The sequence below is a fragment of the Leopardus geoffroyi genome, chromosome D1 (genome assembly GCF_018350155.1).
Source record: "Leopardus geoffroyi isolate Oge1 chromosome D1, O.geoffroyi_Oge1_pat1.0, whole genome shotgun sequence".
Classification (NCBI taxonomy): domain Eukaryota; kingdom Metazoa; phylum Chordata; class Mammalia; order Carnivora; family Felidae; genus Leopardus; species Leopardus geoffroyi.
In genome coordinates, this window is record NC_059329.1 from 99,631,696 (window position 1) to 99,748,125 (window position 116,430).

General features: G+C 44.4%; 4 protein-coding genes and 1 long non-coding RNA gene across 32 annotated transcripts in view; 2 read left to right on the top strand and 3 right to left on the bottom strand.

Annotated features, from left to right (window-relative positions):
• SLC39A13 (solute carrier family 39 member 13) overlaps window positions 1–1,624 on the top strand; it is a 7,988-nt gene extending 6,364 nt beyond the window's left edge. For 4 of the 5 annotated variants that reach the window (XM_045485177.1, XM_045485175.1, XM_045485176.1 and 1 more), the window contains 3 exons: window positions 1–2; window positions 181–280; window positions 405–1,624. The exon at window positions 1–2 is cut by the window's left edge and continues 131 nt beyond it. In XM_045485177.1, coding sequence (XP_045341133.1) covers window positions 1–2; window positions 181–280; window positions 405–480 — 178 coding nt within the window. In that variant the 3' untranslated portion in view covers window positions 481–1,624. Of the gene's footprint in view, window positions 3–180; window positions 281–404 lie in introns of those variants that run through there. The other variant, XM_045485179.1, reaches the window with a different exon arrangement.
• Window positions 1,625–3,823: 2,199 nt separating this feature from the next.
• Window positions 3,824–9,973, bottom strand: PSMC3 (proteasome 26S subunit, ATPase 3). Its single transcript, XM_045485181.1, has 12 exons — window positions 9,650–9,973; window positions 9,310–9,393; window positions 8,608–8,733; window positions 7,973–8,077; window positions 7,797–7,859; window positions 7,396–7,533; window positions 6,687–6,830; window positions 6,417–6,565; window positions 5,505–5,601; window positions 5,137–5,282; window positions 4,190–4,271; window positions 3,824–4,010 (listed from the first exon to the last, which is right to left on the bottom strand). Exons 1-12 carry the CDS (start codon window positions 9,722–9,724, stop codon window positions 3,900–3,902), a joined length of 1,320 nt encoding a protein of 439 aa, XP_045341137.1. The 5' UTR covers window positions 9,725–9,973; the 3' UTR covers window positions 3,824–3,899.
• Window positions 9,974–11,072: 1,099 nt separating this feature from the next.
• RAPSN (receptor associated protein of the synapse) lies at window positions 11,073–21,591 on the bottom strand. Of its 3 annotated transcripts, none has more exons than XM_045485183.1 (8): window positions 21,195–21,591; window positions 20,331–20,654; window positions 14,637–14,795; window positions 14,025–14,123; window positions 13,826–13,948; window positions 13,266–13,319; window positions 11,838–12,037; window positions 11,073–11,382 (listed from the first exon to the last, which is right to left on the bottom strand). In XM_045485183.1, the coding sequence occupies exons 1-8, from the start codon at window positions 21,384–21,386 to the stop codon at window positions 11,310–11,312; spliced, it is 1,224 nt and encodes a 407-aa protein (XP_045341139.1). In that variant the 5' UTR covers window positions 21,387–21,591; the 3' UTR covers window positions 11,073–11,309. The 3 variants fall into 3 exon arrangements, with proteins under 3 accessions (XP_045341139.1, XP_045341138.1, XP_045341140.1); XM_045485182.1 differs by having other exon boundaries at window positions 20,331–20,669; window positions 21,195–21,589; XM_045485184.1 differs by lacking the exon at window positions 13,266–13,319 and having other exon boundaries at window positions 20,331–20,669.
• A 12,332-nt stretch (window positions 21,592–33,923) lies between these two features.
• CELF1 (CUGBP Elav-like family member 1) lies at window positions 33,924–108,826 on the bottom strand. 22 transcript variants are annotated; one of them, XM_045485189.1, is made up of 16 exons: window positions 108,658–108,826; window positions 71,037–71,072; window positions 65,983–66,134; window positions 56,319–56,506; window positions 54,291–54,373; window positions 53,866–53,914; window positions 50,240–50,371; window positions 49,616–49,695; window positions 49,132–49,293; window positions 46,576–46,651; window positions 44,940–45,068; window positions 44,494–44,604; window positions 43,633–43,818; window positions 40,864–41,007; window positions 40,306–40,472; window positions 33,924–36,939 (listed from the first exon to the last, which is right to left on the bottom strand). In XM_045485189.1, the coding sequence occupies exons 3-15, from the start codon at window positions 66,051–66,053 to the stop codon at window positions 40,345–40,347; spliced, it is 1,539 nt and encodes a 512-aa protein (XP_045341145.1). In that variant the 5' UTR covers window positions 66,054–66,134; window positions 71,037–71,072; window positions 108,658–108,826; the 3' UTR covers window positions 33,924–36,939; window positions 40,306–40,344. The 22 variants fall into 22 exon arrangements, with proteins under 22 accessions (XP_045341145.1, XP_045341147.1, XP_045341148.1 ...); XM_045485191.1 differs by having other exon boundaries at window positions 46,576–46,639; window positions 50,240–50,374; XM_045485192.1 differs by having other exon boundaries at window positions 33,924–40,217; window positions 46,576–46,639; window positions 50,240–50,374.
• LOC123601666 lies at window positions 58,570–58,976 on the top strand. The gene is made up of 2 exons (XR_006714230.1): window positions 58,570–58,692; window positions 58,937–58,976. It is a non-coding gene; the product is annotated as an uncharacterized LOC123601666 (long non-coding RNA).
• Window positions 108,827–116,430: the final 7,604 nt, after the last annotated feature.

Here is a 116,430-nt window from a genome sequence, read left to right on the forward strand (position 1 = left end):
AGGTACGGGCATGGTGGGTGGGGGTGGCAGGTGGCGGTCAGTGGAGGGGCCCCAGCCAGAGGGCACAGCTGCCCCGCCCCAGTGTGCAGGCCAGGATCTGCCCGGTCTACCCTGTGGGAGTGGGTGCGGTGCACGTGGCTCCCCTGGGCTCCTAGCCAGTCGGGACTTCACCCACTGCAGAGGAGACCGTGGCCTGGATCCTGCCCTTCACCTCTGGTGGCTTTCTCTATATCGCCCTGGTGAACGTGCTGCCGGACCTCTTGGAGGAAGATGACCCGTGGTGAGTGACCCTGCCCACCGCCACTCACAGGGTTCATGGGAGCTCGAGGGGGAAGGGCTTCTGGGCTCCGCCCCTTCATCAGCCAGTGGCCACCCCCCCCTGACCCCCCCCCCTCTCCCCACAGGCGCTCCCTGCAGCAAGTGCTGCTGCTCTGCACAGGCATCGTGGTGATGGTGCTGTTCTCGCTTTTCGTGGATTGACGGTCCCTGATGCCCCCCACACTGCAATAAGAGACTCAGATTCACTCTGTGACCGTGTGTGAGGCAGAGGGCGAGTGCCTGAGCACACCTCTGACCAGATGAGAGGATGGTGTGTGTGTGTGCGTGCGCGCGTGTGTGTACACGTGCACACGTGTGACCAGTTATGTGTGAGACCGACACTGTGATCATGCGCTGGGCCCAGGGCCCGATGCCCGCGCCGGCCCCCAGCCACGCCGTGGTCTTCTCTCCTGACCACCCTGTCACCCTGCACTTCTCACAGTGAGCAGTGAGGATGAGCAGCACTGGTCCCAGGTGGAGGCCTCTCTCCACAAGACTGCAGGGGGAGCTAAGGGGGGCCCAAAGCTGTCTCCTTCTGGGGCCTTGGGGTCCCTGACCTCTGCTCGGGCACCAAGCCCTGGGCAGCCGAGGGGCTGAGGCTGGGGCACCTTCTCTCTGCCGTGTCCATTGTCCCGGCCCTTCCTTTGCCAGCTCTAAGGCCAAAGAAAGGAGAGGCAGGTGCTTGTGTAGCCCCTCACCCCACTCAGCACTGACAGCCCTACCCAGCCCAGGATGGAGCCTGGCAGATGCTTTCCAAGACCTTTTCCTCGTGGCTGCCAGCCCTAGGCCGGCTCCCGTTCCCCCCAGTGAACGCTCCCTGGCAGCGCCGGCGGCTTTTGCCACCTCCAGCTGCCAAACAGCAGCCTGCGGGGCAGGGAGCAGCCCTGGGCCAGAGAGGCCTCTGAGGCCAGCTCAGGGATGCTCACGCCAGCACAGGATCCAGGCAGAGATCCTGGGGGCAGGAAGAGTGTGCCACGGCTGCCCCCTGGCTCCAGGCCCCTTTTTCCTGTCCCACGTAGGCTGAGGGGGAGTTGGGGGTGGTGAGGGCTCCGCGTTGTCAGCACTCAGGAATGTGCTCTGGGAGAATGCTGAAGCCATAATCCCCAGCTATTTCCCTTGGCTGACACCCAGGTACTCAGCTGGCCCACTCCACAGCCGGGCTCAGCCCTGCTGCTCAACCGTGGACGTTCTGAGAAGCAGACGTCAAGAGGGTCTGAATGGTTTTACAGCAGTTTTGCTGTGGTTCCATTTCTATCTGTAAATACTTATTCTATAGATAAGATGCAAATAAATAATTATATACAAACTGGTTGTCTCTCCTCTGCACACCAGAGTCCATGGTCAAGCAGGGCTTTCCCAGGAGTCCTTTGCTCCAGCCAGGTTGGTGGCTGTGTGGGTCCCAGCTCAGCATCTTATCCCTTCTCCCCTCACCTTCAGCTCTTCTGCTTCATGTTCATCTCTGAACTATTACTCTGCAATGCTTCTTAGAACAGGGTATAGCCTCTCATGCTATCCCTGGCTCGTTAGCTTTTCATCCTGACACTATAAGCCTGGCAGTAAGCCATTGTAGCCAATGTCATCCCCAAGGGTGGTTGTCCTCGTTTTACAGAGCTAGGGGCTTTTCCCTGGCCTGTTCCTTGAGCATATTAACTAAAGGGAGGTCCATCCACACGGTCACCCCCAGCTTTGCTTCCATGAAATTAGAAAAGAAAAACTAGGGGATCCTTACTCTAAACCACACATCCTCACTTCCTCTGAATGTCTGAATGTAAGGACAGCATCAGGCACCGGGGGGTGCTCCTTCCTCAGTGCTAGCCCAAGAAAGCAGAAGAGGGGAAACGGAGTCCCCTCTCCTCTCCACACCAAGCAGGACAACCTCCAGTAGCCCGTTGGCTGAGAGCAGTGGTGCCTGTGCCATCGTGGAGTCCAGTACGGGGGCTGGGAAGCCCAAATTCGTGGCAACCTCAGCCGGGAGTGCCTGGCTCTGACCCAGTAGCTCTGTCAGCAAAAAGAGAGCTGCCCCACCTGGCTGTGACACATCCAGGGCCTGGGGAGCCCAGGCCTGGAAGCGAATCCAGAGCTGTATGACCAGCCCCCATCCTCTCCTTGGCAGCACTGGGGCTCCAACCTGCAGGTGGCAGGTGCACACTCAATCACGGCACTCAGCCTGCCCAGAGAGGCAGCTGGGCCTCATTTATAGATGAAGAAGCAGGTGGGGTGGGAGGGGGTGCCTGTGGGTTCACTACAGTGTCACAGGGTAAATGCCGTGACTGGCTAGAAGGGACAGAGAGTGCAGAAGCCAAGTGGCCAAAACCAGGATGGGACAGAAACCAGAAGCTCTCAGAGGCTGTACTGGGAGCACCTCAGGCCGGAGGTAGAAGTCAAGGGGATTGCCACTGGGAGCATCAGCACTCTAGAAGGCAGTGTAGAAGCCTTGGGATGCCAGGGTGAGGAAGCTAGCAGGAAGCCAAGCCCTTCAGATAGGCCAGCTCAGTCAGTAGCCCACTGTGGTAGGCCTCCCCGAACCCCTGCCAGGGGAGAGTACAGGGAAAAGGTGCAGGTAGGGGCTTTTGCAAGAGGGCAAGAGCTGACAAGAGTTCCGAGGGGCTCTTATTCATAAAGGCATTCTGGGGCCCAGCAAAACTGCTAAGAGCAGAGCGGAAAGAAGGGCTTTGCTGTCCTGGGTTCCAATCCCAGCTATGCTACCACCTAAGAGCAACCCTGGCCCAGGTGCTTAAACACATCTATGACAGGGGACTATCCCATTGGTGGATGCTAAGATAACTGCAGCAAACCATGCACAAGACCTGTTCGGCACGGGACCCAGAACAAGCCCTCAGCGAACCACACCAGGCCAGCTACGATGTGGGGGAGCTGGAAGGTGAGTGAACAGGAGAGGACCAACGAGATCCTAAAGGAAACAGGACAGGGGCCTGATGGGGAGTGGGGCTGACGGCAGAACTGAGGACTGGGGGAGAACACACCAGAACCAGAGGTTAGGCCTAGAAGGACTCTCAATGCTCTTGCTCAAGGTTCATTTTTCAGCAAGAGAAAAATGGACCAAAAGAGCTAATGGGAACATGTGGAGGAAAAGGAGCTCAGGGGCCAGGAAGCAGGGCAGGACTTTCAAGGAGAAACACCTAGAGTCTGGCTTTACCTGGGAGTAGGGATGAGAGCACCAAAATGTAAAAAATGTTAAAGGGGAAAGGCTGGCTTCTGTTCAGGACTTTTGTCCTGGAGCTGCAAGGCACCAACCTCTAGAGCTGCCAGGTGGGGCAGGGAATGGGAACAGGATCTAGAGGGACACGGTGGGGGGTGGGGGGGGGCCACAAGACCCCACACAGCAGGTGTAGCACGAGGCCATCCTTCCCGGAGGGCCTTGCCTCACAACTGGTGTGAGACCCACGGTGGTCTCGGGTTTCCAGGCAGCAGCATGTGGGGAAGGAGCCTCGAGCACACATTCCACCGTTCCACCCAGAGCGCGGGAAGGGAAAACAGACAGGTGCCTGGGACCTGAAGCCTTCCTTTATTATGAACTGTAACGAGCGTGAGACCAGGGAGCAGGTGCGGCAGGCAGCCCCCTAGGCGTAGTACTGCAGGTTGGCTTTCTTCTTGGCCTGCACCTCCAGGATGCCCTCCATGTAGTCCTCGTGGGTGAGCTCTGTGGCACCCCTGCGCAGCGCGATCATGCCCTGCACCCAGGACACACAGGCTCTAAGGGTGCCTTCCTACACCCCTGGCCCGGCTCTGAGAGGCCTCAGCCCTCTGAGCCTCTTCCCCCCAGCGGTCTCCACCAGTCAAACGCCCCATCCTGTTCAGGGAAGGGGGCAAGAAGGCTCAAAGTAACCCACTCCCGCACCCCAGCACTCACCGCCTCCACACACACGGCCTTGCACTGGGCCCCATTGAAGTCATCCGTACAGCGGGCCAGCTCCTCATAGTTCACGTCAGGACTGGGTGTGGGGGTGGAGGAGAGATTCCACAGGACTGAGTTACTTATGGCGAGGGGTGGGAGATGTCCTCCCACACTCCCCATCAGGCAGCAAGGCCCACTCGCCTGGTGACGTCGACAAGTCCCTTCCCCAATATGCCTTGTTCTCCTCTCAGTACAAGATACAGGAGGAAAGAGGGTAGGTCAAAGCAGAGACCAGGTTATTTCTGGGGGTCTAGCTTTCTAGAAATCTGAGATTTCTCAGTCCCTGAGATTCCAGGGACTGATTCAGCCTGCGGCAGGGGAGCAAGAGGTTGTAGAGACAAAGGATGGTCATCTCCCTCTCTTTCCAGTAGCGTCAGGCCTGCATCAGCACAGCATTTTTCAGTCTCAGGTGCCAGGAAGTGAATGGCAGGAAGTGAATGGCAGTGCCATTACCCCCAAGTACGAGAGAGGAAAACTCAGGCTTAGACAGATTGTAGCACCTACTAGAGGTCACACAGATCTAAATCCAAGTCCATCTGGCCCCTGGCTGAATTCCCTTGAGCTACTCTGTGCTGTGCTCAAGCTATTCTGAGCTGTGCTCGTCTGCTGGGGCGGGGGAGTCAAGGAAACAGGAGGGCCTCAAGCCTGTGCACCTTCAGATCATGGGGGAGGAGGAGGCAGGGTGACTATAAGGAGCAGAGCACCCAGAATCAGGGCCTGAACCCCAGCAAAATTCTATCTCAGGCTTCCGGGGAGAAATGGAAGCCAGCACGTGGAATAGTTGTGTGTGAACAGGGAGGGGAGAAGGGGCGGGTAGAGACCTGGGCACACTGTACGAAGGCCACAGAGACCGCTCTGTTGCTCCCCTCAGGTCTCGGCGCCTTGCTCATGCCCTTGCTCACCTGACGTTCATCTTGCGGGAGTGGATCTGCATGATTCTGGCCCGGGCCTCCTCGTTGGGCATCGGAAATTCAATCTTTCGGTCCAGACGGCCTGAGCGGAGAAGTGCGGGGTCCAAGATGTCCACCCTGTTGGTGGCTGCAATTACCTAAGCAAGAGGAGAAGCATCAACTTGAACTGAGGAAGATGGGGCTCCCAGACAGACAGACAACACTCAAGGCCATGACAGGCAGAGAGATAGCCCAGGGTCCAGATCACACATCAAGTGTGTTAAATCTCAATTCTAACTCTAGCTGCACTAGCTATGTGACTGCGAAGGTCCCCTGCCCTCTAAACCCTGTTTTCTTCCATCCATGATGACAATACCCACCTTTACTTGAGTGTTGGGCTGGAACCCGTCCAGTTGGTTCAGAAGCTCCAACATTGTCCTCTGTACCTCCCGGTCTCCAGCCTTCTCACTGTCAAAGCTGGGGCACACAAGAGGCCCGAGACACTGGTGAGGCCACAACTCGAGGAGAGCCTTCCCTTCCTCCACCCACTGGAAGCCTAACCCAACCATCCAGGACAGAGAAAGGTCTCACTCAACTAGGGGCCCCCAGCCCAGGACTGGTACAAGGAAGGTGTCAGACACTGGAGAGGCTCCTAGGATCAGTCAGGCTGAGAATAAAACAGTGAGCAAAACTAGCCACTGCCTGGGCTATCCACCAATGAATGTGCCACTGCAAACTGGGCTTATAGCTCAGAAATATGGGATCCAGACTTGGAGCATAAGGGAAAACCCAGGCAGGCATCCTTGAGGAAGTATCCCTCAGGCTGAAAACACACCAGGGGAAAAGTACATTCCACAGAGGGAACAGTAAGTGCAAAATCTCTCTCAGCACAGAGCTGGAGCAGGCCTATAAACCCGAAGGATGCTGTGAAGAGGTGGGGGCGCAGGCAGGTCCAGGATGAGGTGGAGAGGAGCAGCGACAGCCACACAGGGGACTGGTTAAGTCCAGCATTTATCCCAAGGAGCAATGCAGGGCCCATGGAGGATTTTAAGTAGGATGTTTGTGTGAGGGATGGGGTGCATGGGAGTGAAGCAAGCAGGTATGAAAGGACCATGCTGGCAGCCGTGAGGAGAATAGATGGTCAGGAGAAAAGTAGCAGGGAAGCCAGTTAGAACAGAATTCAGGAAGCAAAACCACGAGAGGAGAGCTGCCACTGCTCCAGGGGAAGAATGGGACAGCAGGGGAAACAGGATTTAGAACAATCTCCTTGGAGGCACTCAGCATCCCCCTACCGCTTAGTGCCGATGGCATCCAGCTCATCAATGAAGATAATGGATGGAGCTTTCTCCTTAGCCAGGGCAAAGGCATCGCGGACCAGCTTGGCACCATCCCCAATGAACATCTGCACCAGCTGTGGGCCAGCCAGCTTCAGGAAGGTAGCCTGATGAGGCGGCACAGTGATCCATATCAGGCCAAAGGCACCAAGAGAGGTCCCTCTTGAGTCCCTTTGGTAACGCTTTAGCTTCTGCCCCTTTCTTCCTCATCCCTCCCAAAGCACTCACCTTAGTCTGTGCAGCACAGGCCCGGGCCAGCAGGGTCTTCCCCGTACCTGGAGGTCCATACATCAACACCCCTTTTGGAGGCTGGATCCCCAAGTTCTCAAACTTCTCTTTGTGGTTCATTGGCAGGACAATGGCCTCCACCAGCTGCCAGGAAGAAGTCCTGGGTGAGGAGAGTGAAGCCCTGAGGGCTCCGAGCCTAACACTTAATGACTTCAACCCCAACCTGCAACCCTCCTACTCCTCCTATTCAGAGACATTGCTCTCTTCTTCCCTGCATCAAAAGGATGCAGAATCAGGGTGCCTGGGTGGCTCAGCTCAGTGGCCAACTCTTGAGATCAGGTCATGATCTCATGGTTTGTGAGTTCAAGTTTTTATATATATATATATTAACTTAAAAAAATAGATGCAGAATGCTCACTCCCACCAGGGCTGGCTATGGTCGCTCCAGAAATAGCAGGATATGGTAGAAAGGCACTGGGACAAGAACCAGGAGCCTGAGTTCCAGTCCTGGCTCTGGCCCTAACCTTCCTGTGGCCCTTGACAAGTCATTTAATCTCTCTGGACCTCAGCCTCCTAAACTGTCACAGGGCACCCTCTTACCACCGTAGGATGGAAGATAGGAGGCACACTGGCACTAAGTGCTCTGATCAATGAATCAGAAAAACAAAAGGCTGGCAAGGCTACTAGTGGCAGCCGGTGCCTCCCTCACCTCCTGAATCTGTTTGTCCAGGCCCCCAATGTCACTGTATTGTTCTGTGGGCCTCTCATCCACCTCCATGGCCTTCACCCGTGAGTCATACTCTGTAGGCAGGGTCTCCAGGATCAGATAGGAGTCTTTGTTCACACCCTAGGGACAGAGCACAAAGCCTTCAGATTTGTCCCAGCTCAAGGCCTAACTAACTGGCTGGGTGATAGGTGTCTGTAGAGTGAAAAAAAAAACAGGACTAGGAAAGACAAGAACCAAAGAGCAAGCAGATAAGCTCGGACTCTCTGGGCTGTTCTGCTGAGATTTAGGGCCAACACTGAACTGGGCCTGGGGCAGAGGCTCAGCTAGCCAGTGGGAGAAACCTCACTGGAAAAGCCCTACCTGGGCTCAGGGACACCACTCACCACCAAGTCTCCGGGCTTTAGCTTTTCAGCATCCACCAACCCAATCACAGGCAGGAAGTACGTCTGTATGAAAAATTCCAGGTGCAGTCTGTTACTGCCCTCAAGAACACTCCCTAGTCCTGTCCCACATCCACTCCTCACCCTCCTCAGTTCTCCTAGCATTGAGCTGGCCTCACCTGTCGGGTAGAGGTTTTGATCACTGCACATTTACCCTTCCTCTGGGAATCCAGGTCAATATTGGCACCATCCTCCTCTTGGTCATTGGGATCAACATCTAGAAGCTAGGAAGGGAAAAAACTCAGGTCAAGAGGCCCTGCTCAGCCCTTGGAACTCCCCAAAGCCCAGTGCTTCTGGGGCCAAGACAATCCACCCCACTCCTGAGACTAGCCGCAAGCCCAGCAAAGGTGTGGCTGATAAGCCAGGGGACTGGTAAGATCTGTTTAGGTTCTGCTTCTCTGCACAGAGCTCTCTACCCCCTAGTAAAGAGGATACATGTGAGGCTTCTGAGGCCTTTTCAGGTTATATATATATCATATATTATATATATAATATATATATCATATATCATACATATATCATATATATCATATACATATCATACACACACACACACACGTGTGTGTGTGTGTGTGTGTGTGTGTGTGTAGAGCCCCGGAAGTGCACACTAGGGAGGGGGCCTCACGAGGTACAGCTCTAACATGCAAGTTAGGCCTCAAAACTTTCACCCACTTTTTCTCCAACGGCACCATCGCAGGCTGCCTGCCTCCAAGCCCCGCTAACCCTTTCTCTTCCCCTCCACATACACACACACCTCGATGACGTTGGAGACAAGGTACGGCAGGGTCTTGTTCACTTTGATTTTCTCACTGTTCTCTTTGATCTTGTCCTTCATGGCCTGGAGTTCGTGGGTAACTCGCAATACTTCACTCTTCATGATCTGGGATGAGGGCAAGTGGAAGCAAAATGTTCAGCTGTGGCTCAGCTTATCCCTGGAACCCTGTAACTGGTGAAACCCAGGCTGCCCAAGGGGACCTCCCGCACCCATTCAGTCAGCTCTAAGGCTCTCTGAAAGGTGAACCTGACTGTGTCCACATCCAGCAGAGGTCAAAACAGGCCAGTGTGGAAACTTCCTGAGGCAGTTGTAGCAGAGGAAAAAGAGCAGGGCCCTGAATCAAGCAAATACAGGTTTTAGCTTTTGCTGCTAATTAAGGGCTGGGTACTTCACCACAATAGAAACCTGTTTCCTCATCTGTAAAATGGGGACTTCCTAAGAGAAAGATTCTCAAGAGGAATAAAGACCTCGTTGGAAAGAGCATTCTGATGATTCCTCCTGTCAGACCTGCCCTCCCACCACCCTGACCCTCTTCGAGTCCCTTCTAAGGCTTAGTTCTTCTTTCTTGATCCGCGGGCCCGAAGTCTTCCTGGCAAGGCCGAGAACAAAGTGAAAGAAGCTGCTGGGATCTCCAGGGTCTGCCCTGCGGGGGCCTCGCTGCCCCTGGGGCTGTGAGCCCACCTTGATCTCACTGTCCAGCAGCCGTGTGCGCTGGATAATCTCTTCTGTGGACATCTTGAGCACCTCCTCCCCGATTCCATCTTGCTGTTAAAAAAAAAAAAAAAATTTTTTTTTTTTTTTTTTTTTTTTTTTTTAAACTCAGGGCAAGGATTCCGCGTCCTCCGAGCCCACTCACAGCTTCAGCTTCCCAGCCCAGAAAACCAGAATGAAGGAGTCGAGACCCTGGCCCACATCCCAAGCGGCCCTGACCCCAGGACCAGGCTAGATCTTGACTCCCCCAGCCACTTCCTACCCTCCCGCCGGCCCCAGCTCCGGGAGCCCCGACCCTCCCAGCGCTCACCTCAGCTTCATCCCACACGGTAGCCATCTTCTCCTGCCGAGTCACTGGACTCTCCAGTTCCGGCAGCAGATTCATGTTCTGAAAGGAGAAGACCGAAGATCAGACTGGACAGGAACTGTGGCGAGAGATTAATACTTTTTCTTTCTGAAGGCCTGCTTCTGACTAGTGGCGGGCCTCTCTCCCCAAGTCCTGACTCTTAACCGAATTAGGTCCGTCCTCCACGGCCACAGCGAATCTGCTACTCCGATTCAAAAGACAAAACCCGGGCCGCAGGACGCGCCCCTCACTCCCCCTACTGCTCCAGAAACGTTACCGCCCTCGTCCTGTTTAAACCAGGAGCGAGAGGTGGGTGCGCTATTGGTCGGCGCGCGCAATGGGCGGGGCCTGGATATAAAACCGGAAGGGGAGGGAGCAATGAAAGGAGCCTGCAGGGTGTCTGGGAAATGTAGTGTTAACCTGGCCGGTAATTGAAAGGGCGCGTTCGAAGGGGTGACTTGACCTCAGAATCTGGCGCAGCTAGGAATTAGGGGATTCGCGCGATGGCTCTGCCTCCCAAACCATAGACAACATAGGCTAGCCGTGTGCAACGAGCCAAGAAAAGGGCATGCCCAGGGTCACCTGAGAGAATCATTAATCAGTTTTAAAGAGAAATCGCTGCTGCTTTTCTGAGCAGGTGCCACAGAACTGCCCACGTGGAAAGAGCTCAATTGACAAGTCTCCACAATTAAAAACATTGTGACTCAACGTCTGTAATCGTTTCTTGTCATTTCAAGGAGTAGGGCAGACCTCTGGATCTTATGAGACCCATTTGTTGTAGCTGGGTCCCTTGCTGTGGAGGATCTCTGCTTATTACCATGAGGTGAGACCCAGGGCACCGCTAAAATGTACTTCATGTAAGCGTATATTTTAAGTCAAACCATCACAAGTAACCCCTATACAGTGAGAATCTGTGTAATGGTTTTCTTGGAAGCAGTTGAAGGCAGAAATGTCTTTAAATAACAGCATTTGCAGCTGCTTGCTCAGGCTGGCAAGCCACCTCTGCAAATAACAGCATTTCTTCCATCCTCTCAACAGCTCTGCCCCGTGGACAGATTGTCTTATCATTCTCAACTTTATTTTGTTAAGTAAGCTCTACGTGGGGCCTGAACTCACAACCCGGAGATCAAGAGTTGCTGGCTCCATCGACTGAGCCAGCCAGGCACCCCTATCATTCTCCACTTTAGATAAATGTGTGGACGATCATAGAGGCTACGTGACTTGCTCAAGGTTGTTCAGTGAGTCAGTGTCAGCACAGGGTTTGCTGACCCCAAATTCACACTTGTCAGAGTTGCCTGACGGGAGTCAAGAAGACCAGTTGGAGAAGAAGAAGCTGTCCTGTCTGTGCTGGCCACAGCACACCCACAAAGAGTCAGAATCGCTGGGGTCAAGTACAAACAGTTTATTTTTCTATAAAGAGCAAAGTACAAAGAGTCAGGGAGGGCAGCTGAGCCTGGACGAGCAACAGTGGGCAGGCCCTGGGCCCTGACTGAGGTTGGAGGAGGCCCCGGCGGCTGCCCCAGGAGTAAAGAGGGTCCAAGCATGGCCAGTCAGGGGACCCCCGCACGGTGGTGGAGAAGGAGCATGGGGAAGTGAGGCAGAAGCCCGAGACTGCTGGTGGGACTCACACAAAGCCAGGCTTCATGGATGAGCGGCGGCAGTTGGGGCAGCTGCGTGTCCCATTGTTCTGCAGGCACCTGGGGACGCGAAGGGCTCTGTCCACTCACTGAACCCATGCTTCCGTCCTGGGCCTGGGCTCTCTCTCCTCCCCTCCCCTCTGTAGGAGCTGGGAAGGTGTCTAGGCAGAGGGTAGGGCCCCCTGGATCCTGCTTGCCCCTGGCACTCTGTCCTGAGCCTTCCAGAAGGCCAGGAATCAGGAGATCGTCATGGAGGCCGGTACCTGTGTAGCCCTGGGTGTCTGAGTCTCATGGCCTTTGAGAGGCCTCTCTGAATTCTTTTTGGGGAGGATAATGGCCACCTCGAAGGGCTGCTGGGAGGATTCACTGAGTTAATACAGGAGAAGCACTTAGAACAGTCTTGGAATGCAGAAAGCACTATGTTCAGTGTCACTATTGTGGTTAGGCCAGCTGGGGCCCTAGCGTACCCCAAAGGGACCCTGGGTGCCCCCTGCCCACTGGCCAGGAGCCCTCACCTGAGATGGAAGATGTGGGAGCAGGGCAGGGCCTGCAGCCGGCTGTTCCTCTCGCCTATGGACTCGCCGCACAGGCCGCAGTAGAGCTCCGTCTCCTCCACGCACTCATGGAAGCGCACTACGTGCGCACGCAGCTCCCTCTGCAGCCCCTTGCTGCGATAGATGCTCTCGCTCAGGCAGTGCAGCTTGAGTTGGCTCAGCTGGGGCCGGCAGGGACGGGAGGGTGGGTGTAGGGGACAAGACCAAGTCACTACTGGAGAGCCTCCCTCCTTGTCCAGCCCCAGAGGCTGTCCCCGAGGGACCACCAGGCAGTCAGGACCCACAGGGTCCAGTCCTGGCTGCGTTCTGGCCTTCCTGATGGGCCTGGGAAAAAATGTCTTGCCCTCCCTGGGCCTTTGTTTCCCCTCAAGCAGAATGAGCAGGTGGATGAAGTAGGTGGTCCTCACCCCTAGAACTAGCTGGGAATCCAATGTTTTTGAAGCATTTTATTGACAAAATCTGCTGCAAGGACTCTGTAATAATTGATTTGCTGTCCTGTTTTTGTTAACTAAATATATACACCACCTCATCAGCATTTCTGGCCAACCTGAGATATGTGGGTAAAACTGGGTATAATCTAGCCAAAACCAAAGATATTTGGCATTTTAGTTGGGATGTACACCGGATCCCAGAGGATTTCACATCTTCTAGAAGACTTGAAGAAACACTGAGTCTATTTTCAACATTTAAAGGTTTGGATACAATTATTAAATTTGAGAGGCCACATGCACTATGGAAGGAACATGGGCTTTGGAGTTAAGACAGACCAGGTCCCGGGGCACCTGGGGGCTCCGTCGGTTGAGCGTCCGACTTCTGCTCAGGTCATGATCTCACGATTCGTGACTTCAAGCCTCACACTGTGCTGATAGCACAGAGCCCACTTCGGATCATCTGTCCCCTTCTCTCTCTGCCCCTCCCCCGCTCGTGCCCTCTCAAAATACAGAAAACATTAAAAAAAAAAAAAAAAAACTGACCAGGTCCCAAGTGTGGGACCTGGAGCACCTCTCTGAGCCTCACTTTCCTCAGCTGTAAAATGGGGCTTGCAGTACCCAACTTGCAGGGAGATAGTGATGACTGGGATCAATACCCAGAAGAACCTGTGTGTGCCCAGTTCTCAGTGGGTGGGGGGCTCACTGTTAGGGGTTTTAATGCCCATCAAGGTCTGAGGACTTCTGATCTCCTCTGAGCTATGGAATTCTTGCCCTGCCCTCTAAAGTGCTCTCTGTGTGGAAGAGAAACAGCCAGGGTCTGGGAACGGGTGGGGGCAACTCCTGGAGATCCTGGAAGGGCTCAGGGCATGTGTGGGCTCTCAGGACAGCCCTCCCCACACACCCAAGATCCCACCTTGGGCTCTTGACTCCAGACCCAGAAGACAGAATCAGGTCTGACCTTGTTCCCCACTTCCTCGGCCAGGTCCTGGGCTTTCTCGATGGCATCCAGAGCCTGGAAGACATGGGCCAGGGCCGCAGGCAGAGCTGTCTGACAGAGGTCCTGGCTCACAGGAAAGGGAGGGCTAGGGAGGGGTGGGCCTGGGGAGGGAGCTGGGCAGCTGCCCTGTGTGTGCAGGTAGCAGAAGGAGGCTGGAGCACAGTCACAGAGCTCTATGGGCAAGTCACCTGCCGCCTCAGTTTACTCAGATACAGAATAGGAAGAACATTTCTGTCTCTTTGGGTGTCGTGAAATCATGAAAGCAGTTAAGGCATCCTGAATTCAAACCCAGTTCTGGCCCTTTAACTAGCTGTGGGTCTGGGCACCTCATGGGCCTTCTCTGAGCTGGGAAAATGACTTGGAATGTACCCGCCTCATGGGATTCGGGTGAGGCTGACGTCAGACAAAGTGTCCGAAAGAGTCCTGCCCAGAACCAGCCCCACAGATTTCTGGGTGACCCACCGGCTCCAAATAGGGGCAGTGGGGAAAGCCGGGAACGGTAGGAAGGAGATGGACCTCACCTTGTCCAGTGCCTTCCTGGCTATCCAGCATTTGGCCACACCCAGCAGCACCTGCACCTGCCCCAGGCGGTTTCCAATCTCAGTCATGATGCTCATGGCGGAGTCGTACCTGGGGAAGGCTGTCTGCACAGCCAGGTGGAGGGTGGAGTCGGACTGGGCCAGGCCTACAACCCCTCCCTCCGCTCTCCAGTGACCTCACCTCCAGGTCCCCACGGCTCCGGTGGATGTCAGCAAAGCAGAGCAGGCAGAGTGCCTGTAGTGGCCGGTCCCCATGCTGCAGTGCAATCTTCATAGACTCCTGTGAGGGAGGCTGGTCACTCAGGCCTGCTCATCTGCCCACCACTGGGGTGTCATCGCTCAGTGGGACCCGCTGACAAGGGTGGCCAGGGATCGCCAACATCCTCAGAGCCCAGTACACCTAGCACCGTGCTGAGGCCCCGCGCGCTGAACCACGGAGGCCTCGCGACACCCAGGGGAGTGGACTCTGAGGCTTAGAGAGCAGAAGTGATTTGATCAAGGCCACCCGGCTAGCAAGTGGCAATGCTAGGATTTGAACCCAGGTCAGTGGACCTCCAGAGACTGGCTCTCTTCCTACTTAAAGTGTCCCACAGAGGGTGTGTATGGGGTGGGCAGAGGGAAGGGCCTGGAAGGGAGTGAGGTTTGGGGATGGTGGAATAAACGCATCCTTCAGGGGCTCTTACAGAAGCCAGGCCAAGGGCAGATCTTGGGGCCCTCAGTGAGCTGATGTGGAAGGAGGACACCCTGGCCCACACCACCACCCTCCACCTGCCGCCCTTCCCTCCTGCCCCACCTCACAACACTCCATGGCGCTGCCCAGGTGGCCCAGCAGGCGATATGCCACGGCCATGTGGTACTGGCTCATGGCCCGGTACTTGAGGCTCCAGCCTTTGCCGTAGTCGTTAACGAGCTCTGCGGCCTTGCAGGGGAAGAACAGGGCTTTCTCGTAGTCCTGCGGGGGACACAGAGAGGAGGTGGGACAAGATGGGACACACTGAATGGCAGGAGCTGCCTCTAAGTCAAGGGCTCCAGGGTCGGGCTTCTCCAGGAACCAGGGGTACCCACAGGCCCCACCGGCGTTCAGTCATTCCTTTGAGAATCCAGGGATAGAGTGATCCCGGCAGGGGGAACAGCCGGTGCAAATGTGTGGGCTCCGTGAACTTTCATCTGGTTTGCTGATGGATCCCAAGAGCCTAGCACAGTTCTTGGCACTTAGTAGACACATCATGACTATTGTTGAGTGAAGGAATGAATCAGAAGGTATTCATTCTCCTCACTGGGTCCCAGTGGGGCCCCTTAGCTTCAGAGACACGTGGCAGGGAGAGTACCAGACACCCCACCCCTAGCATCTGCCCCCTGGTACCCAGAGCGGGTGCTCACTGAAGGCTCAGTGACCGATTGCCAGCGCAGTCTGCTCCAAAGAACAGACCACTGAGGCAAAGAAATCACTCCCTTGTCCTTTCTTGCTCCTCCAACCTCCAAATCAGGAGGTGATGCCAATGTCCTCAGGGAAAACAGAAGAAAGTCAAAAAGGACTCTCCCCTCTCCACCTTCTCCACCTAATCCGCGAGATCTACCACTCTCTGCCTCCCTCCTGCCACCGTGGAGGAGGGTTCCCGGCTCCCACAGATGTCAGTCCCTCCATGGAGCTCTGGAACAAATCCCCCGTCTCTTTCAACCCGATCATGCCCATCGGTGTACAAACACATTCTGGTGTTTCTTACCTCATTAGAGAAAATAAATCAAAATCAAACAACCTTCTTTTGACCTCATGTCCCCCTTCAGCTACAGCCCCATTGCTCTGTTCTTTCTCATAGAAAATCTGTGTGATCTCTCGCTCAATATCTAACAAGCATCTCCCAGTTAATATGACTGAAAGAGAATTCTCGATAACTCCAATAAAAACCAGTTCCTCACAAATTTTGTTACACACTTTTTAGTTTTATTTAGTTAAGTAATCTTTACGCAACATGGGTCTGGAACTCAGGACCCCAAGGTCAAGAGTCACATGCTCCACCAACTGAGCCAGCCAAGTGCCCCTTGTTAGATACTTTTTAATTTGAAGCCATGTAAATGCTTTATAGCTTCAATTTTTTTTTAATTTTTTTTTTAAATCCTAAATAAAAGGGGGCAACTGGGTGGTTCAGTCAGTTGGGCGTTGGACTCCTGATTTCGACTCAGGTCATGATCCTAGGATCGTGGGTTTGAGCCCCACATCGGGTTCTGTGCTTAACGTGGAGCCTGCTTAAGATTTCCTCTCTCTCTCCCTCTACCCCTCTCCCTCACTCACATTCTCTCTCTTAAAAAAAAAAAAAAGAAAGAAAAGGAAAAAGAAAATTTAAATAAATGACCCTAATTGCGTATCATCATACTAATATTCTAATTAATTATGTTTAATTATACTATTATTATAATGATACTGCAATATAATATTATACATAATTCTATAATATATTATTACATTATAATGTATTATATTAACATAACCACACAGAAAAAATTATTTCAGATGACCTTGGTATATATGTAGTTGGACAGTTCATCCGTAGTAGAATGTATGATAAAGACAAAAGAATAGCAAAGGAATCTTTTATTTATTTTTTAATTTTTTAAATGTTTTTATTTATTTTTGAGACAGAGAGAGACAGAGCATGAACGGGGGAGGGTCAGAGAGACAGAAGACACAGAATCTGAAACAGGCCTCAGGCTCCCAGCTGTCAGCAGAGCCCGACGCGGGGCTCAAACTCATGGACCGCGAGAACATGACCTGAACTGAAGTCGGACGCTTAACCGACTCAGCCACCCAGGTGCCCCAAACAGCAAAGAAATCTTAAACATCTTTCAGTTGTCTTTTTCTTTTAAGTAATATTGGTATTGTCTTTTGAAAGTACTTTGTGTATTTTGTGTGTTAAAATACGTAATTATGTTGCTACAAGTCAACACTTTCAGCCTAAGAGAAAAGAAAATCAAGATTAAAATAAATTACGGAAAATCCTGAAACATTAGATTTGAATTGCAAATATTAGCATAAACTTCAGTTGTCTTGGCAACTAAAAAGATTTAGAAGCCATGACAACCCAGTTGCAATGAGCACCTTGAGAACCCACGTTTGGTCTTTAATACAATTTCCCACTAAAAACAGCCCAGAGAAATGGCTAATTCCAGGTCTGGGGCAGCAAATATACAAAATGAACCTGAGACAGCTTATTCTTCCAGAAAACAAGAACACTTTCAGTGTTTAAATGAAGTCTTGCCAAAAGGACACAGGAGCCATAGTGAAGGAATTCTGGTAACTAAAGTTAAGATAATTTGACCCTTATAGGGGCGCCTGGGTGGCTCAGTCGGTTAAGCGTCCGACTTCAGCTCAGGTCATGATCTCACAGTCCGTGAGTTTGAGCCCCGCGTCGGGCTCTGTGCTGACAGCTCGGAGCCTGGAGCCTGCTTCGGATTCTGTGTCCCCCTCCCCTCAGCTCCTCCCCTGCTCACACTCTGTCTCTCTCTGTCTCAAAAAAATAAAATAAAATAAAAAAGATAATTTGACCATTGCAAAGAACAATATTGAAATTAACTGAAGACTATTGAATATTTTTTTAAAATCCAGGATTTTATAATGATACTCCAAAAGAAGAAAGCAAAACAAATAAGTGATCTGATCCTTGAAGGCAGCTATGACAACAATTCCTTATTACGAAAGTGGTAATGAAAGGAAAGAGGAAGGTACTTATTCCACCTTTCCTGTAGGAACTGCGTTTCGGAGGAGCCAATTAGCCCCACGTGAAGGGGGAGAGTTCGTCCTTCCCGAGAAATCCGGGCAGCAATTATAGAAGGAATGGTAAGAGCTTGGAAATCGCCATTTCACTACAGTTGAAATAAGAGAAGTGATTCAGGCAACAAACATCACTGGATGCTAAAACCGTTATGGAAAATGTTACTGCAGAACTGAATATCCACAGGGAGCCACAGTGTCAACACCCCAAGCTCACCTGCTGGTCACGAAAAGAGAATGCGACCCCTCAAACAGAGGGATCAGGCTGTCGCCCCCTCTATCGGATTTGATACAACACGAGGTGAGCAGCAGGGCTTACACAGTCTTCTTACCAAAAAGCTGTGACCTGACTCTTCCCAAGTCATTAAGTTCCAGTTCCCAGGGGGCAAAGGAGAGAAAAAAACCAAGTCAAAGGACTCCTTGCGGAAGCAATGGGACAGTGAGATGAAACGTGTTACAGGGCAATGAGTGCCTTCTTCGATAAAAATTATAAAGGGGCACCTGGGTGGCTCAGTCGGTTAAACATCTGACTTCAGCGCAGGTCATGATCTCCCGGATCGTGGGTTCGAGCCCTGCATCGGGCTCTGTGCTGACAGCTTGGAACCTGCTTCAGATTCTGTCTCTCTCTCTCTCTCTCTCTCTCTGCCCCTCCCCCCCGTCTCAAAAATAAATAAAACTTTGTTAAACATTTTAAATCATAGACAATAAAGGGGAGAAATTTTCTGTTGGAAAAGACTTAAGGGACGTAATTCCTGCTGCACATGTGCCTCTTACTTGTGTTCCAATTTATAGAAGCTGAGGGTAAAGGCGTGTTTTCAGCATAAGCAGAGAAATTTATAATTGTGATTATGTAAGAAAGTGTCCTTATATAAGAAGATGTCTTTTTTTTTTTCTTTCAGGGATACATACTGAACTACTTTGGGGTAAAATACCACGATATCTCTAATTTCATATCATAACACTTCAGTTAAAATATGTAAGTCAACTATGGCAAAATATTAATAATTGTTAAATCTAAGTGGGTATATGCAGATTCATTATAGTATTCTATTTTCCTATATGGTTAATTTTCTTTGTAATAAAAAAGGTTTTAAGACACCTCGTCCCTCTCCCATCCTATCAAATCTCACTGAATGGATTCTTCAAAAAAATGTTTTTAAGTTTATTTATTTTGAGAGAGAGAGAGCATGAGCACAAGCCAGGGAGGGGCAGAGAGAAGGAGAGACAGAATCCCAAGTAGGCCCCTGGACATCAGTGCAGAGCCCCATGTGGGGCTCTAACCACTAACCCACAAGATCATGACCTGATCTGAGATCAAGAGTCTGATGCTTAACCCACTGCGCCACCCAGGTGGCCCTGAATGGATTCTTCATACACCTAGTTGCTGAAAACAAAATCCTTGGTGTTGTCCTGGCTGACTCTCATCTCCTCACACCCCACCTCCAGTTCATCAGCATCTACACACCCAGTTACCTCCAGATTTATTAAGCATCTACTGTATGCCAGGCATCAACGCCCCCCTCCCCCCGCTCTCGTGGGCCAAGAGCAGCCTGGATGCCTTGGGGTCCCAGGAGAACCGACACTGGACCAGAAAGAAGCCTGTGGTCACTGCCCCCATCAGTTCATTCGCAATCTGCCTTCTCCCCTCCCCCCTCCTTACCTCTTGGACCTCACCACCTCCTACCTCCTTCTCACACACCTGCTGCCGTCATGCTGGCCTCCATCAGCCCTGGAACATGCCAGCTATTTCCCTTTCCTGCCCCGCCCAGAGCAGGGTTTTGCTTTAGCTGTTGTCTCCTTTTTCATGCTTTTGCCAGATTTCTGCATGGCTCACCCTCTCGTCTGCTTCCAATCACCAGGCTGACGCCACCTCTATGAAGCCTTCCAATCACCCTATTTGAAGCTGCAACACTCCATCCTTGGCGCTTCCCACCCCCTTTTCCTTCTTTCCTTTCTCCTGAGCACTTTCTCCTTCTTCCTCTTCTTCTTCTTCTTCTTCTTCTTCTTCTTCTTCTTCTTCTTCTTCTTCTTCTTCTTCTTAATGTTTACATATTCATTTTGAGAGAGAGAAACAGAGAGAGACAGAGAATCCCTAGCAGCCTCTGCACTGTCGGCACGGAGTCTACATGGGGCTCCAGCCCACAAACTGAGAGATCAAGACCTCAGCCGAAATCAAGATTCGGATGTTTAACTGACTGAGCCATCCAGGCGCCCCTCTCCTAAGCACTTTCTAGCATGCTGTATGATTGACTTACTGATGGTGTTTATTTGTCGTTTTCTAGAATGCAACCTTTACAAGGCCAGAGGCTTTGTTGTTGTTTTCCCTGCTTGCATCCCAAGCCAACAGAGCCCGGCAATACATATTTGATGAATGAATTCTTACAACCATGCTGGAGGGTGGGCCCTATTCTCCCTCATTTTATAGCTGCACCTACCAAGGTTCAGAGAGGAAAGGTGCTGTGTCCAAGATCACACAGCAAAACACACGGCAGTGCGGGTTCCTGGCCTGTCCTCACACAGGAGCCTCCCATTTCCCAGGAAGGCAGACAGACCAAGGTTTGAATTCTGTCTCTGCCCTTCCTGGTGAGTCTTTACCGTCCCTCTCAGACTTTCCTACGTGGGAGGACTCAGCGAGGTCCTGAATGGGGAGCAGGGCTTGTGCGAGGGTGTCAGGGGACCGGAGCCCTCCGCCGCCCTCCCTCCCCCTGGGCCCAGGCCCACCTTGACCTGGGCATAGAAGCTGCCCAGGCTGCAGCAGACACGGCACTCGAGCATGGCATCATCGTTGTTGTGGGCATAGCGCAGGGCCTTCTCGAAGCTCTCCAGGGCCTTCTGGAAGAGGCTGAGGCCCAGAAAGGCATTGCCCATGCTCAGGCTGACCTGGCCTCCGAGCTGGGCGCCTGCCCTGGTGCCAGGCAGGCCGAGGCAGGTCTTGCAGTAGGAGACGGTCTTGTGAAACTCACACAGCTTCTCGTTGCTGCGCGCCAGGTTCAGGTAGCTCTCCAGAAGGAAGTCAGCATCCTCCAGCTCCCGAGCGGTGTCGATCTGCACCACAGCGAACTGCCAGGAGGGTGGGGGCAGGTGTCTTCCACTTGGACTCTGAGCCTCCGACCCAAACCTCCTCCCTGCCTCACAACCGAGGCCTAGGACCCAGCCACCCGGCTCGGACCCAGCCCGGCCTCAGACGAGTTTTCTGCTCCCCAGCCATAGGAGAGAAGTGTCAGCCCTGAAGCCAAACTCAGATCCATAGCTTTCACCTTTCGGCCCGAGGCTACATGGGCCTCCCACCCCCGGCCCCAAACCTGGATCTCCATGTCCCCTGGGGTTCCGACTCGGAATCCCAAATGGGAAGTCTGGAGCCTTCTCAGACCTGGCCTGGAGATCCCCGAACTCTGAAGCTAAGAAGTTCGGTCTCCGTTTCAGACACCCAAATTCAAGGCCACAGGGCTCTAGATGGGACTCAGAGCCCCCCACGGGACCGTGCTGCTAGCCCACGGGACGCAGGGGAGTCTGAGGAGGCGGGAGGGTCGGGAGCTGGGGCGGGGGGGGGGGGGGAGGGGGGGGCGGGGAGCCAGCCAGGCCCACCTTCAGCATCTCTTTGTAGCGGCCCATCTCCGAGTGCGCTGTGACCAGGCAGCCCAGCACGCGGAAGCGCCCCACGAGGTCCGCGCTCTTCTCCAGCACCTTCATCCACACGTGCAGCGCCTTCTCTGTCTGGTTGGACTGGTACAACTGGAGCCCCTTCTCGATCTGCTGCTTCGTCTGATCCTGCCCCATCCTTCCAGAGCCCTGCCCAGCACACGGAGAGATCCTGGTGGCTGCGGGCTTCTAGGCACTCATGGCGGGGACCACGGTGCCGGCTGCCCACGGAGCCACGGGCAGGAAAGCAGCACCAGGCAGGAGGCGAGCAGGGCCTGGATGGAGAGCGGGCGCCACCCTGGGAACAAAGCTGGTGCGGCCCCTGATCGCAGCTGTCCCTGCCAGTTGGGGCCACGTGGCCGCTGAGGAATGTCAGCCACAATGTCACGCGGGCCTCTGCTGCACCCACCCCAAGCTGGGAGCTGGCTGCCCAGGGATGCAGGCACCCTGCTCCCTGGGCAGCCCCGTGGGTGTCTCTTCGGCACCTCTGAAACTGGCCCCAACTCCCCTGGCAGGACAGGCCCTCCCCGGAGCCTGGCCAAGGAGCGGCCTCCAGAGGTGGGCTGAGGAAGCAGGGATGAAGTGACGTGGGTGGCCAGCCCCGAGCCCTGCCCCTCCCCATCGCAACCTTCCCCCTAGACCCACCCTCCCCCAGGATTTGTTTCTGTGATTCTCCGGGCACTGCACCGAGGCCTCTTACACACGCACATGCCCACACCGTCCCCAACACCGAGTGCTTACTCACAGTATGACCCGAGCCTTGTGATTCACCCCTGCGCCTCAGCTTCCTTGTGTCAGATGAGGATAATAATAGGCTAATAAACCCTAACTCACAGGGTTGTTAGGAGGCAGCATAGGGTAGTAGGGAACAGCGTGGACTCTGGAGCCAGGCTGATTCTGCCATTTATTAGCTGTGTGGGCCGTGTGACTTCGGGCAAGAGTACCGTTACCTACCTCAGTGGATTGTTAGGACTCAGTGTTGAAGAAGATGTAGAAAAGCAAGAAGTCATCCCAAGCTGTGTCCACCTGCTCCATGGCGCACTACCCACCAGGGACAGGAGTTGACCCTTGAACATTTAAAAAGTGTCCCAATTCCAATCCCCTTCCCAGTTTGGAAAGGTTCCTAATAATGTGCTTTAGTGCCAGACACTGTGGAGAAGGGCAACATCTTTTCTAAAATTTATTTTATTTTTTATTTCGAGAGAAAGAGAGTATGCAAGGGGGGAGAGGGGCAGAGGGAGAAAGAGAGAGAGAGTGAGAGAGAGAGAGAGAGAGAGAGAGAGAATCTTAAGCAGACTCCATGCTCAGCACAGAGCCTGACGTGGGGTTCGATCCCACGACCCTGGGATCATGACCTGAGAGGAAACCAAGAGTCAGACACTCAACCAACTGAGCCACCCAAGCCACCTGCCCTTTTTTTTTTTTAGATTAAAAAATTTTTGAATATAAGTTTAATGTTTTTTCTTAATTTTTTTAAATTTATTTTTGAGAGACAGAGATAGAACGCGAGTTGGGGAGGGGCAGAGAGAGAGGGAGACACAGAATCCAAAACAGGCTCCAGGCTCTGAGCTGTCAGCACAGAGCCCGATGCGGGGCTCAAACCCATGAACCACGAGATCATGACCTGAGCTGAAGTTGGATGCTTAACCGACTGAGCCACCTAGGCGCCCCTAAAAAATTTTGAATATAAGTTTACTTAAAGCAGTAGGTTCTCAGAGAGAGAGAGAGAGAGAGAGAGAGAGAGAGAGAACAAGCAGTAGAGGGAGAGAGAGAATCCCAAGCAGGCTCTGTGCCCAGTGTGGGGCCTGACACAGGGCTTGACCTGAGGACCCTGAGATCACGACCCAAGCTGAAACCAAGAGTCAGACGCTCAACCAACTGAGCCACCCAGGCACCTTATGTAGAGCTGTCTTATATAGACATCTATTTGGAGAGCAGCATGTCTTAAATAGAGAGCAGACGCTTGAAATATTGGGGGTCCTAGTATTGAGACACTCTAGGTGACAGGGCCCTGCCAATCCCACCAGCTCGTCTCCCCTGATTTTTCTCATTCTTCTCTGCACACCAGGCTCTTTCTTGCCCCAGGGCAAAGATCCTTCTTTCAGGATGAACAGAGTTTTTAGTATATTCACAAATTTGTGCATTGATCACCATTAATTCCAGAATATTTTTACCACGTCAAAAAGAAGCCCCATACTGATGAGAAGTCACTCTATCCCCCCCATTATGGCTGAATTGGTGCCCTCCCTGATCCATATGTTGAAGACTTACCCCTAGATGGGATGCACTTAGAGACACCATCTTTTTTTTTCAAAAATTTTTTAATGTTTATTAAGTTTTGAGTGAGAGACAGAGTGTGAGTGGGGGAGGAGCAGAGAGAGAGGGAGACACAGAATCTGAAGCAGGCTACATGCTCTGAGCTGTCAGCACAGAGCTCAATGCGGGGCTCGAACTCACAAACCATGAGATCATGACCTGAGCTGAAGTCGGACGCTTACCAACTGAGCCACCCAGGCGCCCCATAGACACCATCTTTAAAGAGGTAAAATGAAGTCATTAGGGAGGGCCCTAACCTAATATGACTAGTGTCATAAGAGAGAGATCAGGACACAGACACACATTGTAAGACCAAGTGAGGACATAGAAAAAAGACAGCCATCTTACAAATCATGGAGAGAGGCCTCAGGAGGAACCCACCCTTTCAACACTTGATCTCTGACTTCTGGCTTCTAGAACTTTAGAAAATAAATTCCTACTGTTTAAGCCACTCAGTCTATGGTACTTTGTTATGGCAGCCCGAGCAAATTAATACACCCCACAACCACTATCTACTGTCTTTTTAAAAAATTATTTTTATTATTTTTTATTTTTAAAGTCTATTTAGTTTTGAGAGAGAGAGAGAGAGAGAGAGAGAGAGAGAGAGAGAGAGAGAGAACAAGCAGGGGAGGGGCAGGGAGAGGGAGAGAGAAAATCCCAAGCAGGATCCACACTGTCAGCACAGAGCCCAATGCAGGGCTCGAACTCATGAACCATGAGACCATGACCTGACCTGAAATCAAAAGTCAGACAGTTGGGCACCTGGGTGGCTCAGTCAGTGAAGTGTCTGACTTCAGCCTAGGTCGTGGTCTCACCGTTCCCGAGTTTGAGCCCCATGTCGGGCTCTGTGCTGACAGCTCAGAGCCTGTTTCGGATTCTGTGTCTCCCTCTCTCTGCCTCTCCCCAACTCGCTCTCTGTCTCTATCTCTCAAAAATAAATAAACATTAAAAAAAAAAAAAAAGGTTGGATGCTCAACTGCCTGAGCCACCAACATACTCCCATGTTTTCATTTTTTGTGGTGTTCAACTTCTGAGGAATTGCCAACCTGTTTGCCCCAGGGCCTTTGTACCTCTTGATTCCTTTCTTCCTCCTTACCCCAATATTCTGCCTAGTTACGTTCTAGTTAGGGTGAGTCAGCTTATTATGCTCTTGTGGAGAATCACATTCCATTCTGATACAAGACTTACCTCTATAATTTTATATTCATCAATAAGGTTATTTGCTTAACATCTGTTTCCCTACTCACATGTGTGGGCATGTCTCTGTCTCATCCACCACTGACTATCTCCAGGGCCAGGCCAGGCATGGCCACTCAATGAACATGCTGAATGAATGAATGGGAAAAGGGGGAGGAACAAAAGTCTAATTTTGAAATTCAAAGCAACCGCTAAAGGCTTCACAGCCAATCTGCCATGTCCTGCCTCATCCTGGGGAAACCGAGGTGTGGGCAGAGCTGGCTTCCTCTTTACTGTGAGGCACGTGGGTCCAGAGAGGGGCAATCTGGAGCAGGAGGGCTCACAGCCAGTTCAGGAGTCCATGCCCCAGGGTCACAGCGCAGCAGAGGGTGGAGAGGATGTAGGGAAAAGACCCATGGGGCCAGGCAAGGTCAGGGGCACTCCCCAGGGGGAAGTGCTCTTGAATCCCCACCACGGAACCTGGGAAAGGGGGAGAGAGGGAGTTTCGGTGGCCAGCCAAGGAGCCACTCGCACAGGAGTGTTGACTGGGATCTTCCTCCCATCTGGGAAGGTGGGTCCTTGGTGAAAGTTAACCTCCAGAGGGGAAGGAAACTGGGCCCACAGGGAAAGTGAAAGACCTAGCAGATTCACTCCCACTCAAAAGTCTAGACCTGAATTCATCTTGGTCTTTGGAAGGAAGGAAAGGACATGGGCAGCCTACATCTGCCCCAAAGGAGTCTGGGTACCTTTTGGGTCCCTGGGAACTCACATGATCTCAGAACTTGAAAACTGGGCAGGAGAAAGTTTCCCTCTGTCCCCCAGTCAGCCCTTTACGGACTACTGCACAGTTATGTCAAGGTCATGCTCCTTTAGGGCAAAGGCTGTGGTTTGTCTTTGTACCCCTAGCACCTGCACAGCCCCTGGCGAAGTGAGACCAATGGAAGAACGACAACTAAAATTTCCTGAGCTAAACATTTCCTTCAGTTTACAGATGAGGAAACTGAGGCACCGAGAGGTAATTTGACCTGCCCAAGACCACACGGCTAGAGACAGAGCAGGGACCGGATCTGAGCAGTGTGACCCCAGCGGTCCCTCTCTTAACCATGATACTGTCTCAGGAAGGAGGAGGGAGAGGGAGAAAAGTAAAGGGGAATTGGACACCCGTTTTCAGAAATCACAACAGAACCGAGGCTCTGGTCAGGGTGGCCAGAAGAAACGTATACAAAGGCGGCTCAGGAGAGGGTCAAGAGTCAAGCCTTGCTCACCAATGCATGGCAGTGAAGGCAGACAAATGGCCCCTGGAAGTCAAAAGGACAGATTGAAATGGTCCTTTCGGGGCCACTTAACCTCCCAGGGTGGTGTGGCACGGGGGCACGGACGTTTCTACCAAGTGCCTTCTGTGTCAGGTACAAGCTACGTGCCTCACATGCTAGACCCCTGCTTTATAATCAAAAGTAGAATCAGGGGTGCCTGGGTGGCTCAGTCAGTTAAGCTTCTGACTTCGGCTCAGGTCAGGATCTCACAGCTCTTGAGTTCAAGCCCCAGTCGGGCTCTGTACTGACAGCTCAGAGCCTGGAGACTGCTTCAGATTGTGTCTCCCTCTCTCTCTCTCTGTCCCTCCCACTCTCACACTCTCTCAAAAATAAATAAACATTAAAAAAAAAAGTAGAATATTAAGTTTGGGGCTGAAGCAGGGGTCTCAATGTGGCATGCAAAGGCTGGAGACCTCTGAGTTGGTTGGCTACATTTGTTACCTTGGAGATTTTATATAAAACTCAGCATTTTCTGCTTCTCCTGGAGACAGGAGCTCAAACACCCTCGGTCCTGGTATTCTGCAGGTCAATCAGTCAGGCAGGCAGACCAAGAATGTCTCTTTCACCCACAGCCCCCACCTCGCTCCCACTGTTTTTGCCTTGACACTGAGGCCGGGTGTCATCTGTCATCTTAGGTCGGCCTCCGTTCACTCACTTGCATTGCCTGCCTGGCCCCTGCTGCAGAAGCATGACAAATGTAACCAGAGGGGACAGTCTCAGGCCCCCTCTGCCGGGATTTGTGGGATCCTTGGGCAGTTTGTTCCTCTCGACACATTCATTTTCCTGGTTGTAAATTGGGGTATCATCTCTCTGGTAAAGTTTCTATGAAAACGAGTCATTGAACTAACACCCCTATCATGGGCCTACTGAACGTTCCTGGAATTGGCTTTTACTGTTTGTAATAGTGGAAAAACTAGAAATAATCTATGTCCAGTAGGAAAGTGGTGAAGAAACCATGAAATGCTCTGTAGCCTCTAAAACTGAAAGCTATAGATGGTGGAGTACATACTGAGATGGAAGGGTGCCTGTGACATAGTAAACGAAAAATGCACGCTGCAGAACATTCTGTACATTACGACACGATCTCATTTTTATTAACAAAAATTATATATGTACATATTTTTTGTATACAGAGAGAAAAATTCTGGAAGCACACTTACCCCATCTGTTTAACAGTTATCAATGGGCTGTGGGATGGGGAAACGCTCACTTCTAACTTTTATATACTTAGGGTTTTTAGCAAGTTGAACAAGTGTTTGCCAGGGGCGGCCCTGTGCCAATCTCTCATCTTCCCAGCTCTGCTGGGTGGGTGTCTTCACTTCCATTTGGCACATGAGGAATGTGAGGCTGAGAGAATCAAGTCACTTACTTGCCCAAGGTCCCAGGACTAGTGGTCCGACCAGATTAAGAGATTCCTGAACAAATCTTTTCCCACCATACTCTAAAGCTTCTTCTATATAACTATTTAATTTAAAAAAAAAAAAAAAAAAACTAGAACCCTAAAATGATTTAAAAAAAATTTTTAACATTTATTTCCGAGAGACAGAGAGAGACAAAGCATGAGGCGAGGAGGGGCAGAGCGAGAGGGAGACACAGAATCCAAAGCAGGCTCCAGGCTCCGAGCTGTCAGCACAGAGCCCGATGAGGGGCTCGAACTCAACCTTGAGATTTGACCTGAGCTGAAGTCGGTCATTTAACCGACTGAGCCACCCAGGCGCCCCTGAAATGATTTTTTAAAAAGGTCATTGTGGGGGCACCTGGGTGGCTCGGTCAGTTGAGTGTCCAACTTTGGCTCAAGTCATGATCTTGTGGTTTGTGAGTTGGAGCCCCCCAGTGGGCTCACTGCTGTCAACGCAGAGCCTGCTTTGGATCCTCTGTCACCTTTCTCTGCCCACCCCCGCTCGTGCTCTCCCCAAAATAAATAAACATTTTTTAAAAATTAAAAAAAAACTGAAAAGGTCATTGTGCCAGGCTCTGGGCACATTCAAGGATGACTGGGTCGGGGACAGTCTCAAGGCTGGAGGACCGCAGGTAGGTTCCCCTCTCTCGGAGTTCCCAGACTGCCACGGGGGCTCTCCAGCAGCACAGGGCCAAGCAGGTGCTGGCACCAACTTCCTTGTGGGACAGGGCCTCTGGGGGCTGCCTTGGGAGTTGTATTAGCAGGGTCCCTGTAAAATGGCTCTAAGGGACTTGGCTGTCATTTGTTTCAAGGCCACTGAGGCCCTACGTTGAACTCAGGTACTGGCTGGGAGCGATGTATAAACAAGGTATGAAAGGAAAGGATCCCTTCTTCTGGAGTGGGTGGAAATTTCGAAATCAAACTCTAATGTAATTGGGGGCAGGGGGAGCACATCAGGAAGCTCTTGACCAAAATCAACTATCATCTTTTGGTATCTGTTCATCTTTGGGGCTCCAAGGAGCCACTGAGCCACCCAGGTGCCCCTTGAGGTGGAATTTAAACGAGGGTCCACCATAGACCCTCCCAAAGGAATATGCTCTACAGGGAGTTCAAAGTCAGGTTGACCTGGGTTAAAAACCTAACTTTCCTACTTAGAGCTATGTGACAATTGTAGCTTCTCTGTGCCTCAGTCTCCACCTTCCTATGCTGCCAGGTGCTGGGTGGAGGAGAACAGATACAATCCATAAATGGGAGTTATTTTGTCATCTTTTTAAGATTTTTTTAAACGCTTATTTATTTTTGAAAGAGACAGAGAGAGTGTGTGTGCGTGGTGGAGGGGCAGAGAGAGAGGGAGACACAGACTCCGAAGCGGGCTCCAGGCTCTGAGCTGTCAGTGCAGAGCCTGACGCGGGGCTCGAACCTGTTAACCGTGAGATCACGACCTGAGCAAAAGTTGGATGCTTAACCGACTGAGCCACTCACGCACCTTGGGAGTTGTTTTGTCTTCTTAAAGGTAAAGTAATGCTGGGGCACCGGGTGGCTCAGTTGGTGAAGCGTCTGACTCCTGATTTCGACTCAGGTCACGATCTCAGTTTGTGAGTTTGAGCCCAGTGTGCTGATAATGCAGAGCCTGCTTGGCATTCTTCTCCCCTCCGTTCCCTACCCATTCCTGGCTCAAGCTCGCTCGCGCGCTCTCTCTCTCTCTCTCTCTCTCTCTCTCTATATATATATATATATATAAAGAAATGCAAAGTAACATCTAGAACAGTCCTGACCACTGTAACTAACTGCCGTGATGGAAATGTTCTAGGTCCCTCCACTGTCCAATGCAGGGGCCACTGGTCTCATGTAGCTTCAGGGTGAAAGTGAGGAATGAAATTTATTTTAAACAGCTACCGTGGCTAGTGAGTAATCGAACTGGACAGTGTAGACAGGCCCAGAAGACAGCCAGATTCAGGGGGAGGCAGATGGTATAGCAGGTAACAAGAGGAGCCAGGAGAGATGGAAGCGACAGGGGCTACAGACACGTGGCTGGACTGTGTGGAGAGCTCAGAAGGACCAGGAATGGCAGGAGCAGGTGGCTCCTAATGCTGAGTTGCTTTCAAGCAGGGGGAGGAAAGAACAGGCCTCGGGAGGTAGCCCAAGCGAAAGCCAGACACAAAAGGCACATATTCTATGACTGCGTTTATAGGACACATCTAGAATAGGCAAATCTATAGCGCAGAAAGATTAGTGGTTGTCAGGGACTGGGGACAAGGAGGAGGTGAGAAGGGGAGTGACTGCTAATGAGTATGGGGTTTCTTTTTGGGGTGGATGAACATGTTCTAAAATTAGGCTGTGGTGATGGCTGCACAACACTAAAATCGAAAGACCTGTCCGCTCTAAGTGGGTGGATTGTAGACTATGAGATTTCTATCTCCATCAAGCTGTTTAAAAATACCAAAACCTCAGGAGGCCTCAGGTCAGTGGGACCCCCCACCCCAACTTGGGGGTGGAAGGGGTGTTGGCACGGCTCAAGTCCTGGAGCCTCAACTGCAGGAGCATCAGGATGGCTCTTCTCAGTTGAACTGTGTTCCATTTCCCCTCCCAAGACTCTGACTTTGATTTAAAAAGCAAGAGCCATCCCTAGAGCTGAAGCCTTTACCGGGGAAGAGAAAGTCAATGTATGCAGAAGAAATTAAACACCAGATGGTGGGGGTTGGAAAGGACTCCTGAGAGAGAAGGAAAATGCCTGAGAGAGGCAGAAGGTGCAAGAAAAAACCCTCTCTGATCCCTCCTGGAAGGGCAATGCCATCAGACATTAGTATGACATTCCCAGAGGTAAAGTCACAAACCTGGTCTCATTTCCTTCCTAATGCCTTTCTTCATCAGGGACTGAAACGCTCAGGTGAGCACACTAGGTGAAGGACCTGGGAGCCTTAGGGCAGTGTGCTGGCTGAGAAAGCTGGTGCAGAGGCTGCCTCTGTGGGGAGCTGGGAACCAGGAGTGTGGCAACACCTAGGTCCGAGGATCCTATTAAAAAATAAAAGGCGTCTGCGTGTGGGTTTTAAAAAGGAATACAAACAGTTTTAATTAAGATACAGCTATATGATTATAGAGGTGCACAAGCCTCAATGTTATCTATTTATTTAAAGTTTATTGAGAAAGGGGAGGGGGGGGTGGAGGCGCAGAGAGAGAGGGACAGAGAATCTCAAGCAGGCTCTGTACTGTCAGCATGGAGCCCAACACAGAGTTCGATCCCATGACCCGCGCATCATGACCTGAGCTGTAACCAAGAATTGGACACTGAACTGACTGAGCCACCCAGGCATCTCAAGCCTGAATATTCTTTTAAAGGTTAAAAATAGTACTTTTGGAGGCACCTGGGTAGCTCAGTCGGTTAAGCGTCCAACTTCAGCTCAGATCGTGATCTCAGCGTTTGTGAGTTTGGGCCCCGCATCAAGCTCTCTGCTGTCAGGGCAGAGCTCACTTTGGATCCTCCGTCTCCCTCTCTCTGCCCCTCCCCCGCTCACACTCTCACTCTAAAATAAACATTAAAAAAAAGTTGAGGGGCACCTGGGTGGCTGTTATGCATCCAACTTGGGCTCAGGTCAGTGGGTTCCAGCCCCACGGTGGGCTTTCTGCCTTCAGCGCAGAGCCGGCTTCAGATCCTCTGTCCCGGTTTGTCTCCCTCTGCCCCTCCCCCACTCACGTGTGTGCTCACACGCACACTTTCAAAAAGGAATAAACATTTAAAAAAGGTAAAACTACCTTTGGCATATTCTGTTTTGTACATTTTCAAGAGAAACAATAGTCTAAGGACAATGTTAAATTGAAAGATGTTAAGTTGTACTTCACGTTCTATTTTTATATCAGGTTCTATCTCAGGAGAACAAGAGTCCTAAGGCAAAGATTTGAAAAGACAAGATCTGCCACCTTGATCTTGAGTGACAGAAAAATTTGAACTAGATGGGAGAGAACTTCAGGTTCAATCACCCTCTCATTACAGAGGAAACCAGTTGGGAAGGGAGTCCTCAAAGGAAGCCCCTCTCTATCTTGGCCCCATTTTCCAATGTGTGAAACGCACTCTGTGAGAAGACACCTTACGGGCATACTGGTTATGTAGTTTAATGTGCATTTAAACACATAATGTAGGGGGCGCCTGGGTGGCTCAGTCGGTTAAGCGGCCGACTTCGGCTCAGGTCGTGATCTCGCGGTCCGTGAGTTCGAGCCCCGCGTCGACTTCTGTGCTGACCGCTCAGAGCCTGGAGCCTGTTTCAGATTCTGTGTCCCCCTCTCTCTGACCCTCCCCCGTTCATGCTCTGTCTCAAAAATAAATAAACGTTAAAAAAAAAATTAAAAAAAAAAATAAACACATAATGTACATTAAAAACAGAATTAAAATATCAAACTTGTGATTTCATAAATACTAATGGTCAGAATGAGGTGCAGTTGAAAAAGGTGCATTTCAAATGGATTTAGAACACCAGGTGGTGACGGTTGTACAGGACTGTAAATGTACTGAATGTCACTGGATTATCTACTTATGAGTGGTTTAAGAACATCTGGTGTTATATATGTATATTTCATCACAATGAAACAAAACATTAGGTAGAGAACAGTTGTGGCAGGACTGGTGCAGAAAGTGCCCCAGTCCTCCAAGGAAGTGGTGCCTTGTCAAGCGTGCGGACCATCTATCTGGGAGCAGTGAGTTATCAGCAAATCCCTTCTACACCAAGATAGCTGCTCTAAGGGTGGGGGTGGGTGGGGGCCAGGTTGCAAAGGTTCACCACCTGAGGGAACCACAAGAGTTGTAGGCCCCCCAGGTGCCCTCCACTGGAGCCTAGGGGGCAGCGTGCAAGCATGTGTGAGGAGAAGGCACAGCTTAACTAAGGCACATTTATTTGCTCTTCTGGAGTTATTTCTCCTCAGCAGTGGTTAAGAGAAAGGGCTCGGGAGGTGGGCAGACCTGGCTTGATTCTCAGTGCACACCACCTTCTGGGAGACAACACAGTATCTTTTCACTGAAGCTTTTTTAATGTTTATTTTTGAGAGAAAGAGCAGACATGTGCACACAAGTGGGGAAGGGGCAGAGAGAGAGAGAGAGGGAGACAAAGGATCCTAAGCAGGCTCTACACTGACAGCAGAGAGCCTGATGTGGGGCTCGAACTCGCAAACTGTGAGATCGTGACCTGAGCTGAAGTCAAGACACTCAGGAGGCCAGAACCAATGTCTTTTAACCCCAGTTGACTCACCTACAAAACGAGAATGGGAACAGTAGCTCCCTCCCAGGGATGTTATAAAGATTGGAACATATAACATGTATCAAGAGTTTCCCATGGCACCTGGATTGTGGTAAACAGTCAATGAAGTTAGCTAGGATAATTACGGCAGAGTAATACAAAGTTTTCGCTTTTAAACTTATTTTTAATGAACACAAACGAGGAGAAAGCACTATTTCCAAATTTATTTGCATTCAGAACTCTTACTTCATCAAACATTTCATGGGCTAGTACTCAGTGTTAACTCCCAATGAGAAATGCTCCTCCAGATACACCTCACAAACAGAGACTCTGATGAGGTTGGGGCCTGGCCCACCCACAGCCCCTGTGCTGGCTGCAGGCCTCTAGCCTCCCAGTCCAATGCTGAGCCTGCAGCCCTTGGATGTCACAGGAGGCCCAGCTGTAGAGTCTCAGAGAGTGATCTAGAATTAGTAGTAAACTCAAGGAATCCTAGAGATGCCCTTCTGTGACCTTGTTCCGAGGTCAGAATGAAGGGGACAGGAGCTGAATCACTTTGTGGTGGAGCATTAAAGGACCAGACAGTACGGGTCTCCTGTTCTGGGACTCGGTGCTGGTTGGCTGCCTCCCTGGTGCGCAGGAAAACTCCACAGCCCAGAGAGGGGATCTGCACTCATTGGTCTAGCCAATTCTGCAGGGTTGCAGCCGCTACTAGAAATGGAAGCAGCACAAAAATTAACATTTACACAAAAGTTTGAAGATGTTCCTGAGAGCTTATTTGGAGGCTCTAGCAGGGGAGCACAGCTACCCGCATACCCTTGACGGAAGAACGGTCCTCCTCTATTGGGGAAGGCCGTCCTCTTCAATAGAGTGCGCAGCTTTGGGAGGGACGCACATGGAACGGTGAGGGAGGAAGGGGACACCCGCCTAGCCAGCCAGATCAGCCGCATCAACCCTGGCGATCAACGGGGTGACAGATGTCGCAGCCAGATCGCCCTCACATCCATGAAGATGCTCCCGTATCAGCAGGAATGTTGCGGAAGAATACGGAATAATGGAGAAGGTAGTTTTCTGGGGAGAAGTTATGTTCTTTCAGGAGCCTTTGGTGAGTTCAGTTCCATGAAACAGGCACATCAAAACAAAACCTTATCGGGGTACCCACCCATTCTTCAGGAACGTCACCATCCCCACCAACCCCAAGGACCCCACTGACCACCCCAACAATCAATAATAACTCTGAAGACAACGTCAATTCTTCTCAAACAGTTTAATAGCAAATAAACAAAGGAAGGTACCACACTTGGCAGATACAAAATGACTTTTTGTCCGTGTGTCTGTGCAATTAAAACAGATTTAGGTTCCCCGTTGGGACAAAAGGAAAAACACACAAAAAAAGGAAGGAGATTCCTTTTAAACACATACTCCCTTGCTCCAAACTTGTAACAATTTTTTTTTTCTTTTTAAATCCACTACACAAACTCTGTGACCAGGTCAGAAAAGCGACAAAGGCTCTTCTTGCCCCTTTTTTTTTTTTTTAAACCATTAAAGTAAAATCCATAATTTTCTACATAGTACAACACAAGTTCACACAGAAAAGACATTTTCTTTTGCAAATCAAAACAGGAAAGAAAGGAAAGCTCAAACAAGGTAAAGGAAAAGCATTTCTACGGCTGAATCACGACTTTGAGTTGATTGAATCCCGTTGTTGCTGCAGAACAGACTGTGCGTTTGGTCATAGTGGCAATTTTTTTTCTCTTCACATTGTGAAATCACTTTACATTGTTTTCTAGTAGAAAAGGCAAAAAACTGTACAAAACCCCTAGTGTTAAATACAACGTTTGTACCAATAAAAAACTCACACAGGTTTGTCTCCAAAATGTAAAGTTTCTTTTTTTTTTTTCTTTTTAAATTATTCACAAAAAGCAGCTGGAAATCAGAAAGGCAGCTGCCGCTCCAGGGTCTCAAATCCATTAAAACCACCACAGAACAATTAAAACAATCAGAGAGAGAAAAGGAAAAGGAAACAACGTCCAACGTTTGGCATTTGGTTTTATCCACAGGTTTTCCCAGAGCTCCTCTTGGAATTGAAAGCAAAATGTATTGGCAAACACGGATTCTGAATACACAGGAAGGGGAGCCTCGGCGCCTTCTGCCAACAGAGGCGGCTCTGTGCAGTCAGACTGTGGGGTGCACGGCAGTCTCGCTCAGGCTGGGGTTCCTGGCCTCTTTCCATCCAATCACCCCTTCCAGGAAATTAAGCAGCCCACCATACACTGGGCCTCCATTTGGCCGCCCTTTCCTCCTAGCAAGAGTGGCCTCAAGCATAATACTAGGCAACCCGCCGGGTCCCACAGAAGAAACTCTGCCAGGACCCCTTCCTTCATCAACCCCTGCATGGATGACGCTAACAGTGCTTCTACCTTCCCCACCCCCCTCCCCCCCGTCCCTCGGCTACCCCTCTTCACCATTCCCTGGACAATCCTACTTCCCAGCTCTCCCACCCGCCAGCAGCTTAGGTCTGGGTGGAATCTATCACAAACTCCTCCCTCTGCAACCTCTTACCTCCACAGATCCATCCCGTGACCTCTAGTCTCCTCTGGCCTCTCCCTCCGCCATTCACATTCTTACTCAAGTCCCTAAGACCCTGAGGCTGGATGGTGCCACAAGAGAGGAGAGCAAGTTCCCCTCAGGGAACCAAGGAACTGGCTTGCCTGGCACCCAGGGACAGTAGCTATTTGGCTCTTCACCCAATTAAAACAAAAACAAAAACAAAAACAAAAACAACAAATCCCTGCCCTCACCCCCACCCCACTAAGCTAAGCAAGAGCAGAGCTGTGGTGAAGAGCCAGTGTGGGGTAGTTGGTGCCCAGGGCTGTAAACAGTGTGAAGACTGTAGTATTGTGCTTGTCACCTAGGAAAAGCGCTGGCAGGTATATTGCCGCTTAGTGCATGGATGGCCTCCTCCGAGTGGTTAAGAGCACCCTCCTTCTTCGGGGCTGAGGGACACTCACTACCCCTAATGCGCTGAACCTCTTGCCCACCCGCGGCCACCTTCTGGGTTCTATCTCTGCTCCTCGTGCCTGTCCAGGCCCCCTTCCCACCCATCTCTGAGCAGAGCAGCCAGCTTCCCCCCTCCCCCCCCCCCAATGCTGAGGCCTGGAGGCCACATGAGGTGACAGTCTAAGTGCACAGGCAAACGCTCTAAGGGCAATAGAGGAGAAAGTTGCCACTTCAAAATAAAACAATACAATCTTGAAAAAAATAATCAACCCCACAACAATTTAAAACAGCTTCTTTGAAACCCTTTTAAATCGGTCAGTTTTTGCACAAACTATAGAAAACAGAGAGGTGAAGGTGATATATACGAAGGTGTGAAGAAACAGCAGGAAACATGCAAAACTTGTTTTTTCTGGGCATAATCTTAGTAGGAAAGGAAAAAATTCAAAACAAAAAAACACAAAAACAATACAAAAACAAAAAAAAATCAAAGCATCACATTTTGCTGTGGAGACTGTAGGAACAAGCATGGAGGCGGGCACAGCGGGGCTGAGGGGAAGGGGCCAGAGGGATTTGAAGGCTCCCTGCAGGGTCACTACAGGGAAGAACCACAAAAGAAAAAGAAAAAGGGCTGGCTGGGGCCCAAATTGCAGCCTGGGGTCAAAAAGGAAAGGGGTTCAGGTGTTTTCTGCAGTTGAGAACTCAGAAAAACAAAAAGAACACATGCGGTCTCCTCAAGCCCCACAAACTATATCAGCAAAATGTGCTCAGGAGCCTCAAAGGTTTTAGTGACATCTTTTATTTCATTGTTTACTTCAAAGTTGTCTTTAAAACTAAGCACACAGAGAAACAAAGCCTAGAAACGGACTGGCTGTGTGTTCACAGAAATACAAACACCACGCGGTATGTGCTAGTAGGGCTGCTCTGAAGACAGTTACAAAGAATTGGAATCACAAAATCAAGTGGTTATCTTATGAAGTTCTAGAAAAATAGATTTTTTTATATTCAAATGCAAGTTTAAATATTTCCCCTTCAGCAGTCGTTCTAGCAAAACCAATTTGGCAGCACAAAAGAAAAAAAAAGGAAAAGAAAAAAAGAAATAACAAAGAAAGAAACAAACATAATAAAAATACACGTCAGCATCAAAGGTCAACACAAGGTCAAAGGTGAGAGTTCAAGCATCAGAGAAGCTGAAGAGACAGGGATTTGGACGATGTACTTGACGCCACATCGACATGCTTTAGGCACAACGATGAACAAACGGCAGGAATCTAGAAAAAAAAACAAACCAGAAAGAGGGAGACCCACTGAGTTACACAGAGCAATACATCCAAACAGAGAGAGAGAGAAAAGGAACACTCACTGTGTACAGCCCTGAAATGAGGAGGCGGGCGGGGCGGGGGCTGGGTAATGACAGGGAACTTTTGCACATGCTAACAATGGACACAGGGAAAAGTCAAAAAGGACATGGAGGACACCAAGAAAACATCCAACTGCCAGAGACAGAAGGGAACCTAAGGCTTGGATTTCCCGAGGCGCCCCAACTCGTCCCAGGAAGAAGGTAAGGTCTCTCTGGTGGAGCAGAGGTGCAGCCTCCCCACTCCTCAAACCCAGGAGAAAATAGAAGACCATGGCTGGGGTGGGGGAACTCTCTAGGGGAGAGGGCCAGGATTTCTCCTCAATTCTACAGGGATGGCCTTTTGTTTCCAGAAATCCAAGCTTTTAGTTTCCACACAGGCCCTGGCCACTCATGTGGGACCCAGGAGACAGTGTCTGGCTGCATTCAAGGCAAATCAATTTCATGATAAAACCCAAGTAAGAAACAAAACTATAGCAGAAAACACATTTATGTAAGTGAAACCCCCACACAACAGAAAAGGATTGCTTAAGACTCGACTGCTAGTCTCCACTCTCCGAGCTGAACCCTTCCACACCGTGAGACTTATAGGGGAGCAGCTTCTTCACAAACCATCTTTGGCCTGGGGAGAGAACTGTGCTCAAGGGCAGTGCTACTGTGCTCACTCGCTGGGCAGGAGAGAGGAGAACAGAGAGAAGTGCCTGGTCTCACCAGCTGGCCGCTGTGGCAGCCCAGGGCCCTGCTGTGGCACATGCTCCTTTTAGAAAAGAGAACTCACAAGCAGGTATGAAACCTCTGGGTCTGCTATCAAAGGTGGGCTGACTGCACCTTTGCCTTTCATATTATTCAAAAAGGCATTTCAGAAGGTCCCGGAGCCCAGGACAAATCCATGGACAAATAATTGTGAAATGGGGGAGGAGGGGGATGGGAGAGAAAGTAGGGAGGGAGTGGAGTTCTGGGCTTTGGAAAACCCCATAATGGCCAAGGAGGAAGACAGAACAGAAGGTCAGCTATCACAGCACCGGCAGCACCCTGGGGAGCACAGCTCTCTCCTCCGCCAATTCACAGCATTAACTCCTTCCCCTCTGGCAGATTATTAGCTGGGCTGCAAACGGGCCACAGAGAGTCAGTAGTTTCAATCATACACAGCACCCTGTGTGTACAACAATCACATTCTGGATTCTACAAAATCCTGGCCTTTTCCAGAGATATAATTTAGGTAATAAATATTCTCCACCCCGGAGCTGTATAAAACTTCTATAAAAATAGAAACGACATTCTTGGTTCCAGCCGGTTGGGATTCAGAACAGCGCCTCCCCAACCTAGCATTTTTTTCTTTTTTTCTTTTTTCTTTTTTATTTTTATTTTTTGCATTTATTTAAAAAATCCCATCATGACCCTGGAAGCCTTTGGAACAGTTTTATCCTTGAAACACAGGACACATTTCTCCCAGTGCACGGAATTCAAGTTTACGTGGTTCAGCTTAAGAAGTATGTTTCACGTTTCTTAGAGGACAACAGACCCAAGTTATCACTATGAGAAGGGAACAGCTGTCCCTGCTTCAATGGGATAATCCAACACCACCAAACTATCTGTACAACAGCAAGACGGTCAATCCCTGTCTGTGACCCAAAGGGACAGCATGACAAGGAGAGAGTCCCCATCTGACTTAATACCAAGGCAACCCCTTTAATCTCATCTCTGCTGTTAGGGGTCAGGACCGATGTTTGTGAGGCTTAAGATCCCAGGGACCCTGTCCCTGGCCTTGGCTAAGAGTCATATCCCAACAGGGCTACCTCTGCCCAGGTGCACATTCCCAACAGCGCGTCCTTTCTGGCTCTCCAGCCCCACAGCATTTCTTGGAGCAGAGGAAGGGCCCAAAGGCTGTGTGGGTCACAGGCAAGAGCCGCAGTGATGCCTGTGGGAGGCAGCAGGGAGCTAACTGTAAGCATGAGGACAAAAATGAACATGGTAATACTGAGGTAAATGAACACTAAATCCATATGGAGGCTGTAAACGTCCTGTTGTCTCCTCTGTCCCCAAGAGCAGAAGGGGCTGGAGTGGTTAGAAGAGGGGCCTGTCTTGGGGGGGCGGCGGAGGGAGGGCAGGAATACCACATCTGGGATCCCTCAACCACAGAGGCAAGCAAAGATTTCTCATCCTTTTACGGATAAGTGCTGGCCGCTGACAAATGCAGCACTCTGGCTTAAAGGCCTTCTGATTCAGGTACACCAAGAAGAAGGCTCCCCCTCCCCCCACCCCAATTCAATGGCTTTTGATCACTCTGCTCAGGAGAGGTGCCCCCTTCAAGCTAGATACTGTAAGCTCTTCTTAGATCTACCCTCATGAGAAAACTGTGGCTTGGGATGGAAGTGACATTCTGCTGTGGTCAACTACAAGGAAGGAAACCAGACAGTGTCTTGCCTAGAGACCTTGTTTAAAGGGACCTATTAGAAATGGGCCGTGGTCTAACAATGTGGTGTTGAAATAAACTAAAAAACGATCTTTTTGACTGGCTGCTTCTCCTTAACAGCCATCAGCCAGCCGGAGCCAATCCAACACCAATGGGTGGCTGGAAAAGCCGGTAATGGGTGATGTCTCCCTGCATGTTGCCTATGTCAAGCTAATTTAACAAATGCTTTATTTCCACAGAACTGTCTTCCCCTTCTTGGGAAAGAGCAGCAGAAATTCTGCACAAGAATCTGAAAAACAGGTGGCAAGAACTCAGTAACTCCCCAGAAGATAGCTATGGAGGCACTTCAGCCTCTGGCTCCTGGGGCCATTGGGTGTGGGTCACTGTCCTCACCTCCAAAGCCAGCCTCGCCTCTGCCCTCCCCCTCCCCGCCCCCAAGGCTCTTGGGCACCAGTTCTCATTTCACCCACTCTCGCACTCAGGGAGATTCTGGGGTCAATTTTTGGTTTCACTCAGTCCTCTCTCGGGGTAGTGTGGGGAAAGGTCTGATCTTTTTTAATGCTTCTCCATTCCCCCTCCTCCCCCCAGGGCGGTTTGATGTTGGTCCTTCTCAACACACACTGGTTACAAACACAGCAAACTTTAAATAAAGAAAAAAACTCAGGATATGGCACCTAAACTCCAAAGTAAAACACTGGAAACCAAAGCACAAACTCGTCCTCTGTACGAAGCGAAACTCCCACAGAAGGCAGTAGCCGAGTCTTCGGGGCAAGCTGTGCCTGCGAGAGTGGCAGGGATCAGGGTCCAGGGCTGTCAACACACAGCCTTAGGGCTTCGAATCATTAAGGGTGCTCCTCCCCCACTTACCAGAAGACCCTCTCACTCCAGTCTCAGAGGGGAGCACGCTCAGTAGGGCTTGCTGTCATTCTTCGAACGTTTGAGCTGCACTTTAAGCCGCTTCATTCCAATCTGAAAGCCGTTCATGGACTGGATGGCAGCTTGAGCCGAAACAGGATTGTCGTAACTTACAAAACCTGTGTATCCAAGCAGAAACCTGGGTGAGGGACATGATGAGCCAAGAGATATCTTATGAGCATAGTCTCAAATCCCAAACTTCTCAGCAGGGACAAGAATTCTGGAAACTGTATCACATGAAACAAATTAGATTCCCGACAGTACCACTTGACTTCTACATGGCACTTTTAAGTTTTCTGACCAACTATTTCCATACATTATTTTTACTTCCGGAGCAACAGTATGGGTAGAAATCCATCATCCATAAACAGCAATAAAAAAATTGATCTGCCCAAGGTTGAGTTAAATGGTAACCCAATTCAAACCCTGCTCTTCCTGCTTTCAGACCCTTTTTGTTCTCAGTGGTAAAGGCACTTAACCCTCCCGACACCAAAAGAGAAGCCAACATACCAAAACACTTGCTCAGGTTTGTCTGCTTGTCTATGAAAACCTTGGCAGACACGACATTCCCAAAGGGCATAAACATCTGCAGCAGGTCCTGATCTCCAAACTCCTGGGGCAGGTGGTAGATGAACAGGTTGGCTCCCTCTGGACCTTCAAAATACCCAGTGATCGAAAAGGCATCAGTGTTGGGGCCCCTGGGTGGCTCACTTGGCTGAGGGTCCGACTCTTGGTTTTTGCTCAGGTCATAATCCCAGGGTCATGGGATCCGCTATCAGCACAGAGCCTGCCTGGGAATCTCTCTCTCCCTTTCTCTGCCCCTCTCCCACTCTTACTCGCATTCCCTCTTTCTCAAAAATACACATTTAGAAGAAAAAAAAAAAAGGCCTTCAGTATCAGTGTCAAACTTACCCCCCACTGCTTCTCACTTCTACCTGCATTAAAACAGTCTGTGTCCCAACACACAAATTCATTTGGAGAACTACAGATTCTCCAAATACGAAACAGGAACTAAAGGGCAATCACTGAAACAGACTCCTTCCCACTAAGGCGTGTCAGGATTTGACCTTGTGAGAGGAGCAAGTGCTGAGACAATAAACTAGGCAGACTTGCGTGTGGTGCAATAAAACTGGAGACTAAAGGCTTGTACAGAAACACAGAAAAAGAAGTAGAGAGAGATTATAAACATAACAGGTTTCCAAACTGTGCTAGAAAGTATCGGGACAGCAAAGAGAGATTGGCAGTTGTGAGGCAGGAGGTGGGGGCCGGGAATGACTAAGGGACATGAGGGAATTGCGGGGGTGGAGGGAGCAATGGAAACATTCTCCATCTGTAAAGGTGGTTACATGACTGTATGCATTCATCAAAGCTCACAGAGCTGTATGCTCCCCAAAGGGTGAATTTTACCACATGTATAGTATACCTCAATAAAAAGAAATTACATTTTAAAAAGGGCCTATGATTGGAGCACCTGGGTAGCTCAGTCAGTTAGGCATCTGACTTCCATTCCGGTCACGATCTCACGGTTCATGAGTTGGAGCGCCGCATCAGGCTCTCAGCTGTCAGCACAGAGCCCACTTCGGATTCTCTGTCCCCCTCTTTGTCCGCCCTTTTCCCACGTGTGCACACTCTCTCTCCCTCTTACGTGTCCAACTTCGGCTCAGGTCATGATCTCACAGCTTGTGGGTTTGAGCCTGCGTCGGGCTCTGTGCTGACAGCTCAGAGTCTGAAGCCTGCTTCAGATTCTGTATTTCTAATTTCTCTCTCTGTGCCACCCCTCTGCTCATGTTTTGTCTCTTTCTCTCTCAAAAACATAAAAAATAATTTAAAAAAAATTAACATTTAAAAAGAAAAAAGAAAAAGGTATCTATGATTAACTCTGAGCTCAAAACCAGAATGTGCTTTCTTCTTCCAACCATTTACACTCAATGACTTTCTAACCAAAGGCAACTTATTATAACTGCAGTCCAGCCATTCTCCAGCCACCCAGCCTCCCTGCTGTCACCAAACACATTACAGAACACTACTGCATCAGGGCCTTTGCACTGATGAAACAGAGGTGTTCCTCTGCCCGCATTACCCTTCCTCCTCTAGATGTACGCATTGCTAGCTTACTTCCTCAGGTCTCTGATTAAACAGCAAGTGAGAGACCTTCTCTGACCATTCTACACAAAATGCTGTGCCTCTGGTGCTCCCCATCCCTCTTTCCCATTCATCAGTCTTCAGAGCACCATATGGAACACCTCATGCCTATCCTGCTTTATACTGTCCATCTCCACAGTTCTTCCAGTTCCTCCACTACCATATCCTAGGTACAGAAGCATCTTGATTCAGAGCAGGTGAGGATGCACCGTACCAGGAGTCCTTGCTGCCATGGCGAGAGAGGCTATGTGTCTTTTCCCCACATCAGTGCTTAAACCTTGCCAGCTTTGGGCTGCAGAAATCCAGTCAAGTATGAGCACAGAGGTGTCAGCAGGACTTTCTATTGATACAAACCACCTTCACGCCTCTTTCTGCCTAGAAAAGTCTCTCCTGAATTTAATCCCATTTATGCCACAATACACACTTCCCAATCCATCAACCCACGGGCCATAATTTTCTGTCCCGTCACCTTCAGTGCCTCGTTAATTAGGAAAAGCACAGATCAGAAAATGAGGAAAATGCCAAGTAAGAGAGCTTAAAAGGGACACCTTGACAGAAGATATCCTCTGAGAAATTTATAATCCACAAAGATGACTTCCTAACAAAGACAGATTGTCAAAATACTGTCACACGGTAAGGTCAGTATGCTTCTTCATCTAAAACCTGCAGCCATGGGGCGCCTGGGTGGCGCAGTCGGTTAAGCGTCCGACTTCAGCCAGGTCACGATCTCGCGGTCCGGGAGTTCGAGCCCCGCGTCAGGCTCTGGGCTGATGGCTCAGAGCCTGGAGCCTGTTTCCGGTTCTGTGTCTCCCTCTCTCTCTGCCCCTCCCCCGTTCATGCTCTGTCTCTCTCTGTCCCAAAAATAAATAAACATTGAAAAAAAAAAAAATTAAAAAAAAAATAAAATAAAACCTGCAGCCAGATTACAGGAGGGCAAACACAGGTTCTCATGTGAGCCACATCCAGAGAACAGTCCCAAAGCAGAGCACACTTCTCAGCACAGAACTTCTCAGTCTACCCTTGACACTGCCAAAGAAAAGCACTGATCTGACCACCTCAACGATCCTCCTGGCCTCTGCCCTGCCTTCAGCTCCGCCTGCGGGGAGAGCGACCCCCTCGTCGTCCTTCCACACTCACCTTCCTTCTGGCTTCCAGCAGCACCGATACTCTGCTGTGTCAACAGGTTCTGGTTGTACAGAGTAGGGAGTGCCGCGGCAGCATATTGCTGGATTCCCGAGTAGGCCTGCGTCAGGGCCTCCATGGTGCTCCCGGTGCCGTTGGAAAGGCCACTGCTGCCCAGGCCACCATTTAAAGCAGCCATCCCTTGGTTGTGGGGAAGAGCAGGATTAACATATTGGGAAGACTTGACTGACGCCAAACCCAACTCCAAGGTTTTCCCTTTTATCTCTCTCTCAGCTTCTCCCTGACTGGTCAGGTCTCAGGACACTCACCAGGCCTTACTGCCAATGGGAACATTAAAAAATGCCACACGCAGGTGTGGCTCTCCCCATTACATTCTTCCTACCTGTGTGAGGCATGACAACACTTACACATGACCTGCTCCATTTTCTCTCTGGCTTTCTGCTACTTTTTCACAAAGCTGGAATGTGGCAAAATAAGCATCCCATATTTGGAGACTAAAAGGGGTGTCTGTGGTTTACGACAAGATGTGGGTAAACCCTATCATCAAAATAGCAGCAAATTCTATGTGCCTGACACTGTACTAAGCCATGAGCTCAGCACTTTACCTATGTTTTCATTTACTTCACAGCCCTCAAAGTATTCTATTCCCACTTCACAGATGAGAAAATGACCTTAGAAAGGGGGTATAAGGTTATAGCTAGTTAAGGAGCAGAGGTGGGATTTAACTCAGGTCTGACTTGAAATCCCACCATTATTCCTAACTTCACCAGGCCACCTTGTTCATTCCACTGGGGACCCTAAAATGTGCTACCTGAACAAAGAATGGCCTGATGGCATCCAGGGGCTGTCTCTCACCTGCCAAAGAGCTGACGTTGAGGCCTGCCGTTGCTCCAGCTAATGTCTGCAGGGCTCCAAGGGAGGCGATGGGGTTGACAGAACTGCTGCTGCTGGAGCTCGGTGAGGACCCTGTGACCAGAAACCCAAGTGTTAAACTTGAGCCAACACGTGCTCCTCATGTCAACAGGAACCAAAGCACAAGAGTAATACTACTCAAGTATTCTCTTCATAAAGAGGTTTTCAGTTACTGATTCTGGTAACTGTCACTGCGGGACACAGAGTCAAATGACAGTTACAACAAACTCAAAACTGTGAGATTTCTCTTAAGTCACAAGATGACATTTGAAAATTAACTATTCATAATCTTGACCCCTTTGGAAAGGGATGTTAACCACTCTCCAGAATGACAGACCCCTCTCTTGGGATTCTGCACAAGGCACACTGGGTTCCAGTGACATGCTTACCTGAACTGGTGAGTACGCTGAGGGGGCTGCTGGATGTAGTGAGAGCATTGGTACCACTTGGTGTGTTCTGAGCTGCACTAGCTGCAGCAGCTAGGGCAGCCAAATTCTGTAACTGCATTGCATTTAACCCTGCAACATCCAAAGCAAGAGATCAGCCAGCAGATAAAGGTTCCTCGTAACCACTCCAGCAATGACCGCACACACTGGCGAAGGCTGGTCCCAAAAGGACCTCTTCTAGATAAACCTTACAAGTAATACTACAAGGCTCCAAAAAAGATTCAGATATCACTCAATTCATTAAGAAACTTGACATCATTTCCTCAGAGAAGAGATATCTAATCCAACAGCATGACACCCCAAGTGAACATTCACAACAGGGACTGGCAATTAGGAAACCAGGAGAGGGTTAGGTCTGTGGTCTACCATCACAACAGGTGTCCAAGAGAACAACAAATGACAAAACCTATGGCACAGAGCAGGACTGCGTCTGAGCCCCTCGCTCCCACTTTATGGGGGATTTGCTCTCTGCAGCGGAGGTGGACAGGCAGAAAATGCAGCAGGATTCAGGTGGCCAAAGGAGGAATGACAGGAGGGGAATACATGTGAGAACAGCAATAGGAGAAAGACTAAGGAAAAACCACCACTTTAATAGCAGATTACTCATCAGAAAGAAGAGAGAGAAAAACAATGCGGGGGGGGGGGGGGGGGACCTCCAAGTAGAATCCAAGCAACAGTTAAAAGGAACAAGAAATCTGAACTGCACCGACAGTGTGTTGCAAACCATTTATTGGACCATGGAAAAGCAGATGGGAAGTGGTTTGCGGGGAGAGTTAGGAAGAATAAAAAACGAAACTACAACAGAGATTTCCAAAAACTTAGCAACTTTCGAAAAACATACCAAACTCCAGGTCCCTAAGACAAAGTGAACCACTATCAAAATTTCTCACACACTAAAATGCAGTTCACCTAAGACTACCCCTTTCTCAAATACACTTGCTGGGCCTTCACCCACTGCAGAAGGGTTAGGGGCAGAGGCCCTGGGACTGCTCCACTCCCTACCTCCACTAACTTGTCTGATGGCCCTACTTTTGTCTGTGGAGCCCCATTTTGTCATCAACTCAGATATTTGTCAATTAAGTTTTCTATGCATGTTAACAGCAACAAAAGGTAATTCACCTAAGAAATTAACACGTATAAGACACAGAGGTAAATTAACTGCCTAGATTTCAGCAGTTTCTGGGTAAGTCATTTGCATGGATTTCTTCTTAGACTTTACAGATTCACTGGAAAAGTCACGTTATTGTGGAAATAAAGAGTTCCTGCAATCTTCTCCTTATCAAAACGGCCTCAGATAGCCCACACATGCTAACACCTCTTTTTCCATCTTCCTCCTCAATAGAGACTTAAAGGGGTGGGAGTATCAGACAACCCCAAAGCAATCTTGCATCAGCAACTAACAGAGCCACCTTCTAGAGACAAGGCGGTTGAGTTCTGGGATGTGCATCTTGCGTTGGGTTTATGTAATGAGTGGGAAAACATCTGTTTTCTGTACAAACGGTGCAAAACTCTCAGACTGTTGTTAGCTGGGTCTGGTGGCCTGGTGGCTGCTGCTCCTCCACAGCAGCATAACACTTACCTCCCATTGGGTGGAGGCTGCTCAGGGTGTTGAGGTTCCCAGAGGAGGCAGTCTGCTGAAGGAGCTGCAAATAAAGCTAGACATTACACCAAAAAACAGAACAAGAGTGAGAGTGAGGGCTGGTTCTGCATCTGGGATAACTCTACAGCACAGCAAAGCGAGAGTGCAGAGGCCCCCAGAGAGAAGAGAGTTGAAGACAAGAACCCAAGCCAACACAACAGAAACATGAGGCTTATGACAGCACAGGACAATACGACACAGCTAAAGCCCTGGCCCAGAAGACATTTACAGTCACTGAGTACTGACCAAGCTCAAGTCCCTGGGCAACAGAAAGGCAGCACAGCAGAGGACAGAAGTCGAGCAGAGAACCAAGCTCAGCTATGCAATCCACTGCAATGAGAGTCTGCAGATGGAGGACTGCCACGTCTAGTTCCTCGCTCCCAAGTTCTTAGTTCACTCCGCACACATCTTATTTTGCAGATTGTTCCCACCTAGGCACTCAATTTCTACTTCACACTACTATTATTTTAAATATCAAATCTAAACCATTTCAGGGTATTTCTTGGAGTCATTCTTTAGTGGCGACAACGGAACACGAAAAGACCAATCTTTTGATGCTATATATCCATACAGCCCCGTTTATCTCCTCCCCCACAAAACTGGTCTTCACTGTTACGGATGACCAAATGACTGACGAACGGACTGATCATGATCAGTTCAGCATATATTCTTTCAATTGCTGCCCCCTAACAAATACAACAAGAGGTTGTCCATGAGCTTATGGATCTCCATGATCTTACTATCTTTGCAAACAGCAACCTTTGACTAACAAACCGGCTGAAAACCTTTGCTCCATTCAAAGCCGATCACTTTTCCTCATGTAAACTGGTATCCTCGTTTCTGAATCCTTTATTCAACCTGTTGCCCATTTCCATGAACACCCGATCTGGTTCCTCAGTCATCATGAATCCCTTTAGTCCATACAGGTTTTAGGTTCTCAAACCTCCAGATATAGAATGAGAAAATGTATATACACACAATTTTTATCAGCTTCTCAATGGGGTCCACACCCCACAAAGATTAAGAACCACTGCTCTAGTCTAAACAGACTAGAGGTTCAAGTCCACCTATTCCAGAAAGAACCTCATAATTAATATTAATGTACTATCATTTATATACCACATGTCCTCATTTTTGTCTTCTTAAATACCCTGGCAATGTGCTCAACCCCAACTGGTGGGCGGTGCATTCTATACTTGGCACCTTCATTTCCTCCCTAAATGAGAACAGTTCTGAGGGCAGGGATCATGTCTAACTGAAACAAAAAGACCGCAGCTCTCAACAAATACCATCATGTGCTGCTGGATGTGGTGATGGCAATAAAAAGGAGACTCTACCCTAAAAAAGAGCTCCAAAACTCTCTAAGAAAGGCGAATGCATATAACGGAGATCCTTTTAAACGCATTATCATTTTGGCAGAAGACTAAAATAAAATCTCTCTGAATTTCCTGAACTTACACAAGCAATGTTGTAGCACTAAGAAACAACTTAATCTGATGAGATATACCAACCATCTATACTTTTTGACTTCAGAGAAATATTAGCTGCAAAACTGGGATTTCTTCTAACATTTTAGAAATATGAAGACCAGGAGGCAGCAAATTAGCCAAAACTCAATACTGGGAGACAGAAATCATTGCCTTTCTTGTTTCTGTATAGGACAATGTTTTAAAGGATGTTTTAAAATTTAAATGTTTAAATTACATACTTTTAGAGTAAAAGTATGTAATTATTCTTATGTGTATATTTTTGGGACTATCCACACGAATCTATTGGTTTCACCACTGATTTTCCTTCATTGACAGCTTCACAGATGAGATAGTTTTAAGTATTTCGTACTGCTATTCTTTTAAGATTTTAAAGCAGTGATAATCCCCTGTAACATATTTGTAGATCTAGTAAATCTAAACACCAAATTAGAGCCTTTGGACTATGTAAGTCAAACTCAAGAACAAGATGGAAAGAGTTAAAGGCTATCCATCTATAATGTAGGGAACTCAAATATACACCTGTAATACTCATTTAATAATGTCTGTGCCAGTATCTTGCTCTCTCAGTGGAAAGAAACATTTACCATACTCTTCAGGAAAGACTCAGTAAGCATTTAATTATGTTCTCTACATCTGGGAGAAAGAAATATGGAGATATTTGGTAGTTAAGATTCTCTTAGGATTTTCTTTTTACAAAAATGAAGTGACAGGGACACTGGAGATATTTCTAAATCTTTGTATCAGGAAATCAGGATTTCACTTTAATAGTAATGGAAGTCTCAAATTATAACCAAAGTTGTGTTTATAAGACAGAGAGAGAGACAGAGAGAGAGACAGAGAGATACACTAACATAACTTAAAACAATATTGCATTGCCTAAAGTTTTACGTAAAATTTTGATATGTTAAAGTCGTAAATGCCATTGTGTCTATTAGCTAGGGATGGCACAAGAAGAAAACAGCTGGGAGCTTGCACAGTCTGCAGAAAGCAAACCACAAAGACTCACTGCTAAATACTGGGGTCCAAGAGTATTTAGACCAGCAAGGTTTCCCCACACAGATGCTGCGCTGATTTGCTGCATCTGCTGCTGGAGCTGCTGGGCCATTCTCTTCTGTTCTTTGTCCTTCTGCGTATCAGCAAATTTTACCACCATGGGAGATGAGCAGCCCTATGAAAACACCAAAGCCAAAGGGTGAAAGTCCTCCTGCTACACGAAGGAAAAATCCTCCTTTGTAGTGACACACAAGATGCATTCTAATTTCATTCGCTGCCACATGACTCTCTTCCTGACAGACACAAATGGCAAAAAGACAAATTTAAAAGGGCAACTTCTAATATGTTAATTTTTTAAAAAGCAATCATTTTTTTCACTTTAAGATGCTTAGCCTGCTTAACCTTTAGGGCAGTCAGATGCTGCAGAACTTTAATGGCCAACTGTCCTAGCACTCTCAGGCTAAGGAACTTTTCCCTTTCATTCATCTGCTCCCTACCTCCATGGTCTGTGCTTGGTGCATTGCCTTGATAGCCGTCTGTGCCATGGCTCTTGTTGTAAAAGTCACAAATGCACAACCTGGTAAGAGAAGTGTCAATAACTCATTCATTCATTTGCTTATTAAATATCCGACTGACATTTACTGAGCACCTGCTATGTGCCAAGTACTATGCTAGCAATAACAGTCATGGTTCCTGCCTTCAGGGGTTAGAGATCTAGTAAAGGAGACAGATACATTGTAACAGTGACTAGTGCTTCAGTGAAAAAGCAGGGAAGCACAACAAGAAAGAAAGTGCTTGATAAAGGGATAAAGGGATAAAGGAGAGAAATCCTAATCCTCTAGTTCCTCTGGATAAGAAAGTGTTTCCATTAAGGACCTGTCCAAGCACAAAAAGAGAAAATTTTAATACATGACATTGAAGTGCAGAATGCAGACTCCTTAGGGGGATGGGACAATTCTAAAGGAATCAGCTGGTAGACGGAACCTACATTTACAATATCAAGCCCAGCCACTCCATCATCACAGGGTCATGTTAGCTAGTGATCCCTGGTTTCCACTGGTCTAACTAAAAGAGACTCTAAATTTAAGACCAGTATCTTTAAAGGCTAAAAATGTACCCACCTCGGCTCAGGCCATCAGGTCCCCGTAATATCCGGCATTCTTCAATCTGTCCAAATGAAGAGAACATGACTCGGATGTCATTTTCAGTGCACTTCTTGGAAATCATACCAATAAACAGCTTCCTGTCTTCCACTGCTAAGAGAGTAAAACACAAAAGGCTTGAACATCATTACTACAAGAGGTAGTATGGCATAGACCCTGGAGTCAGACCATCTATGTTTGGATCCTGGCTCTATGCCTTTATACCATATTACTTGGATTCTAAGATACACATTTTTTCATCATTTAGCAACTCATCTTATAATCAACTGAACCTTTAAATTGGAAACATTTAGATAAAATATAGTAATTTGCGATCCTGTGAAAGTTACTTAACTATTCTGTGCCTGTCACTTCTGATTAATAGGGATAACCGTGTTTCTCTTAAAGGTAGCTGTAGGTATTAAATGCAAAGCACTCAGCATCTTGCCTAGCACTTAGTGATGTTTGCTCTTACTAGCAGTTCTACTACACCAAAGAAGGACAAGTTTTTCACATTTAATTGATATGACAAGAGAAACAGAACACACCTTTTGGTGAGTGTAAATGTCCACTTTCCTTTTCTGATTATTCTCTTGAGGACTAAGTTCTCCTTCCTACTTGTCCATCTCCCCTTCCCCCACTCTTGTCATAAGAAATTATATTCATCAAAGACATTCCAGTTTACTCTAAAATGTTCTTGTACTATTTACGTATCAACTCTCTCCATCTCATTTATTTACCATATTTATTTTAAAGAAAAAAAAACCCAGACAATTTAGATGACAGATTACTTAGTGCAATGGACTACAATCTTACACCATACACAAAAATTAACTCAAAATGGATTAGACTTAAACGTATGACCTGAAACCATAAAACTCCGAGAAGAAAACATAGGCAGTAAGCTCCATAAAACCAATCTTAAAGATGATTTTTTGGATCTGACTCCCAAAACAAAGGCAACAAAAACAGAAATAAACAAGTGGGACTACATCAAACTAAAAAGCTTCTACAGAGCAAAGAAAATCATCAACAAAATGCAAAGGCAACCTACTGAATGGGAAAAATATTTGCAAATCATGTATCTGATAAAGGGTTAATATCCAATATATAAATAACACCTACAACTCAGGAACAACAAAACACAGCACCCAGTTAAAAAAAATGGGCAGAGGATCTGAACAGGTATTTTTCCAAAGACATGCAGCAGATGGCCATCAGGTACATGAAAAGATGCTCAACATCACCAATCATCAAGAAAATGCCAATCAAAGCAACAATGAAGTATCCCCTCCCACTTGTTAGAATGGCTATAATCAAAAAGACAAGAAATAACGAGTTGGTGAGGATGTGAAAAAGAGAGCCCTTGGTGCATTGCTGGTGGGAATGTAAACTGACTGCAGCCAATGTAAAAATCAACATGGTTCCTCAAAAATTTAAAAACAGAGCTACCATATAAGCCAGTAATTCCACTTCTGGGTATTTATCTGAAGAAAACAAAAACACAAACTCAGAAAGCTGCATACTCCGAGCACCTGGCTGGCTAAGTCGGTGGAGCATGCGACTCTTGATCTTGGCATTGTGAGTTTGAGCCCTACAATGGGTGTAGAGATTATTTAAAAATAAAGCCTAATGGGCCGCCTGGGTGACTTGGTTAAGCGTCCGACTTCAGCTCAGGTCATGATCTCGCGGTTCATGAGTTCAAGCCCCGCGTCGAGCTCTGTGCTGACAGCTCAGAGCCTGGAACCTGCTTCAGAATCTGACTCCCTCCTCTCTGCCCCTCCCCACTCATGCTCTGAAAATACACGTTAAAAAAAAATTAAAAAAAAAATAATAAAGCCTAAAAAGAAAATAGCTGCACACCTATGTTCACTGCAGCATTATTTACAATAGTCAAGACATGGAAACAACCTAAGTGTCTATCAACAGATGAGCAGATAAAGAAAATGTGGGATACACACACACACACACACACACACACACACACACACACACACACCCTGGATATTATTCAGCCATAAAAAAGAATGGAATCTTGCCATTTGTGGCGGCATGGATGGACCTTGAAGACTTTATGTTAAGTGAAATAAGTCAAACAGAGAAAGATACTGTATGATCTCACTTACATAAAATCTTAAAAACAAACAAAAAACTCCCTAAGTTCATAGATACAGAAACCAAATTGGTGGTTGGAGGTTGGGCGTAAGGGAGTGGGCAAAAAAGGTAAAAAGGATCCACAGGTGGGGCACCTGGGTGGCTCAGTCAGTCAAGGGTCCAACTTCGGCTCGGGTCACAATCTCCTGGTTCATGGGTTCAAGCCCAGTGTTGGGATCTGTGCTGACAGCAGGCAGCCTGGAGCCTGCTTCAGATTCTGTGTCTCCTTCTCTCTCTCTGACCCTCCCCCTCACGCTCAGTTTCTCTCTCTCTCTCAAAAATAAATAACAAGACTTGAAAAAATTTTTTAAAGGATCAAAAGGTACAAACTTCCCATTATAAAATAATTTAGCCTGGTGACTACAGTTAATAGTAATGTAACGCACATTTGAAAGCTGCTTAGAAAGCAGACCTTAAAAATTCTCATCAAAACTTTTTTAATTATCTTTTTTTTAATTTACATCCAAATTAGTTAGCATATAGTGCAACAATGATTTCAGTAGATTCCTTAGTGCCCCTTACCCATTTAGCCCATCCCCCCTCCCACAACCCCTCCAGCAACCCTCTGTTTGTTCTCCATATTTAAGAGTATCTTATGTTTTGTCCCCCTCCCCGTTTTTATATTATTTTTGCTTCCCTTCCCTTATGTTCATCTGTCTTGTCTCTTAAAGTCCTCATGACTGAAGTCATATATTTGTCTTTCTCTGACTAATTTCACTTAGCATAATACCCTCCAGTTCCATCCACGTAGTTGCAAATGGCCAATATTTCATTCTTTTTGATTGCCAAGGAATACTCCACTGTATGTTTGTATGTGTGTGTGTGTGTGTGTGTTTGTGTGTGTGTGTATATATATATGTACAACAAGCACATGACAGAAATTAGATACAAAACCCCAAGTCCTGGGGTGCCTCGGTTATATATATATATATATACACACACATATATATATATACACACACATACATATATATATACACCGCATCCATTGATGGACATTTGGGCTCTTTCCATACTTTGACTATTATTGATAATGCTGCTATAAACGTGGGGGTGCATGTGCCCCTTTGAAACAGCATACCTGTATCCCTTGGATAAATACCTAGTAGTGCAATTGCTGGGTCGTAGGGTAGTTCTAGTTTTAGTTTTTTGAGGAACCTCCATACTGTTTTCCAGAGTGGCTGCACCAGCTTGTATTCCCACATCAAAACTTTTTTTGTTACTATGTATGGTGACAGATACTAACTAGACTTACTATGGGTGATCATTTTAATATATACAAATACTGAATCATTATGTTGCACACCTGAAACGAATGTTTTATGTCACTTAGACTTCAATAATAATAATAATAATAAAAAGATTACTTAAAGCAAACACAACCAGATACCACCAGAATGAACACTAAACTGGCAGAAACCTTCTAAGAAGGCTTTTACACACTTGCTTACCATTGTTCTTCTCACTGTCGGCAGGTTTCATCTGTATAGGATGATGCATCTAAAAAGGAAAACACACAGATACTATCACCGTACACACTGAAGGCATTCAGAAAGGTAAGTGAGGACTCTAAAGGAAATACCAAAACCAGAGCCTTAAGAGTTCTCTCTATACTCACGTCTGCCTCAAGATAATTTTTTCCCAAAGTATCAAAATAGAGTATGAATCAAGAGGTTAAAATTCTTTTGGTTAAGAGAGAACTACATGACCTTCAGCCTATGTTCTTTGAAATATTCCCTTCATGTCCTCCTTTACATCAATTTCTGTGGCAGTTACTTTTTCCCCAAGATGGTTTTCAGTGTGGGCCTGACACCTATAAGTATGTTCCATGTGTTAAAACCACCACAGTTCCACTTCCTAGTAGGAGCTTTCTTACCCCTGGTAGGACCTTCATGTTGTGAAGAGCATTCTGCGCCTCTAATGCAGCTTTACGGGTGTAAAATGTAACAAAACAGCACCCTGCAATAAACAAGATTTCACAAAATCAAACCAGTCCTTTGAAAGCAGGTAATTCCTAGAGTACTCCCTCCTCCAAAGACATACTGGAACTTCAAAGAGAAGACTGGGTATATTAAAATTAGCAACCCTCCCCCCAAAGAAAGAAAGGGGGGGGAGGGAAAGAAGCAGAAAAACACCCTACACTACTTTCTATTCATTTTCTATATTGTTATAGTCTTCTAGTTCTACTAAAATTCTTTAGCTGCTCCTATAAACTTCTCTGGGAAAGATAACTTCCCTTGCAAAGGTCACAGTACCATGCCATTCGACGTACCCTACCTGAAGCACCGGGGAGTGTGCTGGGCAAGACACTCAGAACAAATAAAAAAGGGGCCTTGCACTCACAGCTTGTAGTCTACCAGGAACTCATTCTTTCTCAGAATAAATCAATCCTTATAGTCAATTTCTACCATACGCATCAAACATAATAACCATTTATTAAATTATAAAATGACTAAAGAGCAAGAAACTCTTAATACCTTTTTTGGACCCTTGGTCCTCATCAAATATAATTAAGATTCCAACAGCACATGGCACTAAGGAGATTTGTAGATTTTGTGATTTGTATCTTTATTAGGGATAGGAGGGGAGAGGTGTGTCTCATAAATATGGGCTCATCGTCCCATGAGGTACCATATAGATTTCTTTCAAAATCACCCTGCAATTAAGATTTTAAAGTACTGCATGTTCTACTGCCAGTCGTTAATATAAAGGAACTATAATACTTTATATTTTTGGTTAACTATACACATAGAGAAAATAATTTATCTGCTTCTTGATCCTCTGCTCTTAAGCTGGCTTCAAACCTAACAATCCTGCTTGCTCACATCTGCACTGTAGAACAGCTTCCACAGAAAATTATTCTAACATCGGTCATTTGGAAAAGAATATTGTATGTGCATGTATAGGGCAAAGCTAGTGCCTCTTCTACCATTGCTCCCATAAAGCTTCTACTCTGCTAGGTATTTCTGGAAGCAACGTAGTCTTTCTTCCATTCATTTGTAGGCTACAACAAACGGGTTACCTAAAAACAGGTCCTTCCTGGTTGCTAAGCCTTCCTATGAAGACTCTGCAAACACTAACAGAAATTCATAGGTACAGTGTAGATAGTGCCTTCCTTTCAGCTTATTCTAGCCAAAACACCAAAGAAAACCTTATGTAGTTAGTTTACTTCAACTTTATTTTTCCCATTGCATCCCTAAGATCAAGAGACATTCACATTTAAAAAAAGAGAGGGGCGCCTAGGTGGCTCAGTTGGCTAAGCACCTGACTTCGGCTCAGGTCACGATCTAGCAGTTCATTGAATTCGAACCCCACATTGGGCTCTGCACTGACAATGCAAAGCCTGCTTCAGGTCCTGTCTCCCTCTCTGTCCCTCCCCTGCTCTCTCTCTCTCAAAAATAAACATTAAAAGAGAGAGAGTGAGACAGAGATAGACTCTCACATGAGTTTGTCTCTTAAATTTAGAGCTCTCACAAAGGACCATCTACGATCCAATTTACAAGTTATCCTCATGATATCAACTTAACTTTTTATTTTGAAGCCATTAAATGTGTTTGGGCTGGAAGATGTAACTATTCTAAAAGGAAAGCCCCTTTGGATGTGACCACAGGAACATTCTGGCAATGAGAGACAGCAAGCACAGGACAGAAATTAGACATAAAATCCCAAGTCCTGGGGTGCCTGGGTGGCTCGGTCAGTTAAGCATCTGACTCTTGATTTCGGCTCAGGTCATGATCTCACAGTTTGTGGGATCAAGCCCTGCGTCAGACTCTGAACCGACAGCATGGAGCCTGCTTGGGATTCTCTCTCTCTGCCCTTCCCCTGCACATGCTCTCTCTCTCTCAAAATAAATAAAATTAAATAAACAACAACAACAAACAAAACACCAACCCAAAGCCCTTACCTTTGCTCTGAGGAGGGTTTTGGCTCCTATCCCTTAGGACATTGATTTCATAGACAGCACCATACTGTTCAAAGAGTTCCCTCAAGTCCTTCTCAGACCAGGTTCTGGGAACCTGGCCCACAAACATCTTGATAGCATCAAGATCCGGTTGGTCTGGGTGGTCCAGGGTGCCGTTCATTTTCTTTGAGCTGCATAAAACAAAATATAGCTTCTATTATGCATTCATGGTGCTTTCCAGGGAGATGTTTCTTTTCTTTAAAGATCTCAACTACTTCCTAAAAAAGTCGGGAGAAAGAATTCTACTTCTTTTCACTACAGTCATTCAATTTACCAGAGTTCTCTGGTCTTCCCCTTAGCCATGGCCATGCTTTCCATTAGATCCCAAACTGAAGTCACCATTCTGATTAGGGCATTCTGGGTTTTAACTAAGTAATCAAATGTCACTCAATCCTTGTCTAGCCTGAGAATTCTTGTAAGAACCTAAGAGGCAAACTTCCTAAAGCAAGTTTTAGTGGTTTTGAAACACAGTTAACAAAACTCTTAAAAATGTGCATAAAAATCACAATGGACTGCTGATTAGTGGGTAAGATGCAGGACTCCCCACGTATACAATGACAGGTGACAAGTCTTTTTTCAGCAGAGGTTAGAACAAAGCACTTGATTTCCAAGGCCTAAGCTAAGAACAGAACAGAAAGAATGTCAGCCTTTGAATGTTGCTGTCTCAGTCCTCGACCCAGTGCTCCTAAGTCATGCTTCCAAGACCAAAACAAAGCTTCGCCTTTTAAACTTTCACAAATGATTGTTATATAGACAATGACAACACCATCCTAGGGTTTTTTGTTTCTGAGTTATCCAACTTACTACTAGTTCTCTAAGACTGTACCAGTTAATTCCCTTACCAAGTAAACCATTACAACACCCACAAACTCTCGCAATCCTATCACATCAAACTTGTAACACTCCTGCTTTAATACCTTCATTTTAACCCTCCCACTGCCAAGAACCTAGAGGGGTCCTGGACTACAAATGTTTCCACTCAGAATGAATCAAAGTCCTTCTCTTACCACTGTAGCTCAAGATTGTATCTTAGCATTTATCACAACCATTAACACCTTAAGTTCCAAACAGCCAGCATGGCTAACTTTTCTGTTAGTGCATACTTAATCCAGAAATCACTTCATCATATTCAAATCTGCCACGTCCTCGGGGCGCCTGGGTGGTTCCATCGGTTAAGTGTTCGACTTCAGCTCAGGTCATGATCTCTCAGTTTGTGAGTTCGAGCCCCGCGACTGGCTCTGTGCTGACAGCTCAGAGCCTGAAGCCTGCTTCCGATTCTGTGTCCCCCTGTCTCTTGGCCCCTCCCTTACTCATGCTCTGTCTCTGTCTCTCAATAATAAATAAATGTTTAAAAAAAAACAACAAATTTGCCACGTCCTAATATCAACCCTAAATAAAACGCTAGTTTCCTTTAAAGGAAAAACAACAGTTTTTCTACCAGTGCTATCTTCTGAACAATATTTGAAGATACTTGAGAATGCTGGATCTATGAAGGTGGTTTAACCTCTGTATTTTAATTCCTACTTTTCTTATAACTGAACACCCACAGGAACTATTTACATATTGCCTTGGCTGAATCTAGTACTAAATATCAAAAGCTGTAAGGCAAATGGCATATAGACCAACTCTTGTTACTATGTCTGGAAAGGTTTCCCCATGTTCTTTCAGGTAAATTTAGTCTGTTTCGTCAGGACTCAAACAGTACTAAATTTCCCCCCTTCATTATAGTATTTACCACCTTTTAGCATAATCTGTCTATATCTAGCTCTCCCAATTAGACTGAGAGTTCCTTGAAGGCAGAAACTGTTTTGTTTGCTATTCATTCTTACAGTCACACCTGGTATAGCACCTGGTTCAAAGTAAGTCCTCAGATGTGTGGGATGGGAGGAATTTCTTGTTCTCAACAATTCCCCCTTTAATTTAAGCAACTAATCCTGATAAAAATGAACACTGTGCACAAAGAGGGCTCACAAAGAGCAGCTGTTATCTCCTGTGATTATTTGTCACCAGATCAATCTACCCCAAGTGTTTTGAAATGCATTATTTTATTGGTTTTCCTTTAGTTTTGAATTACTAAATTCAGGTTGTTGTAAAAATATAATGGGGCTCAGTCGGTTAAGCGTCTGACTTTGGCTCAGGTCATGATCTTGCAGTTCATGGGTTCGAGCCCCATGTCTGGCTCTGTGCCGACAGCTCAGAGCCTGGAGCCTGCTTTAGATTCTGTATCTTCCTCTCCCCCTAGCTCACACTCTGTCTCTCTCAAAAATAAACATTTATATATATATTTATATAGATGAAACGTAGTTGCTTTTAGAAGGTAATCCCAGGGGCGCCTGGGTGGCGCAGTCGGTTAAGCGTCCGACTTCAGCCAGGTCACGATCTCGCCGTCCGTGAGTTCGAGCCCCGCGTCGGGCTCTGGGCTGATGGCTCAGAGCCTGGAGCCTGTTTCCGATTCTGTGTCTCCCTCTCTCTCTGCCCCTCCCCCGTTCATGCTCTGTCTCTCTCTGTTCCAAAAATAAATAAACGTTGAAAAAAAAAAAATTAAAAAAAAAAAAAAAAAGGTAATCCCAATGTTCTAACAAACCACGCTATGATTAAAAACAAAACAAAACAAAACAAAACCCAAAACTATGACTAACGCAACAATGGCTGTCGCTCCCAACAACCTGCCTCTAACAAGTTTAATTACCAGTTTTAATATCATTTTATTAAAATGTTGCTGGTCTTTAATATTTCCATCCTAGGGAGGGTTAAAGGGTTAACACAGAACCCCCAAATGGTGCTCAGAATATGTTTTGATAAGAATGTTGACACTACTTTTGAAAAGAGGCAGGGGTTTACTGATTTGTAATTATATTGGAGGCAAACACTCTGTCCGTTCCTTCTGTATTTGTGTGCCATTTCTAAATTTTCTACATCACTGTTTAGTGCAAAAGAATCATCAATAATCAACATATATGAATTACGGTTTATTTAAAAGTTCAGTGGAGACTCAGCATTCTAGATGAATACCCTCCCTTTCTCTCTTTACTCTCCAAATCCTTCTCCATTTCTTCACATCCACCTACTCCATGAACCACCCTTTCCCTCTGTATATACCAATTCATTAGCCAGAAGAATCTTCTGGACCAGTGCTATTCAAAGTGCCAAGGACCAGGGGAAATCTTCAAATTTAACCCTTTAGAAACTCCCTCCCCCAGGCCCCCATTTGGAGAGAGACAGCAAGCAGGGAAGGGGCAGCGAGGAAAGAAAGAATCCCAAGCAGGTCCCTCACTGTCAGTGCAGAGCCCGATGCAGGGCGTGAACTCATGGACTGTGAGATCATGACCTGAGCTGAAGAGTCGGTCACTTAACCCACTGAGCCACCCAGGTGCCCCACCCTTCAGAAACTTATAGAAACTGAACTAGGTAACTTTATATATATTCAATCTAATAATAATTAAAAGATACAAAATGCAAGCTTATACCTTATTATCTTGTCTTCCTACTTGACTGTTTTTATTGTATTTTAGAAGTCAGGTCGTGACAGGCTTAGGACATGGTTCTTCACCAGTCTGAGAAGCACTTCTAGAGCACAGCAAATTACCAGGCCATGTTGAAGATGCTGTGGACATCATGTAACCGGAATGTTGCACTGACTTATTCTTTCCTCTAATAAATCCTGGGCACTTATACAGTTATACAGGCCAGACACTATGTGAAATGTGGTATATATTGGTGAATAAGGAAAACATCATTATAAACTTTTATTGTGTCAGAGGAAATGAACAACAATGTTCTTCCATCCTCAACTTCCTCACATATTTCCAGCATGCATGTTGTCCTTAGAAGTAACACCACTGCACAAAAAAGTCACCTGGGAACAAGACTCTCAGTGTGATATGCCAAGGACCCCACGTCATCAAGGTGTGGCATTTACTCTACATATCACTAAAAACACTCTCAAATGTGTGCCTTACCTCCCCATTGATGGAGAGCTCCTCAGAGTCAGCGATCATGAATTACTGATATTTATTATGCCTACTCAAGAACCAATGAATTCAGCAGCCCCCTGGAGAAGTACCTATACTATCCCTGTCATTCTTAAGAAGCAAGTCTATGGATATTCTTATCCTCTGTGAAATTACTGACCTGGGAGCAGGGTGGGAGAGAGGAAAAGCAGGGAATGAGGGAAGCAAGGAAGGAAGAAGAGAGGTAAGGAGGCAGCAAGTGTTTTAGGGGAGAGGCATGGCACCAACCACCTTTTTTTACATTTCTGCTTCTAGCAGCAACTAGCAAATCATTAAAAATGAGAAAATGTGAAAAATCAGGACCAGAGGCTGCCTTGTCTACCTGGATTCTTGATGGAACATGCTATAGGAAAGTAAAAAAGAGAACCATTTTGGAAGAGAAACAGGAGAGACAAAACTAAGAGCTTCATTTTCAAAGCACACATTTGTTCAGAATTCTTAAACCCTCTCTTCTTTCTCTTATCTCCCTCTCAAAACTTCCTGGCCCCAGGCCCAGCTCAGGGGGGCAGAGTTAATGTCTTGTCCCACTTTTTCCCCATCCCCTGGCTCCACCTAACTATACCAGTGGGGTGAACCTTAACCCAACAAACTGATCTACTGGGTAGCCAGAAATCTAAGACCTATGCTTAAAACAGAAAGGCCTGGCCAATCAAGCTCCTTACAGCTTGGCTTTACCGAGCAAGACAATAGCCACTGGCCACATGTGGTTACTGCATAGGATAAGGAGAGGCAGAGAACATTTTTATCATCACAGAAAGCTCTATGGCACAGAACACTGCTCTACAGAACCTGGAACTGGTTAACAGAAACAGGCAGTGATGAAGTCAGAATTCGGGAAGCTGCAAGCAGAGACAGCCTAAGGTGACAAGGTAAAAGGGCAGTGGCAAGAGATAAGAGAGGTCATGCTACAACATCGACATCGATGAAGCCTGAAAACATGATGCCAAGTGAAAGAAGCCAATCACAAAAGGCTACACATTGTGTGATTCCATTTATATGAAATTTCCAGGATAGACCAATCTATAAAGATAGAAAGCAGGTTAGCAGTTGCCTAGGAATGGGAACTGGGGGTGCAGGAGGATGACTGCTAATGGGTACCAGATTTCTTCTTGGGGTGATCAAAGTGTTCTGGAATTAGACAGCGGAGGTAGTTGTGCAACTTTGTGGACACAGTAAAAATCACTGAATTATTCATTTAAAAGGATAAATTTTATGTTATGTGAATTATATCTTAATCTGAGAGACAAAGAGAGACGGAGCAAGAAAACGGGATGGAAGGGAGAATGGCAAGGCAAAGCCATGCTGCAATCAAGCAGCAGCACGTGCAGTGAGGACAAGAGAACGTGTGTCCTGGGTCAGAAAGAAAGGATTTTCTAAGTCTTCCAGAAAGTTCCTAATTACATTACAGTCCAGCCCATGTGTGCCCTTACAAAAAAACCCTTTCACATATGCTAGCTCCAGTGGGTATCTGTTCTTTGCAGCCAAACAGGCTGGCAAATACTACCTTTACATCTGCTCAAAAATCAATTCCTTGGGTGGGAACAAAATGAGTAAAGGAGATTAATAAATACAAATCTCCAGTTAATTAAGTCATGGGGATGTAATGTACAGCATGGGAATATAATAAATAAAACTATTAACTTTGCAGGTGACAACAGACTTACTGTCATGACCATTTCACAACGTACACAAATGTCAAATCACTGTGCTGCATACCTGAAACTAATATAATACTGTATGTCAACTATACCTCAATAAATTAAAAAATAATTTCCAAAACCTTTCATTACTCATTTTTTTCCACTCAACCCTTCTCATTACCTGTTGACCTCCATTTGTTCATTATACAAACAGAAAAATTTTGGATACTTACCAATCCCCAAGAGGCATAAATATTTGTTGCTTCCCAATCTTCAGCCACCACCCACCCATACCAGGTCCCTCTGGCTCAGATACTGTGCTGTGGAAAACCAGCACAGAAGAACATCAGAATAAAAAGGACCCAGAAACACTGGCCTGAGTTACTTACCAACTGTTCTCTAGTGAGACAAAATTGTACGTATTCTGGAAGGAAGGAATTTCCTTTTGGATAAAGGGAGATCTTCCTGTTAGTTGGGATGCCAGGTATTAGAAAAAGCTCTTAATAAAGGTTAAGTCACCTTTCAACAACTAAACAGGCTAACAATGCTTGTGAAGGTTTTCAGCCTTCTTCCCTGAGAAATGGAGATAACACCTAGAGACCTTATTTCAGTAATTATCTTTAATTATTAAAAACAAACAAACCTCACAGGGCTTATCATTCATTCAACTGTATTTCCTAACCTCCTACTATGTGCCAGATACTACACACTCGAGGGGCTATAGAAGGGGACTGAGCAGTACCTGTCCTGAAGGTGATGGCACCAAACAAGTGGAAGAACACAACTATAAGGACCTACAAATATTTTCATGGATGCTTGAAAGTTCTGTGGGGAAAAAAAATGGGTATGATGGTTTTATTGTATTTGGAGGAGGAGGGCAGGGACTTAAGCTGAATGGACAAAGGGGCTGGAAACAAGTGCTGTATAGAATGGAGTGATGTGAAAATGGTAAGAACTCAGAAAAAAGAGAAGAAGGTAAGATAACATTAGGTAAAAAAAGGACTTGAGAAACTTAGGGGAGAGTACACATTTTAAAAGATTAGAAAAAAAGAGAAAACATTAGAAAATCACTGAGAATAAACAGATACATTGGAAAGATGCCCTGAAGGGCTTTTCTTGTGATACTAACAGGCTTGGACTTTATTCCAAGATTCTTTTTTTAAGGTTTATTTATTTTTGAAGGAGAGAGACAGAGTGAGAGCAGGGGAGGGGCAGAGAGAGAGGGAGACACAGAATCTGAAGCAGGCTCCAGGCTCTGAGCTGTCAGCACGGAGCACAATGTGGAGCCCGAACTCACAAACTGTAAGATCATGACCCGAGCTGAAGTAGGATGCTTAATCAACTGAGCCACCCAGGTCCCGCTATTACAAGATTTTTAAACAAGGAAGTGATCGGACTGGTCTTTTAAAGACAACTGACAATACAGGGGATGAAATAAAAGTGGGGAAATAAAGAGATTTTTGCACAAACTAGCTCCTAAGATTAGGGCCCAGTCTCAGGCAATGCTGAAAAATTTGAGGGCAGAACCCACTAGAAATTGGAGATAACCCAATGAAAAAGATGAGGAAAAGAAGTTACTGATCCCTCTTAGGTTCTAGTACAGTCATTTTGGGAAAGTGTTTTTGCACGGGGAAGTTCAGGGGACATTTGGGGGAAAAATACAGAGATGTGAGAATCAGAAAAGCAATCGGTACCCCCTTAAGCCAAGGGAAAGCTAAAAGGGACTGAGCTACAACTCCTAGAGAACACCCATTTCCTAGGGTACAAGCAAAGTAAGAGAAACCAGGGAAGCTGAAGAGTAGTCACAGCAGAATCAAGGACACTGTTAAAAGTAAGAATAGGAACTACAGTTCAGGTCCCCAGCCCTTCCACAGCTCCTCCAGCCATTCTTCTCTTTTGCAGGAAATTTTGAAATAGATACATTGCTAGATCACATTACTGGGCAAAATCACTTGAGAGAGAAAACTACTGATGTCAAGTCTCCTGCTAAAGAGTACGAATTAAAAGAAGGGCTGAGAACCCAACAAAAATGTGGCACAAACACACCATTCTCACGAACTTTCTTCTTCCCAAATCTGTGTTTTGGTATATGGTGCCCATGAGAATGGGCCCAAACACTTGCAATAATGAAAGAAGTCGATGGGTACCTGCTCAATGACACATGAGGCAGCCTGGTCTAGGGGGCAAAAATAAAAAGATTATCGTTAAACTTGATTTGAGGTCCAAAGCCGACACCAATTGTCCTCAGGCAAGTCAGTTACAGCCTCTCAACTGTTTCTCATCTGTAAACAGAGGCAACAGCCTGTGCCCAATTAACCTCCCAAAGCTTTTGAGAAGATGGAAGACTAAAACAAAGGCAAACATACTTGGGAAAACATGCTCCAACCGCGTGCTCCCTGATCACCTCTGACAGAATGACCTGTATTCAGTCCATTAGCTCTCAAACTTCAGTGTGCATGAAAACCACATGGGGCATTGCTAAAATACAGATTCTGGGGCCTTTTTCTAACATCAGAATATCTGGGCATGGGTCCAGGAATCAGCATTTTCATGTTCCAGGTGACTTTCATGCAGTGTTCCGTGATCCAGACTTCATGGGATACTGAATTAGTTTAACCTCTTGAAATATGAGACAGCAGGCTGAGGAAAAATACTGTATCTAAGCACTGAACAAAGGCGGTGGCAAAACAGAGAGAAACTGTTACAATGAAAGATAATTTGAGCCACAAAGTCCTAGTTCTAGGGACATATATCTGGTATGTGGGAGTATTTTGATAATATATATTAAGCCTTTATGATGGCATTGATTTCACCTGTTATCTACAGCTATAACAAAATTTTAGCAGTAAAGAGCTTGCATAAAAAGACAAACCTAAATTACCATTATTTTGGACACTACAGAGAAGGCATAACATCCGTATCAAATGAGTGAGCCAGCTAACTTTGAGGTCCCCCAAACTATTCCACAGAGAACTGTTCAAAATCTGCTATCATCCACACCTGCTACAGATAATCCGAAGGTAGATGGATTTCCAACAGAGGGCTATACTGAAGGACTTAGACTACTGCCTGTTATCTAGGGAATATTCTACCATTTAATATTCTTGGCTTTGAATAACCTAAGGCTCATCTGCTTGAGGTTTCAAGATACTTTGAAACCTAGTTTAATTAACTGAAAACAAGAGTTAGAAATGTGTTCTTCACAAAGTTCAGAATTCAGGTTCCCTGAAGCTACAACTCAGGACCAGGTTAGCATTTTAGCTGTGTACAATGATAATGTCACTTACTAAACAGTATTTTAAACTGATTAGATTTCTTGTTCCCATGTTAAAAATTTGGGCAAATTGCCAATCAAAATTGATACAGTTTTGCTGAGGAGGGGAGGGGAAGAGCACACATCTGACATCCCTGAAATCATGTGTTGTGTTGCATTTTCAGTCTGACTAGGAAAAAATCAGGGCCCAGGGATACAGTTTAGATGCCAATACAGCAGTCTGCATACATTACTAAATATACTCTAGTAACCTGTCTCCACTGTGACATGAGTCTAAGAATTTGATGTAAATAAATAACATCCCAAAAGATTGTTTGAAATTGCATACCCAACACAAAGCAGTAAAGCTAAGTTTAAAAAAAAAAAAAAATGCATTGGAATCTATCACATGGGGAAACACTACAGCTTGCTTGAAGGGACTGGAGCCAGCACACTTGAGTTGATGTTGCTGCTCATATATCAAATGTACCCTTTTGTACAGAACTTAGCTACAGCCCCAAGGAAATCAGTAGTAAGAAGACAGAATCAGAGTACAATAGAAAATAATAATACTGTGGACTTTGGCTTCCTCACCCAATTTTTTTCTTCCCTCTTTTAGGGAAAGGGACCAGTTTTACCAAATAACAAAGAAAACAGCCCAGTTCCTCTGCTTATGATAAAAATTAGACAACAAAAATACTTACACAGGACTGGAATTCAAAGAGCAATGATCCACCATCATTTCTGGAAGGAAATCCAACTTAAACGCAGCCATCACCTCACTCTCCCCTTCAGAAGCCAATGATATTAACTTGCTGCACTTGTCTGATCCACAAATACACACAGCTTTAGCTTCCTGGGCCCCACAAAAAACACAAAGTGGAAACAGGAGCTCAGGGAAACTAGCAATAAGTGCCACAGAAACAGGCAGGACTGGGGAGGGGAAAGGGAGTACTGGATTAAAAGGGGGATGTGAGCATGTGAAGGGAGGCTCAGCCCGGCACACAATGAAAGTGCTGATGCGCCAGGCTGGGTTTGTGTGATTTTCCCTGGCGAAGCAGTACTAAGTGCACTGTCAGATAAATAGAGTGTCAGATCCATGAAGATAGCAGTGGCTAACAGAGCAGAAGTAACACTAACTTGTTTCACATCTTCAAACTCCTTTCTGCAAATCAGGTTTTGAGGGGCCCCAAGGCCTGAAACTACCTGAAGCAAAAAAAGAAAAGAAAAAAGAAAAAAGAAAAAAGAAAAAGGAAAAGAAAAGAAAAGAAAAAAGAAAAGAAAAGAAAAGAAAAGGAAAGAAAAGAAAAGGAAAGGAAGGAAGAAAGAAAAAAAAGCTCACCTCATGTGGTCTCAAAATGTTTTTGGAAGGAAAAACTAGGCTGTTGGCCTTGGTTTAAACTTAAGTTTTCCATGTGCCAAAGGCAGCAATGAGCACAGTGCTGGGTCCACTCTAACCTCAGAATAGTCACATAAGTAGTGGTTCAGACCATCGGAAGCAGGCCAGAGGCAAGCTGGCTGAAGAACTGGTCACCAAAAACTTAAACTGTTCACATACTACCACTTGCACTGGACCAACCTTGATTTCTTAATGGTGCGGAGAGCAGAGTGGTTACCTCCTCATCAGAATGAAGGACTTTTTAAAAATTCCTGCTTCAGTGATACTCATTAGGTGGCACAGGGAAAATTTCTTTACCCTGAATCTTATTTTGCCAGAAAATTTAAAAAGTAAAAATGAAAATGGGATAGTAATATTCTGCCTTTTGATAGAGTACTAGGAAATCATGTCTTTTCTGTTGTTTGACCTTTCCAGAGAAACAAAAAACCAAAAACCATCGGAGTGATGATGAAAAAGAACAGGGACCCACCAGGAACACACACTCAAATGTAAGGGAAGGACGGAGGAATGCAATCTTAGTCTCTTCATTCTCCGTCCTCCTTTAAACTGATGTTAAAACCAAGATTAATAAATGCACACATAAAAATTCTATTATGGGTGAGCAGTGGAAATGGATATACTTAGCAGTCGAGGCAGATGTGGTGCTCCCGTTCTCAATTTAGCTTCCCATCCTCCAGACAACAAGTGGTGGCATTTCAATATTTAGGCAGTGACTCTAAAACTATGTCTCTGAAGGCTCCCAAGCTGCACAGGCCTTCTTTCCCATTTTTATCATTAGCATTGCCTTACCTCAAAGATTTCACTTCACTCAAGCTCAGTTCACAACACAGGGAATTTTGAAAAAAAGAAGTTATGTTCAGCCTGTAAAGAGGTAAACAAATGAACTCCTAAACGTATAGCGTTACTTAAAAACAAAAATAATGAAAGGCAACATGTCACTGTATGGGCCTAAATGTTCTAGCCTGGCTAACAGTGCCTGACCCCTATCTGCATCCAACCAAGGAACTGTGTCTTCTGTTCGAACATGCAAACATAACCATCTAAAAGTTAGAACTAGAATAGCAGCTAACTGCTTTTGTATTTTGTCAGAGACCCTGGCTCCTGTAGAGACACAAGCAGCAGGAGCTGTCTTCCATCCTGCTAAAGGAGAAAGCCAACCCAGACTGCAGTGAGAGGAGACTGCAACTGGCACATGGCACACGGGTTGCCAGCCGCTGACTGCCGGACAGGCAGGAGACAGTAACCCTAGCTGGGACTGGTTAAGTTACTGGTTAGGTTTGTCCTAATTTCTCCTATGCACACTGGAGCTGATCACATGCTTCTTCCTACAGAAAGCTATCAGGACCAACAAGTAACTTTGTGAGGTCAGTCAACAACCAAAATTGGGTTCTTTTTAGTTCAAGGATTCTTTTAAAAAGGAAATCAACAAATTTTAAGATAATCTCACTGGTTACTGTTATGCTTTTATTATTCACTAAAAATATTATCTAATTCAATTTCTATTTTAATCAGAATCACATGCATAACAAGAGAGCATTTAATGTGGAAGAGTTTACTGAGCAGCCAGGCACTGCTCAGCATACTGTAAAGATGTGCCCTCCTTAAGTAATTTTTGTCAAGCCAAAGCTTGAAAATCACCGGTTTAGAGTAACGTTTTAAAATCTATTTTATGATGTATAAGGCAAGACTGCTTTAAGAACTTAAAAGATGGAAATATTATTACATGAAGGAGGGCACGTCTCTTTAGGCAGGTCACAAGAGTCATCTCAGTATAATAAAATTCAACACGCTTGTGGGAAAAGAAAGCACAGAAATTAATCATAAGTCACAATTTTAGAAAAGGATTACAAAGTTAAATGATGATAAAAACAATTATTCAAATACAAAAATGCAGATGTTAAGGGGAAATTAAAAAGAATTAGCAGTTATTCACAGAAAACTGCCTGTAAGTTGTTTTTAAATTTCTGATTCAGAAACACATTCCAAGCTTTTCCCACAAAGGATGCATTAGAAATAAAGAGATGGCAGGAACGGTTATAACCAATGGTCTGCTACAAGAGGTAACTTTCCCTCAGTCCCTTTTTACCGTGTGTCCTCTCATTATGAGTTTATCCACTCAAGGTTTCCTCTTCTTTCCCTTGTGGTCTTAGTTTTCTTTGCTTTGAATATTCTCTACTTCTTTTCTAAGGGCAACAATTCAAAGCCCAATGATGTTAGGGTAGGGGCAATCAGCCTGCCATAACATTAAGAACCAAAATCATTAAAACTGATCAGTAGATAAGGGAAACCCTTTAAAGAACAGCACAGCCTGCATTTAGAACATCGGAGTGGAATAAACAGTTTAAAAACTGGACTAGAAGTGCCAGAAATCACAGCAGTCGTTTCATCAAAAGAGTGAAAAAGCAAAGAAAAGCATAGTTTGAGCAAAAAGGCCCAGGTGGCACATGTGAACGTCAGGCTGTCTATCTTGACTGACATAACCAGGGAGGAGTTCAATGACAAGTGAAGGGATTTTAAACTTCTAGCTCAATAATCTAAATGTGTTTTCAAGGGCAAAAATGTGAAGTCTGGTTATATGAGCATAGAGGAAATTAGAGCTTACTGCCAAATTATAAAAGAGAACCTATGTCATTAAAAATCACCATCAGTGTATATGAGAACAGTGTAATAATCTATGAAAAAGTCATAACCTCAGACAGTTAAGTGGACTGGATATTTCCCCCCAAAGCTTCTGGTAGTTAGAGGATAGAAAGGTTGTAGAAAAGAAGTAAGCAACTGATACCACTTGAAAATAACCAACCACACTTAGAATTTTTAGCTTAAAACCTTTATGGGCTTGAATTTCACTTCAAAAATTGAGTACTTCTAATATGATCAATTGGGAGCCTCCCAGAGCTCCCAATCCAGTACTTTGCATAGGCAAAAATATACTGCTCTGCCCCTCCCCTGTGTGCACTCTCTCTCCCAAAAATAAACATTTAAAAATATTTTTTTTAATTAACATAAAAGGGGAGGCTGGGTGGCTCAGTCAGTTAAGTGGCCGACTTCACGTTGGCTCAGGTCATGATCTCACAGTTCATGGGCTCGAGCCCCTTGTCCAGCTCTGTGCTGACAGCTCAGAGCCTGGAGCCTGCTTCAGATTTTGTGTCTCCCTCTCTCTCTGCCCCTCCCCTGCTCTCGCTCTGGCTCTCTATCTCTCAAAAACAGATAAACATTAAAAAAAAAAAAAATTTTTTTTTAATTATACTGACCAATTTATGTAATCATCTACTTGACATCTCACTTTGTGGGAGCTTTTTGTAAAAATGTGGCAGTTAATTTTTTAAAATGTTTTTTGATAGGCAACTCTTCATGCCCATGGGTCCTGTCCCTGTGCTTTAATAAAATCACCTTTTTGCACAAAAGCCCAAAACCTCTGAGTTTCCAATAAAAGTCTAGACAATGAAAAAATTTCTGACCTCGGGATGGGGGAGTTTAAATGTTGTAAAACATTTTTTTTCTATTTCAAATCTATAATCACTGTAAGGCAAAAAGCACCAAGTTTAGTCATTGTTGTATGCAAATTGGTTTGATATTAAAATGATCATTTATGGTATACTGAGAGGATACGACAAGGCTAACGGGGGAAAACGAACACCTTTTTTGAAATCTAAAAACTTTACCATTTCCTCTACTGCCTCCTCCCCCAATCAGTGTCAAAGATAATGACTAGCAGAAAGATCCTGTTCTGTGCTTAGTTTTGTTGGCAAAAGTATAAACTCAAAGCCTCCCTTGGAGTTTCTGAAACTAACCCTGACCTAATAAAACTGTCCTGTCAAATTGTGACCACCCTTCAAATCAGGTCGTATTTTCAGATCCCAAATTGGTTCTGGAATTTAGTGTAATTCTTAGTTTGTAACAATATACTACGTAACTTTAAACTTTATTTCAGCTCCAGTGGTGATTAAAAAATCAGTATGTTGAACAAATTCTGATTCCAGGTGGGTAGTATTTGTGTGGAATCCACTAAGTTCTGTCCTCATCTTTATTCTGGTTTACTCAGGGTCTTCCAGTTTGAACTGGAATGGGGAAAGAAAGTTAGCCGGGTAGCTGCTGTGTGTACAAACGCGCGCGCGCGCAACCAGGCAACAGCTAGTTCAAGTGGGAGATAAGCCTGCTTTGGGAAACAGCTAAGGAGAAAGTTGAGAAAGAGAAAGAAAATATTTCTAGCCTCCTAGGAATAGGAAATTACACCCCATAATATAGGAAAAAAGCCATCACCTTTCTGAATGCAACGTTTTCAAATCTGCACAACAGGCCTCATGCAAGAAGGTTAAAGAGATGACCATAGAGCACACTCATCCAGCAGTTAGCCCATACCTGTGGCTTTACACCTCTCTGGACTATGTCTTCACTCTAAAAAACCAAGGAAAGAAAAATAAGTGGACCATGCCTACACTTCTCATAATACCAGAAATGTAGTTTCTTTCCAAAGAAATGCCCCCCTTTGTCACCATGGCTGAGGATTTAAAAAAAAAAAAAAAAGAAAAAAGGGGGGGGCACCTGGGTGGCTCAGTCAGTTGGGCATCCGACTTCAGCTCAAGTCACGATCTCACGATTCGTGAGTTCGAGCCCCGTGTCAGTCTCTGTGCTGACGGCTCGGAGCCTGCTTCAGATTCTGTGTCTCCCTCTCTCTCTGCTTTTCCCCTGCTCACATACTGTCTCTCTCTCTCTCTCAAAAGTAAAATAATTTTAAAAATTAAAAAAAAGATAAAAGAACTCCTTCTCCCTCTCCCATTGTTAAAGTACACAATACCTTAAAATATAAATTGCATTTAACATCTCAAAGTTAATTTTAAAACACCATCAATTTAAAAGATGGGAAAGTAAAAGTACTAAAAGACTTAATACAGGTTTGTCCCTAAATATCACAACAAATAGCAAAACAATGACCAGAACTTATGAGGCTGAATTTCAGTACATTTAGGTCACAAAAAAATCTCATTTTTAGCATCTGCTTTTGGATGAGAAACTACGAGAGCGCTAAAGGCTATATAATTCTTTTAGCAATTAAGGGTCATGTTATTAATGTGGAGAGACCACGCTATTTCCCCAAAGCAACCTTCCTGAATAGGCAGGTACCAGGCATAAAACTCTTCAAAGGCAACTAAGTTCCTGTCTGTATAAATGCATCTCAGCGGCCCTAGGGCGGTGGTGAACCACTGAAACCAAAAAAAAAAATCAGAAGATGGGGAAGTTAATTGAAGCTAAAAGCAAACAGACGAACCACAAAACCGATTTGATTTATTTTTAAGCATTATCGAACAATCTTGCAAGTAAAGATTGATTCTATAAAGAAAGCTGCCCAAATTCCTACAAACTTTCATGTCCACCCCTGCCGGCTATACTTCTGTCTGGCCCTGGGTAAAGACAGAGAACTGCCAAAAGTCATCAAGGATGAAGTCTACTTTGGAAAGTAAGAATTCTGAAAGACAAAGTGAAAACCAGAACTATGAGACACTGCACTCTACCTACCCTTCCTAAAGACAAAGAGGTTCCTGGTCCAAATAGGTGCTTAAGTACTTAATTTGACTTTTCATATGGATCTAATTGGTTTCCAATTTTGCTAATGAAGTAGTGATGCCTCCAATCATTTTAAGGCAAAATCCAGATTAACAAAAAAACTTCTAAAAGCATTTTACTTGGACCTGCCTACATCATCAAAAATTATTAAGAGGAAAGGAACTTACATTTACTAAGTTCACAATACCTCACTTAATCCTGTATCATTATCATCATTTAAGGTGGGGACTACTCTAAGGATTTAGATGCTAAAATAATCTGCACAAGGGATTCTAACCCCAACGTGACCAGTATCTAGGAGGTACAAACTTTTACTGAGACAGTGTGTCTTGAGAAGGCTCTGGAATAGCAGTTACTACCTTGGACGGTAGAGAACAGGTTGAAGTCCTACTTGTTCACTTTATTCTAGAAGAGGTAAAGGGCAAAGAAAAGACCAGAGAGTCACGTTTCCCAAAATGTCATATGAAACGTGCACGAACAGTTGAGAAACACTGCTGTTGTGTGAAGCTGTTAGACCAGACTCAGGCTGCATCCTAGCTGGGGAATCTCCAGAAGCAGAGAGCAAAAGAGAGGCCTGAGATCATTATGAAGGGCCAATGTATAAAAGAGTGAGAGACACACGTCTAGGTCCCAGAAAACAAAGCAACCCTAAAAGGGTTAAGGAACACCCTAATTGCCTAGCCAAGAGAAAAAAGAAAAAAGAAAAAAAAAATTCTTTAAAGAAACAAACACATTAGTAGATATTAATCACCCTACTCCTAAGTCATCAAAGACTTCTTAAAGGAAAACTCGAACACCCAAAAAAGGATCAGCACTCTCTTCCTCCACACAGATCCTTGTCACTTGAAGAAAGACGGTGGGAAGCTTAATACACAAGAAGGTATATTCTTTAAAAGCTTTGCGTTCCCAGTTTTGCTTTTCCTACATATTGTTGCCTTGTCTGTCAGAAAACAAATGCTTTGCAGAGAGAGGAAAGCTGAATGGAACCTAAAAGCGTTAGGTTTGTTTTTCACATCTTTCATTTCTGTGGGGAACCAAACAAAATGCCTAAGCTCTGTGAGGAAGCCTGGACTGCATTTGTCCCGTACCTCCTTGGAGCTCCACAGAAGTCTGTTTAAGATAATCTCCACCTTTCTCAATCACCATAAGGGGAGGTATAAAGGCAGTTCCAAAGAGAGGTGAAAAAGAGTTAAGGGGGGAAAGGAACACCAATGGCAGGATGGTGGGTGGTGGTGCACAAGGCAACAGAGGAAAGAAGGATGAAGAGCAAGCTAGCTCTGAGGAAAACAAGCAGTATTCACCTACTTGTGACATGTTAACATGTTCAAAACATGACTTCCTATGAAATTTTAAAACTGCACTTAGCAAGTCAGTGGTACAGGGAACTCTAAAAGGCAAACTACCTACTGCACAATTTCCCCAAGGAAGGATAAAATTATATTTGGTTTTGGAATATATCTTGGAATTCATATGATCTTGCCATGTTTTAAAGATGCCGTCATTGGGGCACCTAGCTGGCTCAGTCAGGACAGCATGGGACTCTTGATCTCGGGGTTGTGAGTTTGAGCCCCACGCTGGGTGTAGAGATTAATTAAACAAACAAGCAAGCAAGCAAGCAAATAAAAAGATCCAAGAATGAATGAACACCATTACCTCTCTGGACTGATATAAAAGCACTCAGATCTCCTACATGCCTTCCTTAGGACAGGCAAGATCATGAACCCTTTTTTTCTTTCTTTCTCAGAATTTTCTGTTGGCCTATAGAGCCTGTATGTTTAGTAAGCGACAAAACAGTGTCCTTCACAGAAGGATGGCCACTGCCTCACTCACCATCAGCAACTCTTACTAGTATGCACAGAATAACAAACTCTAGATACAGGGGCTGGCAGCAGGCACAGTAATGCTCAATGACCTACATACGAACTGAACTCATGACCTTGGCCTCATTAGTATGACTCACCAACTCAACAATTGTTAGTAAATGCCCTTGATACCTTGAAAACTTTTTTCATAAAAGGCTGGGAACTAATGAAGAACTGAACAACTATTCAGATTAGAGACTTCCAAATGTTTTTAAAGGCGTGTTTCTCCCCTAAACATAAAAGTGAAGCTATTCAGGTTGTAGACAGAGGTGGGTAAGGTAGGCCCCACCTTTTGCCTTTCCTGTCCTCACGGTAACCCCAAATCTACTGGAAAATATGAAAAAAGGCCTGGATAATTCAATATAATAGATAATTCACCAAATTTATTATCCAGTTTTGAGATGAATAGTTTTTTGAACAGATTTTTCTAGCTTTAGAATCTAAAAGATTACCAGAAATCAAGGAGCTTCCAATGCCATCAATGGTAATAAATATGTGCATCCTTGGGTTGACAAAATATAGTATTTAAGATTCGCAAACCTTGGGGCACCTGGCTGGCTCAGTCAGGAGAGCATGCAACTCTTGATCTCAGGGTCGTGACTTGGCACAGAGCTTACTTTAATTAAAAAAAAAAAAAAAAAAAAAAAAAAACTGGAGGGGGGGCAGTAGAAGTAACTGTGAACCTCATTACCTAGAAGTAGTGAGAAATGTCCAGACATTTTATAAACTGGCAATGATTTTTTTTTCATTTTAAATGTTTTTATTTATTTTTACAAGAGAGTGAGTGAGAGGGGAAGGGTCAGAGAGAGAGAGGGAGACGGGATCTGAAGCAGGCTCCACGCTGACAGTAGAGAGCCTGATGCGGAGCTTGAAGTCACGAATCCTGAGATCATGACCTGAGCCAAAGTTGGATGCTTAACTGACTGAGCCACCCAAGCACCCCTAAAGTAGCAATAATTTTAAGAGGTAACATTTTTTTGAGCCCTTACTGTATGCCATACAGTGTTTTGGGTGCTTTATATTTAATCCTCATACCCAGTCTATCTCCATTTACAGATGAGAAGACACACAAAGAAATGAAATAACTCTCAAGATCACGAGAATCCAGGCAATGAAGAAGCTGAACTATAAAGTCAGGCAGCTGGACCCCTGGGTGAAAGACTGACTCAAGTTAAAACTGTCCACAATGAAGATCATGCACACAGGCCACAGAAAAGACCTCAAATGAGGAGGACTATAAAGTTGAGTCTGACCATTTTTTAATGGCAAATCTTCTAAGTAGGTAAATATCCAAAGTCTCAACTGTCACAAGAGAAATACAATTAAGTGAAAACTTCCTGCTGTTAATCAGCAGATGTGGGCAAGTTCATCAACATCTTGATGTGTCAGCTTCCTCACCTGTAAAATAAGAGGACTTAACTACATACCCCCATAGGAACCAAATGGATGCCCAGAATACAACCAAGCTACTGTACACATTTCTAACTGAAGAGGAAAGAGACCATAGGAATTACTAAGGAAAACTGAGCTCTTTTTAAAAATGTCTGTTACCTTTTAGACTGCTTTGCAATACTCTTGCTTCTTTCTTTTTCCTATTATATGGCTGGTTCAATAAAAAGTTTGGGTTTAGTGCACCGGTAAACTGCACATCTGTCTCACCCTCGTATCCTACAAAGTCAAGTAACCAGATAAAAAGATCAACTGAGAAACTTTCCTGGCTAGCCCAGCTCATCATAATGCAAAACTCCACCAGGGACTGGTGCTAGAACCCAGTGGAGTTTGCCTGGTACTCCAATCTACCTGAATTCCTTAGGAACCTGTCGCAGGGAACAGTTGCCACCAGACTGTAATCCAGGATCCTGGACACATACACCACCACTAACAGTAGATAGAATCTAACGTTAAATGAAATAAAATGTGTGAAAGCACACAGCAACAAATAGGTGGCCCAAGACTGAACGCAGAGAAACCATTAATTGTATCTCTCATATGTAACCTGTAGGTGGTTAGGTGGATTAAATAGGTACGCTGAAGCACACAATAAATTCCCTGCTAGTCCCTCATCCCCAGAGTATCACCTTCTATTGTAATAAACGTCTCTATGTTGAACAGTCCAGGCCCTGCACTACATCAGGCTTAGTTCTGACTTGTCTAGATTAGTAGGGATAAAACTTAACACTTTCTCCGTGGGATCTAGAAAAATCATTTTCCCCCTTGTAAACACTTGCTCTGTGGCTACCATCTCCATGATTTAGGCTTAAGTTTGGGGCTTCTGACTCTTTAGTGACTGAATCATCTATGTGTATTCCTTTTTCCTGATCCTGGTAGAGAAATTTATAAACAGATCTCAATCTCATCTCCTTCTCCACTGGCCAGTATGTGCTCTTTAGCAGTAACAATTTTCCAACTTTAAAAAACTGTGGTCAAAAACACATACATAAAAGTTACCCTCTCAACCGGTTTTCAGGTGTACAGATGAGTATGTTAATATTATTGTGCAACATGGAAACAATTTTTTTTTAACTTTCCTTTTTCATCAAGATTCTTAATCTGGGGCCCTCACATCTCTTCAAAATCCACGTATGGGCTATGGGGAAAGGTAGGTCTATGAACACTACCCTATGTTATTTTTTTGTTAAACTGCATAAAAACAGACACAGGAGGCTCCCTGAAGAGAGAATCCACAGCTCTCCTCAGGTGTCTAAGGGGCTCATGATTGTTAGAATATACCCCTCTGACTCTCCTTGCTTCAAGGTGACAAAAAAGTTTGTCAAAGCCCAGATCTGATGTCATCTGCGTGATCCTGAATGAGTCACTTTTTTCTGGTCCTCAGTTTCCCGATCTGTAAAACTATATGACAGCACTAGATTAATCCAGATTATCACTAAATCATCTAAAAACAGAATTCTGGGGCACCTGGCTGGCTCAGTCAGTGGTCATGTGACTTGATCTCAGGGTTGTGACTTCAAGGCTCACAATGGGTACAGAGGTTGCTTAAAAAATAAAATCTTTAAAAATAAAGTAAAATAAGGGGTGCCTGGGTGGCTCAGTCAGTTAAGCGTCCGACTTCGGCTCAGGTCATGATCTCGCTGTTGTGTGAGTTTGAGCCCCACATCCAGCTCTGTGCTAACAGCTCAGAGCCTGGAACCTGCTTTGGATTCTGTGTCTCCCTCTCTGCCCCTCCACTCCTCATGCGCTCGCTCTCTCTCTCTCTCTCAAAAATAAAAATTAAAAATTTTAATTAAAAAAAAAAAGTAAAATAAAAGCATAATTCTGTTTTCTCCAAACTGATTTTACAAAGTAATCCAAATTCTAGTTTAGTCCCTACCACATGTGGGATACACCTGAGAAAAATTATGTGTAAACCTCATTTCTAAATTTTTGCTAATAAAATATTTCTTTTTTCTTTTTACGTTATTTTATTTTATTTTAGAGAGAGACAGAGTGCAAGCGGGGGAGGGACGGGGGGGGGGGGGGGGAAACAGAATCTGAAGCAGGCTCCAGGCTCTGAGCTGTCAGCGCAAGCCTGATGCGGGGCTTGAACTCACGAACTGCTGACCGACTGAGCCAGCCAAGTGCCCCAATGAAACAGATTTCGAATGCTACTAATTTGAGAACAAGTCATGAGTACTTCCTTTTCTATTTATATCCTCAGGATACCTGGAATAAAGATGACACATATCAGACCTTCAACTGTTGAAATGAATTCCCTGGTTTATCTGCTCTAATTTATAAATTTTTCACTAACATTTTTTTTTTTTTAAGTTTATTTACTTGAGACAGACAGAGAATGAGTGAGAATCCCAAGCAGGATCCATGGTCGGACAGTGAGTTGGACGCAGGGCTTGATCTTACGATGCTGGGATCACGACCTGAACCGTAATCAAGTCAGATGCTCAAACGACTGAGCCACCCAGCCACCCTTCCCCACTAACATTTTCTTCAACTGAGATATCTACACATAAATATTTCAACTTTTTAGTAAGAAAACTATCTTTTTTGGGGCGCCTGGGTGGCTCAGTCGGTTAAGCGTCTGACTCTGTTTCGGCTCAGGCCATGATCTCACAGTTCTTGAGTTCGAGCCCCACATCAGGCTCTGCGCTGACAGCATGGAGCCTGCTTTGGATTCTCTGTCTCCCTCTCTCTCTGCCCCTCCCTCATGTGCTCGCTCTCTCTCAAAAATAAACATTTAAAAAGAAAATAAGAAGAAGAAAAAGAAAACTGTCTTTTTTCCCCATTAAATTGTGGTATTTGGGTAAAAACAGTATTGTGAGCAGTTCCTCCCTTTTTATAGAATATTTATTAAGTATTCCCCCTTCATTTTTCTATTTCCTCAATTAAAATTTTTGCCTATTTATTCACGTTTACATAAAACCACATTCTGGTTCATTCCCTACCAGGGTTTTTTCTATGCATACATACTCCAATACATACAATTATTATCAAATTACAGATCAGACTGTATATACTATTGTTTAATGTACTTTTTTCACTTAACAATTACAAACATTTTCTTGTGAACAACCCATATTTAAGAATCAAGAGTCAGGGGGCGCCTGGGTGGCGCAGTCGGTTGAGCGTCCGACTTCAGCCGGGTCACGATCTCGCGGTCCGTGAGTTCGAGCCCCGCGTCGGGCTCTGGGCTGATGGCTCAGAGCCTGGAGCCTGTTTCCGATTCTGTGTCTCCCTCTCTCTCTGCCCCTCCCCCGTTCATGCTCTGTCTCTCTCTGTCCCAAAAATGGATAAACGTTGAAAAAAAAAAAAATAAAAAAAAAAAAAGAATCAAGAGTCAGAATTGGCCTGAAGACAGACTTTTGCCAATACCATCCTTACCTTTATTTCAAAACCAATAAACATAAAACTGTTTCATAAGGCCAACATAATTATTAAATCTTCTGAAATTGCTACAAAAAATAAGTAGCACATTAAGGTTAACGGGGGTGGGTGAGTCTGGTTCTTTGTTCTTCCTTTCCTCATCTGCCCTCTCATCTCCCGTTTAGTAATCTTTCCATATGACTATATACATATCAAAACAAGAGGCATCCCATTTTGGAGGTGGTCAAATGAGACACATAGGGAATGCAAAATACATTTTTAAAAATCTCTGTTCCTATGTCGTCTCAAAATGCCTACAGACTCAAAGTAATTCTCAAATTCCCATTAAGAATTCCCCTTCTCCTCTGTGTTGATAGCTCGGAGCCTGGAGCCTGCTCCGGATTCCATGTCTCCAACTCTCTCTGTCCCTCCCATGCTCATGCTCTATCTCTCTCTGTCTCTCAATAATAAATAAACGTTAAAAAAATAAATAAATAAAATAAAAAAAAGAATTCCCCTTCTCTTCCCCATACAGCTCTCCACTGGGGGCTGGAGTGGGGTGTAGGAATCTCATTCTGTCTTTTCCTCCTCCTGTTTCCCTGGCAGCACTGTCAGTCCTGGGCAACAAATTGCTGGATGTAGCAGTAGCAATTTACATATGGTAGCCAAGCTAACATGCAGCTTTCTTTGGGCAGAATTGCTAACTCTTCTATGTATCTTTCTAGTTTGAACCCAACGTTCCAGGCATATCAATGTTAAATATTTGCCTACTGGCCTCTATCTTCAGACACACGGAACCATGTACACAGAAGTCAGAGGAAGCAAAAATGCCCCATTGTGTGGAGAAGTAGGGGCTCTACGGACAAAGACGGGGCCTAGCTATAATCCAGCAGCTAATCCAAATCCAAGGGTTCAGTCATTCCACTTTCCCATAATATTCATGTATCACTTGCTCAAATTTGGCATGTTCTAAGACCACCAGTTCCGCCTTAGTTTCCCTGCCCTGCCATAAGGCCAAATCTGTCTCATCTAGTGAGTCACTACTGCTCCTCTCTCCAAATGCATTTTGATTTCAGCCCACTTGTGCAGCTCATCAGGGCTGCACCATATGTTAGTACCATGTAGGCAGAATGTGACTAATTTTTTTCTAAAACACTGTCAGAGTTACTTTTAAAATTACCTTATAATCCTATGTCTCTTAAGACTCATTTCTATAATATATAACCTTCTGGAAATGACTATACAATTATTTTTCTGGGTGTTCAAAGGAGATTCTTCAGCATTTTCACTCCCATTTTTCAGACAAGGTAACTAAAGTGAAAAGAACGGATTAAGTGACCCACGTTCCACCACCAGCCAGTAAGGCTTGTACTTTCTAGAGTCATAGCACTCCACTTGTAAAATAAAGACAGTTACTAAAATGTGTTTTTTGGAGGGGTGGGGGATTCAAAATATTACTTTCTTTTAATTGTCTGAAGTGATTATTAAACCTTAGCTATAACAACTACTTGCAACTAATTCTGATGACTAAATGGTTTCATGATCCATCTGAGTGGGTTTTTTTTTATAAAGGTTTATTTATTTATTTTTGAGAGAGAGAGCGCACACACGTCCGCAGGGGAGGGGCAGAGAGAGGGAGAGACAAAGAATCACAAGCAGTCTCTGCACCAACTCTCCGTGAGATCATGACCTGAGCAGAAACCAAAAGTCAGACATCCAACCAACTGAGCCACCCAGGAGCCCCTCGAGTTGTGTTATGAGAGGACTGAATGAGCCACAGGACCATAAATGTTTTTCTAATTGGTAGAAATTAGAAAATAGTAGAAATTGCCTACTCTGGGCAATCTGCCTCTTCAACAATAACGGGTGCTGGGTTTGATAATTAAGCTTATCTTGAGGTTTCTTAAATTTTCCATTTCAGGTCACATTATGTTCATTCAAGTAACTCTTTGGGGTGGTAGTTTAAGATCTTTTTTTAAAGTTTATTTATTTATTTTTGAGAAAGACAGCGTGTGCATGGGGCAGAGAGAGGGGAAAAACAGAGAATCCCAAGCAGGTTCAGCACTGTGAGCGCAAAGCCCTACGCGAGGCTCGAACTCAAACCGTGAGATCATGACCTGAACCAAAATCAAGAGCTAGACACTTAACCAACTGAGCCACCTAGGCGCCCTAACATTAAGATCTTTCTGTCCACCAGTAACATTCTTCAGTGGATAATATCTTCAGTAAAACATAAAACAGGTTCTCAAGAGTATCTTCCCAATATTGAAAACTGCATATGCCCTTTGAATCCAGCAATTCCAGTTCTAGAAATATAGCCTTCAAATATACTTTTACCTGGTGTACACCAAGTACGCAAAGGGGCATTAATGAGAATACTGTTTATAACACCAAAAACTGGAAGTATACAGGCCCATCAGTTGGGTGCTAGTTAAATTATAGTACAGTAATGTGACAGAACACTACAACTATTAAAGAAACTAATAAGGCAGTTCCAATATACTACACTAAGAACTTATCAAGAAGATATAGAAGAAAGGAATTACACAAGGTTTATATATGAACAACATGGCTCTGAAAGGATAAAGAAGAAACTGTTAACAAGGCTGCAGAGGTGAATACTGGCGGAATTGTCCAAAAATGGATATGTTACCTATCTAAAGGAAAAATTTTCTTAATGTTTATTTATTGAGAGAGTGCTCGCAATGCGCGCGCGCACACACACACACACACACACACACACACACACACACGGGAGGGGCAAAGACAGAGGGAAACAGAGAATCTTAAGCAGGCCCTGTGCTGTCAGCCTAGAGCCCAACACAGGGCTCGATCCCATGAACCAAACCATGAGATCTCGACCTGAGCTGAAATCAAGAGTCGGATTCTCAAACAAGAGCCACCCAGGCGCCTATACAGAAAAAAAGTTTTTTTTAATTTTTTTAAATGTTTGTTTGGGGGGGGGGGGCAGTGGAGGGCAGAGAGAGATAAGGAGACACCAAATCTGAAGCAGGCTCCAGGCTCTGAGCTGTCAGCACAGAGCCTGATGTGGGGCTTGAACTCACTAACTGTGAGATCATGACCTGAGCTAAAGTTGGGCACTTAACCACCCAGGCACCCCCAGAAAAAAATTTTTTAAGAAAATTCTTGAAACTATGAGAGACAAAGTGAAGAAAAATCCCAACTCATGATCTATTCCAAAACGAGCAGTTTGTTTTGCATTTGTTCCTGCTTTGCCTGAAACTTTTGTGTGGAAACAGCCATTGTCCAGGTGAAGCAGCACAGCTACCACATGTGACTTGAGTAATTACCATTACACCATCTGAAATTATCCCAGCAACTCAACTGATGTTCATGTAGCTTGGACTGCAAATCTTATGGCTGGCCTATTTACAAAGTTTGGAGCTATTTTCAATCACTCAGCTGTATATCTATGTGTACATTTTCTTCAATCAACCTTTCCTGCCAGGCAGAGTGCAACATTAGCTGGCTTCCAGTAAGGAAGGCAAGGGACAGGGTGAGATAATATGTCAAAACAAGTTCTATAAATACAGCTTTTGGCCTAGTATCTCAAAAAGGAATCAAAACAGCTTCAAGCTTAAATAGAAAAATCCTACAGTCCTGCAGTATCTTACTTGAAGGCTCTAGAGAACAGAAGAGGCCAGGGATCTGGAATCTTGTTTCTCACACCGTATCTTGTCTCTCTCCCTAATCTCTGAGGGAAGTTATGATCGAATTGCAGGTATCATTCCAAAGTCAGCCTCTCCCCTTATCTTACCCCCACACTACCCAACACATCAGTATCATTTCACTGAGCTCGCTCCACTTCTTAGGCAGACATGCCCAATACACAGGACATACAACAACGCCTAGCATCTAACTTCTACCATCTCCAAAACCCTTGACCAAGCAGCCAAGAACCCTGCCTGTACCATCTGCCCCAGCCTCACCCCAAACACATGGGCACTGAAGCAGGATGCTGCCATATGGTCTTGTCTCAGGAAGTTTATCTTGTTTTGTTGAATAGCAGGAAACTTTATTCAATCTTTCTGTTCTTAATATCATAATCCTACAAAACCAGAAACAACTTTTCTGCGGAGATGCTTCCTGAGATAGGTTATATGCCAAAAAGTACAAAACTTACACCTTTGCTTCAGCCAATCAGGGAGTATGTTTGGCATAGCTAGATTCATCCCAAAGAATACACAGTCCTAGGGTAAATTCTAAATATGTTCTTAATATTGTCACTTTTGTAAAAAGTGACTTCAATTATCATGCTTTCATCACTCTTGAACTGTGTTCTAAAGTGTTTCTCACATTTAAATACCCATTCATATGATCTCCTTCGCCTCCTTCAAATCACTACTTAAACAAAAAAACCCACCACACCACTGTTTCATAAAATTAAACTTTGTAAACTTGTTTACAAAAACAAGCTCTCTTTAAAATGGGAGCTCTATCAATCAAAAACGCATGTAGAAAACATCCACTATATACCCAGAACTAGAGAGGTAACAAAAAAAGCTTAATCCCTATCCTTAATGAGTTTATAATCTTGTTCAGAAGACATGACTTACACACAAAAAAAGAACAAGAAACAAAAAGCATAGAACAGCATACATCCAAGGGAAAGCATATATGGCAAGGGAAAAAATCTGCCATCAATTTGAGAGAGACTAAAACATCTATCTCAGGACAGCCGATTCCTAATTTCCCTGTCTAAATCAAATTTATGTGCTATTTAATCACACTGTCTAGGATAGAGTAACATTTTTGCTACCTTCCACTAAAATTACCCAGCCTACCAATAATTCTCACATCATCATTCCTTTTGAACAAACCTCCCTATTTTCCTATTACACTCACAAATCAGTTAATGGATTAGGCAAAACTTGCCAGCCCCCCACCTCCCACTTTCCCATCCTCACCATGTGGAGGCATCTCCTGATGATGTTTAGTACAGGGAACAAGAGTTAAAGAAACTAAAGTTAATTCTGCTTCTGATATCTTCAGTAAACAGGCACTAGCAGAGATAAACTAGTAATTCTGGGGATACTCCATGAACTTGCTATTTGCCTTACAGCTCTTTATCATCGATTAAGTGAATTATTGACAGTGAGCTGCAAAATCAAAGCCATAATCATGTCCATAAGGAAATTCGAAAATTAAACTGAGTTAGACTGATTCATAATCCAATAATCCCATATAATATTCTGTATGTTAACAAAATTAATAGACAAGTATTTACTGTAAACCTTGTAACGTATCCTACACTCAGACACTGTAGTCACCCCACCACTTTCTAATCCCAGTTTTGCTGCTTGCTAGCCAGTTAACTTGGGACAAATTGTTTAACCTCTTTACACCTGTTTCCTCACCTGGGAAATGGCTATAGTAACAGTATCTATCTTACAGGGTGCTTGTTAGAATTAGAGAATTTATATACATAAAGCATTCAGAACAATCCCTGGCACCCACAGAGTGCTCAATAAACGTCTGCTATCATTATTATTCCAGGCACTAGGGTTGGTGCCTATGGTGAGAAAGGAGAAGTCCCCAAAAGTTTTACTCTTTGACAAGATGATTTTGTCTCTTCAAATAGGGAGTGCCTAAGATTCTACAGAAATAGGTCTTATTAAAAGGGGTGGGGGGATAGATAAGAAGGCAATGACTGGCTGACTGATCTTCAACTTCCAACTGGGCCTGTGAGCATCCAGTATAAGTGTAACCTCCATTAGGAAATACTGAACCACTTGTTCTAAGAGCATTTATTTATTTATTTGTAAACACTCATTTATTGCCCCCATCATACCAAAAAACATTTTGTGGAAACTTTCAAAATGCATACAATGAAAAAAATAAATAAAATGAGATCAGGGAAATTATATATATATATACATATATGTATTTTTTAAATATCAAAAACAAAGGGAAAGCTGGAATCGTGATGTGCTAGCCCATGTCCTTTACTGAGGTTGGGCTGTAAAATCAAAGAGCTGCCACTGATTTTAATCTCCAATGACAGCCCCTACAGAGGGTGTATAGTGATTCATACTATAAATGAGAAAACATTAGTAGGATGGTAAAATGAGATGGGCACTAAGAGTTGCCAAGAAGGGGAGGGTGAATCCAATTTAAAGCCACTCAACAGAATTTCAGAAACTCATTAAGTATGCAGGACCCACAAAAGACAGCTCCAGGTCCCAAACTCTAAACAAACACATATACCCAAAGCCAACAATGGACAAATCACTGAACAGATTCCTCAGTGATTCAAAGCCAGAATACATCAGCAAATGGTCACATATATTCTGCAACCATACCACAGAGCCATAGGAAGAAGTTGCCTCAGTGAACTGTGTTTCTCCAGCATTTAAAGTCCTTTTCTCTCTTCATTGTCCACAGTAACAAGTATATGCAGAGAACAGTCTCACCCTTACTCAGCTGACAAGTTCTATTCCCAACTCTGCATGCTTATGACTCATGGGGGGAGGGGGGAAGGGAGTAAAAGCAAAATGTAAAACAAAGAAACAAAACTTGAATTTAGACTTAAACTGATCAAGAGTGAGGAATTCACTTCTGCCTAATTAGAATATCTCAAACAAACCAAGAAAACAATCCTTTAAAAATAGCGTAACAAACCCAATACTCTTTGGAAATAGCCTGAAATCCGTCTACATGTCACATCCTCTACTCTTCCTTAAATAGACATGACACCAAAAAACATTACAAGCCCTCTGTAAAGCCAAACTTTACAAAGCACTCTGAATCAGTGCAACATAGCATAGGACGCTGTAAAGCCCAAAACAACAGGGCATTTCCCACAGCTCCTTTCCCAGCAAAGGGCCAAGAGACTGAGCTCTTACTACACCCTCTTTCAAAAAGATGTGTACAAAATCATTTCTTAAGGAGGTGGTCATGTCTCAGTCTTTTCTACTCAAATTTTGTATCAGGAAATTTGCATGCCAGACAAGGAATTCATTTCCGCCTCTAAGAACTGATCTTTGAAACTGGTAAAAAACAAAGGGGGAAAAACACTATTACTTTAAAAAGATAAGTTTCTAAAAGAACCCAAAGACCATTTCTGACACTGTATTTACCAGTTTGGCCTTCCTCTCGGAAAACAAATTTTCTTCAATAATACAAATCTTGTCTCCTTGCCCCATCCCCAAGACTCTGAAATATTCTCTACCATTTATAAATGACAAAACAGAAAAGACAAACGGATCACCTCTTTCACTTGAAAACCTCAGTCCTCCACAGTAATGTACACAGACAGACAGATGGACGCACGTAAGAACACAAACTGCGAGCCCTGCTCAGGCCTGAGCCAATATGGGCGCACAGGGCAGCCACGCCGCCTAGCTAGTGGGCTGCTCCTGCTGCTGCTGTACAAATATAGAAAGCTGAAAGTGGAACAGCAGCTTCAGCAGAATAGATTCTGCTCCGTGCTCAGAGAGGGAGGAGCAGGGACCTGCACAGCTTTACCCATACATGGTTGCTGAAAGGGGGCCATCAGTGAAAACCCAATTATCTCACACACATGCATTCTGTTCACATGCTCCAGACAAAAACCAGAAACACACAGGCTGGTGCTTGAAGAAAGGTTTGAGAGATTCTATTTCAGTCAAGGAACTTCCCAATAATCTCAGTCACTTACACCAAGAATCCCCCAGCCATGGGAAATAGAAAAGACAGTGTGAAAACTTTACTAGGTCAGAGTCTTACCAGATCAGCAGTAGCTGTGAGGCTTAATTTATCATTTAAATTATGGAATTTAACACAGTAAAAAAGGTCATTTCCATTTGTGTGAATGATCCCAACCTTCACTGCTCCTGTGCTATTTCCAGAATCAAGATCTCATTCCAGCTCTCAGGTTATGTTTTGGGGTCTCTCCTTTTCTTGGGGGGCAGGGGGTGTTACAAGTTAAAATAAATTCTGATGGTGATTTTAAAAATATAATTTCCCAGGATGCTGGCTTATGTAATCAGAAGCCATATTTTATATTCCAAAAATTACTCTGCTTGGAACAATTCATTCAGATTCATTCAATGTGAAGTGTATGAAAAGCTCAATTTCTGGCCAGAGTGAACTCTCACAGGATAAAAAACGCATGGTTGACTGGTTGAAATGATCCCATACGTTAACTCCTAATCAATCAACCAAGTATTTACCATGCACTGTCTAGATTCAGTATTACAGGGGATGCAGCACAAACATAAACTGTACTATCAATGACTCCAATACTTAAACTCTAGTTCTTAGGTAAGATTAATACATGAGATAATAAAGGTTGGTAGCATCTGACTAGTGCTAAACCGTGGAGTAGCAACTATAAACACGATACAAATTAAGAGAAAGACTGAAGACAGACACACTTAGATCTTCTCCCACAGGTCCCACCTACTAGCACTCAAAGGGCATTATCTTTAAATGTAAGTCTACAATATTTGAACTAGATGATTTCTAAGGTCCCTCCATTTCTGAAATTCTTTAAGTCTGTAATTTAAAAATATAAAGTTAAGGGGCGCCTGGCTGGCTCCGTTGGTTAAGGCTCCGGCTCTCGATTTCAGCTCAAGTCATGATCTCATGGTTTGTGGGATCGAGCCCTGGGTCGGGTTCTGTGCTGACAGCACAGAGCTTGCTTGGGATTCTCCCTCTCTCTGCCGCTCTCCTGCGCACACATGCGCATGTGGGTTCTCTCTCTCTCTCCCAAAATAAGTAAACTTTAAAAAAAAGTGAAAAAAAATGCATAGTTTTTTGCCAACTTCAGAGAAAATATATTCTAAAAAAAAAGAAAAATAAATTCAGACCATAACTCAGCATCCACTCTAACATCTCTCACATCACACTTTCAGGAGCATATCTCAGAAATCTCTGCCTAGCCTTTTGAGGAAATTTTACACCACCATTAAAAGGATGGGAAAAAAGAGGTGCCTGGGTGGCTCAGTCAGTTAAGCATCTGACTTCAGCTCAGGTCATCATCTCATGGTTCGTGGGTTCAAGCCCCGTGTCAGGCTCTTTGCTGACAGCTCAGAGCCTGGAGACTGCTTCAGATTCTGTGTCTCCCTCTCTCTCTGCTCCTCCCCCCACTTGCGCTCTGTCTCTTTCTCTCCCTCAAAAATAAACATTTAAAAAAATTTTTTAAATAAATAAAAGGGGGGAAAAAACACAAAACACCTGCCACAGGAAAACAGTATGGTGGAGACTAGAAATGTTGATGCTGACACATTCTGAGATTTTTTATTACAAAACACTACCAGTCATCCAACCATAAAGGAGAATTCCAGAGACCAGAGCCCTGTCCAGTTCCTTCCCATCACTGAATTGTCTGGTATGTATGTGTGCATTAGCCTAAGCTTATGGGGCATAAATAAACAAATACGCTAGGTAGCTTCCCCCACCCTCCAGCAACACACTGTCCTTGAAACTAAAGAAACTTTTCAAATTCTTAAGACATAATAACATATCCACCATAATTACTTGCTCCAATATATTTTATTAGGAAATTAACGTTTTGGAATTTTGAATTCTCTTTGCCCATTGTACGTAATACAGTAATGATGAGCAAAGAATGCTAAAGGACAGCAAACTTGATCTTGCAAACTTGATCTCTCAATCCCACTACCTAGATCTCCCAGTGCAAGGCAGAGCCTTGTCCATACCATCTAATATACTGACAAAGAAAACACAGGATTCCAGCAGTAGAGGCACCTTCATGTCCGACAAAACACAGATATGCAAATGTTCAACATTTTATTAAAAACCTGTTAATTGTATATAGTGGCTTATATATTTAGTTTTTCTGAGCAGCTTGTTATAGCAACTTTGATTTCCCAAAGAGTAACTGGTTATGGATTAATATGCTACTTTTTGGGTAAGATCACAGCTTTAATGATCTATTACAGACTTTACCAAGGTTCCTCTTGTGAAGGCAACTAAGTAAAAATAACACAATTCAAAGGACCACAACTATATATACCAAGCAGTGATTAAAAGTACCACCTCAAAATCAAAATGGCTATAAACAGCTACACTATGGCCTTGGGCTGGTCATTTCTTTCTCATTTCCCATTTCCTCAAAAACAGGACTGGACCAGAACAGGAGTCCCTATCTACGGTCCACAGACCTACAGAATTCCATAAACTCCCTTATATTATGTGTAAATTTTACACATATATGCAAAATGCATTCATACACAGCTGACCCTTGAACATGGGTGTGACATGCACGGGTCCACTTACTTGCAACTTTTTTTGATACAGTACAGTGCTTTAAGTGTACTTTCTCTTCCTTATGATGTTCTTAGCATTTTCTTTAGTTTATTAAGAATTCAGTATATGATACATGTAACATACAAAATGTGTTGATTGTTTTATCAGTAAAGCTTCCTGGTCAACAGTAAGCTATTAGTAAAGTTTGGGGGGGCATCAAAAGTTATAAGTGCATTTTCTACGAATCTCCACACTGTTCAACTATACTTATTTATTTCTATTTATAGGAAAATAGGTCCATAACTTTTACCAGATTTACAAAGGGGGGGTCCATGATCCAAAACAGATTTAGATTAAGACTAAACAATATACAGTTTGTTCCCCATTCTAACATCCTTTTATCTCCTCTTGTACTTCCTGGTCCAAAAAGGGAGTCCTCATGACTAAACCCAGTCAAGAATAAACAAGTTACCATGGCCAAGAAATTACTCAAAATAACGTATTCCAGGGACCCTGGGTGGCTCAGTCGGCTAAGTGACCCTTGATATTCGGCTCAGGTCATGATTTCACAGTTCATGGAATTGAGACCCATGCTGGGATCTGCACCGACAGGGGAGATACTTCTTGGGATTCTCTCTCCCTCTCTGCCCTCCCCATCTGACCCCCGTGCTCTCTCTCAAAATAAATAAACTTAAAAAAAAAAAAAAAAAAAAGGTCTAAAGGTGCCTGGGTGGCTCAGTCAGTTAAGCATCGAACTCTTGATTTTGGCTCAGATCATGAACTCACGGTTCCTGAGTTCAAGCCCTGCACGGGGCTCTGCACTGACAGTGCAGAGTCTGCTTGAGATTCTCTCTCTACCCCTCTCCGTTGCTCATGCTCTCTCAAAATAAATAAGTTAAAAAAAAAAGTCTAAGATAAAATGTATTCCAATTAAAACCGAACCTGAATTGTTTTTAGATGATAGGCTAACATTACAATGCTTAAAAGAGGAAAAAAAAAAGTTTCCAAGCAAATTTTAGCACTATAGCTCATCTCAGGAGGCTTACATGAAAACAGAACTCTTTAGGTGTGTTAGGGATATCCCATATAGTTCCTCTCTTACCAGGTGCACTTTTTTAAAAAGTAAAGCTTCCAGTTTCCCACTTCTTATTTTTTTTAATGTTTATTATTTTTGAGAGACAGAGAGAAAGTGAGCACATGCAGGGGAGGGGCAGAGAGCAAAAGCGAGACAGAGGATCAGAAGCAGGCTCCACACCGACAGCAGAGAGCCCCACGCAGGGCTCAAACCCACAAACTCTGAAATCATAACCTAAGCCAAAGACAGAGGCTTAGTCGACTGAGCCACCCAGCACTCCCCAATTTCCTACTTCTAATTCTATCCCTATAGCAAAGAAATAGGAGGTAGGTAGAGAGAAAAAACAACATGGAAGACTGAAGTGAAGAATAGTCAAAGAAGCAAGAGGCAATATATGAGAATGGCCACTGCCTAATATCTTAATTTGTAAAAAGTATATCAGACAAAAGAAAAAACTAGCCTCTCTCTAAGACAATAAAAGTATGTGTTTGTTACTGAACAATTTAAGCCTAAAATTTTTAGGTTCTCATGGCAACCTAAGTGATCACACTGCACATACTGTATATAAAGCACATATTTAGAGAGTTAACTAGTAAACTCAAGATGTGACATATGTGCAATGTGGGCGACAACATTATTCTGGGAACTTTAACTTTAAAATCTTCCAACTTTTATTCTGCAGCCCCAAAGATGATATAATAGAGTCAACTATGCAGAAGGCACAAGCTCAAGGAAGAGGTACAAAGAACATAAATAGAAGCAAAGAGATAAAAGACAAGAAAATTCAGGCTATCAGAAAAAGTTTCTGAACATGACTCTCCCCTACTGTGAATCAACCTGTAAAGGGAGGCTTAAAAAACAAGACTGCTAGTGAGGACATATATCAAGATAGCATTTGGGACACTCTTTCATGTGGGCCCAGACAAAAGAGGACATGGTCACAGACCAGACAGACCACTTGGTAAATGTGGCACTGACTGAAAGGTCCCCTGGAGAGACTGGGGTTTTCTTTCTCTCTCTTTTCTAGGAGCTCATGGAATATGGCTGTTTAGAATTAAGAAGTAATTATCAGAGCCAAAATGATGGCTGTGGGGCATGGGAACTGGGGGAGAGGAACCAGACTTTAAGAAGAGGGTAGGGGGGAAACGACAGTCTTTTGTGTCACATCATGTCTCATTTTGGTTCCCTAGAACCAAATAAAGCTGTAACATCCAGTTTTCTCATCTATTAAATGACCTGGGAGGGTTACCGCCATCTATCTGCCAACAGAAACTTCATTATGACCCATGCATTTGTTTTGAAAGACTTGAAGATGTCATGAATGACTTGAAAGTCATGAATGCTACTTTAAAACCACATTTCCATGCGACTTGTTAAGTCTAAAATTACTCCCACTTTTCGATCAGAAAACCGGTAAGCAGTTTAGGAAAGGTACACCAAAAAATATATCAGGGCAGTTATTTTTCTAACTCTCTCAAAGCTAAGAACTTCTAGAACAAGATACTGAATTTACATTACTGGTTCAATGATTAAAAATTACATTACTACATGAAAAGGAATGGCTACAAAAATAAGTTATTTCATTACTGTCATGAGACTCGGCCTCGAGAAGCAAGAAAAATGCAGGAAAATGGCACAGCATTTGGAGTGTAGACTGGCAGTCCAACCATGTCCTACCACGTAATAGCTCGATGCCTCAAATAAGTTACTCTCCTCACTGAGGTTCCTAACACCTCAAGTTGCCTTGTCTACCAAATGTAAGGATGCACCATTTCTCTCTTCTTCCATCCCACTCCTGTCTCTCCTCCCTTCCCCCATCAATGTGAGGTCTAACAGTTTCTTTCATTACACTATAATTTGGCATATTTTCTAGTCAAAAACTTTGCACAATGAACTTTTACACAAAAATTCACTGGTCAAATTGAGAGCCAGAACAACTAAGTAATAAATGTTTTACAGTGAAAAGGAAAAGGGCACTGGGGATAAAGCTAGGATTAGAGATTTCTTTCAGAGTCAGGCCACACCTGCTAATGACTAAAATATTTGATTACCTTAATTACCTTGGCTGCACAACAAGAAGTGCTGGTGGTCATGAAACTCCAGAATATTAAAAACTCAGCCACATTTTCATTATAGCATTCTCTACTGTGTTGAAGTCAAGACAGCAAAAGACTGCCAACAGCATTTTCACTTTAATTTTCTGGTAAGACAAAAAGGAAAATTAATCTTGGAGCCAAATTCTCCATTTTTAGGTATGGTAAATTCTTCGAGGAAAAAATATCTGTGTTATGAAAAACTGAAAACATTTCTGTATATCTTAGAAAATATGCATATGTGCTTTTCTTAAAAGGTATAAAAAAATTTCAAGCTAATAATCTTTTTTGGGAGGGATGTGCAAAAGGGGACAGGGACAGGACCCATGGGCAGGAAGAGCTGCCTAATAATCTTTTTTTTTTTTGGTATTTTTTAAGTAAGCTCTACACCCAACATGGTGCTTGAACTCGTGACCCCGAGATCAAGAGTCACATGCTCTACCAAATGAGCCAGCCAGGCACCCCTCAAGCTAATAATCTTAACTGTTTACCTACTACTACCTTTTAAGCAATTGTGAAAGAAGAAAGATAAAAGCTGAAGCGCTTTCTGACAGAGGCATTTGATGACTGGCATACTAAGCAACAGGGCATCCAAAAAACAAACCAAGTAAGTCCTTTTTTGGTATATATAATTAATAATTGCCTAAATAGGGGCACCTGGGTGGACTTTCGATATTGGGTCAGATTATTATTTTACATAAATGAACCTACTCTATACCAAAGTATTCATAAGTGCACCACAAAAAAATATTAAACATCTTGCCTATGTGGTTTGATTTTGTTTTTAAAACTTTGAGGCCTCTTTGATACTCCAGCTTATAATCAATTTCATCTTATTAATAAGCACATTATAAAGTATTTAAACTGAATATAACATTTATCATCTTTTCCCTCCCACCATTAAAGGACCAGATTGTTCCAAATATGGCATTACCTTTTCAAAGTTCTAGGGTTTAGGTAAGACATAATTCTTTTAAAGAATTCTCTCTCTTGTCATGACTGACAAGCATGACTTAAATGGAGATAAAGAGGCTAATGAAAAACATGTGAGTCTGATGGTCAACTGCTATTTTATTAGAGGAGAAAAACAAAGCATACCGCTTTAAAATGGGAAATCCACATACAACGATCTTCTCTTTGAACTCAGGCAGTGGAGTTCCTGCTAACTAGGTAGATAACCCCCACCTGAGGGAAGAGGCAGAGGCCACCTGCCCAAGATGGTGCAGAAGGGACTCCTTTGCTAGGTAGAAAGTTTCTCTGCATAACCTCTAAGGTCCTTCCCTAACTTCAGAAACTTGCGACTTCATTTATGAAAAACAGAGGCATGGTAAATGCAAGGTATGAGTGGAGACAGAACAGTATGCTGAAAAATTAGAAAGCCTGGGCTGGAATCCTGTTTCTGCTTCTATGGAACCAAAGTAAAGCACTTCACTTCTCTCATTTGCAAAATGAAAGGATCAGAGAAGAAAAAATCTCTGAAGATTCTAACCTTCTGAGCCTATGGCTTCTTCCTATGCCTGCCTCGGCCACCCACCACCTTCCCACTGCTGCACCTTACCATAATTAGGCAGCTTTTTAAAACATCTAATTAATGTAACACAGAAAGTAAAACCTTTAACTTTCTATTTCTGGCTTGTTTCAAATATGCAACAGCATTTTATCAAGGAGTAGTTAATGCCACACAGTTCTTGATATACTGGCTTTTCTCTGAACTCTAGTGACAGCTACACAGTGACAAGTTGTAAGCAAGGAGGCTGTTACCATGGGGACCCACTAGGATTCCTGGGGGTGGATCCAGCGGGCTTTTTTCTTTTTTTTTCTTTTTTGGTCAAAGCATTTTTTGATGTTCTGGATCTGGCAATTCAGAAAGCCTGATTCCATTTTTCTTTAGCAAGCTATCTTCAAGAAATATTACCATATAGTATACAATGCTGAAGAAATATTAGATACTGTTTCAGAGATTCTGTCTTGCAAAAGAAGGAAATATATTCTAGTCTTCATCTTTCCCCTATTCATAAAAACAAATACAGGGGCATCTGGGTGGCTCAGTTAAGCACCACACTCTTGGTTTCAGCTAAGGTCATGATCTCACAGTTCAGCAGTTCGAGCCCCACCTCAGGCTCTGCACTAACAGTACAGAGCCTGCTTGGGATTCTGTCTCCCCATCTCTCTCTGCCCCTCCCCTGCTCGCACTCACTCACTCTCAAAAAATAAAATAAACATTAAAAAAAATTTTAATGTGTCAGACACACAAAATATAATAAAATGGACTATAAAATAAACATTAAAAAATTTTTTAATGTGTCAGACACACAAAATATAATAAAATGGACTATAAAGTCAAACCGGACCAGAACAGAGAAGTGTACATTTAAATTACAAGTCTGCCTCCAAAATTGCTGTGTGTGGACAAAGGGGATGTAGTTCGGGGAGATGAGCTGCTACTCCCAGCTAAATGTGTTGCCACTCAGTTTCCCCTGAGACCTGTTCTGTTAGAAGATACCTTAAGAAAACAGGTCGTTTACAAACCTGATCTGTGGATCTGGTTTGTTCACAGGAGAAGTTGGAACAGCCAGAATTCAAAAGAAAACATTTTTCTAAATTGCACGCTTCCTGGAACAGAGTGAAGTCTTTGTCTGGATCTTACTGAGGCAAGAGCAAAGTTATACCAGACAAATGAACATTAATAAATAAAAATAGCACTTGATTTCAGTAAAGAAGTTTGCAGGCTTTTTTTTTATTATTATTATTGCACTTGTAAATGTATCAAGAGGCTATTAAACAGAAATAGAACATGATAAAAACAATAAATATATAATAAACATGGTGTCTTTCCATTATTATTTCCCATAGATCTCAAAGGGGAAATACAGAAGAACAAGCCCAGAGTACAGTTTTGTCACATGAGTTTAATGCCAGCCTAAAGACTTTAAAAAAGACTCAGACCACAGGACATGAGAGGAAGCAAACTCCTGGGTGTTTTATTCGTTTTTACTACTGGTTTACAATCTCCTTGATTTTATTTTTAAATGCATGTCTTGGCCCAGAAAAGCAAGAGAGCACAGGCTGCCAACAGTATCAGATTCTCTTTTTCTAATTCTCTGGAGCTACAGAAAACAGAGCCAGAATCAGGGTTGTCTAGGAGCCTTCTGATTTTGTCCAGGCAATATACAATATGAGGTTTCAAGATCACAGAGGTACACAAAGTCTTTTGTAGTACAAATTTTAGCCAACTTAATGTCTTTTTTGTTTTTAAGTTTATTTATTTTAAGAGCAAGAGAGCACGCATGCGGGAGGGGCAGAGAAAGGGAGGGAAAGAGAATCCCAAGCAGGCTCCGCCCCACCAGCATAGAGCCTGACTCAGGGCTTGATCTCAGAAACTGTGGAATCACGACCTGAGCCAAAATCAAGTCAGACACCCAACTGACAGAGCCACTCGGGCATCCCCAAGTTAATGTCGTTCAATGGAAGGCTGCTTACAATTTTTTTTTCCCATAAAACTCCTTTGAGTACTGATTATCTTCAAAAGACAATGATTTGAAAAAACAAATTCTCAGAATTTCAGTTTTAAAAGATTTTCTTCCTATTCCTCAGCCCTGAACTATCTCAAAACGTAAAATTAAAGTGCCATTCGACCAGACATGGAGTACTCTAAAAATATTAAGTCTCTATTTTGTGCAAGGACCCAATACCACTGAGCACTATGGACAGTAAGACTTCCGATATGCAGAGCATTCAGCTCAATATCATATGTGCACTCCATGAAAGTGTAACACTGGTTATGTACATATTCACAATAATCAGGCTAGCCTCCAATAGGAAATAATGTCTTCCAGTTTTTCCTACTCTGAAAATCCATTCCCTCCTGGTTGTATGAAAATCCATGTTTCAAAGCTGGGTCTAGTCTCTTCTTAATTCCTGCTCATTATTATTACAGGGAAATTTTACATTTTTCCAGAAAAAAGGTTTTCAACTTAAATATCAAATGATCACAGGAAGAAAAAAACTGGAAGCATTAAACTATCTTTCTCAGAGCTTCCCTCTCTCCCTCATTAACATTTCTCAAAGAGAAAAACACCACTGTGATGCTCCTATTACAGATCATTCATGAAGTTACTAACTGAGCCCAGACCAGACAGACTCCATCAACTGGGCACACAGCCACTCACCATTACCCTTTGTTTAAAGTCTCAACTGCCATTCAACTCACATTATTGTATTCCACTCAAGTCCATCAACTTTTCTTCAAGAGGAAACAATCAAGAACTAAAACAAATGTGTTACTTAACTAGAAAAGAATGAACTTAATCCATACACCTCACAAAAAATTTCTTCTAAAATGATGGCCCACCATTAAGTTTCCTATCTGAAATAACAATATTATTTTGTTATGATCAGTTATATATGCTGCAAAGAATAATCTAAGCAAATAAACGTTACATAAACTAAACAAATAATCATTAAAAACATGTAAAAACAAAACCTCAATCTTAATTTGGCAAAGCACCAGAGAGAAGTACTCTCTACACACCAAAAGTGACAACATAGAGGAATGTCTATACTACAGAGGAGCCAAGACCTCAAAGCAGCCGAAAGGAGGAGCTACCTGCTGTGTGGGGAAAGGGGCAATCTTCCAAAAAGCCATGATCCTAGGCCTGACTTCTAAAATTCAAAAATATTTAAGAAATATTAAAGCTTGTACTCTTCTCAAAGGTTTCAGTAATTAAGAGAAAACTTCAAACTAGCCTAAGTACAAAACGGAATTAACTGAAAGGATACTGGAGTATTTAAAAGAACTCAAAGGCAGAAAGTATAACAGAGCCACACCTGGAAAAGCTTTATGCATAGGTTTCTATTCTGCATGTGGATGGCCGCCTCTCTCCTCAGAGATGCATTTCTCACCTATACTTCTTTCAGGATGAATCTACTTAATTATCCCTCCCTACAGACTGGCCTTCACAGCTTCCTGATGTATCATGAGCCTAAACTTGACTGTGAATGTGATTTTATATGTTTCAAGTTCTCTGAATTCAGGTGATACGTGTGTTCCCTAAAGACTTAAATCTCAGTTACAATCTCAAATTCTTAGGAGAAACTGATTTGCCCAGCTTGGGTTAGGTGTCCACCTCTGGTCCAATAAGCTGTTACAAGAAGGGGTAGGTCACAGAGTATAATTAGTATAGGGACTGTGTGCCTGACTCCTCAAAAGTTATAGAATACATGGGGCACCTGGCTGGCTTAGTCCATACAGCATGTGACTCTTGATCTCAGGGTTGTGAGTTCAAGCTCTACCTTGGGGCCTAGAGCTTGCTTAAAGGAAAAAAAAAAAATTTTTTTTTTCTAAGTTATATAATACACTCAGCCATAAAGCAGTCTCCATGCTCAAAAAAGCTTAAAATCTTGCTGAAATGAGAAAATGCGTCTAATAAAACACTAAATAATATCCTATAATACAGTATTGGAATGGATGAACAGTAAAGGCTTCATAAGAAAGGTTAGCTATGTACTAAGTGACAAATAGAAATTGAACCATGAGCAGGAAAGGGCTGACAGACAAAAAAATGCAATGCACATTCCTCTCGTCCTAGCCTTCTAAGAAAGAGAAACCTAAGGAATAGTCCTTTACCACATAGACAGCTTCCAGTGAAACATCGTTGTTGAAAATCTGCTGTAAGGTTTAAAATGGCTATATGATCACAAAACAGTACTGCTTCAATAGGCGGTAATAACCAGCTAGCTGATAATGTCAGTTACACAATGTCAAGTTGCTCATCACCACCACCCTGACTTCCTTTCATTCCCCAGACCCCTAAGACTCTTGCTCAGACAACAGCATTCAGAATCAGGCAGGCAGCCAAAAGGAGAGCACAGGTGTTTCTCACTAGCACTATCCCACCCAATCTAGTATGGTAAAGTGGGCAGTATCACACAAAGTCATACAGGATAGAAACATTAGCCAAGCCATGTGATGGTGGGGGGAGGGAATTAGAGCAGAAAAGAGGCATGTTTTCCACACACAAAAGCTACAAGCACAAAGAAACTGGGAAAAGCCTGCAGTAAATGATCTGTGCAAAACAGAAACTAGCAAAAACTTAACAGATGTCCACATAATATTGGGTTAAAAAAGGGTCTACTCATTGTAGACTCTTAGTTACCCCACATTATCACCAAAATATCACATTCCCAGTCTCTGCAAGAGCTTGCTTCAATCTCACAGGAAACAAAAAGGTAAAAGAACAATGAGAAAGTGGTGACAGTTTCTAATTTAATGATTCTTTTGCTGAAGAGTAGCAAGGTTATGTAAATGGAAACTACTGACCTTCCAAAATTAAAAGTATGACACTATAAAATTAAACAGCTTTGAAACCAAAAAATTGCATTTTGTGTAATCCCCAAACTAAAGACATTTCCCAACTCGAAAATAAAGTTTCAGTGGAGTTTCAACATTGGGAAAAAAAGTGATATTCAACTCCATTTTGTCAAAGCTGAACATAGCTGTTTAAACACTTGGCAGTCCATGGAGGTCAGAAAGTTAGTTAACAGTTCCTTCTAAAGCCACACTCTGCACCTATGAACATACCCCAAAAGTGGCATATTAAAATTAAGTGAGATCGATCCATCAGACCTCACTGCAGTCTCTAAACTGGAACTCACCATTTTTCTTTATACTTGCTTGCCATTACTTTCTAAGTGGAGAAAAAGAGAAATCAAAATGTTACAATCCAAAAGCGGTTCTGAAAATGAGTCTACTTCCTGCGAAATGGGGAGAAGGTCAGCTGATAGAGGGTCACGTTAGAATTTCACAAAGCTCTAAGAGCTAAAATGCTTTCTAACATCTTAGATGCTTGAAATGCCAATACATAGTACTCTCACACAGTCTCCCCTAACTAGGCTTTCTCATCCCTTCAGGGGAAAAAAAAAGTCCAATTTTAAGTACTTTTCATATTTATAAAATTCATGTTCTCTGTATAAAAATCTTAAAAACAATCAGGGGCAGGGGTGCTTGGGTGGCTCAGTCGGTCAAGTGTCTGACTTGGGCTCAGGTCATGATCTTCCGGTTTGTGAGTTCAAGCCCCGCATGAGGCTCTGTGCTGACAGGTCAGACCCTGGAGCCTGCTTCAGATTCTGTCTCTCTCTCTCTCTACTCCTCCTCCCCTGCTCATTCTGTCTCTGTCTCTCAAAACTAAAAAAATAAAAATAAAATAAACGTTAAAAAAAAAATCGCGGGCACCTGGATGGCTCAGTTGGTGGAGCATGTGACTCTTGATCTTGTGGTTGGGAGTTCAAGCCCCCACAACAGGCACAGATCTTACTTTAAAATTTTTTGTTTTAAACGACAGTAAGTATGAAGGAAAAAAACACACCCATGTCTCAATGCCTAAATTTTGATGTTTATCCCTCTGGCCCATGAGATAAAATTTTTAGAAGAATTAAAGAGTTCCTTAGCAGAAAAAAATATGTTAAGTCAATATGAATTTTAAGACGGATATAAAACATTCTTGAAAAATGTTACAGTTCTGGAATTCGAAGAAATTTAAATAAACAGATATATGCTCATTACCTCCATAACATAGAGATTAAAAAATAACTATAGAGGGGTGCCTGGGTGGCTCAGTGGGTTAAGCATCCGACTTCAGATCAGGTCATATCTCGTGATTTGTGAGTTTGAGCCCTGCATCAGGCTTTGTGCTGACAGCTCAGAGCCTGAAGCCTGCTTCAGACTCTCTTGTCTCCCTCTCTCTCTCAAAAATAAACATTAAAAAAATAAACAAAAAAACAACTATAGAACAGTTCTGCTGATTAATTCTACAAGGAAACCTCTATTTAAGGGCATTTTAACAGCCAATTTCATGACAAGGACAAAGTTACAATTACAAAGAACTCCTCACAGAAAACTGTCTTTAGCAAATTACAAAGCTCAGATAAGGATTCTTGCTACAACACAGTTCACAAAGCAAACAGCTAACCTGATTATGATTAACTCTTTCATCTACAACTCTAAGCATCAGAGCCTCTTCTCTCTCCCTCCATACCTAAAACCAGTTACCTAATTAGAAAGAGACCCAGGTGATCCTATTACAAATCCAGTAATAAACTCATTTGTATTTTTCAGTTTTCTATGAACATAGAAGACTCCTATCAACAGACTCTCATATGAAATACAGACAGTGAAGATGAATCTAGGAAACCACATTACCCAAGTATTCCACAGGGAGCAATGAGCTAAAAGGTTCTAAGGGTAAGGATGCCCTGTGTAGCAAAACATTTCAGATGCACCAATTGGGACTTAAGGAAACAATCTTATCCCTTAAGTCACTACAAAGGAAAATGTGAAACAAATAAACGCAAAAGGAGAAACAAAATGAACACAAACTTACTTAATGCTTGTTTATGTATGGCACTGCCAGGCATTTTAACTGTGATGATTTGGCTAAACTGGGTTACCAACTCATAAGATAAGTATATGCCCATTTTTACAGATGAAAAAAGGAAGTAACATTATCAACACTTTAGCAGGCACTGCTCAATGCCTAGCATTAATAACCTCAATTCTTACATTACCATTCCAAGGTGGTATCAGTCTCCATTTTAAAGACGGGAAAACAGGGGCAACTGGGTGGCTTAGTCGGTTACGCATCTGACTCTTGATTTTGGCTGAAGTCATGATCTCAGTTTGTGGGATAGAGCCCAACGTCAGACTCTGCACTGACAGTGCAGAGCTTGCTTGGGATTCTCTCCCCTCTCTCTCTCTGCCCCTCCCCCACCACGCACACACATATACTCCCTCTCAAAATAAACATGTTTTAATGAAAAATAAATTTGGGGGCACCTGGGTGGTTCAGTCGGTCAAGTGTCTGACTTCGGCTCAGGTCATGATCTTGGCAGTCCATGAATTTGAGCCCCACATTGAGCTCTGTGATGATAGCTCAGAGCCTGGAGCCTGCTTTGAATTCTGTGTCTCCCTCCCTCTCTACCCCTGCCCCACTTGCACTCTGTCTCTCTCTCAAAAATAAACATTAAAAAAATTTTTTTTAAATAAATAAATGAAAACAGGACCAGAAATGTTAAAGGTGACACAGTGATGGTACCAATTTTTAAACTCATTGACTGGAGCAGCCACACCTATCCCTCCCAGGCTATGCTTATAAATCCCATTCAAATCACATCATTCTTTCAAGCCGCAAGTTTTCATTTGAAAAACCAGAAAATCAAAGAATCAACTCTCAATTATGGGAAGAGTAATTCTCCAGGTTTTAACAAATTTCTTGTTTCTATTTTACTTGCTCTTTGACCATTTCAGCATGCCATAGCACCTCTATGAAGAAATGTGCAGGTAAATGCAGGACTATATTAACACCAAGCAACCTTGGGCTGTTAGAAGTCCCATTCAGCAACACTACATTGAATTTAATTTCTGGTTCAAAGCATATTTCTGAAACACTTAAACCTTCATTTATTAAACTTTCATTCATATAAAGTTTTTTTTTTTTTTACTAAAAATAACCAAGAATCAAGAGATAGTTTTAACAAAAGAATGGTTTCATGTTGTTTGAAGAAAAAGTATGAATGTCTTCCCTGACACTAAAGTCCCACGTGTTGAGTACTATAAGGACCATAATATCTCTTTAGGAGAACAGTTTACTGAAAAAAACTTCCAGTTCATCCCATACTTCAAGGACTAATATTAAATCCCCGTTATTACCAGAGAGGAGAAAAATGCAGTGGGAGGCTAGGTCCAAAAAGCAAAGAGAAGAAAAGTAGGCAAGCAGATCAAAATTAGTTATGAACCTCCATCCACAAAAAGCAAGTAGAAGTTCATCTTTTTTTTTTTTTTTTTAAATGTTTACTTATTTTTGGAGAAAGAGAAAGAGTGTGAGCAGGGGAAGGGGCAGAAAGAGAGGGAGACACAGAATCTGAAGCAGGTTCCATGCTCTGGGCTGTCACACAGAGCCCCACACGGGGCTCGAACCCAGGAAACGTGAGATCATGACCTGAGCCAAAGTCGGACACTTAACCGACTGAGCCACCAGGCGCCTTTTTTAAAAAAATTTTTTAACGTTTATTTATTTTTGGAGAGAGAGACAGACAGAAGTATAAGTTCATCTTAAGAAGAAAGCCTTGGGGCACCTGGATGGCTACGCCTCAGTCAGTGGAGCATCCAAATCTTGGTTTCAGCTGAGGTCATGATCTCAGTTTGTGGGTTCAAGCCCCTTGCTGGGTGGACTCCATGCGGACAGTATGAAACATGCTTCAGATTCATTCTCTCTCCCTCTCTTTTTCTCTCCTTCTCTCTCTGCCCCTCCTCCATCTTTCAAAATAAACTTAAATTATTTTAGGGATATCTGGTGGCTCAGTCGGTTAACCATCCAACTTCAGCTCAGGTCATGATTTCGTGGTTTGTGAGTTCGAGCGCCGTATAGGGCTCTGTGCTGACAGTTCAGAGCCTGGAGCCTGCTTCGGATTCTGTGTCTCCCTCTCTCTGTCCCTCCCTCTCCCTCTCCCTCACTCTCAAAAATAAATTTTAAAAAATTGTTTTTAATTAAAAAAAAAAAAGAGAAAAGAAAGCCTTTCATACATGAGAATATCCTGAATAGCTTTGTTCGTACCGAAACAAACCAGAAAGTCTATGATTAACTTCAAAATGCTCTTTCCCCAAAAGTGTTATTTTTTCTAACTAGGCCACTAAATACCATACTTATAAAAAAAACTTCTCTATACAATACAGAATACCTGGAGATCAATCCACACCTCTAACAAAATCACTACATACTTATAAAGCAAAGGCAAAAATCTGCCTATTCTTTATTCTTGTTCCCTTCATGTGACACTTTTTCTGTACAAAACAGAATATTCCAAAAACACTGTACATTCAAAGATCAGAAATTATAATTAGACAAGAAATTATAAATGATGCTATTTACTATGGTTTGGGTTACCATTACGCACTTTTACGCACAATCCTATGTTTGAATTTTCAAGAAATTTGTGCTTGTCAGTGGACATCCCCTGTGACTGCAACCCACATGAAGAGCATGAATTCTAATCAATTCAATAGCCTTTATGGAGCTTCAAAAGAGGGTGAAATATCAAGATGAAAAAAACAATCCCTGACCTCAAAAAAGAAAGACTTCAGCCACAAAAAAGAATGACAACCTGATACATGCTGCAACATGGATGAACCTTGAAAATATCATGCTAACTGAAATAAACCAGACACTAAAGGGCAAATATTCTATGATTCCAGTTATGCAAAGTACCTAAAATAGGCAAATTCATAGAGACAGAAGGCAGACTAGAGGTTACCAGTGGCTAGGAGGAAAAGGGAATGGGGAATTATTGCTTAATGGTTACAGAATTTTTATTTGGGATAAAGAAAACATTTTAGAAATAGTGGTGATGACTAACATTGTGAATGTACTCAATGCCACTAAACTGTACTCATAAAAAAAAGTTAAAATGACCTAAATCTAAAACCTAAAACTGTAACAACCTATAAAACTCCTAGAAGGAAAAATAGAGGGAAAACTTCATGGCATTAGACTTGGCAGTGTTCTTGGATAAGACACCAAAAGCATAAGCAACAAAAGCAAAAACAGACAAAAGACAAAATCAACAGTGAAAAGACATGGGCAAAAGTGTTTGCAAATCATCTATCTGATAAAGGATCAATATTCACAATATACAAACAACGACAGCTCAACAAAAAAAAAATCATGTTAACTGATTTAAAACATGAGCAAAGGACTTGGATAGACATTTCTGCAAAGATGATATACAAATGGCCAACAAGCATATGAAAAGGTGTTCAATTAACATCATTAATCAGAGAAATGCAAATCAAAACCACAATGAAATAATTTATATAAATGTCCAATCACCATATTGTACATGGGAAACTAAAATATTGTACATCAACTACACTTCAATTTAAGAAAAAAAAATCAGCTTACACTCCATTAGGATGGCTACTATTTAAACACACACACACACACAAACAACAACAAATGTTAGCAAGGATGTGGAGATACTAGAACGCTTGTGCACTGTTGGTAGGACTGTAAAATAGTACAATCACTATGGCAAACAGTATGGAAGTTCCTCAAAAAATTGAAAATAGAACCACAATATGATCCAGCAGTCCCAATTCTGGCTATTATCTTGGTAATTACAAGAATTTAAAGAAGGGTCTCAAAGAGATATGTGCACACCCATGTTCATAGCAACACTAGTTACAATGGCCAAAAGGTGGGAAACAACTCATGTCCATCAACAGATGAATAAACAAAATGGGGTATATACATAAAATAGAGTATTAAGCAGCCTTTTTTTCAAAGTAATCTCTATACCCAATATGGGGCTCAAACCCATGACCAAGATCAAGAGTCACATGTTCCACCAAATGAGCCAGCCAGCCAGGTGCCCTAGTATTACTTAGCCTTTAAAAGGAAGGAAATCCTGTCACATGCTACAACATGGATGAACCTTAAAGATATTATGGTAAGTGAAATAAGCCAGTCACTTCACTTATATGAGGTATCCAAAAGCAGAAAATACACTTCACTTATATGACGTATCCAAAAGCAGAAAGTAGATTGGTGGTTACCAGAGGCTGAGGGGAGGAAGAAAAGGAGAGTTGATTTTAAAGGGTATAAAGTTTCAGATATCCAAGATGAAAAAGTTCTGGAGATATATTTCCCATCAATGGGAATGCACTTCATGCCACAGAACTACACATTCAAATATAGTTAAAATGGTAAATTTTATGTGGGTTTTTTTTTTAACATTAAAAAAACGCTAATACGTTAAAATGGCAAATTTTTGTTATATGTATCTTACCACAATTTTTAAAAATAACGTAATAGACCAAAACCACTGAATTGTATGGTATGTGAATTGTATCTCAATAAAGCTGTTTAAAAAGAAAAAGCTGACGGGGCGCCTGGGTGGCTCAGTCGGTTGAGCGTCTGACTTTGGCTCAGGTCATGATCTTGCAGTTCGGGAGTTCAAGCCCCACATCGGGCTCTGTGCTGACAGCTCAGAGCCTGGAGCCTGCTTCAGATTCTGTGTCTCTCTCTCTCTCTCTCTCTCTCTGACCCTTCCCGCTCATGCTCTGTCTCTCAAAAATGAATAAACGTTAAAAAAAAAAAAATTAACAAAAAAAAAAGAAGAAAAAGCTTAGGAAATAGCTCACTCAAATCCTATCATTCCATGGTTTAAAAACAGCAATTTGTTGGAAGTACCCCGAGCCTTCAGCAGAGTCAGACTACGCTCTGACTTCCTCCAACTTGTTCAATGGGGCCTCCAAGTGACAGGTCTTCTCTCCCTTTACAAGGCACACGCCACCATCACCTTCTAACCTCCCCCCATCTTCCTTATTAGGTCCAGCCTCACAGGAAAATTAAGTTAAAGAAGTTGCAGTGATAGTCACACAAAGGAGGACAGAATTCAGGATTCGCCTTGACATTTAGCAGCAGAGAACAAATCTTTATTTAAAAAAAAAAAATTGGGGAGCACCTGAATAGCTCAGTCAGTTAAGTGTCCAACTCCAGCTCAGGCCATGATCTCATGGTTTGTGGGTTCAAGCTTCGTGCAGGCCTTTGCACTGACAGTGCTGACGGAACGTGCTTGGGATTCTCTCTCTGCCCTTGTCTCACTCTCTCTCAAAACAAATAAATAAATAAACTTAAAAAAAAAAATAAATGGGGGTGAGTGCCTGGGTGGCTCAGTTTGGTTAAACATCCAACTTGATTTCAGCTCAGATCATGATCTCACGATTGGTGAGACAGAGGTGGAGCCCTGTGTCGGGGCTCAGCACTGACAGCACAGAGCCTGCTTAAGATTCTCTCTCTCTCTCTCTCTCTCTCTCTCTCTCTCTCTCTCTGCTCCTCCCCAGCTCATGCATGCACACCTCTCTCTCAAAATAAATAAACTTAAAAAAAAAAAAAAAAAACTATTTATTTTACACAGTAGCCATACAATAGATGTTAGGTCTCTGCCCTTCCTTTTCTTCTCTTCTTCCAGCCCAGTATATGTTTAAAAAAGCAACTCTTCTGTGCCTGTGCTGGGTATCCACTGGCCTCACATGTGATGGAGCTATTAAATTCACAGCACCATTTAAAAGGTGTTTATTAACCATAACTATCATATATTATTAAATCTTAAAAACACATCACAAAACTGTGAGCAGGATAAACTTAAAAATAATAAACAGTTCTGTAGTACATAAAAAAGATAAAATAAAGACCAAGGACTAACAATCACCTCTGAGTGATGGGACTAAGGGTGAGTTTCTTCATTTCTTGCTTTTCTGTATTTTTTATAATGAATCTGTAGCTTCTGTAATAAAAAAATTAAGTGGAAATCTTTAGAAAAATAAACATTCTAGCTCAAAATCTCACCGTCTCTTACACCACAGGCGCTTTCACACGCTACTGCACTGAAGCTGAGTTAGCACCCTAGGAGACAGACACTATTTTCTCCCTTTTGCAGATGAGAATAAACTGAGGCTCAGGACAGTTAAGGGACTTGTTAAAGATTGTACAAGCTAGCAACTAACAAAAGTAAGGTTTCCCAGGCCTTCTAACTTCCAGCTCAGGGGCCTTCCCATTCTGGCACATCTTAAAGGGCAATCTGCATTATTGCTCATGATATTGTTGTTGTTGCTTTTAACCTATGTTCAGACTATTTTAAGAATACTTACTATGTAACTTTGGCCAAGTAAGTCACTTAACCTTTGTTGGCCTCAGTTTCCTCATCTGAAAAGCGAAAGAGTTGGAAAAGATATTTTATCTCTAACAACCCCACATGCTAATAGATTTTAAGTCGAGATACCATCTTTGAACCAGAAAACCCCATGGACAAGAATGAATGATTGGAGACAAGTTGAGACCTATGCTCTGGGCCAGGAGCCATTCTTCATGGAAACAGGTGGTGGACAGTCAAGAGGAAATAAGCCACTGGGGGAACCACAAACTTCCTGGTTAAAGCAACAGCTGAAAGCTCCAGCTTTGCTTTACTAACAGCAATGCTTCAATCTTGGCTATTTCACGACCAGACACCACATACTGTAAGTAAAGCTAGGAGAATATAAAAACTGGAATGGGGAATGGGGGGCTCTGGCAATACTTTATGCATGCTATGGTAACTTCATGATTTTCCGAGTAGACTCATTAATATTAAAGGAGAAAGAACCCTGGGTGCTTCCAAGTGGAGACTCCTCCTTCCTCACCAAGCACGTTAAGGAGAAACTGAACTTGCAGGGCACTCTCAGAGACGCCACACTTGAGGAAAAGAGCCGACCCAACACTTGTGGAAAAGGTGAAAGAATGCATTTTAAGTCTCTCCAATCTACAGAGAATCAAAGACAGCTCAAAGACCTTTAAAAGATGAAGTTCCTGTAAAGGATTCGCTGAGCATGTAACCTCTTACACTGCAGACATTATAAAACACTGCCGCTATTTAGAATTGTTACACAGCCCTTTTACTCGAGAGTAATAAAAGTACAGCATTAAAACTCTGCTGGAGAGAAAAAGATTCCATTTTGCTGAAACAGGCTCCAACCAAAATCTCACCACCTTCCCCTCACCTATAAGGATGAACCTGAACCAACAAGCAGCTCCTTAGAGCCTGTGCTATATAGTCTTAAAAATTAAAACAACATCCTGCCCCGAAGATCGCGACCAAGATACCACCGGCTCTAAATCCAAAGCCAGCTCCCCGGAGAAAAAAGCTCTTCAATGTGCTCTCCGCGCTCCCGGGTGCGAGATTCCAGCCCAGCTACTAGGCCACGACTGGGTGAGCACCTGATGTGGGGGGAGGGCGAGCCAAGGCCCTAGCGGATCTGGGGCGGGGAACGGGGGGCTCTCGAAGCTCTTAAGGAGAACAGGCTGCCTCCCCAAAGGCAGGGGTCCTGGCCCTCTCCAGGGGTGGGCACCAAAAACACGTGGGGCGACAGGAGCAGGGAAGGGGTGTCCCGGGCAGACAGCCTGGGTCTGGCACGGCGGCCGGAAAAAAGAGGACGGAGCTATCCCTGGGCGGGGGACGAAGCCCTCGGGGCCCGAAGGGTGAAGGCAAAGGGCGCGGGGGAGAGGAGACAAGGCCACGAGGAGGGCGGGTCTCCCTGGGCGCGGGGGCACGCGCCGGACAAGCGCGGCCGGACCCGGGGAGCGGAGGACCCCGACACGCGGGAAGAAATCGCCGACCTGCCCTGAGGCGCGGGGAACCAGAGCGGCCGCGCCCGAAGGGCCCTGTGACCCGCGGCCGCCAGGACTGGACCCGCCCCGCGGCGCCTCCCTCCTGCCTCTTTTCCCTCCCTCCCTCCCACTCGCGGCCCGTTAACCCGCGGCGGCCGCACTCACCAGCGGCTGCACCTGAGCCCGCCGCTGCCTCAGCTGCTGCCTGCGCCTCCGCAGCCGCCGCCGCCGCCGCCGCCTCGCTGCTGAGGCCGAGTCCCAGGGGAGCCTCCGCGTCCCGCCGCCGCTGCCGCTGCCGCCAGAGCAGAACACCCCAAAATGGCGGCACTTCCGGCACCTACCACCGGCGGGGAGGGCAGAGGAGGAGGGGGAGGGCAGTGAGAGGGAACGTACCACCGCGGTGCCGCCAGCAGAGCAGATCCGAGCGGAGCGCGGCGCAAGGGCTAGCAGAGCTAGTAGCGCTGCAGCGCCCCCTCGGGCTGGGGAGTGGAGAAGCAGGCGCGCCGAAGCCCCCCGGGCTGCGGGCGGAACCCTCAGCCCGGCGATCTGCCGGGACGCTTCTCTTTGTCTCAGAGCCCTACCGAAGGGAAGGGTGGGAAGACCTGGCCTGAGAATCTGAAGTTCTCGGCTCTGCGCACCATGCCCACCGGAGTTCTGGATGACCTGGTGGGCGAGGACCTCAGCTTGGCACTGAATATGCGCATAATAAAATAGGTGATGAATGAATGAGTGAATGGATTGGTGTTTGGCCAGCGTTGGACACATAACACACCCTCCTTCTGCTCCAGCAGACAAGCAACAGGATCCAGGCCTCCTTCTTTCTTTGCTGAGGTGTGGAATGTAAGTGTGTTGCGAGCTTTCAGAGTTCGAGGAGTGCTTTCTAGCAGGATGAACCGCTGTGTGACCGCACGACTTTGCAAAAACCCCTGCAGTGTCAGGAAGCTCATAAGGGTCCTTATTAAGAGACTGATTGCCCATGGGGCACCTGGGTGGCTAGGTCAGTTAAGCGTCCCCTGGTTGATTTCGGCTCAGGTCATGATCTCACAGTCATGAGATGGAGCCCGGTAGTGCTGAGCCTGGAGCCTGCTGAAGATTCTCTCCTTCTCTCTGTCCCCGCTCATGGGCGCTCGCTCTCTCTCTCTCTCTCTCTCTCTCTCCCTCTCTCTCCCAAAATAAATAAACTTTAAAAATTAAATTGTTTAAAAATTACACACATACAGGGGCACCTGGATGGCTCAGTCCGTTAAGCATTCAACTCCTGATCTCAGCTTTTTTTTTTTAAGTTTTTTAATTTTACTTATTTTGAGAGAGAAAGCAGGCGTCAGGGAGGGCAGAGAGAGGGAGAGAAAGAGACTCCCAAGCAGGCTCTGCACTGTCAGTTGGAACCCACAAAACTGTGAGATCATGATCTGAGCCAAAGCTGGTCGCTAAACTGTCAGCTCAGGTCTTGATTTCAGGGTTGTGAGTTCAAGCCCAGTGTTGGGCTCCACACTAGGCGTGAGGCCTGCTTAAAAAAAAAAAAAAAAATTACACACACACACACACACACACACACTGAAGGCAGTAAAAATAAAATACACACACATACACCCATCCTTCCAATCCCCCTTTTCTGCTTTGTCTTTATCCAAAGCACTAATCACTAACATAGTATATTTTATACTTCATATTTTACTTATTTTATTTGTAGTCTTCCCCAACCAGAAGGTGAATTCTACAGAGATGGGGATACTGTCTGTTTTATATCCTCAGGGCCTAGAATAATGGTGCTTAAAAAATATTGATTTTCTTAATTTGACTTACATATATGTTGAAATTATTACCATAATAAGTTTAGTTAATACCCATCATCTCCTATAGATTAAAAAAAAAAAAAAGTTTTCTTCCTTGTGATGAGAATTCTTACAATCTACTCTTTTAACAACTTTCCCATATACCATACCACAGTGTTAACTATGGTCATCCTGTTGTACATTACATCAATAGTACTTATTTATCTTCTAACTAAAAGTTTGTACCTTTTGACCATCTACACCCAAATTCCCCTCCCCCATCAATAAATACTGCTTAATTCATGAATAAGCATATCTAGCTGCTGGATATGAAAAAAGAGAATGAATTGTTTAAGCTTCAGAAGCTACCTGGAACCTGCCCATGAGTTAAATCAAAGTAGGGATCACACCCATTTCTTACTCTTATCTCTCTAGGATTTTGTTTGGTTTTGTTTTTCAATAGGTATTTTGTGAAGGGCAACCAGAAACTTTTCCCTATTTTATCTTGACTTACTCCCATTGACAGAGAGGAAGTCTACTCATTGCAGGGTACTGGTGTAACCTTTGCATCTAGTTACCAAGGAAGGCCACATCCTATCAGCCCAAAGTGGTAGGTGGGTGGGGAGGGGGCATGACAGTTACATGAAAAACACAAATAGGGGGTGCCTGGATGGCTCAGTTGGAAGAGCATGAGACTCCTGATCTCAGGGTTGTGAGTTAAAGTCCAACATTGGGGGTAGAGATTACTTAAATGAATAAACTTAAAAACAACCATACATAGGCTCTTATAACTTAAAAGGGCTTCACAGCACAGACAAAATATAGGACAGTCCAAACACAAAAAGCTTGAGATGCAAACATGTATGAAAACCTTCCTATTTTATTTAAAGATTTTATTTTTTTAAAGATCTAATTAGTTTTGGGGTGCCTGGGTGGCGCAGTCGGTTAAGCGTCCGACTTCAGCCAGGTCACGATCTCACGGTCCGTGAGTTCGAGCCCCGCGTCGGGCTCTGGGCTGATGGCTCAGAGCCTGGAGCCTGTTTCCGATTCTGTGTCTCCCTCTCTCTCTGCCCCTCCCCCGTTCATGCTCTGTCTCTCTCTGTCCCAAAAATAAATAAACGTTGAAAAAAAAAAAAAAAGATCTAATTAGTTTTATTAAATGATTCACAAATCCAGCATCATTCCATCTAGCAAATAGAGGGGTGCTCCTTATGCCACATCCTTATCCATTCATCTATTGATGGGCACTTGTTTCCATATCTTGGCTAGTGTGAATAATGCTGCAATAAACACAAAAGCGCATATCTGTCCCATATGCTCTTTTCTTTATTTTTTTAATTTAAATTCCAGTTAGTTAACATACAGTGTAGTATTGGTTTCAGGAGTAGAACCCAGTGATTCATTGCTTCCATATAACACCCAGTGCTCATCCCAACAAATACTCTCCTTAATGCCCATCACCCATTGACTCATCCCCTCACCCAACACCCCTCCAGCAACTCTCAGTCTGTTCTCTGTATTTCAGAGTCTCTTATAGTTTGCCTCCCTCTCTGTTTTTTCTCTTATTTTTCCTTCCCTTCCCCTATGTTCATCTCTTGTGTTTCTTAAATTCCACATGTGAGTGAAATCATAAATTTGTCTATGACTGACTTGTTTCGCTTAGCATAATACCCTCTAGTTCAATCCATGTTGTTGCAAATGGCAAGGCTTCATTCTTTTTGATCATCGAGTAATACTCCATTGTATACGTAGACCACCATCTTCTTTATCCATTCATCTGTTGATGGACATTTGGGCTCTTTCCATAATTTGACTACTGTTGATAGCACTGCTATAGATATTGGGGTGCGTGTGCCCCTTTGCGTCAGCATTTTTGTATCCTTTGAATAAATACCTAGTAGTGCAACTGCTGGGTTGTAGGATGCTTCTATTTTAAAGATTTTATTTTTTTTTAATTTTTTTTAACGTTTTATTTATTTTTGAGACAGAGAGAGACAGAGCATGAACAGGGGAGGGTCAGCGAGAGGGAGACACAGAATCTGAAACAGGCTCCAGGCTCTGAGCTGTCAGCACAGAGCCCGACGCGGGGCTCTAACTCACGGACTGTGAGACCATGACCTGAGCCGAAGTCGGCCGCTTAACCAACTGAGCCACCCAGGCACCCCAAGATTTTATTTTTAAGCAATCTCTATATCCATTAAGGGGCCCAAACTCACAACCCTGAGTTCAAGACTCGCAGGCTCCACTGACTGAGTCAATCAGGAGCCCCTATTTCATGTTTTGACTTCCAAATTGATTAACATTTGTTTAAAAATGAATGAATGAATGAATGAATGAATGAATGAATGAATGAATGAAAAATACAGGCATCTGGGTGGCTCAATTGGTGGAGCATCTGACTCAATTTCGATTCAGGTCACAATCTCATGGTCATGAGAGCAAGCCCCAGGGACTCCAAGATGGGCACGGAACCTGCTTAAGATTCTGTTTCTCCTACACACTCTGGGTTGACAGAGGGAGGTGGGGGGGAAGATGGGCTAAATGGGCAATGGGTACTAAGGAGGGCACTTGTGATGAGCACTGGGTGTTGTAAGTGATGAATCACTGAATTCTACTCCTGAAACCAATACTGCACTGTATGTTAACAAAATTTTAAAAAGAGAGAAAGCAAGAAAGAAAGAAAGAAAGAAAGAAAGAAAGAAAGAAAGAAAGAAAGAAAGAAAGAAAGAAAATGAAGTAAAATACAGTGGACAGCAAAAAAAAAAAAGAAAAAATATTCTCTCTCTCTCCCTCTCTCTTTGCTCCTCCCCTGCACTCACGTGCACACACTGTCTGTCATGAAGGAAGGAAGGAAGGAAGGAAGGAAGGAAGGAAGGAAGGGAGGAAGGGAGAAAGGCACCTGGGTGGCTCAGTTGGTTCAGCTGCTGACTCTGAATTTCAGCTCTGGTATAATCTCACGGTTTGTGAGTTCTAGCCAGGTATTGGGCTCTGTGCTAACAGCATGCTTGGGATCCTCTCTCTCTCTTTCTCTCTGCCCCTCCCCTGCTTGAGCTCTCTCTCTCAAAATAAATAAATACACTTTAAAAAATTGGGGTGCCTGGGTGGCTCAGTCTGTTAAGTGTCCGATTTGGGCTCAGGTCATAATATCGCCCGGTTTCTTAGTTCAAGCCCCGCATCAGGCTCCCTAGTGTCAGCACAGAGCCGGCTTGGGATCCTCTGCCCCCTTCTCTCTTTGCCCCTCCCCACTGTATCTCAAAACTTAAAAAAAAAATTAATGATTATTTTGGGGGCACCTGGATGGCTTGGTCAAGCGTCTGACTCTTGATTTTGGCTCAGGTCATGATCTTATGGTCATGAGATAGAGTCGTGCATTGGGCTCCACTCTCTCTCTAAATATTAATTAATTAATTAATTAATTAATAATTAATTAAAACAATATGGGTTTTTTCCTCTCAGAATGGGAAATAAATTAAATAATTAAATTTAAAAGGTTGATGGAGGTTGCCTAGGTGTAGCTCAGTCAGTTAAGCATCCAACTCTTGGTTTCAGCTCAGGTCTTGATCTCACGGGTTTGTGAGTTCAAGCCCCAAGTCGGGCTCTGCGCTGGCAGCCCGCTTGGGATTCTGTCTCTCCGTTTTTCCCCCAGTTCCTCCCCTGCTCATGTGCGCATGCTCTCTCTCTCTCTCTCAAAATAAATTTTAAATCAATCCATCAATAAATAGAAATAAAGGATTGATGCAGTTGTTAGAAATAGGCAGTCTTGGTGTATACACACACACAGCCATATTGGAGGATAATTTAATGATAATCATTAAAATGAAAAACATTCACATCTATATAAAATTCTTTTGTTTAATGTTTATTTATTTATTTTGAGAGAGGCAAAGACTGCGATTGGGAGGGGGCAGAGAGGAAGAGAGAGAATCCCAAGCAGCCTCTCCTCTGTCAGTGCAGAGTCCCATGGGGTGGGGGGCTCTATCTTACAAACTGTGAGAACATGACCTGAGCCAAAATCAAGAGCCTACCTCCTAACTGAGCCACCCAGGCACCCCATTTCTATAAAATTCTTGAAAATGATAATTAACCTATAGCAGATCAGTGGTTGCCAAGGAACAGGGTGAGGGAGTTAGGAGGTGTGGGGAGAAGGGGTTACAAAGGGGCATGAGAACACTTTGGGGGGGGCATGGATATGTTCTATTATCTTCACTGTGGGAATGGTTTCACAAGTACATATATATATCAAAATGTATTAAAGTGTATACTTCATTAAAAAAAAAAGATTTGGGGGTGCCTGGGTGGCTCAGTCGGTTAGGCGGCCGACTTCGGCTCAGGTCATGATCTTGCGGTCTGTGAGTTCTAGCCCCACGTCGGGCTCTGTGCTGACAGCTCAGAGCCTGGAGCCTGCTTCATATTCTTTGTCTCCCTCTCTCTGACCCTCCCCTGTTCATGCTCTGTCTCTTCCTGTCTCAAAAATAAATACACATTTAAAAAAAAAAAAAAGATTTGATTTTTTAAGTAATGTCTATACCCAGCATGGCGCTCGAACTTACAACGCCAAGATCAAGAGTCATGTGCTCCACCAACTGAACCAGCCAGTCACCCCTCAAGTGTATACTTTAAGTATGTGTAGTGTAGCATATGTCAGTTATACTCAACAAAACTAGAAAACATATCCTATGACCCTCTTAAAAAGATGCACACATCGGGGCACCTGGGTGGTTCAGTCAGTTAAGTGGCTGACTCCATTTCAGCTCAGGTCATGATCTCATGGTTCCTGAGTTTGAGCCCCACATGAGGCTCTGCACCAACAGTGCGGAGCCTGCCTGGGATTCTCTCTCTCCCTCTCTTTGTGCCCTCCCCTCCTCTCTCACTCTTTCTCTCTCAAAATAAATAAACTTAAAAATTCTTTTTGAAAATCTTAAAAAAAAAAAGATGTACATGTCCTTTATTTTTTTTTAAATATTTTTAAACGTTTATTTATTTTTGAGACAGAGAGAGACAGAGCATGAATGGGGAAGGGTCACAGAGAGAGGGAGACACAGAATCTGAAACAGGCTCCAGGCTCTGAGCTGTCAGCACAGAGCCTGAAGTGGAGCTCAAACTCATGGACAGAGAGATCATGACCTGAGTCGAAGTCAGACACTTAACCAACTGAGCCACCCAGGGGCCCCGCACATATCCTGTAATATAGAAATACAATAGGGGCCCCTGGGTGACTCAGTTGGTTAAGTGTCCAACTTCGGCTCAGGTCATGATCTCATGGTTCATGAGTTCAAGCCCCGTGTCAGGCTCTATGCTGACAGCTCACAGCCTGGAGCTTGTTTTGGATTCTGTGTCTCAGGTGGAAGCTGCAGACACCACCGTCAGAAGGAACATCCAAAAGAGCTACCAACCATTGAGTAAGCGGAATGAGAGGATAAGATCGAGGTCTCGCAGTGCCTGGGTGGCTCAGTCGGTTAAGCATCCGACTTTGCCTGGGGTCATGGTCTCACGGTTCATGAGTTCCAGTCCCACATCGGGCTCTCTGCTGTCAGTGCAGAACCCACTTCGGATCCTCTGTCTCCCTCTCTCTCTGCCCCTCCCCTGCTCTCTCTCTCAAAAATAAATAAATAAACATTAAAATGTTAAACAAAATATATATTAAAAAGAAGAACAAAAACCAGCTCTTAGGGGCCATCAACAAGCACTCGCACTGGAAGTCCACTGAAACTCAGAAAGAACTGAAGGGCCTGACCCAATAGTGGAGTCACTGGAGATGTTTCAGGGCAACAGTTGGGCAAGGGCCTCAACCCAGTTTTAGGCAGTGAGACCCCGGCATCACAGGGATCACATGGGCTCCATGTTGCTGGTAGACACTTTGCAAGATGAGCTGAAGCTTTGTAAGGAAACAGCCAAAAAACAGACGGGGGAGTTCCAGGCCTTAAAAATAGAGTTGAAGGTGAAAGAATAAGAGAGGGCCTGGTTCCTAGACGAGCGGGCTTTCTGTAACAGTCAAGTAGATGATTTTACAACAGCCCTTGAGGAGATGGAGCAGCTATTAGAAAGGTGAGAAAAAGCAAGTGACCAGATGGCTCCCTCTTAGGGATAAAGTCTCAGAGGAAGCCACTTAGAACATCTGCTTGTTGGCCATGATCTAGGATTCACCATCCCCAGAAAGAAAACAGTT

What these genes read in the sequence shown, in the direction of transcription:
- CELF1 (XM_045485186.1), bottom strand. Translation starts at nt 66,053, where the DNA reads ATGGCTGCGTTTAAGTTGGATTTCCTTCCAGAAATGATGGTGGATCAT. An exon ending in TCTTTGAATTCCAGTCCTGT is followed by an intron (nt 56,507 to 65,982) that starts GTAAGTATTTTT and finishes TGTTTTATGCAG; the next exon opens with CTCAAAGAAAATGAACGGCA. An exon ending in TGCTGGAAGCCAGAAGGAAG is followed by an intron (nt 41,008 to 43,632) that starts GTGAGTGTGGAA and finishes GGTATTTTGAAG; the next exon opens with GTCCAGAGGGAGCCAACCTG.
- RAPSN (XM_045485182.1), bottom strand. Translation starts at nt 21,386, where the DNA reads ATGGGGCAGGATCAGACGAAGCAGCAGATCGAGAAGGGGCTCCAGTTG. An exon ending in GCTTCTATGCCCAGGTCAAG is followed by an intron (nt 14,796 to 20,330) that starts GTGGGCCTGGGC and finishes TGTCCCCCGCAG; the next exon opens with GACTACGAGAAAGCCCTGTT. An exon ending in GGAGCCGTGGGGACCTGGAG is followed by an intron (nt 13,949 to 14,024) that starts GTGAGGTCACTG and finishes CTGGCTGTGCAG; the next exon opens with ACAGCCTTCCCCAGGTACGA.
- PSMC3 (XM_045485181.1), bottom strand. Translation starts at nt 9,724, where the DNA reads ATGAATCTGCTGCCGGAACTGGAGAGTCCAGTGACTCGGCAGGAGAAG. An exon ending in TAAAGCCCGGAGACTTGGTG is followed by an intron (nt 7,534 to 7,796) that starts GTGAGTGGTGTC and finishes CTCTGTCCCTAG; the next exon opens with GGTGTGAACAAAGACTCCTA. An exon ending in AGGCCGTGTGTGTGGAGGCG is followed by an intron (nt 4,011 to 4,189) that starts GTGAGTGCTGGG and finishes TCCTGGGTGCAG; the next exon opens with GGCATGATCGCGCTGCGCAG.